The sequence below is a fragment of the Mustela nigripes genome, chromosome 3 (assembly GCF_022355385.1).
Source record: "Mustela nigripes isolate SB6536 chromosome 3, MUSNIG.SB6536, whole genome shotgun sequence".
NCBI lineage: Eukaryota > Metazoa > Chordata > Mammalia > Carnivora > Mustelidae > Mustela > Mustela nigripes.
This window is the reverse complement of record NC_081559.1, coordinates 3,137,638-3,281,816: the sequence shown is the minus strand read 5'-3', so window position 1 is coordinate 3,281,816 and position 144,179 is coordinate 3,137,638. Positions and strand designations below refer to the sequence as shown.

The window sequence follows — 144,179 nt, the reverse complement described above, 5'->3', positions numbered from 1 at the left end:
TGGGTGGTGCAGGCAGTTAAATGTTCGACTCTTGGTTTCTGCTCAGGTCATGATCCCAGGGTTGTGAGATCGAGCCCCACATCGGGCTCAGTGCTCAGCTCCGAGTCTGCCTGAAAGTCTCTCTCCTTGTCCCTCTGGTCCTCCTATGTGTGCTTGGTCTCTCTCTCTCTCTCACTCCCTTTCTCTCTAAAATAAATAAATATATTTTTTTAAAGATGTATGCCTGGAGGGGTGCCTGGGTGGCTCAGTGGGTTAAGCCTCTGCCTTTGGCCCAGGTCATGATCCCAGGGTCCTGGGATCGAGCCCCACATCGGGCTCTCTGCTCAGCAGGAAGTCAGCTTCCTCCTCTCTCTCTGCCTGCCTCTCTGCCTGCTTATGATCTCTGTCTGTCAAATAAATAAATAAAGTCTTAAAAAAAAAGATGTATGCCTGGAAATGACATATATGACTTCTGCTTCCGTATCACTGACTACAGAAAGTCACATAGCCATATCTACCTTTAGGGGAGCAGGGAATTACATTTGTAACGTGTGCATAGAAGATGATAAGATAGTACTTGTCAGTAGCCTTAATGATTACCTCACAATCTCATAAGGGAAATATTTTTATCCTCAATTTTTAAATAAAGAATCCAGGGGCACTGGGAAACTAAGTACTTGCCTACAGCTACATAGCTAAGAAGTGGCAGAGGAAGAGATTCAAACCTACGTTTTGTGTCTCCTGATCATTCCAGCCAGACCCTGAAAACTGAAAATACTCTATCCACAAGGATATGCTATGTGACTATGTGTCTCTCTCCCCACATTCATAGAAGAAAAAAGTGCACATTTCCTTTGGGAACAACTTGGTACTGCCTCCTCAAAAACCAGTTTGGAATGAAAGCATTAAGAATCATAAACTGTTCACACACTCTTTTGACCTGGTAATCCTGGTTCCGGGAACTCATCCTCAGGGAATCATGTCAAAAAGATGAAAAAATTACAGTCCTGGAGAGATCGATTGTGACACTGTTTATAACACAGAGGAACTAGAAAGAGTCTATATTTTCAATAATAGGAATGAGTTAAAGAATTTATTGATTAGACATTCAATACGTTACTATGAAACTATTTCTCATTTGTCATTATGAAGATCATGTTGTGATGTAGAAAAAGCTTTGATATAAAGTCAAGTAAAAAGCAAAATAAGATTGTTTTTACTATGTTGCAACTCTACGACACATTTGCATGGCGAAGACTGCTAACGCATCTTCTCTCCTTTCTTCTCTCGGTAACAGAGCCCCACCTCTAGCTCTAACCTGTCAGGGGGACCCCAGCTGTGGACCTCATTTCCCAGCCACTCTGGAATCCAGATCTTGTCATTTGAGTAGGTTCTTGCCAGTAAAACAGAAGCAAGAGGAGGATATGCAGTTTGCCACGTTTGCCCAGAGATGTACCGAGGTGCATGGTCTCCTCCAGGCCTTCTGTCTTTACTTGTTCAAGTGGGCTCCACACCCAGCATAAAACCCAGTGTGGAGCCCTGCATGGGGCTTGAGTTCCCAACCCTGAGATCAAGAGTCAGACACGGAACCAACCGCCCCAGGCACCCCTCCACGCCTCATCCCTTCCCACTGGAAAGGGAATGGCAACCGCGGAAGTAATTGTCTTGGAGCCAAACATTAAAGCCAAAGACTAATGGAAGTATGAGTTCTTTATTTTTCTCAAACTTCCGTAATATATTTTTTATTTAATAAAGATGAGAAAGCATTTTAGCATAGTCTTAATGCAACTACTCACCAAAATTTCACTTAAATATTGTTTTTCTGAAGGGAAAATAGATCCTCTCATATTTGTGAAAATGTTTGAGGAAAATCTGGGGGGAAAAAACAGAAAATAATAGGAATATGCAGATAAATGACATTTTTGCCCCAATCTGGGCAATTTGCAATTTTAAATAGCCAGAAGTTACTAGGGAGCATGACTTGGAAGGAACGTAGCGGGGCAGGGCGTGCTGCAGTGCGGGGAGTAAGGGTGGCAGGATGTGCACAGGCCTGTGGCAGCAGGAGACCCGCCGGCTGGGGGTGCTGGGGTGGGCCGTCGTCCACACAGTCCACTAGAAGGAAGAAGTGGGATGGAGGGAGGAGAAAGACAAACCACTTATGATTCAGTGTGACCGACACCTAACAGCTTTCTCTTCCTTTTTTTTTTAAGGTTTATTTATTTACTTACTTACTTATTTGAGAGAGAGAGAGAGAGCACGCGAGAACAGGAGGGGCAGAGGGAGAGAAGCTCCAGCAGACCCCATGCTCAGCGTGGAGCCTGACATAGGGCTCAGTCTCATAATCTTGAGAGCATGACCTGAACTGAAATCAAGAGTTATATGCTCAACCAACTGAGCTACCCAGGTGCCCCCTCCTTTCTTATTCTTTTTTTTTTTTTTAAGAGTTTATTTATTTATTTGATAGAGAGAGATCACAAGCAGGCAGAGAGGCAGGCAGAGAGAGAGGAGGAAGCAGGCTCCCCACTGAGCAGAGAGCCCGATGTGGGGCTTGATCTAAGGACCCTCAGATCATGACCTGAGCCAAAGGCAGAGGCTTCTTAATGCTACTATGGAACATAACATTTTTTAGTCCAAGTAAAACTCTACGGTTTCACTCCAGGGACCACCATTTTTAAGTCCCTACAAATGCAAGACCAGGGAATTATTGCATACCTGGAAATTCTTATTAAAAGAATTTAATGGTTGTTAAAGCCATGGATGATTTGGAAGAAAAAGATTTTAATTTAAGTAAAAGATTTATTAATAACTAACATTTTTGAGTACTTACTATATGCCAGACAATAAGTGCATTACATGTATTAACTGATTTAAGCCTCCAAATTTCTGTTAGATAGGTACTAATATTTTTATCTCCACCTTATGGAAAAGAAAACGAAGGCACAGAGCACTTAAGCAATTTTCTCAAGGTTCGACAACTAATAAATGGAAGCCAGGCCGTCTACTTCAGCATCTGTGCTTTTATCCCCAGCTACAGTGTCTTAATCATGAATTATTAAATCCAGAAAAAATAAGTGATCAAGACTTCAAATAATGAATTTGCTAATTGGTCTTCCTTAGTGATTATGTCAGACTTTCTTGCAGTATATATTAAATAACTACTCAAGAGATGGTTTTGTTAGAAATTAATCACATGGCAGTTACTGAAACATGTGAAGGCTGCTGTTTGCCAACCAAATAATCATTCTTCTCTAACTCGTAAAACTCCTGTCTTAAGCTCGACATATTGCCGACCAGCTAGAAGACCACAGTTTGCAACCATGCTCGCAGCTATGCGGCCATGTGACTAAGTTCCTCACAGTGAGACCTAACTGGAAGTAGGATGGTAACTTCTGGGAATTCTTTGTACAAGGAAGAGGGCACACCCTTCTCCTTCTCCATCCTACTTTTTGGGGTGTGGATATACTCATTTGCAATCCCTGAGCTGAGACTCCTGTCTTAACAGTGTAAGGCCAAAAGCTGAAAGCAGCCAGGTCTTTGATGATGATGAAACCAGCATGCTAGCCTTGGGCTAACTTTCTCCAGAGTTCTTACAGGACAGAGTAATGATCTAATTATTGAAACGAATATCTTATGAATAAGTAACTTGAATTAAGTTACTTATAGCTAACTTTAATAATCCAAACTTTTACATAAACCTAATGTTAAGTAATTTCCATCCAGATTTGGGGGGCATCAAAAAATCATTTAAAGACATGCGAATTTAACTACTTCTCTTATAAACTTACTAAGGAAGCGACTAAAAAAGACTAACTAAATGACTGTCCAACCTTGTAATGATTCTTATGGCACCTGTTTAAGGCAGTACTTCCCAACCTTTTCCATGACATGGCACTCAAAGCAAAACCATGCTAATTGTACAGTCCTATATGAAACTGTCAGGCTGCTCTTGGCCAAAATCACTGATGCGGGGACCTACCTACCCCAGGAAATGTGAGGCTCAGTTTCTCAGTTCCTCACCCCTAAGATGTTCACCACAACCCAGCTTTAATGTCTTTCCACAATGCATAGATTGGTTCTGTTTACTCTTAGATAAAATTTGAATCTGGAACCTATATAAAAACTATTAAGGCATGAGAAAAGTCAAGTGGGTAAACTATATATTTCATTTTAGTGTTGAAATAACGGATGGGTCATAAGGTTAGTCAGATTACACAAAGGCATTTCTTTTATCACTTAGGATCTTTAACTTTTTTTTTTTTTTTTTTGTTTTTTTATTTTTTTTTTTTTTTTTTTTTTTTTTTTTTTTTTTTTTTTAAAGAGAGAGAGAACATTTAGGGCCCAAGGAAGTGGAGCAGAGGGAGAGAGAGAATCAACACGGGCTCCCTCTCACGACCCTGAGATCATGACCTGGGCCGCAAATCAAGAGTTAGAGGCTTAACCGACGGAGCCACCCAGGTGCCCCTTCACTTATGATTTTTTAAAAAATGACTTCTTTATGCACATATACACTGGGTATTTCTGTCACACTCAAGGTGTAATAGAAGGGACCTTATGAGTCTAGAAAAGAGAGGGGTTTCAAAGAATGAGCTGAAAACTACTGAAAACTCATGCCCTGGTTTTATCTGTAAGAAGGGGGAAGGAAAGTTTTATTGGTTATTTTCAGTCTACCAGGAGCTTCCAAATGTGTTTTCTCCTGAACCCCTTACCTTTTGTAAGGAAGACATTAAAGATTTTAAAAAATTAGGAACTTAATCAAGCAAGCAGCAGAGCTAAAACTCAAAACTCTTCCTAAGTTCTACATGTCTAGATTCGTTTTTGCAGATTAATTGTTTTTATTTAAAATTGTTCTCCAATGTCACCTCCTCACAAGTCTACAAAATCGAGCAAGGCTTACAGTGAAGACCAAATCCAGTGCTATCCTCCAAAGCAACCCACTTTTGAGCTTTCCCTTTAGCTTTTAAGACGGTTGCCTCCGTATCTCAAAATTAATATGCCTATGTTGTCATTTTTCTTTTAAAATTGTGTCTGTTTTCACCTAAGTCATAAATGCACAGAGTTTCAATAGCTAAATATCTCTTCAAAGTCTAAAGGAAAAAAAGCAGCTATCCCTGTCTAGCCTGCAGATCTGGTTCTATTTCCACTCCCAAAAGCCACCACAGTCAACTCTTTCAGACATTTCGTCCAGTACTTATCTCCACATTTCTGCTGCTATTTCTTGATTTTTCTAAGTTCCTTATATTGTCTATGACTCCCTCCTAGGGAAGATACAGATTTAATCCCTTACACCTTCCTCTAATTCTCCTAATACGGTTATATCACAGCAATGTGGGTGGACCTGGAGAGCTTTGTGCTAAGCAAAGTCAGTCAGAGAAGATGAACACCGTTCGATTGCATTCATGTGCAATTTAAGAAACAAAACAAGGAAAGGGCAAAAAGAGGGAGAGACAAGCCAAGAAACAGGCTCTTAACGATAAGAACACATTGATGGTTCCCAGAGGGGAGGTGGGGGAGGTGGGTGACAAGAGTGATGGGGATTGCCGAGGGGACAGGGATCGTGTGCGGACCTGTGGGTCACTGCACTGAACACTGGAACCAACATAACGCTGTATGTTAACCAGACTGGAATTAAAGTAAAAAAAAAAATGTAGTTGTTAGCTAATTGGATTTAAATTAAAAAAAATTTTTTAAACCCAATTCCCTATTCTGTTCCAGAAATGTAAATCTCTCGATACACTCATATTTATGAAAGTTTCTATAAATTTCTTCATTTTCTTGGCGACATCCTTCCTGCAGCCGTTTGTCTTCTTGCAACAATCTGAACCCGTTGCTCTTCTGGCTCCGAGCGGAGCTATTGCACTCAAAACACCTTCACAGTGACCTCGTGGGTTCTCTTCAGCTCACGGGTGTCGAGTCCCCTATTTCTTGCATCTGATGCCTTTCTCCTTCTTGTTTTTTAGATCGTCCCCCGCAGCAGCTTCCTACGAAAGATACACAAGAGGTAAGTTTCGTGAGTCCGTCTGTATCTGACAATGTGTGTATTCTGCCCTCACACTTGGATAACTTGGCTGGGTATTACATTACAGGTTAAAAACACTTGTTCCTCATAGTTCTTAAGGCGTTGCTCCGCTGCTTTCCCAGTCCAACAATGTGGTCGAGAAGTCTCCTGCATCCTGATTCCTCCTGAACAGTCATTTGTTTTCCTTTTTCTGGAAGCTTTTGAGGTTCTTTCTTTATCCCCAGTGGCTGACACTTCTCAGTAACGTGCCTGTTTTCGTTTGTTGTGCTGCATACTTGTAGGCACTTTCAATTTTGAGACTTATCCTTATAGTTCTGGAAACTTTCTTGAATAAGTTTTTCTCTGCTTCTTCTTTTTCTGGGGCTCCTTCTAGTCAGATATTGTCCCTACTGGTCGGAATCTCTAAACCTCATGTCTTTGCTTTCTCATTGCTCATCTGTTCATGTTTTACTTGTTTTCAACAAATCTCCTGGACTTTATCTTCTGATTCGTCTATGAAATTTTTTGTAATAGTTGAATTTTTAATTTCTAAGAGACCTCTTATGTTGTTTTCCTTGATTGTTCATTTTCATAGCATTCTGTTTTTATGTATAAAATCTCATAATTTTTGAGGTTATAAATTAGTGTATGAATGTTATAAATTAGCACATGAAGATTCTGTTTGCTACTGTTTCCTCTTGCACTCTTCCTGTTTTCACGGCGTCCCCTCTCTTAGGTTAGAGGCTGCCTGACATGTCTGTTTGTCCCTTTACATTTCAGAACAGGCTTCTGAAAGCTGATGAGAGACTCCGTGTGGGCGGATGGGGTTACAGAGTAACGGACTTCACTTTTGGATTGTGGAGAAAACATTTTGTTTCTTTTCTGAGTCAGTTTAGCTTTTCAGAAAACATTCCTCTAATTTCTTGCCAAGGAAAGTGACTTGTAAACATTTTTGACAGTAAGAAGTGATTTTCCATCACATCCCAGTCCACACACGTACATAAACATAAAGATAAAAAAATTCATGGAAAAAAATCTTTCCTTTTTCTACATGTCTTTTCTACCTTGTCTACTGCACTTTCTTTTCTTTAATGTTTGTGACGGACGTTGTGACTGTACCATTCAGATCCCCGCAAAGGACTGGCTGGCCAGCTGCTGGGAGTGGAGCTGAGAGCCAGTCTTCAGGTGTCAGCCCCTCAGGGCGTGCAGAGAGCTGCTTTGCCCAAGGTCATTCTCCTTGGGGTGGCCACATCCAATGTGGGGAGATATAATAATTTGCTAGGGCTGTCATAATAAAGTACCACATCCTGGTGATTTAAACAACAGATATTTATTTCTTCACAGTTCTGGAGGCTAAAAGTCCAAGGTTAAGGGGTCAGCAGATTGTTTTCTCCTGGGGCCTCTCTGCTCACAGGTGTCCACCTTCTCATTTGGTTCTCATATAACCTTTATTCTGCCTACGCTAGGCTTTCTTCCTCTTCTTATAAGAACACTAGTCACATTGGATTAGGAGTTCTCTCTTGAGGGCCTTATTTTAACTTGATCACCCCTTTAAAGACCTTATCTCCAAAAGACCTTATCCTCTAAATGAAGGATGAGGGGGTTGAAAACCTGGCCATCTGGGCCTGACTTGGAACAACTCGGTAGAGCAGTTGTAACTTTAGTACTGCCCATGGGCATGGCTGAAAGCTGAAGAGGTCACTGGGCGTTGAGTCACAGTTCCACTCTTCCCTTTGTCGGATTGTGTTTCCTTCTTCCGATGTTGATTCCAAGGGTATGCCCCGATAAATACTCTGAATCCATAACTCAGTTTTAGAGTCTGTTTCCTGGGGAACTCAACCCATGGCAATGTTGGTCATGATCCATTAAACTGATTTCATAGTCCACTAATCATAACTGATTTCATAACCCACAGTTTGAAAAACACTGGCCTAAGGGCTAGTTGCTTGTTTAACAGTTCTTTGATTGTGTGGCAGGGAGAGGACACAGATAATCCCATCATTCCCAAAGTAGGCTTCTAATTCATTTCACTGTTTAATCTCCATGTTATATCCATGTCGTCTACCAGGCCTGATTTCTCTGATGCCCAGGCCTTTGAACTCCTGAGTGTCTCCAGGAAACAGACCTTCTATCTCCTCCTGAGGGATAGGCTGGGTGTAGCCTTGGGTGCTGATTTTCTGTGACTGAGGGTACAGAGTAGTTGCCTGTTCCTTTTTAAGCTTTTAACTTACCTCCTGCTTTACATGGCACACCTTACTTCCACTTTACCAAATCGGGTGACCCCCAAGGCCTGAGCCTCTTTCTGGTTCTCCAAGGCAAAATACCTTGCTTATCTTCAGTCCGCCTCACTTCGCACGGATTGCAGCTTCATCTCCACCAGGCCAGTTAGCCCTCCACCACCCCTCGTCTATTCCTATCCCCTCTTCTGGCCTCTATGGAGAGGAGACAGATGCCTAGGTTCATTTACCATCTTATCTAGAAGCCAGCGACTAGAAGCTTAGTGGCAGTCGTATCACCGCTGTGGCCGCAGGATGGACAGGGAGGTATTTGTCTCTTGCTTTTTGCCTCTTGCTTGCATCTTTTTATGCAAGGAGCTTTTCCTGTAAGGAGATTTGCTCTATGTGAGGATATAAAGTTAGATCCAATAGAGCTGTAACTTGAAAGTCCTCAAGAGCCGTGAAGAGCTCTGAGATCAAACAGGGTACAAGAGAGCAAGTATGAATACATAAAGAACAGATGCAGTGTTGTGAAAATTTAAGGGAAAGCGTCGTTCTCAAAATAAAGGGTAAATTAGTAGTGTATATAAAGTGGAGTAAAAGTGTCCCTGGGTCTTAGCGATGACAAGAGAAATGGCCAGGGGCAGGAAGCAATTTTCCAGTCACGGACTGAGTGCCCCTGTATGTCAGCTATGGCGCTACACCTCAGAGACAGTAAGGAAAAAGAAATGGTCCTGGCCTTCCTTTAAGGAGTTCCCATCAATTCTAACAGCGAAAAAGCCAAACAAGAAAATGAAGCAAACCCTACCAGCACAAATTCAATCGTGCACTCCTTATTCAAACCTGCTATTACAGTCACTTTTCCTATTAAAGAGAGGATCTATGATATTGCAGAATAAATTCCGTCACATCATGTAGTATATTATCTGAACTCTATAGAAACATGAAAATAGTTGTCATGAATGGAAGAAAATCCAGGATCTTTCTAATTCTTCATACTATAAATACTGAGAAGGTTCGGGAATGACTCTTTAATGCTGGAATTTAAGGCATAGCACATAAGGGTGAGGATGACGGGGAAAGCCTTTCTGGTGGCCTTAAAACACACATAAGTAGGGGCCCCTGGGGGGTTCAGTCGGTTGGGCGTCTGACTCTAGGTTTTGGCTCCAGTCATGATCTCAGGGTCATGAGATCAAACCCTGCAGGGGGCTTTGTGCTGGGCGTGGAGTCTGCTACAAGTTCTCTCTCCCTCCCTCTCTGCCTCTCCTGCTCGTGCTCTCTCTCCTTCCCTCTAAAATATATAAATCGTCAAACACACACACATAAGTAGGAGAGGCTGGCCTTTCTGCCTCCCCAGCACTAGCCCCGCAGAGTGGGGCGTCCTTAGCTGGGTCTTGATGAGTGGGCTGGCCCTTGTTTCCAGTGTTGGCTCTGGAAGAGCTCAGGCATAATTCACAGCCAATTAATCTCGCCAGGTGCCTATCGATTTCAGCTGTAGCTCAGACACTGTCTCTGCAAATAACCATCCCAGGGAGCCATGGTCTCACTGGTACACTCATTCACTTCAAAATGTGAGTAAAACATTTTAATTTGGACAAAAGAGCATCTGTTCCCACTGAAAAATGTTACAACATGCAAAGTGCATGTACGTTTTGGTAGAGTTCTCAAAAATAGAAAATCCAATTATTGTATATGAGGGAATTTTGAAAAATAAGAATAAAAGAATTGTTTTTCAACTACTCTTTTGTGGATAGAGCTTATTAATTAAAAAAAAAAAAAACCACCACACCATAATGGTCATTAGAAGCAGCATTTTTCTTCCCCCCCCCCAGGCCATTACTGTGGTTTGGCCGCTGAGTAGTGGGCGTATGACAATGTCTACCTGGATAAGGAGAGAAAGTGAGGAGGTGGATTTGTGGGAGAACAGAGCAGAGGGTCGGGGCTGGGCCCCGGGTCACTGAGCACTGGTGTGGGAAGAGGCTGGGCCCCTGAGTCGGCCAGGAGGAGGAGGCCGGGTTTGTGTGGGCGATGAGGGGCCACAAGGAGAAAACAACGCCATTTCATGAACGTGGGTGTCTCAGGAAAATACCCACAGGATGGTGAAAAGAGCTTTGGAAAACAATTCGTTAGCAATTCTGATTTTAAAAAAGCAAAGCTTGCTGATAATGCCATCTTACAGGTAGTCCCTTTGAATTTTAAAAATTGTCCTTTTTGAAGAATGTTTCTGTTCCTTTGTAGCTTTCAGGATGATCTCGGACTTGCCTCCGTGAGCAAGAGTCATGGCCATAGCGGAGAGAGGGAGCAGCTGAAGGCTCGGCGCTGGGGTGAGCTCAACTTTTCGTCTCACACCAGGCTGACAATCCTAGGAAGAAAGGGGCACTTTTCTTCCCTTATTTGTTACCCAGAGGCATTTATATTAAGTTTCTTTTAAAACTGTACTTCGGGTTTTTTTCAACGTCTCCACTAAAGTCTGTCACTGAAGCACAAAGTCCCGTGACATCAGGGTAAAGACCATCCCGAGCTCAGGTTCACGAGCCGCCAAGCCTCGTTTCTGCGGGAGCTAAACACAGTCGGGGCGCAGGAGCAGTGGGCCGGGAGCGCGGGAACGTGGGATGAAGCAGTCAATCCATCAGCAAAGGAGATGGGCGGAAAGGGCACCGGCCCCAGCCCTAGCAGCCTCCAGAAGCAAATGCGGAGTGTCTGTGACCCCACAGAGAGGCATGTGGGAGGCAGAGCAGCGAGAGCCCACCCTGGTGCTGCAGTTTCTGCGGGCGTCTGGGAGGAGGGCTGGAGACCCTGCTTGGTTCATGCTCCTTGGTCTGCCAGTGTCAGCTTCCCGCCCGGAAGGAGCCTCATCAGACCAGGGCCAGCTAATGAGTTTACATCCCATTTCCACGGGTCTCTGCCTGTGTTTTCCCTCTGAGCTAATTCAGGCCTGCTGGGTGTGCCTCTGACGGAACTTCCCAAGGAGGAAGGGCTGTTTGGATTTTCTCTTTTCAGTCAACCTAGTGAAGCCCAATTCAAAGATTTCTTGTCTTTCTCATCTGTTTTACTGATGTCCTTTAATTATCCTTAAAAAACTAGCTTTTCATGCAGAAATTTTCTGTGCGTTGAGGACATCCAGTCAAGGGTAAGATGAAACAGTTGAGCAGCAATAACTACACAGTAAAAGAAAAACTAAGATCCTCTTATTTTTTTTAAAAATAAAGTTAGTAGCCTCCAAGACTAGGGGCCACTAAAATAGAAAAAGCTACCTACAAAATAATTAACGAACTGAACTCATTATAAGAACAGCTGTAATGTTATTTGTACCAGTGGTATTTTGACATTTATTTTGTAGAATATTTAAATGCCTATATTTGATTTTTAAGAACTAGAGGCACCTGGGTGGCTCAATCGGTTAAGCATCTGCCTTCAGTCAGGTCATGATCCTGGGGTTCTGGAATTGAGCCCTGCATCAGGCTTTCTGCTCAGCATAGAGCCTGCTTCTCTCCCACTGCCCCCCCCTCCCCCCGGCTCATTCTCTAACTCTTTCTCTCTCTCACTTTCTCTCAAATAAAATCTTTAAAAAAAAAAAAAAGGAAGAAAGAAAGAAACATATTTGGTGCTATGGGCTGAATTTTGTCCTACACCCCCCCCCCCCCGATCCAAATTCATATGTTGAAGTCCAAACCCTTAGTACCTCAAAATGTGACTGTTTTTGGAGATACAACATTTAAAGGGTTAAGTTACAGTGAGGTCTTATGAATGGGCCCTTATTCAATCTTATTAGTCTCCTCAAAACAAGAAATTAGGACCCAGACAGATACAGAAGGAAGACCATGTATAGACACAGAGAGAATTTGGCCATCTAAAAAGTCAAGGAGATTTCTCCAAAGAAGACATCCAAATGACCAACAGAGACATGAAAAAATGCTCCACATCACACGGCATCAGGGAAATACAAATCAAAACCACAATGAGATATCACCTCACACCAGTCAGAATGGCTAACATTAGCAAGTCAGGAAATGGTGGATGTTGGCGAGGATGCGTAGAAAGGGGAACCCTCCTACAGTGTTGGTGGGAATGCGAGCTGGGGCAGCCACTCTGGAAAACAGCATGGAGGTTCCTCAAAAAGTTAAAAATAGAGCTCCCCTACAACCCAGCAATTGCACTACTGGGTATTTACCCTAAAGATACAAACGTAGTGATCCGAAGGGGCACGTGCACCCGAATGTTTATAGCAGCAACGTCCACAATAGCCCAACTATGGGAAGAACCTAGATGTCCATCAACAGATGAATGGATAAAGAAGATGTGGTATGCATATATGTGTACACACACACACACACACACACACACACACACACTGGAATACTACTGTCATCATATATGAAATCTTGCCATTTGCAATGGTGCGGCTGGAACTAGAGGGTATTATGTTAAGCAAAATAAGTCAATTAGAGAAAGACAATTGTTATATGATCTCACTGACATGTGGGATTTAACAAGCAAAACAGAGGATCATAGGGGAAGAGAGGGAAAAAATAAAACAAGATGAAACCAGAAAGGCAGACAAACCTTAAGTGACTCTTAATCATAGAAACAAACTGAGAGTTGCTGGGGGGAGGGAATGGAGAGATGGGGTAACTGGGTGATGGGCATTAGGAGGCAAGTGATGCAATGGGCACTGGGTGTTATATAAGACTGATGAGTCACAGACCTGTGCCTCTGAAACCAGTAAGACATTGTATGTTAATTCATTGAATTTGAATTTTAAAAAAAGAAAAAAATTCAAGGAGAGAGGCCTCAGAAAAACCAACTCTGTTGACCTTTGATCTTGGACTTCTAGCCTCTCGAACTGTGAGAAAATAAATTTCTGTGGTTTAAGCCACCAGATCTATGGCAGCCCTAACAATCTAGTACCTATGGTCTTCATTCTGTGTTAACACATTGCTTTCAAGTGTTTTTTGAGAGAGGACGGTGGTTCAAGGCAGAGATTATGCTCTCTTACTTCTTGAATCGCCTCACACAGGCTACAAGAAAATGAACAATTCTGAGGGGCAGAGAGGACCCAGCCCCCGGGAAAATGGTGGCAGTGGGGTCTGGGTACATCCCCTTCTCTGCCTGCCCAGTCGCAACTTCTAATCCTCCTGGAAAAAGCATTACAATGTTCTTAACGAGTACAGCTCTGTTCCATTTGCAATATTAATGCAAGGTCTAAATTCTCTGGATACCTGTCACATAAATGATTAAGATTTCTAATTTAAAAAAAATACTAATGATATTATAACAAACAAATACAGTATTTCAGTACTTGAGAATCACGTGGAATATGAAAAGTGATATTTAGATCTCTAAGTCTACCCAGAACTTTGTGCCTTGAATTTCTAGTTAACAGGATTAAGTCAGCTTAATGGCTGTGCCTCCTACATATCGTAACAATGAGCCACGTGAATGAACCAAATTCACAATAAATCCACAGCACTACCACACAACAGCCGAATTTAGTATTTTTGTGGTTTGAAATGAAATATAAACTCCTTGCCCAAAGTAGGCTCTCAACAAATACGCATTGAATTAAAAGAGAAAATATCACCTAAAACCACAGTTATCACAAACACATGGCATATTCGTCCCGAAGTTCAAAGATTTAATCCAGATGTCCAACTTGTTTTTAAAAGAAGGTGATCAGTAATGGGGAGCAAATGTCACATATTCTTTAATTTTGAATCATGTATACTGCTAGGGTATAATTCTCAAAAAGAGAAAATGACTAAGACCCAATAGTAAATGAGTAGGTAGAAGCATTTTATTCAACATGTTGAAAATGAGAGGACGGCGAGATGCTCGAAACAGCTCAGTGAGCACTTGAGGGGGAGGTGCATGCAGCAGGTGAGGGACGGAGGGACAGGTGTGATCTGATGGTGGCCACTGGCCCGCAGCCACTGCATTCCTCACCTGCCTCTGATTCTGCTCCCAGAAACTGCTTGACCCCACCTCCAGGCTCCTCCTGCCTCAACTCATTCTGGGCTGAAGAGACCCCCCGCCCCCAGCTCTTGTCTGAGCACTCCCTGGACTCAGCACTTGAGTCACCGACTTCTCCTTTTGCTCTGAACCTTCTTCCCTCAGTCCCGGGTCTGGCCCACACAGCATGCCCCAGAGTGGGTAGCTGCGTTCGTCTGCACCTCAGCCACAGCTGGAGACCTGGCTATGAGGTCACCCCTTCGGGCTCAGTTCCTGCCTCATTGTCACCATCCTCCTTTTCAGTAACTGGTGACGGGTCCCTGGGACCCTGAAGAGACGATTCTGCAACTTGGTTTGTGTTTTCTGGGTGCCGGCTGCCTCCCTGGAGCAGCCAAACCTCCCCTACTCCCAGAGCCTGCATCAGGGATCAGGGTGCCCTTCTCCACCCACTTCCCAGGACCACCTGTCGTTTTCAGGATGCTTCCCTGCTAAGCATTTCTGAATGCTTCCCTAAGCGACTGCCCCATTGTGTTACTATCTCTCGAGGTATAATTCTCATACCTCTCAAAGTCGCCCCATTGTGTTACTATCTCTCGAGGTATAATTCTCATACCTCTCAAGGTGTAGCCCTTCCAATCGCTAAAAGGTATCTTGGACCTTCCTCTGGCATTGTGCACTGCTGGCCACGCCCTCCTTGAAAATTCTCTTCCCCGGCTCAGGTGATCCTCTGCTCTATGTCCACGTCACACTTTCCGTTGCAGGCTCCTCTTTTTCTGCCTTCCATTTGTTTGTTTGTTTGTTCAGAGAGCGAGTAGGAGTGCCTGTGGAAGCAGGGTGGGAGGGGCAGAGGGAGAGGAGAATCCTAAACCGGCTTCACGCCCAGCGCAGAGCCCCACGCAGAGCCCCATGTGGGGCTCGACCTCATGGCCCTGAGATCGTGGGCCTGAGCCAAAATCAACCAACTGAGCCACTCAGGGGCCCTGTTGCCCTTCTTGTAAACGAAGGTGCTCTCTTCAGGCTTCTGGCCTTGGTCCTCTTCTCATCTGACTCTTCCCATGCATCCTGGCAATCCTGCCCCCATTCCCTTGCCTTCAATTCAGACAGACGCCTGTGCTCGAGTTCCAGGTCTCTCCTGCTCACGTCCCCTTTCCGAGCTCCAGCTCTCCTACCCAGCTACACACCCGTCCTGCATTTACTCCAGAATCACTTACAAATGAAATTTATTCTTTTCCTTCCTAAACTTGTATTTTTTTTTCCCTTGTCTCAGGAAGTAGGATGGATATTCAGTCAAACCAGAAACCTTGAGTCACTTTCATGGGCAATTAATAACCAATTTCTGTGGACTCTAGTTCTATCCCCATGGCCACTGCCCTGCTTTGTATCCTGATTATACTGACCTGTTTGCACTTTGATGGTCTTGCTGTCTCCCTTCCTCCATATTGCCACCAAAATATTTTTTTTTTAAATTGCGAGGTGCATTCTATGATAGGTCGTGCAACCGATTTAATGAATTGTTTTACCTATATACCTATATACTTCCCATATATATACATATGTATATGCACCATATATGACACACATATATATACTGTGCATGTGTATCACCATGTAAAATGTATTACTATACATGATAATCCCCAAAATTCAAAGCCATTCCTCTAAAACACAAAATCGACCAGGTCAGTGTCTTTCTTGCTTCACTGCCTTGCTAGTGTATAGAGAATAAAGTTCAAATATTCAGCAAAATCTTAAAATTCCCATGACAGAGTGGCAGCCCACTTCCTCCACTTCCTGTCAAGCTTTCGAATTGGGGAACTTTAGGAATACATGGTTACACGCCAGGAGGGACTAAGAGAACCACTGGAGTAACAGCTTAGGTCCTCCCCTATAGCAATAATGTTACTTGCTAGCTAGTTGTATGGAAAATCCTCTTTTTGTATTCAAACACAAAATGTATTGCCAGTCAAATTCAAAAATTGCATGAATTTTAAGGTGAAATATTAGGAGGTAATGAAAGACTCCCTGAAGGTCTGGAACAGGACTGTCCTGTAAACGTCGGAGAAGCACCGCTGCGAGCACAGTGAATGTTCGGGCACTGGCCTTTCACGTCTCCCGGGAACCGAAGTTACTCCTGGCCAATGACACACAGCTATAGTGATGTCACATGGAGGTCAATGTGCCACAGGTCACACAAAGCACGCTGCTGAAACTGATGTTAGCCAGCGGGAAAAAAAGCAAACCAAAGGGTGTAGAGTCTGAGGTGCAGGTGCCCCTCTGTCACTTACAGGCTCTGAGGCGCTAGGCATGACTCTTAATCAGATTGTGAGAGAGATCCAGCCGCAGCACCTGTCACCCCATGGGTCCTCAAGAAATCTGTGACTGGTATGGGGCACTCGGGTGGCTCAGTTGGTTAAGCATCAGATGCTTGGTTTTGGCTTAGGTCATGATCTCATGGGTCAGAAGATCAAGCCCCGCATCAGTTTCCCCGCTCAGCAAGGAGTCCCTTTAAAGATTCCCTCTCCCTCTGCCCCTCCCCCACTTTCTCTGTCCCTCTAAAAGAAATAAATAAATAAATCTTAAATATGATATATCTATGTCCTTGGCCATATATTCCTGTCACAAGCTACACAGGGATCTCTCCAAAGCTGAGTCCTCGGTGGAGGAGTAAACCTTTTGCATGTAGCTCCTCCCTGCTAAAGTCTGGTCACTCAAGTCCTCTAAGCTCTATTTCTTCTGAAGAGTAGGGCTCATAGTAACAATACCTCTCTAAGGTTATTTTGAGGATAAAATGAGATAATATATGTGAAAACACCTTGTAAACACACCTCCTCTTACACAGCAAGAAGAATTTTACTTCTATTATTTTCAGCTTATAACCTGCTTTGCACCAAAGTTTTCCATTAATACCTGGAACACTTTATATTTTAAACTGGCTTGAGGACACAGAAATTTTCTCTCTTTAATTGTGTTGGAAGTAGACTGAAAAATACATACCTCTAAAGCTCTCAGAGGATTTTGTAACCCTAAGCTTTGCTGAAATTCTAATAAAATTATCACAGCTTGGGAAGTTATTAGCAATTTATCATTTCCAATTCTTAAAATGTAGATTCTACTTAAAGAAGAGAATATTTTAAAACTAGCTGGTGGGTTCTAGGAAGAGGATTACAGCAGCAATGTAATTTTCAATCCAAATCTCAACATCAAAACACATAGAACTACCCAATAAAATAAAAAACCCATGGACAATATCTACACTGACACTAGGTAATGAGGCATCCACAAAGACTTCAAAATGCACATGAGTAAGGACAAACCGACAGCCACAGACCTGGATCATATCAGCATCTGAGCAGGAAAAGCAGAGAGAAGTAGTGAAGCGTAACAGATTTTGACAGACTTGAGAAGGGGAGAAACCCAAAATAGCAACGACTATTTTCCTGGAAAATGTAGGTAGGTTTCGCCCAATTCAGTAGATGGTGAGCGCACCATGTCTGTTAAAAAGGCTGAAGGTGTTTTGTTTTGTTTTTTAAAGATTTTATTTATTTATTTGACAGACAGAGATCACAAGCAGGCAGAGAGGCAGGCAGAGAGAGAAGGAAGCAGGCCCCCTGCTGAGGAGAGAGCCAGATGCGGGACTCGATCCCAGGACCCTGGAAAAAGCCTGAAGGTGTTTAAGCCGTGTCTGTCCTATGAACTCTCTGGAGAACTGACCTGCCACAGCTCCCTTCAAAGGACAGAGTGTCCCACAGAAGAGAAATGTTGAGAGTGCAGTAAAAATTGGGCTGGACAGAGACAACAGAATAAAGATAGAAGGAGACCCAAATAAAAGTGTGTTGGGAGGAGGCAACAGGACCAAGAAATCTCACAAAGCAAGCTGATCCTTCTTAACTACATGAAAATAGCAGAAGAGGGAATTTGTGAAGTTGGAGAAGCTTACTCAAAACCACATCTCCTACTAAAAGTTACAGAAGACAATTTTTACATAAGGTGAGAAACAAAAAAGTATTGAGGCTATATCCTTTGCAAAGTATCTAAGAAAAATAATTAGTAGAATAATATCTATGCCAGAAAGAGATATATAGAACAAATATAAACTGAAACTTTCTATCTCAAGATAAGCCAAAATACATTAAGAAAATGATAAAAGACATGAAATGAAAACATTAATCAAAACTGTTAAAGCTTTGAAAATTTTAAAAACACTGCCACTGAGGTGGCAGAACCCAGGAGATAATCAGAAGTTAAAAAAAAAAAAAAAAAAAAGCCAATTCAAAAGCAACACTAAACCAGAAGGAACACAAAAGAGGTTATGCATTGGGCGCCTGGGTAGCTCAGTTGATGAAGCAGCTGCCTTCAGCTCAGGTCACGATCCCAGAGTCACAGAATCGAGTCCTGAATTGGGCTCCCAGCTCCAGGGGAGTCTGCTTCTCCCTCTGACTTTCTCCCCTCTCACACTTTCTTTCTTTCACTCTCTCTCTCCCTCAAATAAATAAATGAAATCTTGAAAAAAAAAGAGGTTATGTCTTAAAAGAAATAACATATAAAAAGGACAAAATGTTTAAAAAATATGTTAAAAAACATTTTGTCCATGAAGATGGACAAAAAAGATTCAAACACAGGTAACCAGAATCTTTGAAGAAGAGATGCAAAACAAGGGACAAAACAAATAACTGAAGTGAACTTTCCTTAAATAAGAAACAATGTGAAGTTATGTATTAAAAAAGCACACTATGTAGCTGGGAATATTGACCTAGAATAATCAATACCAAGACATATTTTTAGTAAAATGAGTGAACTTTAAAAAAATGAAAATATTTCATGGAGTATTCAGTGAAAGCCACAAAGTAACTTATAGGGTAAAAAACTAGATTATCATCAGGTTTTTTTTTTTTTTGACAGCTATGCTTTATGCAAGAAGGAAATGAAAGAATATATTTAAGAGACACAAGAAATAAAATGTGTGAGCTAAGAATTTTTATATCCTGCAAAACTGACTTTCAACCATAAAAGTCACAGAACAACAGTTAGCAGCATGCAGGATCTGAGAGAATATTGTTTTCATTAGTCCTTCCTGAAGAATCCAGTAGGGGGTGAATTTCAGACAAAATTGTTAAAGGCATATAGTAAAACATAGTTGTCTGAAGAAATAATATTAAAGGAGAGTTAAGGGAAATAAATATGTAAAAACTATATTCTTGCCTAATGTAGAAATAGTACAACAATAAAAAACTGAGCGAGAGTGGAGAGAGCATATAAAAAATATTTTAAATTCTTCTTTGTAATTATATTGTGGTCATAATATGTGTGTTGTTATTCTAAGCCTGACACGTGTACAATGTGGATGAGTAACTATGAGATGTTCTAATTCCATCATCTGCTGTATCCTTGGGAACCAGAAATCTTGTTATGGAGGAAAAGAGATATAGACGTAGTAAAAGCATTAAAAAAAGGCAAACTAAAAAACCCCGTAATTTCTGAATTTTAAGTGAAAATATCAGTATAGTAGGCATATCGATCTGTAAAATTATGTCTGCAGGTGTAATTATCAATAGATAGATGGATTTCCTAGCTTTGCCACTGAAAAGGCCCAGAAACAAGCATCCCCAGAGCAACAGACATGAGCTGGATTGTGATCTTGAAATTTTAGAAGAAATCAGGACTCTTGGAAACATGACTGATTCCATGTCTGGGCCAAGACAAGCACAGGATGAACCTGGACAGCTGATACCAAATATCTAAGAAGTTACCAAAATTAGTATGGTATTCAAAAGGGCTCAGAAGCCAAACTGAAAAGAATCCTATTGGCCAAAGATAGGACAATATGAGCTTCAAAAGAGAAGTAATTGCTATTGGTTGAAAACTTACCAAATATGTTGAAATCATGAGTTTATGATAAGATCTTTTTTAAAAAGAGTGACCTTCAGAGAAGGAAAAAAAAAATATTCTCTTAAAAACTGGTAAATAGAAGGAAAGAACCAAGTACTTTGTCCTACCTTTTCTTTATGAACTGTTTATCACTGAGTAATCAAATAATAGATAAGGACATGTATCTCCTTATAAAAGTATTTCAACCAATAAGTGAAAAAACAATGGAATTTGAATATCCCCATTTTGCAACCTCCCAGGGAGTTAATGGATTCAGACATCAACAGTTAATAATATCACAAAAAGAGAATCAGCAAGACATCATATGCCTCCTTATGAAAGAACACAGCACAACTTATCATCTTGCCCAAAGAGATAAAACCCAAGTTTAGTGACGCTTCTGAATCTAGCTGCGAGTTTTCAGGACACACCCAGGACACAGGAACATGCTGCATGGCTCCATGAGTATGAAAACACCTCCACATGGTGGAAGGATGAGATTTAAAGGATATATTAAAAATATTTAGTGGTCAGAAATACAATGTTTATGGAGTGTGCGTCTGCCATGTAACTGTAAAGAAACACATGGAAATAATTACTATAAAGATTAGGATGATGGGTACTTTGGGGGGAGGTATGTGATTTGAAATTGGTGAAGGACATGGAGGATTTCTGGAATAGCTGGAAAATTCCATTTTTTTAATTTGGGGAGTTGGCTACAAGATAAATAATTAATTAGGGTACACATTCATTTTGTATTGCTTTCTATACTTTGATTTTATAATAGATGTAAGGACTAAAACAACAAAACCTATTTAACATAAAGTATACCTATCACAACAAAGGGAGAATTTCAAAAAGATTCTCTCATGTATCATTCAAGATTGATAAAGTGTTGAAAAGAATAATATTTCTGGTGAATAGGATCTGACAATAAAGAACCAGGTAAATGGGTAGATGGAAAGCAGGAAGAGTAGCCTCTCCATCCCAAACAAATCCAGGAAATATTTCGTGGGTTCAGCTTTAATTATTGCTGAAACAAGTTAAGAGCCTTAAATAGTTAGGTGGATGAGTTTAAGCATTGTTGTTATGCAAGATATCTTTAAGTGAAAAGAAGAAAGAAAAAGGAGTGCCAGCCTATATGAACATGCATTTCCAAGGACACCCTTGCAGCCTGGTTAGGACAGACAAATTCTAACTTGCAGGATGCATGCCTGAAGGAGTCAACGCCCTCCTCCTTTGCTTCTGTTTCCCGCAGAGTCTTACCGGCTCACCCTGCCTGTCCTTCCAAGTGGGGCGAGTGGCCCGGTTAACCCAACCCTCTCACATTAGACCATCCAGTAGAGCCACCACTCAGTCTACTCTGCCTCTCCTTTTCTCCCTTACCGTTTTCTTTTTCTGCCCTTCCAATTACTGTCTCTTTACTTCCTCTGTTACAACCCATACTCCTTTGTCTAATTCTATTCTCTGTCATTATTAGACTAGGAAATACTTGCTAGTTAGGACTTCGGTGCTCTAGAGTGTCAGGTAAGTCTACGAAGCAGGAGCAATGGGAGGACCACTTACTTGACCCAGAAGCGACTCCCATTCCGAGTCAGTGAGTAAGTTTCTAAAACAAAACACATTTATCGAAATTTAGGATTAGGAATAAAACTCGCTTATTAAGTCGGCATAAATTTCAATTGCCATTTTCAGAAGCCTCTGGAGGCTTTGGGGAGCTGTCAGAAGTATCACCGTAATGATTTTTCCCATTTGTGGCTCTTCCAGTCTTTGCCTTCTACATACCCTTCCCACCACGGAGGCTGAAAGTGCCAGATCCTTATGCCACCCCATTCAGCGAGAGCAGGGGCTAGTCACTCCTCCTCCTCCTCCTCCTTCTTTTATTTTAAAGATTTTACTTATTTATTTGAAAGAGAAAGCCCTAGAGAGAGAGAGAAAACAAACACAAGTGGGGGACAGGGAGAGGGAGAAGCAGGCTCCTCGCTGAGCAGGGCGCCCATGTGGCTCTCCTTCCCAGAGCCCTGAGATGGTGACCTGGGCTGAAGGCAGACGCTTAATTGACGGAGCCACCCTGGTACGTTGGACCAGTCACTGATAGGACCAGCAAGAGAGTCTGTTGAGAGGGTAAAGGGGAGGGCTTTGAAGAATGACTTCACTTCCCTATTCGGGAGATGAAAGTAGAGTTAGTACCCCCGCCTTGGGTCACAGTTGCATGAGGACCCAGTGAGGACCCAGTATTGGAGGAAACGGCAGCCCTTTTCGGTTATGAGGAGAAAAGCTTATGGACAAAATCCCACAAGCTAAGACTGGTGAAGTAGAAAGCTGAAAACAGTCTGAGGCCTTGATAGCATGCTTACGCTGCTAAATTAACCTGCCTTGGGACTTACTTCCATATGACATAATAAATATTTTCATTGTTTAAGACACAGATGGAATTTTTGACCCTGTCGGTAAGGACAAGGCCTATAAATCCTGCAAAGAAATACGAAGAAGTGTGGGGGAAAGTTACTGAAATATACTAAATAATATTTTTTTAATCTAGCTTTATAGACTTTGCTTAATGTTAGCAAGATATATGTAATTTTAGGCAGATGGGCTTTGCAGGCAAAATAGGATTAATAACACTAGCAAAAATCAGAAGTATATGACATGAACTATTTCCAGTTTCCATAACCTCCACTGACACATGACTAACCTAGAAATTATGATTGTGTTATAGAAACCATTCAGGACAAATAGACTCTCATGTCAATTTTCTCCATAAGTAAAATATTTTTATTATAAAACATTATAAATTTCTTCCCAACAGTTGCTTACGTTTTCTTTCCACTCCCATGATCAACAACAACATCCTGGAAAAATGAGAGTCAAAAATCTTTATAACAACTCCGTAATACACTTGCATCTAGCCAAAGGTATGTATTCTAGATAGAGAATGCAAAGAGACAGCAATATTGGCAACAGAGATAGGCTAGATCTGATTTGAAGAGGGAGAGAGAGACAGAGACAACATACAAGCAGAAGAACAGAATCTGAAACTTATCATCGCCCAAGTCCCTGCATGCCCTTTAAAAAATACTTGAGTTTTTTCCAAAAACACATGAAAAGAAATAGGTTAAAGAATTTTCCAGGTAGACTGTGACCACCAGGACATTCTGAAATAAGTGCATGATCAAGAACTGAAAGCAAGAAGAGAAAATCCCTGTTTTAACTGAATTGAAGAGCTCCTGAATCGTACACAAATCTTCTTCATTGTCAATACATGATTAATGAAGACAGTAAAGGAACTTAAACTAAAAGGATATCTGCAGTTTTCCACTTTCCATGAAAGAAAAATAGAAATGGAAATATAATTATTTCACTATAATCATTTTAATAGAAGTTACTCCAGCAGGGGTAAAAGACCTAGATTAATTGTAGAGAATGGCTGATTAAAAATACTTCCCAAGGGTGTGTTGGCAGCAAAGAACACTTCGATAGAATTTCTTTAGGAATCAGGTGATGTGGAATGGTAGCATTGGACAGTGTCCAGGTGAAAGAGTTCTCTTCTCTTTGAAAACACAATAACATAATAAGATTTCTCTTCTCTTTGAAAACATAATAACCGGTTCCTTAAATTAACTCTTAGAAGGCTGTAATTCTTCAATCTCCTTTTTTTCAGATTAACCAAATACGTCCATTTTTCCCCTTAGGTACTATTTTCTAGCTATCACCAACTAACCACAAATCACTTTTGAATATTTTTTTCACCACTAAAGCAGTATAGTCAAAACTATTTACCTTAATTACCAATGTAGATTCCCAGGTCATACACTGGACCTACTGAACAGGAATGTCTGGAGGTGGGACTCTAACCCACACCAAAATTTGACAACCACTACCTTAAACAATTCCACATCTTTCTATTTGAATGGAAAGATATGAATTGAATTTAACCAATTATTTTTTACAACGTGCTTAGTTAATTTAGTATAGAGGACATAGTATCTTTCTTATAAATTACATTTATGCTAATCCTTCCTATCATCACTTATACTGAAAAGCTATCTCTCTTTTAGTTTTGACATGAATTATTACTAAAATTGTGGAACTAGTATATGGCAAGTCAATTTCAAAGTATTTCCTAAATGAAACATGCTAAGAAAAACATGATCCAACGAGTCAATTTCTATTTTTACTTTTTTCCTTCATGGAGCGGTCTTGAACAGCCTGCTGTTATTTGTTTGTTTTTTCTCTCTCTCTTTATGTAAAATTCAAAAATGGAAATTTTACAAGACCAGTGCTCTAACCCCTGACCAGTGCTCTAACCCCTGAGCTATAGGGCCAAAAATGGAAATTTTAAAAAAAGAAGACGTTATGACCTATAGCCTCTATAATCTTTATAGCATTGGCAGATATCATTGCAGTAACAGACTAATTCTTTCTTTATGAAAGAACACAAAGTAGTAGACCTTTATTTTATTCTAATTGATTTAATTAAATGTTCTACCTACCTAGAAACCAAGTGAAAGTTCCTAAATAATTTCTGACATGAGCTAAATTTTACATCTGATTCATAATGACTGATTATAACCCTATGACAGTTACAGAAACTTAATTAGTTATGAAGAACAAGAACTCGAGAAATAAAAATGCAGAGGCTGGAAATTGAATTATGATCTTTTTCACACCATGTGGAGATAGTCAAATGGAATTAAAAAACTCAGGTCACTAAAATAATATTAAGGAAGCTCTTTATTAAACTTTTTTTTTTCAAAAAATATATCATATTATTGCAATATAAATCACACAAAATACATAAATATTTTAGCTGTGGTTACAAACTTGCTGAAAAAGCTACTTTCTGTCAAGCATGAAACTTGTAAAACTCAAAGTTTATTTCAAATGATTTTGAATCATTTCGGGTACATATTAAAAAGGTACATTTGGGGCTTTCCCCTGATGAATCAGTCTTCAGAGGGTTTGTCTTAGGAATCTGCATTCACAATGCTAAACATTTACTTATTACCCACACCAATAGCATTCTGGCAAAAGTGCCAACTTCTTCACTCTTTTGGGCATCCAGATCCCCCAAGCCACAGAGCTTCATTCCATCTTAAAGGTGGACATGGGCTGTTTGCCAGAAGTCCACAGCTAAGATCTGTAGCACAACTGGGCAACTGCTTCAAGAGGTAATGAATTTTGTCCTTCTTCAATCACCCATTTTGGTGTAGAAATTTATGGGTTGGTGTTATTATCCAGTGGCAATTATTTTTGCATCCTCTTAGCAAAGTTTGATGGTTTGATGGTGATTCCAACTACAACATTCTCACTTCACTGACCCACTTCCGTTCGGAAGATTCTGCTGGTGCCCTGTTTACATGGGGTTTTGTTTTCGATTGGTTTGGTTTGATTTGATTGAGTACATTTCATCTTCTAGAAGGATGCCAAAAAATGCTGGTGTAATTTAAGAATAATACCTTGCAATAATCACGGTTTGTTAATCCCATCTGCTCGCTGAGAAGGAAGCAATGTTCCATGATGATGTCAAAGAACCTGTGAGTCTGACCACACTTAATTCCTTCTTTCTGTATTTCTCCTTTTCTTTCTCCTTGGTGGGTTTTGTGTGTGTGTGGTGGTGGGGGGGGGGGGTTGGTTCATTTCCGTTATTACTAGAAAGCTTAATTGTGGTGCTTACCTCTAAAGCTCTTTACACAGCTAAAGTCTGACTTTGAAATAAGACTTCACAAAAGATTAAGTGTAGTGTTTTCTAAACTGTGTATGCCTGGGTTATTAATGTATTTTATTTGAGAAAAGTAATTATCAGGCTTAAATTTTGGTGTTGTGTATGTGTAAACCAAATGTTTCACCCAGGATTCCTCAATCCAGGAGAGATCATGATGGAAACACCATTAGTAGCATTAGTAGGTAGCACTAGTAATACCCAGCATTAGTAGGGTAAAAACTAACCTAGCATAATTTACTATATCATAGTTTTTGAGGGTCAGGAAAATAGGAGCAGCTTAATTAGGTGGTTCTGGTTCTAAGGTCTCTCAAGCGCCACAATCAAGGCATGGACCAATACTACAAACATCTCAAAGCTCTGTTGGGGAAGATCTCATTCACATGGGTCTCTCCACAGTGCTGTCTCACAACAAGGTAATTGGCTTCCCTAGTGAGAATGATCCCAGAGAAAGTGAGAGAGAACAGTCAAGATAGAAGCTGCAGTCTTTTTATAACCTAATTTTGGAAATGACATCCCATGGTTTTCATATACTATGCATTAGAAGCAAGTCAGTTTTTCCAGCCCACATTCAAGGAGAGGAGCTTATACAAGGGCATGAATACCAAGAAATAGAGGAAATCATTGGAGGCCATCCTAAAGGCTGCCTACTGCAAATTTCTTTATTACGGGAATTTTTAAGCCTTTAAGATACTACTTGTCATTGTAAATGTCTTTGAGGGATAATACAGTAAGCTGTATTTTCCAAACTATTTGAACTTAGATTCTTTCCATCTGCCCTCTCTGTCAATTTTTTATGGGCTTGGTGTTTTAAGAACTTGCTGTTTAAGATGTCCTCAGACCACTAGTGAGATTGTTAGAAATGCAGAATCTCAGGCCTTACCCTAGACCTACTGAATTACTGGTACTATTACTTATTCTTTTTTTTTAAGATTTTATTTATTTATTTGACAGAGAGAGATAGAAAACAAGTAGGCAGAGAGGCAGGCAGAGAGAGAGAGGGAGAAGCAGGCTCCCTGCTGAGCAGAAAGCCTGATGCGGGGCTCAATTCCAGGCTGAGATCATGACCCAAGCTGAAGGCAGAGGCTTAATCCATTGAACCACCCAGGCACCCAATATTACTTATTCTTGAGCCTACTTCATCTGATATTAATATAGCCACTCAACTTTTTCTTGATTGATTTTTTTTATGACATATCATTTCCCATCCTTTTCTTTTTAACCTATTTAAGTACATCTCTAAATTTACAGTATATTTCTAGTAAATGGCATGTGAATAAACTTTTGCTTATTTATCCAATCTGACAACTTCTACTTTTTAATTAGATGTTGAGCCATTTATATTTAATGTAATTATTTATATGGTTGGATTTAGACCTACCATTTTTAAAGTTGTTTTGTATTTGTCAATTTGTTCCTTATCCCTCCCCCTCCATCCGATATACTTGCCTTCTTTTGGAATATTTTATTGTTCTATTTTATCTCTACTGTTGGCTTATTAATTATACCTCTTTTTAAAAGATTTTAGTGGGTGATCTAGGGTTTACAACATACATCTTTAGTTTATCACAGTTTAATTTCAATGATTACTATATCACTTTAAATATAGTGAAAGAACTTTATGGTAGTATACTTCCATTTCTTCCTCTCATTCCCTGTCATACTGTCATTCATTTTAATTCTACATGTAAGTCCCACAGTGCATTGCAACTATTTTTGCTTTAGACACATCTTTTAAAGTGATTACAATAATAAAAACTTTTATGTTTACTTTCATCATTTCTAAAGCTATTTATTTCTCTATGTAGACCCAAATTTCCATCAGCTATACTACTCTTCCTGCCTGAAGAATGTCTTTTAACTTTTTTATAGTGAAAGTTTAAAAATGAAATTAAAAAAACCTTCATTTGTCTTCAAGATTTTGAAAGATATAACTGGGTATAGAATTCTGGATTGATGGTATTCTTTCTTCTACTTCAAAAATGTCACTTATGTAGTTTTTTTTCTTTTTAAAGATTTTATTTATTTGACAAACAGAGATCACAAGTAGGCAGAGAGAGAGAGAGGAAGCAGGCTCCCTGCTGAGCAGAGCCCTGAGACCATGACCTGAGCAAAAGGCAAAGGCTTTAGCCCACTGAGCCATCCAGGAGCCCACTTATGTAGTTTCTAACAAGATGTCTGCTGTAAGTTTTAGCCCTCTGCAGTGTGTCATTTTTCTCTGGCTGTCTTTAAGATTTTGTCTGTATCTACTATTTTCATTAATTTTGGAAAATTCTCATATTTATATCATAAAGTATTTCCCCTGTCTCATTCTTCCTCTCCCCTCCTTTTGGGATTCCAACCTGTGTTTATTAAACTACTTTATATTATTTCATATACCTTGCATGTTCTTTCTTTTTTAAAAAATTCTTTCCTTCTATTTCAATATGGATAATTTCTATTTATTATATTCAAGTTCACTGTTTTTTTCCCTCAGCTATATCCAGTATTCTGCTAAGGTCACTGAAGTGATTACTCATCTCTAACAATGTGCTTTTTAATTTCTAGCATTTCCATTTCACATTTGTAATAATTTACAAGTCTCTACTGAAATTTTCTATATATTCATGTTTTCTACCTTTTCCACTAGATCCTTTAACATATTAATCACAGCCCAACATATGAGTCATTTTTGAATCTGGTTTTGTTGATTGCTTTAAGCTCTTAAACAATGGATTTTTTTTCTTTTCTGGTTTAGGTATCTTGTAATTTTTTATTGAATAATGGATATCTTTGTAGAAGAACAGTAAAAACTGAAGTAAAAAATATTTATACCAAGAAATGAGTATGCCTCTTCTGTCAGATTAGAAATGTAGGTGATTAAATCAATTTAGTCAGGAAGTGAGCTGAATTTGGGTTCTATTCTTATAATAACAATAAATCTTTTGTTATACCACATGAATTTTAAAAAAAGATTTTATTTATTTGACAGAGAGAGCGAGTGCAAGCACAAGCAGGGAGGAGGGGCAGAGGGAGAGGGAGAAGCAGACTCTTCACTAATCAGGGAGCTGGAGCTCAATGTCAGAACCCTGAGATTGTGACCTGAGCTGATGGCAGATGCTTAGCCAACTGAGTCACCCAGGTGCACTGTACCACAGGATTTTAATTTTTATGCTATTACCTTGTTCTTAGTGTAGAAACTGGGGTGCTGAAGTTTTTCTGAGTGTCCCTTAGCTTTCAGCAGTTCTTGCATGCCTGGGTTCCAGAGAGATCTGTCTCCACTTTCTTCTTCTTCCTTGTAAGGCTGCTTGTTGCTAGTGTTGGTTTGTGGTGGGGCAAGAGGGTACTCCCTTCTGCTGGTCAGCTTTGTTCTTAGGCAAGTCCTATGTACCTGGGCCGTAAAGGTGGGGCATTTTCAGTATTTTTTCCTCCTTTTACCATTGCTGACAAATGCTGTCTTGTTTCTGTGGTATGCCTTCAATGAAAGAGGGTTTCCCAGAAGTTGCCAACCTCTACTCTGTCAGTTCAGTTCAGGCCCCGGAACCCCAGTGCTTCCTGCTGCTCCCCCAGGAGCAGAGTAGAGTTTGCCCTTCTCTCTCTCCACCAGAAGTAAGAGTCTTCGCCACGGCCCCGTGGTTGTAGTGCTTTATGCTCGTTCCCCAATAGCTTAAGGTCTTCATATCAGAGAAAGGTTTGGGGGACCTTACATGTGGTCTCACGACTGTCCCCCAGTGACAGAACTACCACCTTCCAAGATTGTTATCTCTGGAAAAAGATGTATTGCTCTCCTATAGAGAGGAATGTGGTGTTTTGAGTTAGCTTTTTTACAGATACTCACTAAAGACCTGCTACATGAACAGCAATTTTTTAAAAAATTTATTTGACAAAGGGATCACAAGTAGGCAGAGAGAGAGGCAGAGAGAGAGGAGGAAGCAGGCGCCCCGCTGAGCTCCAGGGAGCCCGATGTGGGGCTCGATCCCAGGACCCCGGGACCATGACCCAAGTCCAAGGCAGAGGCCCCAACCCACTGAGCCACCCAGGCGCCCCAGCAATTGAAATATTAACTCATTACACTGCTGCCTGCCCTTTACCAGATACCGCTGCAGGACCGCGTGTTTGTCTTTCACGGAGCTACCTGTTTCTTTTAGCTACTTTCCATCATGCCATCTCAAATGAGGCTAAATCAAAATCAAAGTGGTTAGGGGGAAAAGCTGTGTGCAAGAGGCACGTGCACACCTCACACTTGGGTCAAGAGCTCCGCTGTTTCCCTGGAGACAGTCTTCAGGGCACACAGGTGGAAGTTTAACGGTTTATGTGTAAAACTCATCCCCTTCAAGAATTCCTTACAAAGAGATCTCGGAGCTCCCAAAGCCAACTACGGGCGTCCACATGGTGCAAGGGATTTGAGGACAAATGGTTAAATCTTACGCTGAAGCAGGGAAAGCCCGGTTCGGGAGTCCTGCTTACACCTTTGGGGAAAACGAAGTTATTTTTAGGGGATGATTTCTGTCACCACTGGCTTCTCCAAGGCACCTAAGCAGACCAGAGTTAGGAGAGAGGAGAGGAACTTCTGTTCCAGTCAGTGCTTCGTCTGAGATAGTGAATCACATGAATGGATTTTCGGGGCCTGAGGAAGATCTGTGCTCCAGAAACACGGAAATGCACTATAATCTACTTAAGTCTGCGAATTCTATGCTAATCATCGGCGTTCAGGCCGCTCAGGTATTTTCTCCAGTTTCGCTGCGACGTAACCGGCACAGGACGCTGCGTCGGCGGCAGGGGCGCCGTGTGACTGACACGCGCCGCGGAACGTCACTAAGTCGGGATCCGTCACCTCACGCGGTTCCAGGACGTCCGCGCGACGAGAACGTCGGTGATTTACCCTCGGCAGCTCTCGGGCGAGCGTCACCGTTAGCGACCGTGTCACACCGCGCGTCCCGTCACCGCGGCGTACTTACGACTTTAAATCCGGACTTTCTGACCCGCTCTGCCCGTCCGACCCCCCTTCCTGCGCCCGGACCCCGCGGCAACCGCCCACCGTCTTCCGGATCCTCGCGGGCGGCGGCGGCCTTCGGGGCCGCAGGGCGAGGCACGTCCCAGCCTCTGCCGCGGGGCGCCCCGGCGCTCGGACACGCGTCCTGGGGCAGCGAGCGCGCCTGCTGCTGTCTCACAGCAACGGAAAAGGAAACAGGGAAAATAAACTCTTACTGGTAAAACAAAAAGGGGGTTCCTCCACGGTCTTCCTCTTCACAGAGCGTCACTCAAGTCCGAGAATTCAGCCCTAAAACCCCGCAGCTCACGCACAGGTCGAGGACGTTTGAGGCAGAGCCCACACTCGAGGGGCCCCTCCCCCTCCCCCACGGCCGGCGCCTCGCGCGGAGACTGCCGGGACCGCGGCGCGCCCGACGGCCTCCGGGGCAGCGAGGCCCGGAAGCCCTGAGGCGGGGGCTGGGAGGGGCGGGGGGCGGCTCCGGCCTGCGCCCCACCCCCGGCCGCGGGAGCTTCGCGGGGTCTCGGCCTTTCCCGCGTGCGGGCCCCGCCGCCCCCTCGTCTCTCGGGCCTCGCGCGGTTTCCGCTGCCAACGGCCCAGCCGGCCCGCCGCGGCCCGCGCCGCCGCCCTGGTTCCGGGGCGGGATGCGGCGGCCCCCGGGGCGCTGGTGGCTGCTCCTGTGGCTGCCGCCGCTGTCCGCCCCGCCCGCAGGCGCCGCGCGCGGAGAGGAGGCGGCGGCCGCGCTCTCAGGTAACCGGGCGGGCGGGCGGGCGGGCGGGCGCGGGCTCCCGGCTTCCGGCTCTCGCGCAGCCCGCGCCCCGCAGCTGCTCCGCCCGCGCCCGGCGGCGTCGTGGGGGCGGGAGGCGGGGAGCCGGCGGGCGCTGCCTCGTTCCTCCGGGCTCACCGCGGGGCGCAGCCGGCGCCCGCCCCCTCCCGCCTGCTCGGGCTCCCCGGTGTCTCGGGCGGCATCTGGCCTTTTTAAAACATTTTACAGATTTTATTTACTTCCTGGACAGAGAGACAGACCGAGCTCACAGGCGGGCGGAGCGGCGGGCGGGGCGGGGGCGGGGAGGAGGCGCCCCGCCGAGCGGAGAGCCCGACGCGGGGCTCGATCCCGGGACCCTGAGATCATGGCCTGAGGCCCCCGGGCGCCCCGCACCTGCACGTTCTCCTGGTTTTAGCAGAAGCAAAGCGGCGGAGCTCCGCGTCTCGCCGGGTTCCCCCGTCGACCGAAGTGCGGTGGTTCGTGTGCGGCCCCGCAGCTGCGCGGCCCCGGAGGCTCGCGGAGGAACGTCCGTGCTTCTCCCGGGGCGGCTGCTGCGGACCCGGGCCGAGCGGGCGATGGCTTCGGCTCCGGGGCGAGGCCGCGACTCCTCCGCGGACGGGCCCTGCGGCCTGGAGCGGGACCCGCGGCCGGTCCCGCGTGACCCGATACTGCGTGTCCCGCGGCGTCGCTGCGAGGTCGGCGCGCGGTGGGACGCGGGCACGAGGGACGGGGGCAGCTGGGGCGCCGCCGCGGTCCCTGCGGGGGAGCTCCCGGGATCCCGCGCGGAGGGGCAGCTGCGGCTCACCACGCGCAGAGCCCCTCCCCCACCCCCGCACCACGTCCCGTCAAGGTTTCCTGGCGCTGTTGTCCACCAGCTTCTCATGTCCTCGGCCACCTCTGTTGGCAGGGGCAGCCAAGCCTGGTCTTGCTGCTGGGCAGAGGCCCTGCTCCTGCGAGGTCGCGGTTCTTTGTCTAAGGATGGGGCCGACGGCCGGATTCTGGGGAGCTGCCAGCCGCAGGGACTCGCGCAGTGACTTCCACTTTGGGCGACTGCTCTGCACGGTGGTCATCCAGCACTCCGTGGCTGAGTGCTCACGAGGTGTCTGCAGTGTTGAAAGTGCTCCGAGTGCGTTATCTTGTCCAGTGCGGGTGATGGTCCTCTGAGAGCAAGTACCGTTAGAGACCCGCTTTATGGATGGGGAAAGGCAGGCTCAGTAGTAAGCAGTGTGACCATGACACGGGCGAGCAGATGAATCACAGACGCGCCCGAGACGGAGGGTTTCTGAGCATGGCAGCAGCCAGAAACTTGTAAGGAGGCCCGGATCGACATCCAGAACCTTCACTTCTACACTTTCCTTCCATGCCCCCACCCACTCCTAGAATTACCTTGGTCCGGGCCCATAGTCTTTATGGACCATTGTTTTCTCATCATACGGTAAAGTTCTTCCATTGTGGAATGATTTCCAGCATGTTCTTCACCATTTTATTTCCTTCTGTGAACCCGCTATTTCTCATGTTTGTGTTACAACATTTGGTGTTAACTTCTGTTTTGTTAGCCAGAGAGCTACATAGATGCATGTCAGAACTACTGTTCCACCGAGACATGCAGGAGGTACACTGAGTTGATAAAATTCTAGCGCAGAGCCAAGAAAAATGGCAACGAATGAAGACTTACAGCAGCTTTTGCCATTCCAGATACGCTTTATATGGGACAGGCTGTGGAGCATCCTGGATCCTGTGGTGTGCCAGTGACACCACTTTGGAACCCTTGGACTAGACTATGTCTAAGGAACATTGCTGCTGTAAAAGTGATTTTATGAACTGAGATCAAACAGCTGGGACTTCCTTTCATAATAGGGCCCATTTATAACATGAGAAGCTTGGATCAGATGATACTTTATTGTTGTAAAATTCTCTTGAATGCACACACACACTTCCATAAAATAGAGAACATCCAGCGCCAGGCTAGCTTTCTGTCACCCTATTTGGAGGAAGGTCGGAGGCAAGTGACAGGAGAGGCAGGTAGTTGGCTGGCTGAAAGATTTTACTCATGGTTTGCAGCCCAGGTTGAGGACCCTTGAAACCATGTGCTGTCTTATGATGTAGTTCAGGCCACTGTGTTGAGTTCCCAGGCTTGGGCTATGTAGTGATGGCCCATTTGAAACCACAGCTTTCAAATTCATCTAAGGAGAAGAAAAATCAGTCCTTGAAGTTAAAATCGGCCTGAATGTGCATCAGTATGTGCTAATTCCAGATTCATTTTCTTTTTTTTTTTTTTTAAGATTTTATTTCTTTATTTGACAGAGATCACAAATAGGCAGAGAGGCAGGCAGAGAGAGAGGAGGAAGCAGGCTCCCCGCTGAGCAGAGAGCCCGATGCGGGACTCAATCCCAGGACCCCGAGATCATGACCTGAGCCGAAGGCAGCAGCTTAACCCACTGAGCCACCCAGGCGCCCCTCAGATTTATTTTCTATGCACATTCTTGGAGAAATAAAAATCAAGATTTATAGTCAATTCTGGTTAAACTAGGGTTAATAGAATAGAGAAGTTACCTTCTAATTTTGGTGCTCCATGCTAACTCCTTTGAAAATGTGAATCCACAAATAATACCCAGAAAAATCCTTCCTTTGAGCTTTCAGGAGCTAAGTTTTGTTGGTTTTTGCTTTTTAAAAATTTTTATATTTTTTCCCTCTTCTTGTCCCAAAAGAGAAGCAGTAATAGGCCAAATGGAGAAAAGGGCTCTCTAATTTAATAAGTGATTTTGTTATTCTGTTATAGTTTCATCTGAAGATATTTTCTTCCCATATGAGGGCCATATGAAGGTTAAATTTTTCGAAGGAACATTGCTGGAATATTTTTATGTTGGAAGTTGTTTAAGATCTGCTGAAATTTGAGAAGTGTTTGTGCTTTTTATTTTTAGCATACTCTATAAGTAGGCTTAAGTACTACCTGCCTTTTTCTGAAGTTTTGAATATTTTTACCTTATGTATGACTAAATTCTTTAACTTAAATATGTTCTTTTACATTTAGGAAAACTAATAAATGACAAAAGCTGTACAAAGTAGTAATTTAAAATGTAATTTATTAAAGCAAGTGATAACCCATCTGTCCCTTTTTTATATAAGCTATATAGTCTTAAATTAGATTAATTGAATATTTATAAATTGAGTACTATTTAAAATGAACTAAGGAATCTCACTGGGTAAGGTCACCCTGACTCAAATTCTTTGGTAATGTAAATAATTGTGCTTTGTCTTAGCAGTCTGGGCACAACTGTCCAGAAAATCAGAAGTCCGTTTTATTGCAGAATCGAGAGAACCTTTTGAGGACTGCAGGGAGTTACAGAAGGTGATGATCATGTCATGGCTGAGACGCAGCCTTGCTGGGGGTAGGCGTAGGAAGGATGGCATTCAGGACTGGCCCTGCAGATCTTTCTCTAGATCTGGAATCAGGTTTGAGGCTGTGAATACCAGCGTTATGGGGCACCTTCTAGGGGTAGAAACATACTCAGCCTCAGGTGGAAACAGTAGCTGTCCCTGGGCAGGTATTGTTCTTGAGTCTGATCAAATGAATGGTTATTATTACATTTTTCTGAATCCCTAGAAATTCCTTTTTGTTTTCTGAATTGTATTGTGAGAGGATTTTGTTGGTATCATTGTGATATCTTTGGGTTTGCCTACATCTGCCTCTAGGAAGTTCCATCTTGACAGAATGAACGAGCCAAGACTGAGGCCCCGGAATAAATGATGCCCGCAGACGGCAGGCCACTTCCCAGACTTCAGAGCTCGAGCAGCTGATAGGTTTCAGATAAGCCATCCAGCTGCTACATCTTCTGTTCCCTCCCTCAGGTGGGGATGGAGGAAGTAAAAACTGAATAGTACAATGTCTCTAGAAGAAGCCTAGATAAACAGTGTTGAGGTCACAGTCACTGCTTTATGCTTAGCCCAGCTAGCCCTTGGCTTAAGGTTTACATGAACTGCCATGAAGCTGGATTTGTGGTTTCTTGTAGCTGTTTCTAGTTCCTTAGATGTTTAGGGGCTCTTATGTGAACTGAATGAAGTTCATCTCTGAAGAGAGAGTTAGTAATAATGAGGGTAGCCAGAGGACACCATGAAATGCTAAGACCGTCTGTTGTCTCATGTGTTGTGTAAATTTGACATCAGCTTCACCTCAAAAGTCAGAGGCACTCTGGAGAATTCCAGGGGAGCACCTCACAACATGCCTTTAGTAGTGTTTCTGTGGGTATCCCTGCCAGAGCAACCTACCTCCGTCTGTACTTTGCTTAATCCTGTAGAGGACCGAGGAGAAATTCGGAGCAAGTTACTTTGGTCTAACTGAGAGGCCCCTTGTGCAGGATACACTGATGTACCATATACGAGTAAAACAAAACCAAGCTTCTTGTTTCTTGCTTCTCTCTGTTCTTCTCTGTCCGGGAAGGATAAAGAAGGTCCCTAGCCCAAGGGATGGTAAGGATTACAGCTCTCAACCCTGTAGTTAAGGTATATTGATGATGAGGTGGGGTGAGGGGGAGCTGTAGCCTGTGGGTTCCGTAGGTGGGATGTGACCCAGGCTGGATGGGGTGTCTGATTACATCAGGTTGCTTCAAGGGGAAGGCCAGAGTGCACCTCCTTTTATGGTGCTGACTGGTACTGGGCAGCCTTTTACAAAGATTGGCCAGGCTTTCATTGTCTCTGCTATGCATGCCCAAATGACCCACCAACACTCTCAAATTATAACCTACATACAAAAGGCAGATATTTAAAGGCTGGGGATCCGGTAATGAACATGCTGTCCCTAACTTTATGGAGAGACAGAGTATAAACTAATAATAGTATGAGGAAAAAATAAAGCAGAGTGAGAAGAAAGTGGGTGAAAGGGGTTGGAGTGTGCCATTTTAGACAGTGGGGTCTGAGAAGGCCTTCCCGAGAAGGTGACGTTCGGGCAAACCTCTGATCAGGAGAAGCAAGCTCTGCCAAAAGCTGGGGAGAGCGGATTGCAGGTCAAGGACTCAGCACGTAGGAAAACTCGAGGCAGGAGTGTCTCAGCATCTTGAGGGCGGGAGGGCTGGTGTGGCCTGAGCAGTGAGAGAAGAGAGCAGAGGAGAGAATGTCAGAGGTCCTAGGTCCTTGGACGGGAGGCTGCAGCCTGAAGTCCTCGGTTTTCAGCAGGTAAATGATGTGCTCTGATTGATGTTGTTAAATGATCTATATGCCGATTGGAGAATGGGCTGCAGGGGAGCATCATAGGGGTGATGCTGGAAGCAGGGAAACCAGGCTTTTACAGTAATCCAAGTGCAAGGAGACTGGCCTGGATGACAGAGAAGCATTTACTTCTATATTCAAATTATCGCACTGTATTACACCGTCTTGCTCTTAAGTTACAGATGTCACATGATCTAGGAGATGGTCTTAGGACCAAGTAGAAAAAAACTCAATGGAGGGCAGTGTTTGTTTGCCAAGTTCAGGTCCCAGAAAGAGGCTATTCCCTCAAACAGCTAACAAGAGGAGTAGTTCCCTGTTCTTACAGGGCTGGTTCCTTGAAGCAGTAGGGCCTACCGGGAGAGGCAATGCGGGCAGCAGCCCTGGAGTCACCCTTAAGAAAAGTGCCTAACAGGGGCTCCTGGGTGGCTCAGTGGGTTAAAGCCTCTGCCTTCGGCTCCGGTCATGGTCTCAGGGTCCTGGGATCGAGCCCCGCATCGGGCTCTCTACTGGGCAGGGAGCCTGCTTCCCCTCCACCTCTCTGTCTACTTGTAATCTCTCTGTCAAATCTCTCTCTGCCTCTGACATGGTCTTTTCTACAGCTGGCTGCGGCCCTTGGATGGCCAGGAGTGCCCTCTCCCCTGTGTAGGCCGTGGCCAGGAGTCCCTTGCATCTCAGATATACCCGAGAATTCGCCTCAGCATGGGGTGCTCTGTGTTGGTCGCACTGGTTCTGCATTCTCTTTTTGGTCTTGTTTATAAACAGGCCATGCTGGGGATGCGTTTCTAATTGTTCGTATCCTCTATGCCGAGGGCCTCTGGACCTTCCTTCACGTGCCTCTTTGAGACCTGTCTCTCAGACTCTTGTGTTTGCATCTCAGACTCTCAAACTCAGCAAATTTGTTCGTATATTTAAAAACATATGCATTTCCTCACCATGTTAAGAGTAAAGATTAAGTGACTTGACAGTGTCCCAGTGGAAAATACTGGATTCTGTTGTGACTTTCGTGTGGTCACATGGGTGGGCACGCTGCGTCTTCTCCCCGGGTCTGTCTGCACTTTCTCCAGCAGAATGCTTAGGACGCTTCTAGCAGGACATGGACCTGTGTGGGCTCATTCAGTATTATTCCTGAAGTGGACGAAATTGTGACTAGTTACTAGTTACTCTGTCCTTGCTCATCTTCGCTGTAGCAGGTTGCGCTGGCACTTCCCTTGAAGGAGATGGGGGTTGGGCATAAGGTCCCTCTCTCTGTGTGCCCACAGCGTTCGTTCTCTGTTTCCTGTTGACAGAGCCAGTGGTGACACCTTATCCTGGATCCAGAAGAATTTAGGATTTTCATCTCAGTTACTTTATTTGTTTTCCCCGCAGAAAGTGGTTTATTGCTTTTAGAACAAAATATGATGCTTTCAGAACTTTTGTTCTGAAGAAAAACAGAACTTGAAAACTTCTCTAAAACATGATTTTGTCAGCTGATGGAAGTAGGCTCTTCAGCATAGAACATTTCCCACTTGCAACTGTGTGAGGCCAGAGCTGTCAGACTGGAGAAGGCGAACCCTTAGAACTGGGGCTTTTTGGAGTGCCTGGGTGGCTCAGTGGGTTAAAGTCTCTGCCTTCGGCTCAGGTCATGATCTCAGTGTCCTGGGACCGAGCCCCACATCAGGTTCTCTGCTCAGCGAGGAGCCTGCTTCCTCCTCTCTCTCTGCCTGCCTCTCTGCCTACTTGTGATCTCTGTCTGTCAAATAAATAAATAAAATCTTAAAAAAAAAAATAAAAGAACTGGGGCTTTTGTGCTTGTGGCTGCTGTACTGAGTGTCAGGTCTGACCTCCTTGCCCAGACGCCTGCAGAGCTCCTCCTCCAGCACCCACTCACACCCTGCTCCTCACTTCCTGTAGGGGATCACATATGGGAGACGCGACTCGGAGTGGATGGATGGAAAGGCCTGGCTGGTACCAACTAATCCAGGCAGGGAAGAATGAGCTAGGTGGCTTCAGATGCCCCTTCAACAACCGAATCCCCCACTTTTGGACACCCTGTCCTCCCCAGTGTTATGTCCTGGGGCCAAAGCCGTTGTTTGTAAGAGAGCAGGAGGTGAGCGCCCCACTCCCTCACAGGCATCTCTGTGGTAGGTGACTACCTGTTTAGGTGTGTTTGTTAGGTGTTGCCTGTGGGGCAGGCCGGGCACCAAGCTACTTTGGGGGCAACACAGGCCAGGATCGGCTTGTGAGAACCTGGCACTATCCAAGGAGAGCTCCAGGGCCTATGGCCCGGTGCTGCCACTTCAGACCCTAGTCTGGCTGGGGGGGTCAGCACGCCTGGTGTAGACCAAGTGGGGGCTCCCAGTAAGCACAGATGTCTGAGGCAGGAAAACAAGCCTGCCAGCTTGTGGCAGCCCTGACCATGATCCCCAAGGGCAGATCATAGCCTCCAACCCTGACTGAGGAATAAAAGGCATCTCACCTCATTTTAAATTCTGATACAGAGGCAGCCACAGAATAAAATGAACCCCATTACTTAATAATTTCCTTAATGCTAGTTACTCTCTCTAATAAAGCACCTGTCTCTCCTCTGTATATTATGGTATATGGTGTTGTATTGTACATTATTTAATGTTACATATAGCACACAAATGCACGTATGTTTATGTTTATGCACACAGACACACATCCGTATCTACTTCTGTCTCCAGATTTCTCCTGTGCTGCAGCCCCGTCCATCTTCACATAGTCCCACAACCGGAACTTAGTTCTGCCCCAGACTGAACTCCTCCCCCTTTCCCTGCCCGAGCTTGCATCCTCTCTGCTGTTCCGTATTGGCGTGAAGGGCCTTGCCATCTCTCCACTTAACAGAACTTCCCTTTCTTGTGCTCCCTTATCTAATGACTCTCCAGAGCCTGTTGGTCCCGGTCATAAGGGATCGCTAATCTGTTCGTCTCCCTCCTGCCCAGCTCGGTCCCTGCTTAGGCTGCTGCAGGAACCTCCTTGGTTCTTCTGCTTTCCGTCTTCACCTCTAAACTTGCACGTTGCTTAGAGAATGCTTCTTCTGAAACACAGCTGGGTGCCTGTTGTTTCCCTGGTCCAACTGCTGATGCTCTGTTTGTCCTTCCCTCCCCTGCTCAGTGTCTGGAAGCTGATGTCTCTGGGCTGCATCAAAGGGCCTTTGGTTCCCATAGTGTTTGGCCAGTGAGAGGCCCTGCGAGGAAGGCAGGAGACAGAGGCTGACGTGGTGCCCCCTTGTCCCACCATCCCACATTCTGGCAGGGATCACATCCCATTAGACTGTCCTCCTGGCTTGAGAAGCTGCAGTAACATCCAGCCCTACCTTTGCCATTTCAGGCCTAGGGATGTTACAGGCTTCCTGCTGTTGTTGATGTGAAGCTCCCAGTGCCTTAGCTCACGGTGTTAATGTCTTAACTCTGCCCCAGTCTCCCGAACTCTTCGGTAAAACCCTGGGGAGTGTCAGCAGTTTCCTGCTGAGACTTTGATGCTTACCTAGAAGGCTTCGGTGCTCTGCATTCAGCGCGCTGTCTGTACTCCGCGAAGTGGTGGCCATTGCTTGCGTCTCCCTGCAGATGTCGGAAGGCCCCCGTGTAGTCCCCATACGCCGTCCTCAGTGAATGACTAAACTGCTTCCGTGATTTCCCTCATCTCTTGCCGCCCTCTGAACTATCTTCTCTGTCTCGCTGCCTCCGGCTCCCCCTTCAGTGCTCTCTCTCATTTCCCCCTTTCTAGGAAGCTGCCCCCAATTCTTGCCCTCTGCTCCAAGACTGAAGTTCTTGGAGTTCTCTGTGTTCCTACAGTACCTCCCATATATCGTAAGAGAATTGACACTGGACTGTAATTTTTTTGTCTGTCTCCTGTGGGCTGGAAAGACTGAGGGACTGTAACTACCATGTAGAAAAGTTCATTGGTTAGAGACATTATTCTTATGAAGAGAAAGAAATAAAAGAAAAGATTCTTGGAAATAAAATATTTTAGGAAGTATTTCTCTTTTCCATCTCTCAGTTCTAAGGTGTAAAACTCTGAAGGAAATGGATTTTATTAAAACATCTGACTCGGACTGTTACTGCTACAATCGAAATTCCCAAATGGAGTGGAAATATATGTGGTCGACTATGCAGGTAAGAGCCTACATTTAAATCATGTTTTAGGAACTGAGAATTAAAATGTTCTAGTTCAAGAATAAAAAAAAAAAGCTTTTGTATGGCATAGAGCAGCGTATCAGTATGAAAGCTGACTGGGGAACCACATAGAGTGACCCAAGGGAAAGGGGCATGTGGAAGGGAACATTAACTCTTCATGCTTTTTATCAGCCCTTCTCCAAACCATTCCAAAGAAATATGGTATCCAAGTGAGCACAGTGTGGTCACCGTTCAGACACAACTCAAGACAACACCCTCTCTCCTAGTTTCCAAAATAATTTCTATCCCAAGCCCTTCTCTGATCCCAGGGATGGCCAAGATAATAGTTAATCTCAATAGCCTAGTACTTCCCATCATTCAGCACTTAACATATTTATTAAGCACTCACCTAGGGGCTAGGAACTATTACTGGCTCTTAGGATACATTAGTATCGTAGGATCCTAAAACAGATCCCTGTTCCTATGATTTTTAGGCTCCTAGGGGTAGGAGGTAGAGAAGAAAATTGTAAAATGAGTAAGTGCCATGAAAACAGAAAATGTAAAGTAAGGGAGGTGGAATGAGGGAGGTGGGGAGTAAGTTACAGTATAAAAAGTGGGGTCAGGGTAGTTCTTGGTGAGAAGGGGATACTTGAGAAAGATGTTAATGAAGTTCGTGAGTTACCAAGGTACTATACAAAGAGAGTATATTCTAGGCTGAGGGAAAAGATAGGACAGCGTATCAGAAGGCACATGATGTTGGTTTGTGCCATTACTGATGATACACACCACTTGGATCACCTGGGTAAGGTGGTCTCTGGAAATTTACAGTTTTACCACTATAAAGTGACCATTTTGCCCTTTTAATAAATGAGTATTTTGAGGAGGTAATTTGAAACTATGTAGATGTCCTTTTCCTCCCTCATCAGGTTTTCCCTTCCTAGTTTTATCATTCATTGATGATCCTTGCATGAATCAGTTATCAGGATGTTTATCAAATGGTCCTTTTCTAATTCCACGATTCTTTCCACATCCATCAGCGCTCTTCAGTCAGGAAGAGGTTTTCCTCCTCCAGTCTGTTTGTATCCACACAGTGTCACGATTGTGGATTGTCTGTTACCTCATTATTCGCTCTGACGTTCACATCGTCCTAGATTTGGCCAGTAAGAGCACCTTTAAGGTAGCTCATGTGTCCTTTTATTTTGTACCTATCATTTGGGCATCTTCTGGTAAGCAAGATGTTCCAGGCTTATCTTACAATTTCTTCAGCCCAACTCTGGAGTCATACATTTTTTTCAAGGAGCATTCAGCGTTATTTATTTATTTATTAGTGCTGGGATACCATTGTCATATGTGTACAGACAGAAACTTACACACCCATACACCTGTGGACGTTCTATTTCTGTCTCTCCATTTGTTGAAAAACACGAGTTCTGGTATTTTCCATACTACTGGGTTCGTTCTCATCTCCTTGCCGTATTTGTAACTTTTTCTCTGATGGGGAGAAACTAGTTTTCATTATTCTCAATATATTTATTTATTTGTCTAATGATAGAATAGTAATTTATTTGTCAGTATTTGTTTAGAGTGTGTTTTACCTCTAGTGTGAGAGTGTATAGTTTAAATACTGTGCTCCAGAATCACTTAGGTTAACCCATTCTCACACACCTCCTTTAATATGATTATATTATTCATTTGAGATATATTTTGTTTTATTTGTTGCCATTTCCATTTGAATATTTGTTTTTATTGTTTTCAGGTTTTTTCCCTATCTTAGTTGATCTTATTAACATGTATTAGTAGGGATGGAATTAATATGGTTTTAAATTGCAACTCTAGGGACCCCTGAGTGGCTCAGTTGGTTAAGCAGCTGCCTTTGGCTCAGGTCATGATCCCAGCGTCCTGGGATCGAGTCCCACATCGGGCTCCTTGCTCAGCAGGGAGCCTGCTTCTCCCTCTGCCTCTGCCTGCCATTCTGTCTGCCTGTGCTCGCTCTCTCCCCATCTCTCTCTCTGATAAATAAATAAAATCTTTAAAAAAAAAATAAATAAATTGCAACTCTATGCAGAAGTATTCTCAGAGAAGTGTCAGTCCCCCTCATTCCTCTACCTATTCCTATCTAGCCCTTGTGGGTAGCAGTCTTACTAGCTTCTGTATGTTTTCTGTGTTACTTTCTGAAAAAGTCAGCAGCAGTGCGTGTTTGTAGACAGTGCTAAGGAGTGAGTTTAGCTGGAGGACCAATAGCTGAGCCTGGTCAGTCTTACACATAGGGAGGAGGAAGGAGCCAGCAGAGGAGAGAGAGAAGGAGCACTGCACGGAGAAGGTGTTACAAGGAGAAGAGAGTGGTCAGCAGTGCTCAGTGCTGTTCGTGGATCAAATGTGGTGACTGAGAATGAATTGGCCCTAACAACGTGAAGGCTGCTGGTGACCTTGTCAGGGACGGCCTTTAGGGCATGAAACACTCCATGACTGAAAAGGGTTAAAGAGAGAATGGGAGGAAAAGAACTGAAGACTGCAGGTATGGGTAACCTTGTAAGAGAATTTGATTGCACTGGGGAAAGTGGAGTCCATAGAAGGCTCCCCCCCCCCCCATGGGAAAAGTATCAACATGTTTGTATGCTAATAGTGATGTAGGGAAGCTGTTAAGGTTTGAAGCCAATAGCCAAGAAAGAATTCTTGAGACCTCTTTGGTGCAAAAGGTGATTTCATTAAAGCTGGGGACGGGACCCTTGGGCAGAAAGAGCTACCCTGGGGTCACGAGGAGTGGCCCATTATATACTCTTAAGTTGGGAGGGAATTAGGGACAGCGTAAGTCTCTAAGGAATTTTGGAAGCAAGGTTTCCAGAACCTTGAGGGGGCTAGCTGTTGTTGGGAAGAAGTCATTTATTACTGCCTAATGAAACCTTAGTCATCAGACCCTTCAGTTGTCTATTGGTGGGTCATATGCTTGGGGGATGATTGCCGACATGTATTTTGGAGAGATAGAGATAAAGGAAGTTTCCAAAGGAATTTTTGTGTGTAAAGTAGACTTACAGGATCCTGGGTGTTGGGCTAAGATTGCCTTTTGCCCTTAGCAAAGTATTAACATCCAGGCAGCTGAGTTTCTAGAGGAATGTCATTCTGCCTGTTTTAAGGACTTAACCAGTGGGGTATAGATAGTAAGGAAATTTAATTTTTCTTTTGTCTTTGTTTCCCACATCAGTAGGGTGGTCCAGTAGAAAGGGCAGGACTGTTGGTAGGATGTCCTTGAGTAGACAAAGGATAGTCTAAAGGATACCTTTGAATCTCCTTTAAATCTCCTCTGTGGCAGAAAGTTCCTCCCCACAGGCAGGAAGCAGAGCACGCCCCTGCAGGTACTCACCGCTGGTTGGGTAATGGGATGGGAGCCTATGGACTTCGTCTTCTTCCATTTTCAGCCAAGAGTGAGGGTGAGGAGGAGGTGTTGGTGTTGAGAAGGGAAAAGCTGTGACATCTTTGTTGAAGAGAGTAGGGAATGTGTGGTATGATCACCTGTAGCTTTACGTCCCACTTCAGGTTCACCCTCGGGCTTGAAGTCAGACTGCTGTGTGGTTTATCTGGTGCCATTTGGTGGTCCGAATCCAAGCGTGAAACGGGTGGAGGGTTGGAGTTTGCAGGTAGGGCTGACAAAGCAAGAGCGCCACAAAGGAGGTGGGTACATGCAAGGGAATGATTTATAATGATTGACCTTGGAATTTAGCTGGAAAGGAAGGGGTGAGGAGCAGGGGGAAAATGCTTGATGTGTGGTGAGGTCAAAGGCTTCCTGGGTTCAAGGTCCTATAAGGGGCTTACTGGAAAGGTAGGAGTTGGTGGTCAGCCAGTGGAATGCATAAAACAACCTATAGAGGGCCTGTAGTTTGGTAATGACAGGGTCCAGGGTGTGGCCCTGGGAGTGATGAGCTGAGGCCCGGCAGAGGGCAAGAGTACAAGAGGGGAGGAGTTCAAGATGCAGAGAGTCAGAGCATAGGAAGGAGTTTGGTGTGTGTATTATGCGTATTGAATCCCCGAGAAGTATGACAGGAAATAGAGCAGTGAGCCAGGAGCTGAAATCCAAGAGAAAGGAGGGTAGGTAGTGGGTTATATCACCTAACGCCGGAGACGGAGAGCTGGTGATCTCCCTCTTTGCCGGCTCACCTTACTCTTGGACAAAGAAGAGTATGAATAGAGAGGGACAGACAGAGGCAGCGGCACAGTTGTCATTTAATGATCACTGGCTAGATTGTCAGTGTCTGCTTGGTACTGTAGCAGGTGCTTTGTTGTGAGACTTGACTAGGACCCGTGGTTGGATTCTTCAGGAGGCACGGGGAGAGAAGCCTGAATTACACATGCGCAGCTGATCCAGAAGAAGTGCTTTTCCTCAAACACAGTACACAATGGTAGAGCTAGAAACCCCTTTATAGACCAAGTAGTTTGCCACCTGCTGCTTTCTCCTGTCCTTTTTCACATGTCCCTTGGCCACAACAACTTGCTAGAGGAGGGAGTTAAATCACCTACAACCCAGGGGAAGAAACATCCACCTCGCAAAGTCTCTGTGCTCCAGTATGTTCGAACTAAACATGGATCTGTAGGTGCATTGCTGGGATCCCCGGAACTGTGTGCATCTGACTGTGTTCTTCCTCCGTTATCGCGGGCTCTCTTCATTCCTCTGCTCATGATTTGAAGGAGCTTACGTGTTTATGGATTTGTTTGTTCTTATTTTATAGGTAAAAATTACCAGTTCAGGCCTGTTCAGTATTGTATATATCACAGAAAGACATAATTGTCAATATCCAGAAACCATTCTGTCTTATATCAAGTGTATGACTCATAATTTTTGGACACCAAAGGAGTCTAATGAAATAACCATAATCATCAGTCCATATGGAGAGACCATGTGCTTCTCTGTGAAACCTGTCAAGAAGATATTTGTCTATACAATTAGTGTGACTCGAAACAGTAAGTCTCTTTTTTGATTTTCTGGATTTTGTTTTTCTGGAGTGACATTCCAATAAATTGAGTTTTCTCTTCTTTCACTAACTACATTGACGTAAAACCTTTGTCGTGTGTGTCTGTCTTTTTTACTCCAGTTGTAGATTTCAAACTCTTCCTTGTGTTTGTGGCAGGCGTTTTCCTCTTCTTTTATGCAAAGACGTTGAGTCAGTAAGTATCCATTTTACTTTGTTAATTTTGTCAATTATCCTTTATCCTTTTAAAAAGAGGATAGCACAATTTTGACCCCATGCTAAATATTTCCACACTAGCTTTTAGTTCCTGCTGTGGTTTTACAAACAATAGATAGTGCTTGAAAGGCCTTTAAAAACTGAGTAACAGCACACGATATGTATATTTCAGAGTGCTTTTACTTGTATTACTTTGTATTATGTATTAATATACATTTGAAAATCTGATCCTCTTAAGGATTGCGTCAGCGCTGTATTGGTCTCATTTCATAGATGAGAAGGCCAGCATTCATCATCACATGACTGCTCTTGCTAGGGCTGAGATTTCTACTCGGGTTTCTGATGCCAGATGCCTTGCTCTCTCTGTTAGAGTCGAGCTGCCTCCAAGATTTGTCGCTCTGATACAGAAGTTGAATTTAACAAGTGTCTGACTCTTGGAGAAACATAACCTGATATTTTGCGTATTACCACTTCTCTCATGAAAAAGGAGTCTTTTTCTAGTGATATTTTACTTCTTAGCCTGCTCTTCTCCATAGTGTTCATCTTTCTCGTAGTATAATTAAGTGCGTTTCATGTAATCTGTGGCCTTTAGAACCCAATGTCAGTCAGTTAACTCAGAGAGGCCGGGCTGCAAGCCTGAGTCCCAGCTGGCAGATGCTCACTTGGGGAAGGTCTTTAATATGTTGGTGCCTTTGTTTCGTCCCCTGTGAAGTTCAGACCCGGCTAGCCACCTCACGGGGCTGTTGTGAGTGCGTGCAAAGCTCACAGGCCAGCGTCTGCTACATAGGAGGTGCTCAGTAATTCTTACATCAGATTCTAAACAGAGAAGGTAACTCAGACATTTTGTTTTGAGTTAGTGCCAAGCTATTTACCATAAATTTCAAGTACAGACTTCATTTTTTAAGAGTATAGGATATAATTAAAGGTACCATCTGAATTTTTCTTCTTAGTATTCTTAGTATCAGGTTAAACATGGTTTTAATACTGAAAGTCCTGCTTAACATTTAAATGGCTTTTATCTGCTTGTTTTGACAGAAGTCCTATTTTCTTTTACTCTTCTGGGACCGTGCTAGGTGTTCTGATGACATTAGTCTTTGTCCTGCTGCTGGTGAAAAGGTTTATTCCTAAGGTGGGCATACTGTGTATAAATGAATAGAAGAGGGAAACCATGATCTCATAGACATGAAAAATTGATCAAAGTTAATTCACATTGACTGTGACAGTTCCTAATTAAAACTGTGTTTCTACATTGTATAAACTGACTTGAAAAGGTATCTTTCTCTAGAGTTTCCATTTGTATTTGTTACTATATATACTGTAAAGTAAGTATTAAGTTTTGGTGATAATTTTTTTTGAGACCTTTTTACTTTTAGGTAATAAATTTTTCCCATGAGTGGCAGGGGTTGACCTGTGCTGAGTAGAAACCTGTCTTGTCTTAGCAGAGCTGAAGAAGGCCGTGATGCTGAACGATCAAGGCCTTGAATAGCTGCATGGCTCTATCTGGGGATTTTCTTCATTATTATTAGTTCCCAGAACACCTTTCATGAAAGAATGCTTTGTACTTAGTTGAGGATAAATAGTACTTCATGATGATAGAGTTGCAGAGATTCTCTTTAAAGCTTGTAACACCAGCATCATTTTGAGATAACTTTCTTCTTTAAAATAGTGCTTTTACAGTATCCTGAGGATGCTGTTGAAATGCAGACTCTGACTCATAATCTGCCACGGGGCCTGAGAGTCTGCGTTCCAGCAGGCTCCTGGGTGGTGCTGATGCTGCTGGTTCATGGACCATAACTTCAACAAGACTTTAGAGAGTATCTCGAATTGACATCGGTGCAATTTGATGTAGACGTTTCTAATAGAAAGGGTTTATTTGTTTACTCCTATTTTTGTGAGAGTGAACCAAAAACTGTCATTTATTTTCTTCTGCACACAGTACAGCACCTTCTGGGCTCTAATGGTCAGTTGTTGGTTTGCTTCAGTTTATGCTGTGTGCGGATGGATGGAGGACCTCAAGTGGCTGTGGCATGAAAACAGAGTATATGTATTAGGTAGGTAATTTTTTAAAAGTATGTTCTGTTGTTACTAAAGCTGAAAAGTACAACTGGAGTCCTTCTTTGGAAATACATTTCTTTCCAGAGTCTAAATTTTCCTTTTGAACTAAGGAGAAGTGCTGTTAAAAGTCTTTTTAAATTTTATTCCCACAGTTGATGATTTCAGTTCAATAGATCTCATTTTAGACTGTTTTTTTTTTCCCCTATGACATCTTAGTTTTCTGTACTAATGATCAAAAGAGCAAAAAAAAAAAAAGTTTGTCTCTTTTGACTGCTTGTATGCCATTGAATTGTGGTTAAGCTCTAGCCGGATCTAACTTGTAATGAAAAAATTTCTCTGAAATGTGGCTCTTTCCTTTTCTTCATGTATTCAGCATGAAAGGTGAGAAATTCTAAATATAAATGACTAATGAAAACTTGAATTTTCAGAAACAGAGAGGCTATTAGGAAGCCACTTGTTTTTATTTCATGTAACCAAAACCAAACAGCTTTTTAAAATTATTTATTTGTTCTATTTGGGAAATCATGGAGAATGGGAGGATCAGTTTTCTCCTAACCCCTTAGCACCAAATTTTTCACCTAAGTCCACCCACCCAAAACAAAAGCAATCAATTTAAGATTTATTTATTCATTTATTTGAGAGAGAAAGAGTATGTGCATGGGTGCAGGGGGTTGGGCAGAGGCAGGAGAAAAATCCTTAAGTAGACTCTGAGCATGTAGCTGGCCAGGGGACTCAGCTGTGGGGTTCCATCTCGACCCCGAGATCACGTCCTGAGCCAAAATCAAGAGTCACCCGCTTAAACAACTGAGCCACCCAGGAGTTACTATGATAAAGTATGGCAAACTTTATCATTACATCATTATCATTATATATCATTATATTATATATATATATATATATATATATATATATATATATATATATCATCTGTATTCTTTTTTTTTTTTAAGATTTTATTTATTTATTTGACAGACAGAGATCACAAGTAGGCAGAGGCAGGCAGAGAGAGAGGGGGAAGCAGGCTCCCCGCTGAGCAGAGAGCTCGACATGGGTTTGATTCCAGAACACTGGGAACATGAACTAAGCCGAAGGCAGAGGCCTAACCCACTGAGCCACCCAGGCGCCCCGCCCCCATGATAAAGTATTTTTAAAGTAAATTATAGATATCATGGTATGTCCCCCTGACTAGTTCAGTAAGCATCTTTAAAAAACAAGAACATTTTCTCTGTAGTTAAATAACAATTAAATTTAAAAAATAATAATTACATAAATTACTCAGGTCATGTTTAGATTTCCTAAGTGCGCTTGATGGTTGGTTGTATAAGGGGAGATATAGTCCAGAACCGTATTTTGCATCTGCGATGTCTCGTAAGTCTTTTTAAATCCATAACAATTCCTTTTCTCCTCATAGTGATACCCAGTCTCCTTGCCTTACCGAGCGTCCCACTTTCTGGGTTTCTCTCATGGCTCCTTTGTGGTGTAATTTAACTTGCTCTTCTCTCCCCTTTCTGAACTGGAAAGTCGATCTTGAGGCTTCCTTAGGTATGAGTGAAACACACAGTGGGATATACGAGAAATGCATGTTTCATGTTGGATCCCAGGAGGAGATGCGAACTGTCTCATCGTCCCACCATTGTTAGTGCAGAAACTGAGCACTGCACGGGGGGCGGGGGGTGCAGCAGGGTCCATCTGTTATAAAATTGTACCTTCCTTTTTTAACTAGAAAGTAAAAATAAAAAATAAAGTTTGTAGCCAGCTGTGACCTATGCTGAGGCTTAAATCCTAACCAGAGCAACCATGAGAACATTGGTCCATCGAGGACTCTGGACTAAAAAACAGATACATATCGTAATAATTTATTATTGCATATCCTTAATCATTACAAAAGGCAGTGTCACATGGAAGGAGTAACCATCCCTCTATGTGTTTTTCAGTCTTACTTCTTTGGAAAAAGAAATCATAAATATGAAGTCTTTCTGATATGTTCTTAGCTTAAGTCAAGGCTCTGCCAGGATTTTTCATACAGCTTTTCAAGTTCAGATTTTCAAGTTCTTCTGCTTTTTTACAGGCTATGTCCTAATGGTGGGATTTGTCAGCTTTGCTGTTTGTTACAAACACGGGCCCCTTGTCGATGAAAGGAGCGTAAATCTCCTGGCGTGGACACTGCGGCTCCTCGCCCTGGTCTTGATCTACTGCGGGGTCACCGTGCCCCAGTGCTCTTATGCAGTCATGGTCCTCATCCTGTCCTTCAGGAGTCTGCGCTACCCCCTGAAAGCCTTCAGTTACGTGAGGTGGTGCGTATCTTTTTTGCCTTGTAAATTGGACATTTTGAGCTCTAGTTTTATTTATTGTTGTGGTAAGTTTCTTGCTCGTGTCGTATTTCGTCTCATGATTAACTGTATTTGATCTGGGGGTTTGAGAGCGGAGGAGGCTAGAGAACGTAGTGTCGAATTCCATCTCATCTCTCGTCTTCATTCGTCTTTCAGGGAAGTGCCCCCAGTTACTAGGTAATTACAGCTCACCCAGAATTCACTAAAACCAGTGGCAAAATTACTTGCACTCTGGGTTGCCTAAAATTTGTACTTTCATTCTACATTTCCTTTCATTAGGGCCCAAGTTTGCTTTAAAGGTATTTGTTGTGCTTATGAAATAGAGCTAGAAAAATGATTGAAAAGTACTATTTATGCTTAGGATTTTTTTTTTCTTTAGGTTTGAAGCTAAGGATTAAGCCTTTTAAAAATACAGAAAGAGCGATGAGGGAACTTCACTGCCACAGCTGTATTATGTCTGTCCTTAGTCATCGAGTCCAACCACCTTTTTTTGAGTCAGGTGCACAGACAGAGGGACAGTTTCTCTCCCTGAGGTGTGTTCGTTGAGACAGCAGCTTACAGTTCTGTATCTTTGAAGTGTTAAGATATACCTGATCAGGGACTGCGGCACATAGAGAGGGTTCCAGGGAGTGTCTGAAGAAGAAATTACTAGGCTGAATCTTCATGAATTAAAACAGCGAGGTGAGTAGATGTGGAAAGGACTTTCCTGACAGGGAGATGGCCCGGTCCGGTAGCACCATGAGGCTGGTGAGCGCGGGGGGCATCGGCAACACTATGGAGGCATCACAGGCCGTGCTAAGGAATCTCGTCTGGGTCTGAGGTAGTGGAGGCCGGAAGCCATCACGCATTTCAGTCAAGCTCTCTGCCTGCCGCTTGGACCAGATTCATGAATCCAGTGGCTTTGGGCTGGAACCGAGGGGGCGATGCTGAGCAGGGGTCAGGCGCTGGGGCACTCCCAAGGACTGTGGGAAATTCTGCGGTGCAGCATCCTCAGAAAGGGGGCAGTCACTACTCAGCTTGAGCTGACTGTTGCCATGGAGGAGTACGGGCCCTGCCTTGCCAGATCTTCTGTTTTTTGTTTTTTAGAAAAGCTGGGAATATGGATTTGAATATGAATTCTTATGTTTAAATGCTGGCAACTAATCGGGAAATAAAAATACATTCAGCAGTCAGGATCAAAGCGGAGACCGTGAACCTCCCAGGGTGGTGGGATGTGGCCCAGCTGCCTTCTGGCTCAGGGGCCGTGTATAACCGGGAGGCCCCGAGGCGGTGACAGCACAGCCAAGCACGCAAGAGGTGATGAGGGCCTAGACTCAGGTAGTGAGGGAGTTAATAAATATTTATGAGGCAAACCTAGCCGAGAGGAAGGAGACTCTGGTAAGTGGTAGTTTACGGATCTGGGACTGCATATGTAGCCGTGTCACCGTGTTAAGCACATACCAGTGACAGGACAGGGCTCTTGAGTAGAGAATGTTGGCAAGGCTGAAAGGCAGCAGGGCCTGGTTGGAGGGGCTGCTGCTGGCTGCTGCTCCTGGGCCTGCCGCAGAGGCTGACAGTGACTGGGATTACCAGAGGTCCCTCTGCTAGGAGGAGGCTGGCCAATCCCCACTTCCCCAGCCTCCAGCCCTTTGCCAGGCTTTTGGCTTGAGGAACCCAAGACAGAATTTGGGCCTCTTTCCCCTCAAACATCCGGTTGCCACGCCAAGTGTGAAGTGTGTTCTGTCATCTGCGTGATGGTCCTGCGCACTTGCACACTCTGTTAACGTGACCTAAAACGATGTTCTGTAATTTCCTTAGCTTCTCATTTTGCCAGTGAATAATTATGTGAGGAACAACAGGATAAAACAGGAACATACGGGTTAACTAACAAACCAGAGGAATAATACCTTGATTTGTACAGTAGTTTAGTTGTACGAAGAGCTGTGTGACTGTGCCCTAGTGTAGGGTTGCTACTCTCTCAGTCAGCCTTGTCGACCTCCCTGGAGGCCACTCACTGTGCTAAGCCCTTTTACACAGAGGACTTGCTTTCATCCCCACAGTGACCTGTCAGGTAGACGTTACTGCTTTCACTTTGTTCTTACGTGCAAAGCGAGGCTCAGAGTGGCTAAGGAATTGCTTCTGTTGACTCCGTGATAAACCTCAAAGCCAGAGTCATGCCTTAGTCTTCTGCTCAGAGGCCAGAGGTTTTCCTCGAGGGAGACCGGACTGGTATTCAGAAAAAGAGAAGGAAATAATGTCAGCCGCATTGACTCTTCACTGCCACACAGTCTTCAAAAGTTTAAAGGTCCCAACCCTTAAGAGAATATATGTTTAAACCACCTCCTGATAATTCTTATACTCATCCAGATTTGGGACTCTCTGGTTAAATTAAATTTTAAAGCACCCAAGAATATTTTTATTTGTTCATTTTTTTGAATTATTAAGCCACCCAAGAATATTAAAAAAAAAAAACTCATTGTTAAATGTAACATATGTGCTAAACATATGTGTTATCATCTTGCCATTTTTATGAGATTCTTTCCTTTAGGACTTTCCTGATTGGAAAAAAAAAAAAATTCCAGTCATGATCCCCTCCGCATATGGCAAGGGAGGACTTATTATAAATTATTGTACATAAATGATCCTCGTACAGTATTTATTCCTCTCTAGGATTAGTCAGGATCTCCACCACTAGGTGGAGGCGATATCCCGCAGATCCTTCTCTTTTTGGGCCTGTGCACTAAGTGGTCATTGATTCTACCAGGTCTCCTTAAAAGGGCATCTCAGACAATTGCTTCCATTAGTGCCTGAGAGTGTGAGCGAACCAAGCATAAAAGAGCCAGACTTTTCATGGTCTGCTTGTGCAGTTAAAGGTCACTGAGATGAAAAATACAATTAATATGTCTGTCAGAAATTGAGCCTCAAATTCCTAGAAACGTAATTCAGGACAGTCCAGGAGGAGAGGAAATGTCCAGCGAGGCCCAGCTGTGCATGTTCTGTGTGCCGCGGTCACGGTAAGAACCCAGAGCTCCAGTGTCCTATCAAGGAAGTCAGGTGTCACTGCTCCTTTCTAAGAAACGTGTTTTTATAAGTCTTAAGGATTGAGCTGAGCAGTCAGCTATGACCAGGACTCCAGCAACCAAATGCCGCGTGTTTCAGGAAGACGAAGCGGTGGCGGGCCGCGGTCAAGCCGGCGGGCAGGTTCCTCACCGAGGACGAGTACCGCGAGCAGGCGGACACGGAGACCAGCGGCGCCCTGGAGGAGCTGCGGCGCGCCTGTCGCAGGCCAGACTTCCCGGCCTGGGTGGTCGTCTCCAGACTCCGGGCCCCCAACAAGTAAGCCCTGCCCCGTGCTCCAGCCCACCGTGGGGTAGAAGGTGTGTGCGGGCGCCGCGGTGGGTCCCTAGGTGCGCTTCAGACCAGGAGCAGACCTGCCGGTAGCAGGTGCCGGTAGCAGGTCGCGTCCCACTGCCAATGTCAGGACAGACACTTACTGGACGTTCCGAGAGGGAAGGGCAGAAAGATCTCGTCCATGTGGGGGGTCCCCGGTATGGAAGATCATTTTCAAAGTTGAACAAGAGAGACATCTTTGCCCCAACATCTTTTTCCTTACTGCTTCCCCTTCTTCATAGCCTTATCCAAATAACAGTGCCCTCAGACTGAACGTTGAAAGGGGAAAGTATTGATGTGCTAAAATAACCGTGAATAAGGAACCTAGTAAGAAAGAGGCAAGGAATGAGCAAATGGGAGTGGGTATGTTCGGCAGCAGTCAGTGCTCGTAAGTGTGCCTGCTTCTTGTTCTTTCCCTGAATTTCTCTAGAAGCCGCTGCCATTTTTGCATCCAGCGTATAACTGCTGTTCTCTATTGACATAAAGTCCAATTTAATTAAGGAGGATAAATAGTAAGAGAACATGTTATCTTCCAAATAAACCTTTCTGTGATGACATTGACCTTATTTAAAACAAATAAATACTTATCAGATTTGCAGACTTTGTTCTTGGAGGAAGCCACTTGTCACCTGAAGAAATGAGTCTGCATGAAGAGCAGTACGGGCTCGGGGGCGCCTTCTTGGAGGAGCAGCTGTTTAACCTGAGGACGGCCTGATGGCCGCCTGTGCGTTCACTCCGTTCTGGACAAGGAAATGGGTTAAGGGCTAGGATCCTATTAACGTTGGCCAGAGCTGTTCTAGGGAACAGTGGCAAAAGCATTTACTACAGGAAGGAGTCCTACTGGAAAAGAAGACTGAACTATATTGAAGATGACTTTTCATTCCTGGTGAGTTCTGATACTTACTGTGCTATAGGTGGCCATCAAGATTCTGGGACAGTCGTTACCACTTTCCCTGAGTGAAGACTGTCATCAGGAACAGGGACTCATGTTGATCTTCAAGGAGCCATTGAACACGAACATCTGCCCCATCAATACCAGGACGTTATATCTTAACCCTCTTAACCTTCAGAACCCGTGACAGAAGACTGGCTTGCTCTTCCTACGTGCTCTTTGTAAAAGTGCTGCCAGAGACCTGCGGCCGCTGGACCAGTGTTCTCCAGAGAATGATCCGTAGGATGCTAGTAAATGCTAGTCAGTGAAGGGAATCTGAGGTCATCTAAGATTGATACAAAGTTGAACAAACATGCTGCAGGATTTCTCAGAGCCTTTAATGCTGCTGATGCACATCGTGAATCTCCTCAAGAGAAGTTGTGTGCAGCAGTTTCTGACTGCACAGATCCCTTTTTGACCACAGATCCCTTTTTCATGAGGTTAATATTCCTATGAACAGTTTGGAAAATGCTAATGATAGCAAGATTGAGGTTTGAGGAGGTTAAATAACTTGTCCAAAACCATTTAGAGGCAGCACTGGGACTAGAACTGCAGCCCTAGTGTTTCCTGCAATTCTCAGGGTTAAGAGACTTTAAGAGGTGGGCCTAGGGGCCATCTCCCTAGAGCCTTGGGTCTTACCATATTGGTGACTTTTAAAAAAAATTTTAAATAATGGACAGTTAGCTGTTTGGTAACTGTGATAGAGAAACATTTCTTAAGATTATATTTTAAAGCTTGATAATATTTTTACGGACATGTAAAAATCAGAAATGAGAATTATTTTCTGTAATATTTTGTATGTTGAAATTGAAGACATTTAACTTCCTGTGACATTTTGAGCTGACTGGTCCATTTTTAAAAATTTAGTTATATATATTTGTAAGAGTTTCCTACAAAACAGATTTGTGATCTTTCTTCACAGAACACATCTTTTTTTTCTTGATTCTCCAGAGTGAAATGAGGGACTGTGAACTTGAACCCTGGGGTGAGAAGGCCAACACTTAAGAGCCGAGAAATGCTGTGAGCAGGGCAAAACAATGCAAGGGTTAGGATGGGCTAAACTGGTTAACTTTAAGAACAAACATGGGCTTTTTTTGCTGTGACAGGTTCATGAAGAATGAGGACTCCCCTTTTACTGAAAGAAGCATTTTCGGAGGAGGGTGTACAGGGAATTTGAAGCGGCTGTCCTGAGGCACGGTCAGCAGAGTGTTTCTAAATTGTTGAATGAGGGCAAGGCTCCCATTTGGAACTTCTAGGTTGATTTTCAGTGATATTTCCTCTTTGAAACAGTGTGTCAGTGTTTTAACAAGTTTCTCTTTGGCCAGGTATTTTTAATATTGGAGCTTGGCAATTTTTTGTGAAATGCACTAAATTCAACCTGTGCTTCCAGAGACTGATTTCAAATACCAAAGAATCTTCCATTCAAATTTATGATGATTGTGATGATGATGTTTTATAACTATAAATGGTTCTCAGGTCATTTTTGTTATAGTTTAATTTGATTTTTTTACAATTAAATTTATTCCTGATATAAATGTATCAGATGTATCCGTGCTTGTGCTCACCACATTCACCTCGGGGGCAGTTTGTGACCGAATGCGTGTGCTGTGCGAGGAACACATGAGCCGTCAGCTGGGGTTCCCAGGGGCTGTCCGTGCAGAGCCCCTGGGGCTTACCTATGCAGGGTGGAAGAGGTGCTGACCACAGAAGGAAGCAGCTCTCCATGGGTCAGGCTGGGTGTCACCCTCACAACGAAAGGAAAAGAACAAGTCTTCCAGGATACTGTTTTCCATGTTTAATTTTAGAGGAAATCAGGAATCTGTCAGTTTGTTATGTGAGCACTGTGAGAAGCTAAACCATTACAAGGGTTGCTTGTGATACATGTGGTGTTATGTTGTGTTCATTTGATTTGGGGTTTATTACAGCGCCGATTACTGTTCCTATCCCCAGGAGGCAATATACCGATGACTCCCATAGGAGACCTGCCTTCTCTTCTTCCTCCCTTCCTTCCTCTCTTTTTCTCTCTTCCCTACCTCCTTCCCCATCTGTTATTTATTTAAAGGCCTTTAAACTGTGTAAATGATCAGTCAGTAAAATGGCTCTGCCCTTCACAGGTGGTTGAAAGTTGGCCTCGTGCTTCCTATCGCTATAGGTGTGCAATTAGGGACCATAACTGGACCTTTGTATTACTGCTTATGCGAGGTACCTCATAAAAGCTTACTGTTGTTGGCAAGTTGGGACTATTTGACACCAAAATGTGTGGGTGAGATTTAGCTTAGGTGGCAATGATGAAACAATTGTATCATTCAAATGTTATTTTTAAAGGTTTTAAAACACATTTTACATTTCACAAAAAAATGGTTTGTGAATTGCATGTACAATTTGCCAATAATAGTAAGGGCTGAATTAGAGGGGAGTGTCCATCTGATGTTTAGGATAATACTTGAATTTATTACCCTTTTTATTAAATCTAGAAATTTAAGAAATTTCAGACTTTAAGAGGCCTGGAATAGGTGATGGATGATTCGTGTATCTAAACATGGGAAAGAATTAAGACTGCTGCAGTTGTGTCAAGAAAAGAAAAAAGATTATTCTGTATGTGATTATTTCCCAGTTAGAGAAGTAGAATTTTTTTTTAAATCAGCTTTTTTGTGCAGCTGTTATGCAGAGATAACATAATGGATGAAGAATTTTAAGAAGCCTGCCATAAGCCAGAGGTGTTTGTAGGTGGCCCCTGGAGTAAGCTGCCTCCTGAAAGACCCCGTGGTTGGTGATATAACTAACATTGGAGACATAAGCACGTGGGTGTGAGTCTTGACCTTGTTGATTTAGAACCTGATTTTTGTCATTGTACCATAGGAAGACCTGTCTCATACTAGCCAATTCATATTGTCTATTTAGTGATTCACAGCCACAAACAAAACGACATAAGGATTAAAAACACTTGAATTGATGAAACCAGCAGATTCTCTCCCAGAAGACCCCTATGAAGGTCAAATGGTGGTAAGAAGGTTGCTTGAGCAGAAAGAACAAAGGGAGTTCGGTACATAATTCACATATTTAATGTCACCAGAACAAGTCCAGTGCAACCCCCTCAGTGGGGCTACCGTTGCTAATGTGACACGAGATACTCTCTCTTGGCAGAGACCACCCTTCCTTTATGCAGGCCCTACCAGCTTTTCCTTCTGCGATTGTTGTTTTTGTATTCTTTGGGTCATTGACCAGCATCTCCACCCCCTTCTACTGGGCATGGTCTTTGTTCAGATATGTTGTTGAAGTCTGCAGGAGGCTAGTTACCTATTTCAGGAAACTATGTCTCTTTGGCAATGACCCCTGAGTGTGTATCCTAATAGGTCACGGAGATGTGGGTTGAGTGTTGAGTGTATATTTACTAGGATAAATGGGAGATATATTCAGTTGGGTAGCTGCTCTTTGTTTCTTACTTAAATTGTTTGGGGGAATCTGTTTAACACTTTTTAGATTTCGTCCATTTTCCAACAAGGCAGCAATCAAAAGGAGAAAGGGGAGGAGGACCAGCATTTGGTAGCGATGTATCATGTGCTGCACTAGGCCCTTCCTATGCCTCTTCAGTTAGAGTTCTGATCACTCTGTAATATGCTGTAGCGTCATTTACATTTTTCAGCTGAGGGGAGACTCAGAGAAGGTCGCCAAAGACATAGTAGCTAAAGTGATAGAATCAAAGCATGAGCCTCAGTGTGTTGGGCCCATGCCTTTGTGTTGCCTTTACTGCCATTTTTCAAAAATAGAGTTAGTCAAGTTGGTGGCCACATGGCTAATCAGCTGAAGACATGACGACATCTGATGGCAGATGCAGGCCAGCTCTGGCAGAGTGAACCCATTCCCCTGCCTTCCATCAAGCCCCCCCCACAAAGAATTAAATTGAGTAGAACTGGTCTATGTGTTATTTTTCCAGACCCCCATTGATCTTTCCAGGGAACAGAAGGTTCCTGACCTTTTCAAAATGCAAGTTTACAGTAATATCCTCAGCTCTCTGGCAAAGAGAAAGGTATGTAGCTTGTTAAATGCTTATAAAATTCTTGCTTACATTTTTTGACAGCCTTAGAAGAGAAAGAAAGAAACTGGGCAATAAATGTCTTAAAACCTTTCCTGTCTGTGGCTCTTGCACACCGTAGAATTGCCTTAGTTACTTGTCATTTTCCAGCTCTTCAATTTATATTTTGCTTAATTTTGTCTCTTAACTCAGATCCGCAGGCGGCTGACTGGTTGCACCGCACATAGGAACGGAGTGCTTGCTGGGTGCGGGCGAACGTCTGAACGCGGCCCTGAAGTCTGGGAGGTCACGGGCGCAGGTGTCCGTGTGAACACGCTCCCGGAGCACCAGGCCCCAGGTGGGGAAACGAGCCGCACCTTCTTGCCCGGGGCTGCGGCGCTCGTGGTACCGGGTGTGACCAGCACCTCATTTCTCCCAGCCGCCTGGCAGGTGGGTGCGGCGATCGCTGGCGGCGGGCGGAGGAGGGCCCCGGGGCGCCGCGTCCGTGGGTTCGCAACGGCGAAGCGGAGACCCGGGGCCAGACTTGGTCTCTGGACCCCGCGCTCCACCCCCGGCCCGCACCGCTCCGGCTGCCCCGCACATCTGCCCAGAGCCGCGGGGGCGGTGGGAGCCGCGTGGGAACCGGGCCGGACGCCTCGCCTCTCCCCGTCGAGACGCCCGTCGGCTTCCAGCTGCTCCCGCGGCCGCCGCGCGTCCTGGCGCACGGCCCGCGCCCTCGGGCCCGAGACCCCGCGCCCCGGGCCGTCCTTCCGTCCCATGTCCCCGCGCGTCCAGCCGGCGCGGGGTGCCCGAGCCCGGCGCTCCCGGAGTCGGCCGAGGCGGCGCGGGCGGGTTCCGGGGCTCGCGACGTGGCGGCACTGTGTCCGCAGGCGGCGGCGGCCCGACGGCCTCCTTGAAGGGGACTCGCTTGGCTCCGCCGCAGCCCGCTCGGCGCGGCTTCCGTCGTGCGCGGCGTCGGAGAATCGCAGGCTCCGGTCGCTCACGCCGAGGCCCGGGATCTTCCTCCGCCCGCGCCGTCCGCTGTGGCCGCTCCCACGGGACGGCGAGAAACGCGGTTCCCGCACGCACCGGCCGCGTCTCCCCGCGCCCGACGGGGCCCCCGGACGCCGAGCGGCGGGTCTGCTGGTCCTTCCCGACTCCTGCGACGCGGCCCCGCCGGCCGCCCGCGCTGACCCGGCCGCTCTCCCCGCACGCGGTCCCCGGAGTGCGTCGGGCCGGACGCTCCCGCTAACCGCGCGCTGGGGTCGGCGCTGCCGGATTTCTGGGATCTGCGGAGACGGAGGAATCCGGATGAAGCGCGGCCGCACGCGCAGGGCGGCCCCCACGTGGGGGCAGGAGCGGCCGCGCTGGGTCCCGGCCGTCGGGCAGGTTCGCGTCTGAGTCCCTCGGGTCCGGCTTAGCGACGTCGGTCCGCGAGGCGAGCTCCGTCCGCTGCGGCTCCGCCGGCCCCGGGGTCCCCGTGAGACACGGGACGGGCCGCGCCGGCCCCACTGGGCCCTCGGAAGGACGGAGGGACGGGAGGTCGGAGGTCGGGAGGTCGGGGGACCTGAGGTCGGAGGTCGGGAGGTCGGTCTCGGCACCCCCCGCGCCCGGCACTGTGCCCGCGGCCCTCCTCGTCCAGGACTCCCGGCTCCACGCGACTGGCTCAGTGGACCGCGGCCGACGTGTCGCTCCCCGCGGCCCCAGCGGCCCCGCCCCGGCACCGGACCAGGGCGACTCGGGCGGCGCCAGCCGGTCACTCCTGCGGCCGCGGCACGATGGGCGCGGGACGGAGCGCGCTCTTCTCCGGAACTGAGGGTTCCCGCGAGCCCCCGGCCAGCGCGGCGGCTCGTCCATGGTTCTCCTGCGGGTTCTGAGGGACCGTTGAGCAGCAGTGAACCTCTCTGGATCCGTGCGGACTCGGCACGCGGGTCGCTCACGCTCTCTGCGGGCCGAGAGTGCATGCAGGACGACAGTAAGACGGCGATGACATCAGCCCGGGCTTGTGACAGCTCTGGGGATTTCCAGGGAGTCTCAAGGGAGGTTATGAAATTCTCAAATTTTAATTTGAATCCATTTTAATATTTTTTAAAGGGTGCCTGACCGGCTCAGTCAGTAGAGCATCTAACTCCTGATCTCAGGCTCCTGAGTTCAAGCCCTACACTGTGCGTGGGCCCACTTAAAAAGTAAATAAATAAATGGCATATTAAAAAATTAATAAAATGCAAATGGTGCTTTGGCAACAGTAAGAACAAGTCAGGAAGTCCACAAACCCATGAAGGCGTCTGCCCTAAAAGGCTAGAAATCACCAAATCAGCCCGCACAGTAAATGTTCCATAACAAAGGCCTGTTGGACTTGGTCTCTGTCATTGCAGAGTAAAGGGCTTTTATTTGGTCACATCTTTATCATTTAAGAAAATTTTAAAAATGATATTTTTATTTCAACATGTCAACTGTGCATTTCCAAAACAGCAGGCTTTTCAAATGAATAAATCAGAACTGTAAACACAAGACACAGTATAAGTTTTTGACTTCCTAAAGTCAGTTTCACAAATCCACATACTGTACATTCATAGGTGAGGTTCAGCCCGTCATCCATTTCTTTATTTCTATAATTACATAAGCATAATAAATACATCTGATTTTAAAGGTCACTTAAAATGAGTCATGGTAATTTACAGTACAGTACGTTTCAGTTCAAGTGCAAAAATAACTATTTGCTTAATTCTATTTCTTTCCGTTATTTTATTTCTAAGCTGTGTTTTGTGGCAAAGCTAGACATCCAAGTATAGAATTTCTTCTCCCAGTTGCAGTATTGGGCAGAAGTATGGTGTCACGGAGAAGCCTTCAGTTCACAACTCACCCTGTCTAACCAGGGTCAAGAGGTGAGGTGAGTTGCTCATCTTTAACTCTGCTCACTCAGTTATCACACATACCAGTACTGCCCTTCATTCGGCTAAAGCAGCAGCCCTCCCCCGAGGCTTCCTCCCGTCCTCAGCTTTTCCCGCGAGCCACCCACCCCCTGTTCTGACGTGGCTGTGATGTTCACAGGCGCACACCTCTCCCTGATCTGTCCAGGGTCTGACAGAGTCTTCGTGGAAAAGAACGCACAGAGATCTGTTCTGTCAGCCATCGGACAGTACAGTTACCGATTCTCATCCTTCCCGTTCCGGCTTCCTGTGCACCACCTTTTCCCCTCACCAAAAACAAAACAAAAACTTACCCATTGTGTAATTTTTAAAAATTGTATCCCTCTCCCAGGCACTTAAATCTTATACTGTTATTTGTAAATAGTACTGTTTAATTAAAGAAACCCTTAGGAATTCAGTGATTTTTTTTTTTTTAAATTCCCTCAGCTACTCAGAGCCCAAATCACTATAAAATTATTGAATAGTGATAGAGGCTATTTACAGTATCGATAATATTTAGTAAACCCTTGTCTGTCAAGCCACAGGATACTGAATTGGTTGGTTGATTTGAAATATTCCCTCCTCTGGTCTTAAAGCCCATTTAAAACAAAAGGCATGTTAAAGCTCAGCTTAGTTTGCAGTAGTCAATGCGGCTTTTGCAAAGAATTGACTGTTTTCATTATATACCATATACATATAAAAATATATTTGCTAGAGATATGCCAAGTTTCTAATGAAACTTTTTCTTTTTTTTTTTTTTTTAAACAAAAGCATATAAGCTAGTAACTTTTAACTGGCTACTTTTTTAAATATGTCATGTCATTTTTGAAACAGTTCTCTTTAAGAGATTCAAAATTATATTTTATTTCTTCCCAGTTTGCATTAAGAACCAAATAATTAGAATAAATAATCAGAAGAGGGAAACTGTATCAGCATTCACCGTGAAACACTTCCTTTCCCTCCACTTAAGTGTAACTGCTGCTTTCAACCCTTACTGCACTGGCAAAGAAGTCCTAGAGTCCTGAACCTGACCAGCCGGGGAGCTGGACGTCTTCACTGAACTCCCATTCCCCTTCTGCGAGTTCCACAGGATTATGGGAGTTTACCTGTTCCTGCCAGTATGTACTGTAGCGCCTGTGTGTGTGTGTGTGTTTCCATGTTGATGAGTTTAGGTGTTTAGAAGCGTATACAGTGCTATGCTTCTCACGGTGAGGCATGTCTTAGGTTCGGGGAGCCTCTCCCTCTGTCCTGGCAGAGGAGCCCGGTTCCATGCAGGGTGTGAGATGAGTGGCGCCCTCAGTGTCCCCCAGCGGCAGGCTGAGCCTGCTGGTCCTCCCTCTCCTCCACACGCTGGGCCACGCTGGGGTGAGTGGGGCTGCTCCGCGTCTGAGATGCTGCTGCTTGAGGAGATGGCTGGTTTCTAGATGGGTCAGAGTGAGTCTCACGTGGGACAGGCCGGACTCCACCAGCTAGAGAATTTTCCCGATTCTCACTGGTCCCCTGGAAGGAAAAAAAGAGAAGATGTTCTGTAGTCAGGGCTGCTTGCAAGTAAATCCAACATTTTTTATATGCCTTCAAGTCAGATATGAGAAACATGGGGAGATCATCCCGAAGTAACTTCAGGGAACAAATAAGAGAGGAATAAAGACAGAACGTCTTACCTTTCATCTCCTTTCCTATGTGCAACTGCCAAAGCCGCATGAAAAACACAAACACTTTAAGCAGACGTATCTTGTGCATGAAGGAACATCACTACCAAAATGCCTAGTATCATGAGGAAGACAATTTACATCAGCAAATATCTACTGAGCCTCCACCATGGTGACAAGTCACTGAGCAAGCAGCATGGAATTGAAACTCGGGCCGTTTGCTGAGACCACAGAACTCAAGAGCTGGGACCACCTGCCAGATGCAAGTGAGGCATCCTCCGCCTCAGAGACAAAGCCAGCAGAAGGTGTCCCGAAATTCAGAATCCTGATGAAATATTTGGGATTTAAAGTGTACACTACAAGTTACACAAGATGGAAATCTGTGCAAGGAAGGGTATCAGGAGCAGCCCTCGGGTCAGCAGCCGTAAGGGATGTGAGTCGGCACGTGCTCCAGCACATGTCCCCCAGCACATCTGTAAGATGCCCCCTCGCCACAGTCCAGGAACATGTGTTCTTAAAAACACATTTTCCTCTGAGTCATTATACATCACTTCAAATAGCTGACTGGCAAAGAAAATGTTTTATTTCTGTGATTTAGTCTGTGATGGATTCTACAAGGTAAAGAAATCTTAATACGCCTTCTTACTTGTAAGAAAAACTAAACCATCCCAGCCAGTTTCTCGTAATCCTAACGTAACAGAACCAAATGTGATGATGATACGGAGGCCCGCCAGGCTTCCGTGAAAAGGAGGACGCGTGCCCGAGTGAAGAAGACTCCACCCTTCGCGCAGCAGATCTTGTCCTTTCTTCTGCTTGGCGTCCCCTAGACGCTCCTCCCGCCCCCAAGACTCTCCTCTCTGACTGAGCAGCATGTTCATGTGAGTTTATAATCTTGACAATGAGCAAGATCGTGCGTGGACCAGGGTGCGTTACGACATGGGTGAGCAATCAGATCTGGTTTACGTTATGGAAATACTACATGTTAGGTTTACAAAGTCATGATAAATTTAATTAAGGTAGTTCAAATTTTCTAAAAGGGAAATTATCCAATTACTCTTTATTTTTGTCTTTCCTCTGTGTCCTCGGAAGCTGCTCTAGATATAGAGCTGACATGACTCATCAAGTCAAAGGATGTGATTAATGTAAACAGGGAAGGAGACTCATTACTTCAGCCGAACTATTCATAGAATTCACACTTGATCGTTTCCAAAGGCAGAATATAGATTCAGTTAACAGTCACCCACACCATTTGAGCAACATGATCTGACTTTTCTCAGGAGGGACCACATCTCTAGGGATGAGGGAAAAAAAATTTTTTTCACGTGAGGCCACCAGCCAAACAACACTTCCCCAAGCTGAGGATTCCTCAGCCTCCTACGGTGGCTCAGGGTACGAATTCATCAGATAGTTACTGAAGTCCTAGCATATATAATGTCCTCACTATAATTTCAGAATTAAAGAGAGTCACAAGTAATGGTATCCCATGGCAAGAACCATATATCGTCACTGGAACTGTCAACACTGAAATTTTAAAGAAATGTACAATTTCTTATATTTATTTTCTTTCTTTTAAGAAATATCTTCTCTGGGAAGCCTTCCTGAGCTCCATAAGGCAGAATTTTCCCTCTGCAAACCGTGCGTCCACATCTGTAACGCCCTGGTCACAGACTACCACAACCACTTGTCTGCCTGCCTGTGTCGCCCCCCAGGCTCCGTAAACCTTGCTGCGGGAGCACCACAGCTGAGTCCCCCTTGGGGGAGCACCTTTACCTGCAGAGGCTGTATCTCGGGGGCGCGGCTGTCTCTCATCAGCTGCACCATCTCTTTAATTTGGTAGAGCGCGTAGACGAAGGTCACCCAGGGAGAGGAGCTGACCCCCCAGGCCGGCTTGTTCACGTCCTCCTGTTCTTCCTGGTGTTTGGTCTTCTTGGGCGGAAGTCTGGACTCCACGCGTGGCAGGACGTCCTCTGCCTGCTGCTGTACCAAGTCGATGGTTGCTATGGGAACCGGACTAGAGGGGACGGGAATCCTTTCCGCCAGCATTGTCTTGTCTGGAGAGAAAATCATGTTTAAATCATTTTTCAGAGTTTTCTACATATTTAAACAAACATAAAAATAAATAAGCAGACAATCCCAGAAGCCCATTCTAGAGTACTTGGCGACATTAGTAACTAAATTGCTGTGTATCAAGGGCCTCTTGGTGCAAGTACTGAACAACAGATGTGATGTTTATCTTCCAGATCTCTTTACAGGTGTTGATAGATACACTATTTGTTTATGGAATTAGTGCTCATTACTCTTAGATATAATTTAATCTGTGGGCATGGGTTATCGTGAATGTGGTCTTAAGCCACTTTTAAGACTGAGTTTTTAAAGATAAGCATCTAAACAGTAATAGCTATTTCTATTGGCCTTTTACTAAAGGTCTGGACTAACACTGTATAATCCCTTTTTTTTTTTTTTAAAGTAAGAAAAATCAGCATTGGTCTTTCCGTATAACCTGTTAGCATTAAAATCTGCCTCTGGGGTTTTGTGTAACAAGCTAGTTTTTCCCTAAGCAGAAGCACTTGAGGTGCCTGAGGCAAATTCCTCTTAAACAATAGGACTCCAGGGGCACTGGGGTGTCTCAGTCGGCTAAGTGTCTGCTTTTGATTCAGGTCACGATCCCAAGGTTCTGGCATCAGTCTCCCTCTTCAGCAGGGCGTCTGCTTCTTCCTCTTCTCCTACCTCTTCCCCCTGCTCATGCGCATGCTCTCTCTCTCTCTCAAATAAATAAATAAGATCTTTAAAAAGGAAAGAAGAAGAATAGGACACCAAAGATGAGCCTTGATCTGGGATCCAAGATCTAAGCAAGAGTATTTCCATCACTGGTTGGTTTTCTTCATTTAAAAAAAAAAAAAAAAGATTCAACTTGTACATTATATTTGATATAACCTCCTTCGTATGAGACAATTTTAATGAGGGTCATGCCTGGGCAAGGGAAAACTTCAAATTTAACTTTTAAGATACTGTTTTTCAAATGAATGTAAAAGTTTAGCAATTAATACCACTCCCATCCCTAGGAGTAAAATTACTGTATTGGTCGAATGTATGTGATTTAAAGTTGATATTCCTTTAGAATGCCAAAGGAATTTAAAACCAGTTCTTCCCACACTACCTTGTACTACAAAACAAAACAAAAACAAGAAAATCCCAAGCTACTTAAAATGACCAGCATCCGTTTCAACATGGGAGATAGCTTCTCCCTCACAGTGGTACACATAAATTCACTGATGCACACCCCTGAGAAAATCTAGCCAGGCGGGTCTGTTAGCACCTCTGGGTTTCTGAGGGCTACATAGAGAATTCTCCAGGGCTTCAGCCTTAGGACCCAGTAAGAGAGAATGGACAGGTTTACCTTCTTCCTCATCCGGCACTGCCAGCCACTGGATCAGGGCAAAAAGCAGGAGGATCACCAGGCAGGCCATGCCGATTCCTCGAAAGGTTGCGGCAGCCCCTGTGGAAACAGGCAGTGCACTCTCATATAATTCCAGGAACTGCCCTCATCCCAAACTGTCCAGATGCCAAAGCCCAGGCCAGAGGCAGCAGCGCTTGGGACGAACCAGAGAAGATGACTAACCGTTGCCCTCATACAGTGGAACAACAGGTCTGGTAGGTGCCAGGAGCCCCAGATGCTGCTACTGGATTGGTCATTCATCAGATTTTAAAACTACACTTATAAAGGATTGTCTCTGAGTGCCTGTTACCATAAAACTCCGCAGTGCTCTCTTCATAAAGACCATTCACCTGCTAAGCAGCCCTATTAATCAGCGGCGGGAACAGCAACGCTCTAATACTGCTAGAAATTCCAGCACCCTGGGCCGCTTTCCCTGGTGGCTGAGCAGTGCAGATGCTTCGCACAGGGTCCTCTCTTCTCCAACCCACTGCGGGGTGTCCGACAGGGAGATCGGACAGGACAGACTATGTTGTCAAGAGAGGCAGTGACCTACCAAAGGCAGCAAGTAGCTAGTTTTTTCTGCAATAACGATGAATTTTCTTTCCTCCAGCATCATGATCAGCAGGTTTAGGGTACTTTGCTCCAACCCCAAAGCACAGGCGCTTCCTCATCGTTTGGCTCCTTTGAGGTATCCGTGTAGCGCCCCATTAGTCTGTCATCGAAGTGGGCACGGGTACGGGCTGGCGCTGCCCATCTTAAGGACTTGAGCACCTGGTTTCACGGTGACGACTACCGTGAAAGTGAGTAAGATTGTACAAATCTGGGAGTTTGGCCTCTGGCAATCTTAGTAATAATCTGAGTGTTTGCTGAGGTGCTGCTGAAGAATCGTAAGTTTTCAAAAAGAAAGAGAAAAGGGGAAAAGCCATTCTTACCAAAGTAATTGACTAAGACGCCTCCGATCATGGCACCACAGCCTCTGCCCAAGCCCAGGTGAAGGCCCTGTAGGATGCCCTGAGCAGAAGTCCTCAGCTCGGGGGGGACGGCAGCGCTGAGGTAAGAGATGCAGGCTGCCCAGATGGCCGCGTGCGTCACCCCTGCAGAGGGACAGGAGAGGGGGGGTCTGATGAGCACTCTGTAGGCCACTCTTTCCTGGAGTGCGGAATACTTCATTACACACACACACACTTATTAAAGATGAAGACTTGATTGCTAGTGTAAAATATGCATAACGTAAAATTTACCAGTTTAACCGTTTTTTTTTTCAGCTTAACCATTTTTAAGTGCATAGTTCAGTAGCATTAGGTGCATTCAAAGTCGTATGCAACCATCCATCTCCATAATTTTTTTTTTTTTTAATCATCCCAAACTGAAACTCTGTACCCATTAAACAATAGCTCCATGTCAGCCCTGGAAGCCACCATCGCACTTTCCTTTTCTGAGTCTGACTACTCTGGGCACCTCCCATGAGTGCCTCCTTTCCCAGTGGAATTGGTACCTGTCCTCTGTGTCTGGCTGATTCACTTAGCAGAGTTTATCCAAGTTGTAACATGTTTCAGTGTTCCCCTCCTTTTTATATTCTCTTGCACGGAGATACACATTTTATCCATTCATCTGTTGCTGGACTTTTTAGCTGTTCCCTCCTTTTGGCTCTCGTGAATGCTGCCGCTGTGAATGTGGGGGCTCGAACCTGCTCTAGCCCGCGCGGTCAGTGGTTCGGGGCGTACTCCCGGCAGTGGAATTGCCAGGTCACAGGGTCATGCTGTGCTCAACACTTTGAGGAGCCGCCTGCTGTCCACAAGCCCTGCACTGTTTTACGTTCCCTGAGGAACAGGAATTAGTTCCAGTTTCTCCACTCCCCGCACTTGTCATTTTTCATGTTCTTTTTTGTGACAGCATTCCTAACGGGCATGAAGTGGTCATCTCACTGTGGTTTAGATTTCCATTCCCTAATGGCTAGTGATGCTGAAAATCTTTTTATATGTTTACTGGCAATTTGTGTATCTAATTGGGAGAAATATCTGTTTGAGTCCTTTGCCCATTTTTTTTTTCGATTTTTAACTTATTTTATTTTATTTTTTTTTTAATTTTTTATTTTTGATAAACATATATTTTTATCCCCAGGGGTACAGGTCTGTTGCCCATTTTTGAACTGGGTTGTTTGGGGATTTTACTGTTGAGTTCTAGTTCTTTATATATTTTGGGTTTTAACCTCTCGCTGGACACCTATTATGACTTAAGATTATTTCCAATTTTTTCCACTATAATTAGTACCATGATTAACATTTCTAGAGATACAGCTTATTATATGTGTGAGATTTGGCTATAATTCTACAAATAAAGTTACTGATTCAAAGCATATAGTGATTTTTATGCCTTTAATATATAGTTCCAATTTGTTTTCCAAAAGAGCGTAGAGACCATTTACAGTGCCTCAATACCCGTTTCCTTATATTGTCACCATTTGTTGGGAGGGAGGGAAGGATAAAGATAAGAGATGAAAGATAATTTTGGTATAATAAATGCACATTGTCTGAACTTGAATCTTTATTACAGCACGGCTTTAAATGTAATGAAAAGATACTGCCACAGTAGGTTTTAGAGCTAGAAGGGTTTAAAAAATCATCTGGTTCTGCCTAGATTAAATCATGAGCTTGATCCCTGAAAAATAATCTCATTTGGAGATAATAGCATCTTATTACACCTCTGTTTTGAAAAACTAAACTGAAAGACTAATATTCATTTAAGATTTAATATGACATTAGTTTGCTTCTGACTGAACTGAAACAATGGACTGGATTTGCCCTCCTTCTGAAACAGTCAAAAATTGGACACAAGAGTTCCCGAGACCCTGGGAACTGGGTGTCAAAACAATGATCTCTGACTGATGGGAAACAAATGAGCAACCCTAGCTTATTGCCTGGTTAGAGTTTAAAAGCTGTAAGGTGCAGAGTGGGAGCAACTGGGTTGAGGAGAGATAGCCCACAGTCTGGAGAGACCAGGACAGCAAGAGTCCCAGAGATGGCAGATGCCAGAGAGGGAGCTCTACAGAGGGAGATCACAGCTATCTGCATGTGCTCTCCCTCGAGCACTCAGCACAGTGCTGCGTGATTTTTGCTGCTGCAAAAGCAAGGGTACAGACTGTCCACAGCCAGGGAAAGAACCACCCAGAAGCATCACAGAGAACAGCACTCCAAACCCATACAGGGCCGGGAAGAGTACGTGTTTCCACCCTAACTGGAAAAACTCAGGATTCCTGGGATTGGGAGAGTACTCAAAAAGTCCTTGTGTTAGTATTATGAAGGAATGGGAATTATCTGAACACTGCTCTGGTCCCACTTAAGTCATCTTCACAAGCAAAACCCAAAGGATCATACTATTTCCAAGTAATTTATCTGTATCCCAGTACAAATCTCAAGTATATTTATAGAAATACAAATATATCCAGCAAAGTAAAATTCACAATGTCTAGCATACAGTTAAATGACTAGAGATGATCTTAAGTGGATCCAATAATGGAATAAACACTTTTTACTGGATACCTAGGTTATATGCCCTATAGTTAAATCATAAAAATAATTTTTATGAGGTTTATATGTTTCAATAATCATTTCAACTAGGTTATTTTTTAACTAGAAAGATGGACTAGATGGTTACAGATAGTATGTGTATTTAATTTCCACAGAAGTCAAATAAAGTATTTGCTTTATCTGACTGTTTAAATAACCAAAGTACCTTAGGTACTGCCAGTTTTCTCAGAACTGAATGATTCCTAGGTAGGTTGTTTTTAAGACATTTATTTATTTTAGAGAGAGTGAGTGAGCAGGGAGAAAAGGAGAGGGAGAGAGAGAATCCCAAGCAGACTCCCCCTTGAGCATGGAGCCTGATGTGTGGTATGATTCCAGGACCCTGAGATCATGACCTGAGTGGAAATCCAGAGTTGGAAGCTCAGCAAACTGAGCCACCCAGGCACCTCTAGAGTTTTAATTATAAATACTGACAAAGTAGTAACAATGGAAATATTTTTAAATATTTCCCTTTATATTAAAGATGCTGCTGATAATTTCACTTCTTTTCAGATACACATATTTCTCCATTAACAACACTAAGGAAAAAACTCAAATATTCTAAGAAATAAGATGAATGTATTCCAAATTGGATTTATGGGTAAAGTCCAACATGGATGTGGAAATCATTTCTTAAAGATGAATCATCAAATACCTGAAACCACATTAGATGATTATAAATTAACTTGAATAGTGAAGCCAAATCTATTGTTACATCTGTGTGTGACCGCTCCATTGCTGGATTTACAAGTAGACAAAGATGGCCCTACTTATCTATGTAACCAAAACAAGGACAAATACATTTTTGTTATAATTCCAGGTCAAATGCAATTCTAGCAGTAAATAGGGTTTCTTTCTTTCTTTTTCTTCAAAATTCTAAGGGTTTTCTAAAACATTGAGTCTTCTAAGATTAAGAAGGATCCATCTTCCAGAAGGATGACTTAAGTCAAGATTCTTTTTAAAGATTCTAAACTGTTCTTAGAATTTTGGGGCTAGTATTATGTGGCAGTTGTAGAAGATTCTCTGTAGTCAGATTTCTAAAGTTTCCTTACTGCTTTCTGGGACTAATTAGATAACTGGGAACTACATTCCTTAAAGCAACTCCGAGCATTAGCTGAAGGAAAATGCAGTAAAGCATACAGTAAAAAATTTTCTTTGGTACCAAGAGCAAAAGAATGAAAGTCTCTGTATGCTCCAATATTTTCCAGGGCACATGTAGAATTAAAAACCGGTTTCTCTGAGATACCTTATTTCAAAATATATAAATAAAAAATCCATACCATTTCCTAGAGAAGAAACTAACAAAACTGAAAAGTCTACAAGATGGGATTGGCTTGATAATACCACATTTATATATAAAACAATTGTGCAGGGCGCCTGGGTGGCTCAGTGGGTTGGGCCGCTGCCTTCGGCTCAGGTCGTGATCTCAGGGTCCTGGGATCGAGTCCTGCATCGGGCTCTCTGCTCAGCAGGGAGCCTGCTTCCTCCTCTCTCTCTCTCTCTCTGCCTGCCTCTCTGCCTACTTGTGATCTCTCTCTCTGTCAAATAAATAAATAAATAATCTTTAGGAAAATAAAATAAAATAAAACAATTGTGCAGTTGTGGTTCTTATTCTTAAATATTTAAACTTCTAATAATCATATTAGTTACCTGAAAATATTGCCAATGTTTTTACTACAGTTCTGGTTTTCTAATTTTAAAATAATAAAAAAGCAATCTAGAAACTAAAAACTCTCCATCATTTTTCATATTTGTAAGGCAAGAAAGAAAGTCTTAATAATTTTGCTGCCCCAAACAACTTTCCTGTAAGATTTAAGACAGCAAAAGATAAAAGCTGAGAAGAGAAAATGCTTCTTTCCACTTTATTTTTTATTAAGGAATGTGAAAAAGTAGTAGATGATTACTCTCTATCTGATGAAATAAACAGACTTATTCAGTGGCATAGGGAAAAGTGTCTTCACACTAGAGCTACACCTTTTTAAACCTTTTAGTATGAAGTAAGTAGGTTCGTGGCTCACACAGCCTAAGAAAAACAGAAGTTAGCCTCGACTGATAACAGTAACAAAGGTACATGAACAGACTCTCCTTGAAATATGTGTTAACCCCTCGTCGGCTCCTTGTCAGGAAACTATTAATATTTGTGAATGGCAATTCAAACACCAACTCACATTAATAGGTGCTTACTGTGTATGTTTGAGTGCAATTCAACCTCATATGTTACCTGACAACTGACTCTCAAAGACCAAACACATTAGTCACAAAAACAGCCTCTCAGTCTTTCCTTACCGTTACTGGGGTCCCTCAGGATCGCCTACAAGGCCCAAGAGAAACACAGAGATAGCTTCACAGCACCTACAACCAAGACCTGAGCTGCCTGGGAATATACTACATATGAAGAACCAAGAACCAGGAGAAATGACGAATATTAAATTTTTTCATTAATGATATTATAGGAGTTTGCTGGGAATTGGGCTGTTTTATATGCATTATCTCATTTATTCCTCCCAGTAATAAGTATTATTTTTTTTCTAATTTTTCCAAAAAAGGAAAGAGAGATTCAAGGCCTTGTCCAAAGTCACACAGACAACAGGGTAGGAGAACAGGATTTGAACCGTATTCAAAGTTATTATAACGTAACTATAGGAATCAACTTTACGAGGTTTTTTGATAATATCAAGCATGTCCAATAATCTGTCAATTTAAAAAAATGTATATTCAGGGCACATGGGTGGCTCAGTCAGTTAAGCCTCCAATTCTTGATTTCGGCTCAGGTCACAAGCTCAGGGTCATGAGATCAGGCCGCACACTGGGTTCTGCAATGAGTGTGTAGCCTGCTTGGGATTCCTTCTCTCCTCCCTCTGCCTCTCCCATTCCTGCTTTCTCTACAAAAAAAGAAGGAAAAAAAAGTGTATTCTTACTACCTACTTCTCCTCTAAAAAGAGCTCAGATCATACGTTTTTTATATGCCCCAAACAACTCTTCACCTTATAATCTTCAACACTGGTGTCTTCCTATAACACAAATTTCAAGACTGTTCAGTCTGGGCCCAAAAGAATGTTCTGTTGCAATAAATGTATGCAGGAATGGGCAAGAGAAAAATCCTTTCTTCCCAATTAGGCAACTGCTCTTTTTTTTTTTTTTTTTTAATTTCTTTTCAGCGTAACAGTATTCATTGTTTTTGTACCACACCCAGTGCTCCATGCAATACGTGACCTCCCTAATACCCACAACCTGGTTCCCCCAACCTCCCACCCCCACCCCTTCAAAACCCTCAGGTTATTTTTCAGCATCCATAGCCTCTCATGGTTCACCTCCCCTTCCAATTTCCCTCAACTCCGTTCTCCTCTCCATCTCCCTTTGTCCTCCATGTTATTTGTTATGCTTCACAAATAAGTGAAACCATATGATAATTGACTCTCTCTGCTTGACTTATTTCACTCAGCATAATCTCTTCCAGTCCCGTCCATTTGCTACAAAAGTTGGTTATTCATCCTTTCTGATGGAGGCATAATACTTCATAGTGTATACGGACCACATCTTCCTTATCCATTCGTCTGTTGAAGGGCATCTTGGTTCTTTCCAGTTTGGCGACCGTGGCCATTACTGCTATAAACATTGGGGGACAGATGGCCCTTCTTTTAACTACATCTGTATCTTTGGGGTAAATACCCAGGAGTATTTTTAATTTCTTGAGGAATCTCCACACTGTTCCCCAAAGTTGCTGCACCAACTTGCATTCCCACCAACAGTGTAAGAGGGTTCCCCTTTCTCCACATCCCCTCCAACACATGTTGTTTCTTGTCTTGCTAATTTTGGCCATTCCAGCTGGTGTAAGGTGATATCTCAATGTGGTTTTAATTTGAATCTCCCTGATGGCTAGTGATGATGAACATTTTTTCATATGTCTGATAGCCATTTGTATGTCTTCACTGGAGAAGTGTCTGTTCATATCTTCTGATGGGCAGCTGCTCTTTGTAATGTAAAATGCTGCTTGGCTTGAGGAAATCACATCAGAACGGCTGGGAGGGGTAAGAACTGACAAGGTACTGGAGAACTAGGATGTTCTGTTTTGTTTTTCTTGCTCTGCCCCTGACTTATGCTCATGAAACAAAACATCAGTATCCCCACAGTGCCCGAACACTGAATCTGTTGTGACAAACCTTACACACTGGCGGACCGAAGCATACATTTCAGTTACTTCAGGGTGCCTCTCGAATGCTAGGATTTAAAAAAGCTCTGAAAATCAACCTAGTGAAAAGAGACTGTTCTTTCTAAAAAAAAAAAAAAAAGCTCCATTGGGCTCACAATAAGAGAGTCTATACTGATTAGGGTAATGACAGCTGTTGTAACAGACAAACCTTGGAATCTTAGTGGTTTCATACATTCGATATTGTTTGTTTTCTGTTTTTCTGCTCAAATGAAGTTCAATGGGTAGGGGTCAAGAGCAGTAGTGGCTGTGCTCCATAGGGTCACTCGGGGACCAGGCTGCAGAGACACCATGCCCTTCAACATCCGGTCACCCTGGGTACCCATATGCAGCTGGCAGAGTGGGGAGGAGAGGACGGCACAGGGAAGATTTTACGGTCTGGGGTTAGGAGTGACACCCATCGTTTCTGCTCACCTCCCGCTAAGAAGAATTAGCCAAATGGTGATACATAACTGCAAGGGAGGCTGGGAAGCAGAGTCTGTGTGTCTGTGAAGAACAAGAAACATCAGGTAATCAGCAAGTGTTTCTGCCAAAGTCTGGGCCACCAACAGCAACGGACCTTCCGCAAACAGTGGAGAATATGCCACAGAACTGTGGACCCCACAGCCACTGGCATGGAGCACCTGCGGGAACGCAACTTTATGGGGCGTGCGACAATCAGTGAGAAAATCCGAAGCTCCCTTATTCCCCCAATGAAGAGCCCCTCAAGAATCAACCTCGTTGAGTTCACTCAGCAGGACTCACTGCACAGCCAGACCATGTGCCAGACCCCTGCTCTGCTTTGAGGACGAGGAAATGCACATCTTCTTAAACCACCTCAGAGTTTATGGTCTGGTGTGTGAAAAGGGCTGGGATTTCTCTGAGAGAGAGACTGTGCTCCTTGAGAACAAACATTCGCAGGGCCTTGACACACACGGGCAGCCGAGCAAAACAATGTTGAAAGTAAGCAGGCAGTGGTCTGCGGTGTGAGGAAGAGAGCATTTGGAGAGAAAAGGTGCCCTGGAAAAGGCTGGAGAAGAGTTCCACATCCCATGTATGAGGGAAAATGAACAGACGAAACGAAGCTTCTGTAAATTCCTTTCACTTTACAATTTAATAAAGTGAATTGCTTTTTTTTTTTAGGTGTGTAAGTGATACAATGTTTTACAGGCCCTTGTGATTTTTACATGCTGGCACCATACCCTCAGCATGCCTTAGAAGTAGTTTTAAGAGACTGCTGCCCAAAGTTTGTTTAGTATCAAGACTGGCCAACATGTATGCTCCAGGCTCAATATCTCCCTGTATCAAGCCTCATGCAAGAACTGCTGTCATATCAAAGACAGTAAAACTTTCACTTCCCAAAGATAACTCTGAGAACAGTGTGCATGACTAGTCATTTACGGCCAGGTTTTAATGCATAACTGCAATTTAATCTCGTAGAGTAGAATCTTAATTTTAAATTTTAAATTTAAAATCTTAAAATCTTTAAATTTTAAATCTTAATTTTAATTTATATTATATTATATTGCCCTTGGTCCTGATTTTGATTTATAATTTTTATTTTACTTTCATTGTTATAATATCTGACATTTACTGAAGGCTAACTATGTGCCAGCTAATATGCTGAGCACTTTGCATGGATTAGGCTATTTAATACTGTTATCAGCCTGTTCTATAGTGTAACAATCTGAGGTTTAGAGAGGCTAAGTATCTTGCCCCCAAACACTTAGATTATTGATAAGGGAGCTGGAATGCAAGACAGTCTAATTCAGGCCTAAGAACTTAATAGTTTGTAGATTAGTGCATATTTTGGTAAGTTATTATGTAATTTATAGAATGAGGTGGGAACATAAATGATTAAAAACACACGTTTTCTAAATGGGCAGTGTTTTAAAAACTAATGTGCAGTAGAGAAAGGATGATATCCTAGAGAAAAAGTTTATTATATTGAAGGTTTAGCTTTTAAATCTAGTTTTCAAATTTTCCTCACATATTTATAAATTTTTGAGATAGAACTTTCTGTATTACTCGAGAGCTCTAAAAATTAGAAAACACAATTACAGGGCATTTTGCAGGAGACTATGAAATCAGGTAGCAGGTCTTCCTCTGTGCGTGTTTCTTTGGCGATTTCAAACAACATAAGCATGTTCGTGTTTGTTGCATTTAAGAGTTAAAACTGAGGAAGTAAAACGAGTGTTCGTAAGATAACCGGGTAGCCGTTAAGTGCTGCAGCCCCTGAATCACGGCAGCTGAGGAAAGGACAGCGACGTGCGGCGTGCGATCCCAGAACAGGGCTCTTGAGGCAGACATCTAAAGCGGATTTTAAAGGAACAAACTAATGCCAGTTGCGAAGAAACGGTTCTGCGGGAGGTTATGTAACTGCAAACCAGCCAAGGCCGAGCGAAGAGTAAGGCCGCCCTATGGTCACTCATGACTGGTCTGAGGAGGGCGGGACTCGGACGGCACCAGGGACTTCCACACGGCGGAAATGCGGACGGAGGGCGCCGTCCCCCCGCAGGCAGCTTGTGTTTCAAGGGTTAAGCCCGACGGAAACTCCCCGCTCCGGTGTTCACAGACCCACTCAGCCTGGGACGCCACTGCCAGGTGAGCGCCGCACAGTGACCCTCCCGTGCTGTCTCTACGGCCTTCCAGAACCCCCGGGAAGGAAAACACGGTCCTCACTTGCTGAAGAGGATAAATAAAAAGGGAATTTTCGTAAATACCCGCTCAAGCTCTCCTACGGGTGACACTAAAAAACCATCTTCCGCGAGAATCTTCCCGCGGCTCCGTCCGCTGGAGCGTCCTGCAGGGACGGACCGACACAGACTCCTTCACCGTCCCGGGCTCGGACGAGCCAGTCAGGCACCTGGAAACGGTCTCCGTCGTCACAGCCGCCCGGCCGGGCCCGCGTTTCCTACACGCATTTTAGCAGCAAGATCGGTTTTGACCACGTTCCTCTCCAGGTCCGCAAGGACTCACAGCCGCGACCGGCACGGGAAGGGACCCGGGTCCGACGTGTCGTCCACACAGTGAGGCGGACACGCTCCACCGCAGCCGCGTGCGCGGAAGCGCTGCTCGCACGACGGCAACAGAGAAGCCGCCTGCGGGTCCTCGCGAGCGAGCTCGGCAGACACGGCGCAGGCGCAGCCCCTCCCCGCCACTGGCCGCGCTTCCGGACCGAGACTCACTGCGGCTTTTCCAACAAACTGCGTGAGGCGGGTCTTCGGCGTCGCTCTCCGCGCTGCCCGCGGCCTGCAGAGCCGCTCGTTCGCCGCAGGCGCCGGCCGGGCCGCGCGAAGGATGAGCTCCGGCGACGCCGGCCGCGACGGGTGACAGAGACCCCATGTGGGAAGGAAGCTTCCTCGGGATTCCCAGGAGCTTCCGGTAGCCTCACCTCGACCCGCATGGGTGCCTGCAGAGCCTCCTTACTAGTGCCTAGAGGGGAGCACGTTGACTTCATCCCCACCTCATTTGCTCATTATTAGCAACGTGACCCAAGGAGACAGATGCGGAGACGACGCTCAGGCGCTCCAAGGAAGGAGGGAGAACACGGAGTCCTTCCTCCCAGAAGAGTAAGAGATGGGCAGGGCAGCGGGGGGTAAAGTGCATCCTTGTCTCCTCCCCTTCAGGAGCCCACTAGGTGACACTAGTTCTCCTGGTGTTTGGGGGAAGAGGGGGTGACAGGATGAAGAGACAGACCTCACCTCGCCTCTATTTTTTTAAGAAGACCGTCTGCTGCGGCACTGGTTGGGAATCGAAGAGTGGAAGTGCTGACTGTTCCGAGTCAAGATCGTCAATGAAAAGAGCCAAAGTCCCCTTCCCAGCCACCGCCCCACGGAGACTCAGCTAATAATTCCAGTCCAGGAATTAAGGAGCAGCTGTATCATGACAATGGGACTGTCCTATAATTAACCCAGTGTTCTGTCATCATGGTCCCTTGCCTTTACCCCATCCTAAGTAGAACTGCCTCAAACACAAAGACTTTAAAGTCATGTGGGCAGTATCTGTAAAGGTAGAAGAATCTAGATTGGCAAAACAACCCTATTCAGTCATAGGTGTATCTCTGGAATGAGGATTTATTCCACTATTTTCGGGGGAGGGGGTGGGTATGGGTCTAACAAAGGTAAAGGGTTTTGTTTTCGTTGTATAGCCCAAACATACGAAGCGCTCACTTCTGCCAGGGAATGAGACGGTCTCCTCCAGTCTCAGACGCAAAGAGCTCTCAGAAGTGGCCACAGAGCCCTTTGGGAGACAAGGAGACTCTATGTATTTCCAGATACTCCTTTTTACTTGCTTCAGATCAGTAACTAGATCTCTGCTGGCACAGGGGAAATAAAACGAAGCAGAGAGGTACAAATCACAGCCTGCCACAGGAGGCAGGATGCCCGTCTGTATTTCAAACCTGGCGAGCTCCCCAAAGCCAGGCTAACGCCCCTGAGGCACCCAGAAATACTGAAGTGGATGCCATGACATATACTTTGTCTCCCCAAAGTGGCCACTCTGCTTTCCGCTTCTTAGCTCTGGCGCATGGCTCTGTGGCTGTCTCTCGACGCCACAGTGGATTCCTATGCTGCCTTCAAAATCCAGCTCATGTGACTTCCCAGGGGGAATCTTTCAATAATACCTTCATCATTCCATGCCCTCTCGTCCCAAAGAGCGTCTTCTCTGGGAGCAGGCACATTTCTCTGGCTCCTTCTAACACACTGCTCTAATTCTGTGTTCACACATCCAGCTTCCACACAGATGGTGGGGCCTTGGGGCCCAAGTTAATATATTATTCCTTATTATATTTTATTACATTTATGACATTCCCAGCATGCTACCTGATTCTTATAGCTATTTAATTGATCTTTGATAAACTAACAGGGAAAAAGTGTTTTTATTCGTAATAGCAACTTTTTCTCTTATAAAATTCCTTTGTTGTTCCTTTAAGCATTTCATTTAAAAAGCTTCTCTTTTGCTCTCTTTTCTTGAGTCATTTATGTCCTTTTCCACCTAACTTATATTAAATTAAAAGGAGAAAAAAACATATATGCACATACTATCACCATATCTTTTCTGTGGGCACCAGTTAGTGAGTTTGTTTTTTAATCTAGAATCTGCACATTGTGGGACACCAAAAAGTAAAGCGGTTAAGTAAGGGGGGGTCCTGCCTTGTAAAACCAGAGCTGCGAAATCCTGAGAACTGCGTTGCATTGACCTTGTTGCTGCACAATTCTTTCCTACGGTCCACAGTTAGTGCTTTTTTCTTCTTAAGCGACACAGTGCTGAGACGTGCTCTACCTCAAGACTCTTCCAGAGTTCTAATCATTATAAACAATAATTTATTATAAGACAAATTTCCATTTTCTGTTTTAAACAAAATCTCCTTTCACCAATTATACCATTGGATCAGGCCTGAGAATAGCATCTTTAGAATATGCATATATTTTAATTTTATAATTATCATGTGAATAAAAATTATACCTCCTTTCAATAAGGATAATTATTTTTAATTGCCACAATGGGATTTGATGAATGCGCTTGCATTTTGTACCTTTTGTTCAGATGTACAATAATGAGTCCTCTTAGAGATCATGATGAGAAATTATGTAGATTGTGCTATATTTGTTTCCTCAGGTTTAGGGGAGAGTGAGAATGGCAACCTATAAAGCTAATGAAACTGTATATAATCAGAGACTACTCAGGAGAATTAATGATTTGGAGCCTAGGCTGTCCCAGAAGGCCTCAACTCGGATAATCTTGGCCTAAACTTTCATTGTAATCATCACACCAACCAAATGCTTCAGCCAAGCTTTTAACAAGGGTCTTCAGTATAAAGATTAGTATAAAGATTATAGGAGCTAATATGGCAATGAGCTTTGGATAGAAATCCCAGTTTTTACTGCTCCTAAGCCCATGGTAAGAGCCTCCGAGAAAATTTTTTTTTCACTGTTATCTGTTGAAGGGAATCAGTCCAGTGAAGCAAAGAGAACCCTGGTCAGGGCATTTGAGCAAAGATTTAAAAGGTTCATGGGAAAATAACAGCTTGAATATAAACCTTTAGTTGTAAATCACTAGATGTGATAAAAGAAGCTGAAGAATCAAAATAATTATGACAACCTGTTTTCAGCATGTACAGTTAACCTACAAACACCAAAACACCAAAGTCTTTAAAAGATCAGTCTTTTATACTTTAAACCACCTTTGGAAGTATAGGCTTAATTGTACCTAGAGTTCATTTGAGTTCCTCCTTCTTTGTTTAATCACAAGGGCGTAGACAACCCAGCTTTGTTTGGCTGCACAAACAGCCACTCAGAGTCACTGAAGAACCAGCCCCCTGATGTCACCTCTTCCTGAACCTTTTGGAACCATACAGAACAGCAGGTCTGCCCTTCCTTTCAGAGTCAGATGCTCATGGTCACTGAAGGTTTACATAGTCCTAGCTCAGTCAGGGAGAAAAATAATTCTAATTCCAGTTGTTAGCTTACCTTGAAGAACTTCCATGGGGAGAACAGTCCAGGCATTCTCCAGGTAGGAAATGTAAATATAGCGCGCCGTGTTGCAGGCCAGGCCAATGTAAAGAACCCTTGAACACAAACAAGCAAAGGGAAGTAAGTTGAGACCCCGTATGAGACATAAAACACACCAACATTACATACATTTCCCACCCGCATCCTCCGTCAGCCAGCAGTGCTCGGACCTGGGAGCCGGGAAGCTAAAGGACAACTAAATTTAACCATGGCCTCCAAGGAGAAGAAAACTACTCCCAACATATCTGCCCTCAGTCTTTTCAAAACACTCGTTAATATAAAAGCGAACATCACCCTTCCTGAAACTGAATTAGCAGCACAGTCGATGCTTTTTTAAGATAGTCTGGGCACACAGCCATCTGTAATGACTTTACTGGCTTCCTTCCAGACGGCCGTGGGGGAAACATGCCAGGGGCTTTAGCTACTTCATGATGATAGGGGAAGGGCAGGACAGAAACGAGAACATGAACATGAACATGAACATGGTCCCACATGCAATACCCAAGACACCAAGGAGTTTTATAAGGAGACTCTCAAGGTCATCAAAAACTATCATCCAATGATGAATAATAAACGATCTGGAAATCAAATACTTTCTTCCTATTAGTTCAACGGATGCATCTTCATTATTTAAAAATAAATCCATGATACCATATGCTGACTGAACCGATGAATATATGTCAACATTGCTTCCTCCCTCACAAACACTACCACCAAAATTATGAGAGAAAAAAAAGGCCTTAAGTGATGCCTCTAAGCACAGGCTTACGGTCTCTCCCATTCTGAGCTGAGTGAGATGGCTTGGAAGCAAATGGTGGCTGTGTCTTTGCACAAAACGCAACCTGATGGTGGGGATTTCTGTTTCAGGTTTGTTTTCCATTTTCTGTTACTCTTCCTAAGCGTTAAGGTTAGGTTAAGGTTTTTCTAAGTTCAAGTGGGTGAAAACTCGAAGATAAAAGAAATAAGCCAATAGGATAGTCAGTGGTATTTTCCTCATCTTGCTCAACTATATTTTTGTATTAAAATTATTCCAGCAAACATGGTTCTCTTTGCCCAACTTTGAAAGCTTCAAGGCATCCAGCTGGTATCACCTGCAAATACGGAACAGAAGGATGGGAGAAAGAGAAAAAAGGGTTGAGGGGCAGAGATGGGGGAGGAAATGGGTATTTAAAGGATTTAGGGGAACTTCAGTATTGAAAAGTTCTGGGTTGTCATATTCTGTGGACACTATGTTTTTTTTACTGGTATGTTTTAAGGAAAAAAGTATATATTTCAAAGTGCTCAACATCACTTGGCATCAGGGAAATACAAGTCAAAACCACAATGAGATACCACCTCACACCAGTCAGAATGGCTAAAATTAACCAATCAGGAAATGACAGATGCTGGCAAGGATGCAGAGAAAGGGTTCCTATACTGCTGGTGGGAATGCAAGCTGGTGCAGCCACTTGGGAAAACAGCATGGAGGTTCCTCAAAAAGTTGAAAATAGAGCTACCCTACAACCCAGCAATTGTGCTACTGGGTATTTACTCCAAAGACGCAAATGTAGTGGTCCAAAGGAGCACGTGAACCCGAATGTTTATAGCAGCTATGGAAAGAACCTAGATGTCCATCAACAGATAAATGGATAAATAAGATGTGGTATATATATATATACACACACACAAGGGAATACTATGCAGCCATCAAAAGAAATGAAATCTTGCCATTTGCGACGACGTGGATGGAACTAGAGGATATTATGCTTAGTGAAATAAGTCAATCGGAGAAAGACAATTATCATATGATCTCCCAGATATGAGGAAGTGGAGCTGCAATGTGGGGGGCTTGGGGGGTAGGAAAGCATAAATGAAACAAGATGGGATCAGGAGGGAAACAAACCATAAGAGCCTCTTCATCTCACAAAACAGAGGGTTGCTGGGGGAAGGGGGGTAGGGAGAGGGTGGTAGGGTTATGGACATTGGGAAGGGTATGTGCTATGGTGAGTGCTGTGAAGTGTGTAAACCTGGCAATTCACAGACCTGAACCCCTAGGGCTAATAATACATTATATGTTTATGAAAATTTTTTAAAAATTATTTTTTTTTAAAAAGTGTATATTTCAACCCTGTTTGGCAAAAGACTTTCTGAACAAACCAGCTTGGATCCATCAACAAGGGTCCTGCTGCTAGAAAACAGAAGCAACACAACAAGCCCACAGGACGTTAAAGTGCAAAACACACACAAAAACATACAAGTCACCCAAACCGATGTCTTCTTTTTCAGTTCTAATCTAGCTCTGTTGATGATCTTGACATAGCCTAACTCAGGGGTCAATAAACATTTCCTATGAATGGCCAGATCATGCCATAAGCAGTTGAGGCTTTGTATGTCTCTCGCAACTACTCAGCCTTCCACTGTAGCGTGAAAGCAGCCACAGACACTGTATACATGAAGGAACACGCATGGCTGTATTCCAATAAAATCTGAATTATGAACATTGAAATTTTTTAATCTCATAGTTGACCTCTGAACAAGGCAGGGGTCAGGGACGCAGTCACCCTGCACAGTAGAAAATCCGCATCTCTCTTTTGACAACCCCCAGAATTTAACTACAAGTAGTTACTATTGACTGGAACCCAGCCGATAACATAAAGTCAATTAACACAGATTTTATATGTTGTATATATTATATACTACATTATTAAAATAAGATAGAGAAAAATGTTAAGAAAAACACAAGGAAAATATATTTGCAGTACTGTACTATAGTTGAAAAAGATTCTGTGTATTAGTGGATCTGCACAGTTCAAACCCATGTTGTTCGCTGGACAACTGTAATTTCTATGCATCACAAAATATTATTTTTCTTTGATTTTTTTTCAACCACTTAAAATTATAGAAACCATTCTTTTTTTAAAAAAAATTCTGGGCCATAGAAAAACAGGTAGCAGGTCAGATTTGGCCCTTGCTAACCCCTGATCTAGCTCATTAGTTCTTGTTAACTTTGGCTTATGTCAGATTTACTCAGGTAACTATTAAAAATAACAGATGTCCAGGCCCATGCTAGTCTCAATAAAAATCTCTGTGCTTGGAACCCAGGCACTGTCCTTTAGAAAGCCTCCCAGGTTTTCTGATACTAAGCCAGGATGAAGAACCACGGGTCTAGCTCATTCCAAGCAGCTCCCACTAATACTTTCCCATAATCCCATTATTTTAAAAATGTGATAATACATCTTCCTTGTGATAATATATCCTTCCTTCATACTGAATATCCTGAACCTTTCTCTTGAGACCACCTCTGAATCAGTAATCCTGATAACTGCAGGCCATAATCCACAAGTCCTAGCCTAAAAGTAATCTGAAGTCGATCAACCCCGTTCTAGAGGTCAGTGGTGCTGTGCCTTCGAACTGCTACCATGTGGAATTCAGTCACTGGAGTCTGTAACACTTGGGACCCTTGGGTCTCAGATTGCAACCAAGAAGCCAGGTGACTATCAGCTTGATATCTTTCACTTCTGTACCGCATTTCTAATCTCAGAACTGATAGTCCTTCAGGACCAAACAGATGCCTTACAGGAGACAAGGGAACCGAAGCTTCCAGGACAAGTTACTTCCTCTCCCTGAGCCTCAGTTTCTTCCTGTTTCAAGCAGAGATCATCACTTCTAGTTGCAGGCTGGCTGTGATGATTCCCATACAGTGACTCACTCAAAACAGGTGCTCAGTAAATCGCAGTGGCGGCGGCATCACCACCATCACCACCATCATCATCACCATCATCATCACCATCACCATCATCATTTTAAAGAACAGGATTCGAGCACAAGATTTTATATGTTGTACATATTATATACTACATTATTAAAATAAAATAGTTTTCTAAAATAAGATTGTTTTCTGACAAGAGTGAGAGGAGCACTAGCATTTCGTCCTCACCAACCACTCCGGGGCAGCCAGTGGCATCAAGAAAGGGCAAAATTGTGAGCAGGAAGGAAAGCAACATTTTGATCTATGGAAAGGGAAGAGGTAGGTGTGTATTTATTAAATAGTCACCTAGAAGTATTTAAGCAACCTAAGAATCTCTTTTAATACCTGAATACGATATTTAAACTGCCACATTATTCACTGTTATGGGCTAAATTTTGTCCCTATGAAATTTCTATGTTGAAGTCCCAAGTCTGAAACCCCAGTACCCTGGAGTGACTGTGAAAGAGATGAGGCCTATAATGGGGTAATTAAGGTAAAATGATGTCGTACGTGTGGGTCCTAATCCAATATGACTGGTGTCCTGGTCAGAGGAGAGGAAATAGGTCAGAGACAGGCACAGAGAGAGGACCAGGTGCAGATGGGGAAGAAGGCAAGCCAGGAGGAAAGTCCCTCAGAGGGAATACAACCTGCTGACCTCTCGATCCTGGACTGTGGCTTCCAGAATGTACGTAAGGAAATAAATTTCTGGTTTTTAGGCCATCCAGTTGGTGCTTTGTTACTGCAGCCCTAGAAAATGAATTCATGCACACTTATGAAGTTAAGGACTTTCAAATAAAAAGAAATCTAAAATGTTTTACTAATCATTTTCTGGACAATCAAAGTGTTTACACTGAATATAGAGCACTTGTTGAAAGTCCTAGAATATTCCTAAGCACTGAGAGGTCTGGAAATATCAAGAATAGGCTGAAAAACACTTCTCAGTGAGATACAGATACTTACTGAACCCCTAAAATAAAGAAGTCCAAAGACGACATCATTGCTTTCCTATATCACAACAGGAATTCCTTAAGTATAAAATTAAGCAAGAAATAAAGGCAATTTTAGGACAGGTTTTTGGTGTAAGTGAACTTACTATAAAAAGGGGGAACACAATTGTAAGAAGCACAAAACAACTACACCATGGAAAATGCAAATCACTTGTCAAATACTCTTCAAATACCTTGATTCTGTATTTGAGCAAAAATACAAAAGGAGATTCTGATTTCTTACATAACTACAATTCATGGTATTGGCAGATATCATTGCGAGCCACTCTGCAATGCCCTACAAAGTGTAGATTCGTTATGAGGCCACTTGTCTAGTTTTAGCCCTTGTATAATATGCCTGAATACCCTCCCCCCAAAAGTCTCTCTAAGCCACAACGAATGTGATTTCTGCTCAGTAAACATTATCGAGACACCATTATGTATCATACATGATGCTGTACTCAAGGGGAATAAGAAATGAAGAGAATTCGTCCTTGACTTCAAGGAACTTACAGTACAGCAGAGAGAAATGTAAGCAGATAATTTAGTACTAAAAGGTATTCACAAAACACTAGGGAACACAAAGGAGAGACTCTTAGCTATCCCTGGGGGTGCCCGGACACCGAGCTGGAACTAGCTAGACAGAGGTAACTGGGAAGGACATCACAGGCAGAGAAACAACGAGAAAAACTGACAGAGGGTGCCTGAAAGATACAAGGAGAATCAGAGTCCAGGATTTATGAAGAGATGAGTGACCTTCTGCAGTTCAGATCCAATCGGGAAACTACTCTTTCTTCCAGGGACAGCACAGGCTAAGAGCCTCAAAGAAAGATCCAAGCAGGATTACCAGACAATGCTCAGCTCTGGGAGACAAAAGAGCCATACGACATAAAGGGATCCCATTCTCAGCTAAATGACTTGGCAGCAAGCCTTTGCAAAGCCTCTCCTGGAAAAACGTAAAACCTCCCCAAAAAGGAAAGGCCCGTAAATAAGACAAAATTCTCTGGATGAAGACTGTCTTCAGCAAAATCAGAAGGCGGGTATTTGCAGACAGCCTGGCGGTTCCACGCCGCCGTGTTCAAGGCCCGAGGGGATGCACACACTCCAGGGCAGAGGAAGTGTAGCCTATGGGCCCAGTGGGCAACAAAGATACATGAGCAACAAATTAAGATTCAGAGAACATTCCGAACAGGTTACAAAGCACTTGGACAAGCACTGGCTGGAGTTTTGCAGTTCCTAAAGAGACAAAATTGGTCATTTACATCAGACACTCGGAGCAGAGTCTACAGTCTGCCTCGCGTATGAATCGACTTCAGTTTTCTGTGTGGTAAACAGTGTATGGTCTCACCCTGATATGGGTTCCATTATTGCAAGATCATCCTTTCACAGTCTATAGAAACTTGTCAGTAAAAAAAAGACTCCTTCAGATACTGTTACTGATGTCTTTCTAGACCAGGCAGACGTCAGCTGCTAATTACAGTCAAGATTTTGGAGCTTCATGGAAGCATTATCTTCCTCCCCAAGAATGAAACTCATTTCAAGCATGACCACCAACTGATACTGATGACCTTAAGATGATGAGGTTTCCCACAGTCATTAATTTTAAAAAGGTAGGAAAAAATATATCCAAACTCTCTAGAAAATAATTAGAAGATAAGTTTTAGGCCTTCAAAGAGTTAAATGTCAGTCTAGAAAACTCATGTGTTTTCAAATCCATCTCCCTCTTCCCAACCAATCTCCATCAGTATTACTGTGGACATCCTGCCAGGATTTCTCTGCCCTGTCTAGCAGAATAGGTTTTTACCATCACTATCTGGACTCTCCTCTCCTTCCTCCCTCTTCTTGTTCTCTCCATGTCCTTTCCTGCTGTCCTGTGTTCCATTCCCATGGCTCACTGCTTTGAAAGGATCCTATCTGAGGGTTTTGAAGGGGTCGGGGTGGGAGGTTGGGGGAATCAGGTGGGGTATTAGAAAGGGCATGGATTGCATGGAGCACTGGGTGCGGTGCAAAAACAATGAATACTGTTACGCTGAAAAGAAATAAAATTAAAAAAAAAAAGTAAAAAAAAAAAAGGATCATAGTTGGCATTCTTTGGAATTCTGACTCTAAGAAGGTGACCCAAGCCACCATCAGGGTACACTCTTCTCATGCCCCAACCGTAGCAAAAGCAACCAGATAAAGGGAAGAAGACATGGCCACAGTCGGGGACCTGAACAACATATGGCAGGAGCTCCCACCCCCCATGCTCAGACCAAGTGCTTACCTAGAAGTGCCAGAGCAACAACACACCTGTCCTCAACACAACTTTGGGCACTGGTATCTGTGATTCTAAGAGTCCATTCTTGAAAGAGATCATCCCCTCTGAGAAATGTCTCCAAATGTCTCTAGGAGCAACTGATCCTTTCTCCTTCTGTGCTTCCGTTAATACTATTAAACTATTTGTTTCCATTAGACTATCTGACACAGTCTACACCTTGTGCGCAGAAGTTTGTGAGTTCTTGGAAGACTAGGAAGATGTCTTTATCTCTGTCCTCAAAAGGAACCTGCCTTGCTCAAGAGCTCAGTGAACCTACGGTAACACGATGTAATCTTAAGTAAATTAATGACATGGGGGGGGGGGGCAAAAAGAAGTGCTGTTCCTCTTGCTGGATTATAGGGCACTTCTGCTTTTCACTTTTTGAGGAAACTCCATACTATTTTCCAGAGTGGCTGCACCAGTTTGCATTCCTGCCAACAGTATGCGAGGGTTCTGTTTTCTCCACTTCCTTACCAACATTTGTTGTTTCTTGAGTTTTCAATTTTAGCCATCATGACAAGTGTGAGGCGACTACACTGTGGTTGTGATCTGCATGTTCCTAATGATGAGTGGTGTTGAGCATCTTTTCATGTGTTGGTTGGCCATCAGTATGCCTTCCTTGGACAAATGTCTGATCATGACTTCTGCCTATTTCTTGGTTAGATTATGTGATTTTTTTTTTTGGTATTTTGTATAAGTTCTTTATATATTTTGGATACTAACCCTTTATTGGATATGTCATTTATAAATATCTTCTCCCGTTCAGTATGTTGCCCTTGAGTTTTGTTGATTGCTTCCTTTGCTGGGCAGTTATGTATTTTTGATAATTATATAATAATCAAGATTTAAAAGGTAAAACTGTCAAATTAGACATAGGAAAGATCATAAAAAATCTGGGTTAAAATAATAAAAAACTAAAAGAATTCAGCTCTCAGGTTGTTTTGAAAGTACCTTTAACTTCATTTTCCACATTAAAGATACCAAAACTGGGGTGTCTGGGTGGGCACAGTGAGTTAAGCCTCTGCTTTCAGCTCAGGTCATGATCCCAGGGTCCTGGGCTCGAGCCCCGCATCAGGCTTTCTGCTCAGTGAGGAGCCTGCTTCCTCCCCCCACCCACCTGCCTCTCTGCCTACTTGTGATCTTTGTCTGTCAAATAAATAAATTAAAATCTTTTAAATAAAAAAGATACCAACACTAACAGAAATCATAGATTATACATTTGGTTTAACCCCAACCAGCAACATTGTTTTCAAAGAAAAAATCTGACCCTGTATCAAAAACTAGCAAATTCTTTTGTATTTTTGTTTTATAATATTTAAATTTTGAATACGTTACATTTTATTATCAATCTGCCAACTCTAACTCCTTGACACTGCCATCTAAAGCAAGCTAAAAACCACTACAGAATATTAAGTATGGCATTCTAATATTTATGTCAGAGAAGGAGCATTTCACATTCATGTATGCACCTACATGTGAACAGAATATCTCTGGAAAGATAACACTAAAACCTCGTAACAATGATTGTCTCCAGGAAGGAGGACTGGAAAACTGTCCCATGGGTGGGAGAGAGACTTTACTGGGTATCTTTTAATACTTCCTGAATTTTTTCCCATGCGCTATCTACTTTCTCAAAGAATGAACAGAGATCAGTCACTATGTTTCATGTAGTTATAAATAACCACGCTAAACGATGTATGGAGTTTGACCCATAGTCCTCCAACCTGAAGGGATATTATCTGAGTCTCTATTTTGGCTTAAAAACAATATGACATCCTAGCTAGTATTCAGTATTATTTTTATCTTTTGAACTTATTGTGAGATGGGGTGTGAGTAAACCACATAAACATATAGTTAAGAAAAGCACATGAAATAATCAGCATCGCCATTATTGTATTCTTTCTAGACAAAGGAAGTGGCATTCTGTAGAGAGAGTCTTAAGAAAAGTGCCTATTTGCTTCAAGGGCCACTTGGTTCATCAGAAAGTATAATATATAACACAATGGGAACCTCTGAATCAAAGCTTCTAGTAGAAACAAGATTCCATTAGGAAACATCTTTCTTTGTAGCCTATTTGGCACAGTGCTCTGCTCAGCTCTCTGTCCTCCAGCCATGTATGCTCCGTGCAGGGTAAAGTCAATTCCATTTAATGTTGGCTGAATTTGATCCCCAGAGCTTGGCATACAGGAAGCACTCAATAAATATTCCTCAACTAGAGTGAAAATATGAATACTTTAAATAGAACACCACTCAACAAATATTTGAATACACTGTGCTAAGTGCCAGGGATATGTGGTGAATGAGACATGCTCCGTGCATGTATTATGTCTATAATTTTATGTGTGTGTGTGTATGTATATAAGAGATGGGCATGTGAAAGGATGAATTGACCTACAAAAAAGACCTAGAACTAGGATTTTAAAAAAAGGACGCCCATACTTGGCACCATTTGTGATTAATGTTAGGCTATAGTTGAAGATACATATTAAGTCATTTGTAGGAACAAGTAGTAGTTCAATGACTAGTTCTCTGTGGTTTGGTTATGTGGGGCCTCCTGAAGCATCACACAATGGATCTTCAACACATGCGCACAAGGAGGTGTTCTTGGGTACCCACCGGCCTACCTCACTAGAAGACTAAGAGTGAGCGTCCATGCCGCAAAGCTCAAAGAGCCAACAGTACTCCCATACCAACCACAGCACCGCCAAGGGGATCACCAATAGACACCAAGCTCCTCAGCTTCCATCATTAAGTGTGTATAGTGGGCTTATGCTCATCCTTGTACAACAGAGTGTTAAGAACCACATAGTGTGTCCAAAGAGTGAATGGAGGAAAAGCCTATTTATTTACCTATGTTTTGTGCAGCTACCAATGCTTCCATTTTTTCTGTTAGGAAAAAAAAAGTGAAAGTGAAGTCTGAGCCTCTGTTGGTCTTAAGTTATTCTTTATTTTGTTGCCTTCAGAAATTTCCTTTCCTAGTGCCTGATAAGCTAAGAGCCTAACTATGGTAGCCATCAGTCTGGTCACTGCGCGGGTCCTGGCCCTCTTTACATCTCTCTGCTGTTCCTCTAGTTTCTCTACTTTTTCTTGGGTTGTGTGTATCTCTAGGTAGAAAAATAAGGATGTTCAAAACAAAACAGAACCTTAACTAATGGAACCCAACTCCTCGGAAAGCACAATATGCTGCTTCATTACAGTTTCCGCTTGAGTAACAGTCAGTGATCAAACACACACAGGCGCACGTGTTGTATAAATTTTTGTTGAAACATTTCCAGTAGGATGACCTGACATACGTGTCAAACACAAACCCTGTCATTCCCAGACGAGAGTCACCGACATTCGGTACAACTGTTCCTTTGAAAAAGGCCTCAAGAGTTTTCGTGGGCCCCAAGCTCAATTTGAGAGAATTAAACGTGTTCATCAAGATCCAGGATGAGGGAGAGTCACGACCCAACCACCCAACCGGGAGGCGTTACTGTTCCTGTAACAGCGACGGTCGCGCCCGGCTTCCGCCCGAGTGCAGCAGGAGGCGGCGCCCAGGAAGAGAATCGCTGAGGAGATGAGGAGGAGCAGAACCACGAGGGGAAAGAACCGTCAGGCGTACGACGCTCTGCGGGACACCCGGGAGCGAACCGGGGTGGCAAGGCCGAACGAGGGGACATTCGGCTGAGCCAAGGCTGTCGCGGCTGAGGAGGGACTGGCCGCGTCACCCCCGCGAGCTGTCGCCACAGCAGGAGCGCTCCCGGCCGCGAAGCCGGCGCTGAGGGAGCTGCGGGGACCCGCTCGGCCGCCCCTGATGCCGGACCCGTCAGGGAAGCCCGCGGAGAAGCAACCGGGCTCTGAGCGCACCCGAGACCCCGGTGAGACTCGGCCGTGGCCGCTCGCGGGCTTCTCAGGGAGACGGCGTGGCCCCGGCGCCGCTTGAGCTGCTCAAGCGGGTTTTCTGTCGCGTCCACGGGAGAGCCCGCGCTGACGCCCCGCGAGGAGCAGCTTCCGACGACAGAAGCGGCCGCATGAAGGCTCAACAACCGCCTGCCGTGACGGGGCGGCGCCGTACGGGGTCGGAGCGAGGCCTGTGCGACGGGCCCGTCCGCGGGTCCCACCGCGACCGGCACCGCAGCCGGGACCGGCGCAGCAGAACTGACTTCTCGCGGCGCCGGGGGCCGCGGCCTGCGGTCACCGCATAGGCTGGACCGTCGCTCCCGCGGCCGCTCGCGGCTCCTCATCCCGAGCCCTGCGATGTCCCCACTCTGTGACCGCGGCCCAGGCTCCCCCCCCCCCAGGGGACACCTGTCCGCTCCCTGGGGTCCCCCCACCCACCCACGGCTTCGGCGTCACTCCGCCTTTCACGTCACAACGTCATCTCGCACGTCACTCCGCCGCCCTGACAGACGCGGCCTCCGAATGCGGCCACCGTCCGAGGTCCCGGGGCTCGGGTCTTCCACCTGTGCATTTTGGGGGGACACAGCTCAGGCCACACAATGACGTCCAGCTCCGAGGTTACCAAAAACTCCAGCACAATTCGGTAAAGAGGCCAACGTCGTGCTCGAGAGCGCTGGGCTCCGTACGTCAGAGCGGAACTGAGGGCGGGGCGGCTGCCCTGGGCCTCCAGAGCCAGAGCCAGGCCGCGCCCTCAGAAAGAGTCAGTCCGTCTGTCTGTCCGCGCTCGCTGGAGTCCTCTGGGCGCGGTTTACTCCTCCCGGGCTCGGCGGCACCGCTCACGGGCGGGCGCCTCGGCTCGGCGGCTGCATGGCGGCGGGGCCTGACGGCGCTGAGGCGCGGGAGTCGCAGCGCAGACCCCCGGAGACAGACTCCCGTCAGGAACCGGCAGGACCGCCGCGCTTACACTCTGCGGCTCGGAAAAGGCCAGATAAACGTGTAAAGAGAAACCGGGTAACACGGTGCAGACGTGGCAACTACCACTGACTAAATGCAAATATGTCAGTAAGGGCATCCGAGTCCCAGACACCCTCTTTCAGAGCCAGACCGTAAAAATGTCCCGGGTTGAGGATTCTAACCTCTATTCAAGTCAACTGGCTTTCCAGAAAGAAAACCCTCTGTCCAGTTCCCAGTGACTCTCCTCATAACCCACGTCGCTCATCTCTGACAAAGTCTGTGGTCAGGCCGTGGCCGGGATGAGTGTGCACGAGTGGCTTGGTGCACATTTGTGACCTATCAGCAAAGGCCATTCCAATAGGGAGTCTGAGTCCTCCCGGGGGTGGGGGTGGGGAGGGAGAAGTGAGGTCCACTGCGTGGTTTTCTACATACTAACACCAACCGCAGCAGAAAGAAGACCCATCAAGTCAGATCTCAAAGAAGCCAAGGCATCAAGTCCAATCCTTTCACAGACAGAAGGACACAGAGATTCGGAGAGGCAGAATAGGGCCACATCCATGGACCAGTGTAAGGCCAAGGTCCCCGCCCCTTGCTTGATGGCTCTTTTGGTCGATAATAACAAGGGGCTGTGTTCGTGCATGAAGTCAGACCTAGACAAGGGCCCAAGAAGCACCTCTGCATTGGACGGACAGCGACAGGGCCTGGCAGTGTCAGCGTGGTTGTGTCTGGTGACAGCTGTACACTTGGATCAAGGAAGTTGGTTGTATGTTTGAGTTGGCTTTGGAAGACGGTTAACATTTTAAACTTTGATGAGTCATGAGGACAAAAGGCATAAGACAAAAGCAGTAAAGTAAATGCCAGTCAACAGCTGTCCCATATCCTGGATCACAAAAGAAAAGTTCACTGAGAAGCAGAATTTTGTTATGCGATAAAATGGGACAAAAGCCCATTTCTACTGTGGTAGCCTGAGAGAGCTCAGGTGTCTTGCTGAGGTAGGACACAAGGTGAGCCAGGATTTCTGCCCCCAAGCAAGTTGACTTTGAAGTCAAATTCTCAGAAATTGACTCTCTGGCTTGGGCTGGGCAAGGAACAGGAACTAGGGAGCAGCACCCCCCACACACCCCTAACAGGACTATGAGGGGAGGGCAGACAGGGGCTAAGAGTCTCCACCTTGGGTCAGTCTGACCACTGTGGGTCTCTAGACGAGCCTGGGAAATCTCTGAGATGGGCTTAGCCCACCGACGGGTTGAAAGGATCCCTGATCTGTTCCACTCCTAGATCCCTGAAGTACCTCTCCGGAAGCCGCTATGAGGAGACAACTACTCTAGGAATACTGGTTTTGACTGTGTCTTGCCATGGCTGAGAGAAAGAGCCAGTGCAAGCTTGCTGGTGTCTCTTTTCATAAGGGCACTAACCCCATCATGAAGGCCCCACCCTCATGATTTCACATAACCTCAGTCACCACCTGATGGCTCCATCTCCACATGCCATCACGCTCCAACACATGGATTTCAGGGGGACACAATCCAGTCCACAGCAACAGGCTTCCCTGTTCTTAATGCCCACGCTCTGTGACACAATTAGGAACCCACCCTGGGGCTCCATGAAGCCTGGCTGCAGGTTCTCAGGTGCTCCGCCCCAGAGCCCCAGGGAGCCAACATGGTCTTTCTACCAATGGAGGACACCCAGCTCTATCCAGCCACTGTAATATGAGAAAAGCAAAACTTCACTGTTTTGTGGTTGTACTAATAAAAATAGTTATGAAAACTATAAGTTAAAAAGCCTACAATAATATAGTTTCCCTTTATTTTTATTGGTGATCTAGAAATTAGAAATGGAAAAAGTGATTTTCTGATTTAGCCTAATTAGGAAAGAAGAAAATGGTTCCCTCTAAAAGATAGAAGAATCTTCTCTGCTGCATAATGTATATTCCAGCTATAAGCATTCCTGAGAGAAGGCAATGAAAAAATAATGCTATGCTCGGTCATGTGTATTGAAAAATAATAACTGATTTGTTTGCTTATCTTGGTGTGCTGTCTTAGTTTACATCGCACTTATCAAATAAGCCCTAGGCACAGAAAAATCACACCTAAGCCAAGAGGCTATTTTGGACATCACCATCCCTCCAGCAGTGTGTTTTTCCAGTCACACAGAAATGGAGGGTCCACTAGCACTCAGGGTTGCTAGCCAATATTTCCCTTCCCACCCACCCCCCCTGGGATTCTGTGATTCAGAAAATGATGTAAAATGGGCCGCTTCTAATGGACACTCACTCTAGGATGAAAGTCTTGAGTTCTGAGTGAGTAACCTCAACAGAATATTATGGATATATTTATCAAGACTACTGATCTGACTTCAGGATATAATTTTCATCCCCATCCTAGAAGCACTGAACTTGTCTCTTTTCAACAGTCCTGCTCTGTGACATCGCTTCCAGAGGTAACACTGATAGTAACAGTTTCCTTGTTTGGGGTAGATGATTTCCCGAAATGGACTGACTAGCTGAAGGGAAGGGAAGGAAGTAGAGGCGGAAGATGGTTGCAGAAAACTTCAAATCATGGGATGGCGTTTGCTGTCCTATGTGCACGTCAATGTTTCCCAAAAGACATCTCCAGCCTTGTCCCCTCTTCCAAGATCTGGATTTACAAATGCAACTTCCCAATGGCATCTCCACCGCTCTTAAGATTTCTGTAAGTTCCATACTTCAGAATCCTCTTCCCCTGCCCTGGGGTCCCTCCCTTGGGGAGTGGCACCACCACTGATCTGGCATCTGTTTCATAAAATAACTTCTCCCTTGCTCCATCTATACTGACACCTGCCCCAAAGAACTTTCACATTCATTTGCTTTACTCTTTTCCCATTCCCCACATCTTAAGTGTCTAAGTTGACATTTCTGTAGCAATCAACATTTTCATTCATTTGTTTCGTGGTCTTCCATGCCATGTGATCCTCATGAGAGAGTTGCCTTGGGTATCTTGTTCAACACTATATCCTAGAAGAGAACCTGATCTTTATTAAAGACTTCCTTCAAGAAAACACTGTGCAAACATAATATTTAATCGTGAATTAACTCTATGTGATACAGTCTTCTTTAGAAACGTTCGTTTTTGCCACTTGCATTCAGTGTGTGTTCTGCATTACTCTCATCCTCACACTACTGGAAGATGAGAATGAGATGAGAGATGAGATCTGGAGAGATGAGAATTTTATTGGGGGAGTGAAAGGAATAATTGGAGAGAATGGGGCATTTTAGAGGAATGGAGATCTTACGAGCAAGACACGGGAAAGTGCTTGAGACAGGTGAAAAAGCTGTACTGGACACAGGTGTCTCAGAATAGAAAAAGGCTAGAATAAGAGGTGAGATTGGGTTGCATCAAGGGACAAAATACTTGCTGTCCCGCCCTGTGCCCATGAATCTACAAAGTAGCTGAGATCAAAACTAGTTAAATAAATAAAGTGGCTGAGATCACAGGCTCTGGAGTCTGAGGGGCTTGGGTTCAAGTCTTACCTCCGCTATTTACTAGCAGTGTCACAGTCCGCAACTTAAGGAACCACTAGGAATCCCTCTTCCCTGTCACAGACACACCAGTGCCTGCCCCAGAAGGTGATCAAAAGGGTTAAAGGAGGGCTCAGAGGTAAAGCAATCAGTATGCGCCTTTCTAACCACTTTTCTGGACTAAGCCCTCAGATGACAGCATACCAGCTGGAATTGTATTTCTTGTTAAGGTTGGAGATTTTTTAATTTTTAATTTTCTTTTTTTGTTTATCCTCTAGATTGTCTGGCTTTTCTGAAATTGTGAAGTTGCTTAAAAGACAAAAACCTAAAAACCCTGAGCTCTTCATCTGGATGGTTGGAAAGCATAAGTCAACAGAGGTGGTGTGTCATCACCAGCTCTGGGCTTGGGAAGAAAATGACTCGATTTCTCTGTAATTCAGAGAATGACGTAAAATGGGTCCATTCTAAACTAGAGCAAAGTAAATAGTGATGATAGATTCACTACCCATTTGGCATTTGGGGAAAAAAGAAAAAAAAATAAACACCAAAAAGCCAAAATCTGTTCCTGTCACCCGCCGCTCAGGCTCACCAATGGCTCGCACTTCCCTTGGACACATAGCCATGCCAGCTCTTACCATGGCCTCAGGTACTGCAGGAGCCCTGGCCACCTTGCTGACCTCCCGTGAGGCCTCACCCTGCCTCATACCATTCAGACTTGTGGTGTCCCCTGTACCCCACGTCTTTACTGCTGGCTTCCAGTCAGGACCCTGCTCAAATGTCACTTCCTCAGAGAAAGCCTCCCAGCCCACCCAGGCTAAAGCAGTCGTGTCTCCTCGGTCACTCCGTGAGGCCCCCTCCTGCATCATTTCTGCCTGACGCCACTCATCAGCACTGGGAATAAAATAACCTGTTCACTGCTTATTGTCTTCCCCAACAGCCTGTTAGTCCGAGGAGAGCCTCTGTCTTAGTACACACTTGCTGTCTGCCCAGGGTCTAGAAGAAGTGCCTGTCACCGAGTGTGTGCTTCATAAATGTCGCTGGAGGAGTCAGCTAATGGTTGAGCACTCAGGGTCGCCAGCCATTATTTCATTTAATCTATTGCTGTGAAGCTTGGTGCAATTATTAACCCCATTTTATTTTTTTTTAAAGATTTTATTTATTTATTTGACAGACAGAGATCACAAGTAGGCAGAGAGGCAGGCAGAGAGAGAGGAGGAAGCAGGCTCCCTGCCGAGCAGAGAGCCCAATGCAGGGCTTGATCCCAGGATCCTGGGATCATGACCCGAGCCGAGGGCAGAGGCTTTAACCCACTGAGCCACCCAGGCGCCCCCAACCCCATTTTATAAACGAAGAACCTAAAAGACTTATCCAAGGTCAGATGCATGCTAAGTGTGGGATTCGAACCTAGATCAAATGTGCACGTGTTCACGCACGCACGCCCCTTCAAGGCGGACTGGCACAGGAGTAAAAGGACATGGGACAGCAAGCGGACCACCAAGCCGTCCCACCAGGCCTTGAGAAGGTGGCTGAAGCTGAGGCTGAACCAACGTGCTCCCATCTCTTTTTCATTCTAAGTGGAATGAGAAGTCTGGCCAAGATGCCACGGATCCAGCAAGGCCCATGGCCAGCTGCCATGAGTCCACGGGACCCCTCGCCACACTCAACCCGCAGCAGCCCCCCATGGCGCGGTGCAGGGGGACACAGTGCCCAGACGCATGGGACATCACTCTTCTTCATCACGCCTGAGAGTCGGTCTACGGGTTATCTTTTCCAGGGAACGTTAACAAGCTACTGTTTGCTTACAGATTACTGTGCAGAGATGCTGTTTTCCGCAGAGAAAAGGTGAGGAAAAGATGCTTAATGCATCAGAAACAAGAACCTAGTGGGGTTCCGCCTTCCAGCTGGGAAGGCTGTGGACAGGTGTGCTATGAGGCAAACTTCCAAGGGAATCTCCATTCTCATCCACTCTTCAGAGTACCCCATACAATCATATAACTGCAGTCCACCAAATGCTTCCGTGGATAAGTAGAAACATAATTAGCAAGATTACTTTGATTTTTGACTTGTCCACACAAAAAAGGCGGTAAGTGGACACTGAATGACTCCAGACACTGAAACAACCAGAGCGAACACCGTACTTGGACTCGCCGCCTGCAGTGAAGGACGGTCTTTGGGAGCTCATGCGGCTTTCTGGTACCCTAATTTCTTTCTATATATAAAGAAATATAATTACTGCCCAAATCAGGGATGTTGGGCACTTTGATATTAATTCCCAATAAGATACTATAAATTCGCACCCTATCTCATTTTAAAGAAACACAAGGCCACGATACTTAAGTAAAGTAGATTTTTAGTCATTTATATTTATGCTTAGGGGGAAACACATGGGCCATACACACACACACACACACACACACACACACACACACACACGTGTATATATGGAGAATTTGTACCATATTGGTATGGTACGATATGGTACAAATTCTCCATGTCTGATGTATTTGGATATATGTCTCTATAGTTTACACACACACACACAATTCTTCTATCTGAGGATAATTATATTAGATTCACTATAAGTAGACAAGCTTTCAGTTATTTTCCAATAAGAAATCCAAAAGAAAACTTCTGCAATACATATGTCCAGTGCCAAGAATGGAAAATTATGAGAACTTTTCCATATTTCCTTAAAAAAATGAAATATTGCAGCTTAAGTGGAGGTTTTCTTTATCCTCTTCATCCCCAATCCCAGTCCCCTCTTTCCTGCAGCCTGTCCAGAAAACAAGAGCTAGTATGAATTTGAAATGAAGTTTTTCCTCTCCAAATGTGAATGTCTTTCCATGCACATAGGTGTACCCACCTAAATATGACTTTTAATATGCATTGTTAAAATGTGCATAAATGTACCAAGCTATGTCTCATTCTGAAACTTGCTTTTTTGTCTATTCAACATATTTTTAAGAACTTTTCATATTGACATATTGATCTAGTCCCTTCCTTTTAAACTCTGGATTACACTGTAGCAAACACACTCTTTCTCCAACTGATGGGCATTTAGACTCTCTCTTTTCCACTTAGGAAGCTGGACAAGCAAGTAAACATCCACGAACATGTCTTTCTGCATGTGTGTGTTTTTCCAGATAGGTGTATACTTTATAATGCAATCTTCAGGCCATAGAGAATGTCTAACTTGAGCGCGCCCCAGACGGCAGCCTCGTCTCCACTGTGCTGGCTCGGTAATGAACTTGCGGGTGCTGTCTCTGCCGTCGCCGGTGCACACCCTAATGAACAACCCGCAGCCTGTGAGCTGGGGACGGCGGCTGTGTGCGACCCCAGGGTGCAGCTTATACGGAGTGAGAGCTGCTCTCTTCCACTCAGTGCCTCCGTCAACCAAAGGGAAAAGAGAAACCAGATTCGACACCAATATCCAGAAGCCCTGCACTCACTCGCACTGCCCCACAGTGCTGGCCTTTTGTTCTGAACTGTGAGTTGCCGATTAACGTAACGCGGTTACCAGCAAGTCAGCCTGACAGATGTCATGTGCTGACATCTCCCTTTATGAAGTTGCTCTTTTCAAGGGACTGTAAGAACCAAATCACTGCCTTTCAACTCTTGACCATAAATTCCTCTACTTCTGGGATTCTATGGCTTATACGTTGTTAATAGTGAGAATCTGTATTTGTTTGAAACAGTTCCCCTAAAGGCTTTTCTTATAAAAATGGGTATCACTTTCTTTGAAGGGAAAGCAATAGAAAAAACAGAAATCACATATAACGACAGCAACAGTTGTAACCACCCTGTATGCCGGCCGTTCACAACTCTAAAAAATGGCACAAAGGAGTCTATAATAATCCACAGTCACATAACATGGGGAGAAAAACTCAATTTGACCAGGTCGTCTTTGACAAAGAATGTTAGTTCTGAAAATCACATTTTCACTTTGCAACCTTAATGGTCTGTACACTTATGATATTGTATTAAGTCCCTGTGTTTTTCTCATATTTAGTGGCCCTTACTGCAACATAATATATCTGAAGATTAACAAAGTAGTAATAATTTTAAAAAATCCACTGAACTCCTAATATATGCCATTCACTGTACTAAGTTGTTGCCATGTTTTATCTCATTCATCTTCATTAAAAAAAAAAAACAACACCCAAAACTAAGAGGTAGGTACTAACAGTTTCCGTATTTGCAGGTGACAAAAACAGAGATGCAAAAACTTCTATAACTTGCCCAAGGCCCCGCAGTTCCAAAAGGCAAAGCCAGGCTCTGAGCCAGGCGATGTGCCTGCAGCCTGCACTCGGAGCCGCTGTGCGGCACAGCCTTTCAGCAGGGAGGGCAAGAAGAAAGCTTCCCCTTGAGGAAGCAGCACCTTCTTTCTTTTTCTTTCCCTTTCTGCTCTTTACATTCCTTCTCCCTCTATTTTCCTCTCTTGCTGTTGAAGTCTCGGGTTGGCTTCATCAGCACTCACAGAGGGCACCGGCCCAGCTGATGGCACGCAGGGGAGCTCAGGAGGCCAGTTCCTCCTGAAGCAAGATGCGCAGAAGGTGACAGTAAAGACCGTACCACACCCTTCCCCCAACACAAAACATGCTGAAGCATGAGAATACCTACTTCAAGCAATAAAGCACAGACCAACACATCAGCAAGATCAGATATTTGGAATACAATCTGGAGACAGCCATAACTGATTTTCCTCGGCCCATTTCTCTTCTTTGACCACAAAATTTCCTGGTTGATCTTACCCATGTTCACAGTCTGAACTGCCGCAAATCACTATCCCGTGGGCATAGGGTTTAAGCTTCGAGCCTGTGGTAGTCAGCTAATATGGCACGGAACCAAGGTAAGAGCATGGAGAGGCGAATCAGCAAAACATAAGTAAATGAACAAGATCTTTCCAGATCCCTTGTGGCAGGCTCAAACTCCCCCTCTCTGTGAAGCCGTCCCTGAACGTGCCAACAGCAAAATTTCTTCCTCCTTATAATGCCGATTGCTGTTCCTCCAGTGACAAAATGTCACGTCCCACTTCCCTGTGACCTCAGCGGGTAGTCCAGTATCTTGTTCTCTGTTCTCAGTCTTCCCACACTAGGAAAACTTGTTTTCCTCCTTTTGATATTTGCGTCATATATTTCCTTCTTTCCCAAGCTGACCGGCTAGCTCATTGGGATACTTAGCTACTATTAAGAAGTAATTAATGGCTAAAAGTGGTTAATCTATTACCCCATCAGTAAATATCTTCATGGCAAAACTGACCTTGAGTATAAGAATCTTAGGGCAAAGTCAAGTTGACTGAATAGATTTTTGTGTCCTTTAAAATATAAATAAATTTCAATCAAATAATAGATGATGGTGCAACATTCGATAGTAATGATTTACAAATTTACACATGACTAACTGTAATGCATTTTGACCACAACCCTACTCATGACTGTTAAAACATTCAGCAGCATAAATATACCCTTAAGATACACTTACATTTCTAGTTAAATAAGTCTAATTATCATCTCTACATAAATTAGCCTACAAATATACTTGCTATAAATTTCAAAGTCTCGTGATTTCACATCAAAAGAAATTTACCTTTTGCGTGGAAATACTGAGCATTATCCTACTTGCCTGAGAAAGCCACTTTCCAGAGAAGGACAAAATCAAAGATCAAAAACAGAAATCATTTACTCTGTGCGTGTATGTGTCTCTGCATGTGTGTGTGTATAGTTTATTCCCTGAAAAACTGGGCCCCAACTGTGTAACTATTAAAATACTAAGTACTTCAAAATTGGACATGCTATTTTAAAAAACTATTTTCTGGTATAATTTTTTCTTATGAATCCATATTTAAAAAGTTGTGGCAAATCTACTTCTGACCACATGAGGCTATTTCTAATTTTTATGGTAGCACTGACTCCTGAAAACAAGCTCCTAATAAAACAGTCACAGAATACTGAAAAACCATCCATGCATACATAAAAGCCACAGACAGATCCCTCCTTATGAGTCTATAAGGGAAACATAAAAGACTATCAATCATGGAAAGATAATTTCCCTTTGTCAACTCTTTAATGTCTGATTGTGCTCCAGTGAGAAGTTCAGATGGTCATCATCACACCTTCAAAGCCTCAAATCTCAACCGCCACCACCTGACTGGGCTCCCCAAATTCTTACCAAAAGAAACCTACCTGTTCTGCTTGAATAGTGGGCATAATCACAGGCCAGCTAAGAGAATCTTTTTTTTTTTTTTTTTTAAAGATTTTATTTATCAGAGAGAGAGAAGGGGAGAGAGCGAGCACAGGCAGACAGAATGGCAGGCAGAGGCAGAGGGAGAAGCAGGCTCCCTGCCGGGCAAGGAGCCGATGCGGGACTCGATCCCAGGACGCTGGGATCATGACCTGAGCCGAAGGCAGCTGCTTAACCAACTGAGCCACCCAGGCGTCCCACTAAGAGAATCTTTTAAAAGTAGTTCAGATAATATGTTCAATGGACAGAATTAAAATCCAAAAGAGATAAATGACCACAACTTGACGGAATCCCAGCAGACCCTTGGGACAACAATGTGACCACAGAGCCTTTTTCTTCCATCACATCATTAAGTAACAAAATGAAGATGTTTTCTGTATATAAAACCAGAAAATTAAAGTAGAATGAGCTGTAGGGTTTTTTTCTTTGTTTGTTTTTTACGATTTTATTTATTTGAGAGAGAGAACACGAGCAAGGGGAAGGGGCACAGGAAGAGGAAGACACAGAATCCCCCGCTGAGCAGGGAGTCCAGTGATGGCCCTTGATCCCAGGACTCTCAGATCATGACCTGAGCCGAAGGCAGACGCCTAACCAACTGAACAATCCAGATGCCCCTGAGCTGTAGGTTTTTAAACAATGAGTAATTAACAATGCTCAGGAGAAAAAGGAAAAAAAAATATAAGTTTCACGTACTTACCAAAATTACTAGTAAAACTGCTAGGATTTTATCATGAAAATATACACCTCAGACAAAAGGCAAAGACAAAAAGTAGACTTCCTTTTCTCAGCGCACAAGAAGAGCCTAACTATTTCTTTGAAAATAGAATGTATATTCATATTCTGTACACAGTCAGTACTCAATTAATGCTAGTGACTGATTAAACCATGATATCTAGGAACTCTGCTCACTTATGAGACCTGAGTCCCTTTCTGGGAACAAATGACTGATTTTAAAGGTGCTTATTTGAGGAACATCTGGGTAGCTCAGTTGATCAAGCATCTGCCTTCAGCTCGGGTCACGATCAGAGCATCCTAGGATGGAGTCCCATTCTCCCTCTGCTTCCTGCTCCCCCTGCTTGCTTTCTCTCTCTCTCTATCTGACAAATCAATAAATAAAATATTTATTTTAAAAAACCTGCTTCATTGAGGAGAGGAGCCCCTCATATACTTGAACTGAAGAGAAATGTCTACATGCATCATGGTCAATCCACAAAGCTCAGAGAATGTAAACATGACCTGGACAAAGTTGAAGGACATTCCAAGCCCCTGATATTACAAGACTCTTTTTTCACATTGGTTCCACTGACTGTGCCTTGGGGACCCTGTGGGTCTGGGAACCATCCACACAATGCTTGACTTTGTTTAGTGACAACAAAGGGGTCAAAGACTTGAGAAACAAAAGCAGGAGGACACAGCTTCCCGAAGCAAAACCAACCAGACAAGAAAACAATATTCACAATTGTTTAGGAAAAAGAGTGATTGTAGGCTGAAGCTTTAAATTAAATCAAATGATGTAAGTTATTAATTAATTAAAATCTTCAGTCAACAGGAAAGGGGGAAAATCACTGTTTCTTAAATCTTGTCCGTATCTATTCCTTCAATTTTCCAGAGACCGACTTGATCATCACCACACACAGATACACATGGTTGCTTTCTTTCAGTTACAGCGATTTCAAATTTAGGGAGAGACCTGCCGTGCTGTTCTCTGAGATAAGAGCACTCAACGGTAGCTGGGTCTAAGCCTTCCAGCCGACCGCAAAGCAGGAGGACTGACAGGAAGCAAGGTACTGTATGGTCAACTTCAGACAAACGTTAAGTGAGCAACATCACAGAAGAAACACTGGGCACTGGTAGATGCCAGGGGAAACTGAGGTGAGAGGAAGATTTTTACATGTCCCATGTGCTCATGGCAGACAAAAATGCGGAGATGGATGTAACAGTCGGAAAAAAACAAAGAATCTCCTCGGGTAGCATCATGGCTGAGCGATTATGGCGGCTCCGGCCTCCTTAGACACGACTGACATCCTTATCAACCACGGATCCAAGCCCGATCTGCGTCGGCGGGAGGCGGACGAGAACTGAAGCTGGAAGAACCGAATCTGCTCTACCCACTTAAGACCTGCTTCACTGGGGTGCCTGGGTGGCTCAGTGGGATAAGCCTCTGCCTTCGGCTCAGGTCATGATCTCAGGGTCCTGGGATCAAGCCCCGCATTGGGCTCTCTGCTCAGCGGGGAGCCTGCTTCCTCCTCTCTCTCTCTGCCTCTCTGCCTGCTTGTGATCTCTGTCTGTCAAATAAATAAAATCTTTAAAACAAACAAACAAAAACTTCTTCACAGATGCCCGGGACCAGGGGCCCTTCCAGGCTGGAGGCCGGTCCAGCTCCCTGAATTAGGGCTCCTGCACCAAAGCCAGTGACCCGAGCCTCCTGTGCGCAGCCAGAGGCAGCATCTTGTGTCGGGTTCACGTCACCCAAGTAGGTTCGTTACTTCCTTCCTTTAGTTTCCGTTTGAAGGAGGAAGAGCTACACCAAGCCAGGTTCCCACTCCAGCCCTGGCCCCAAACAAACCGATTTTCCTAGATGCGCTCCCGGGAGCGGTCATTGCAGAAGGCCGGGGGCAGCCGCAGGGGCGCGGGGCGGGGCGGGGGGGGGGGTGTCAGCGAGAGAAGCGCGCTCCTACCTGATGTGCCCGATGAGCTCGATGAGCTTGTGACTGAAGAAATAGGCCGTCAGCTCAGACACGTGGCTCAGGACGGAGCAGACCCCGAAGAGGGTGGTGGTCCCGTTCAGGTCCTCCAGGTGCCAGTAGAGGAAGGTGAACACGAAGCCGTAGCCGAAGCCCATGAACCAGGCAACAAAGAGCACCGAGCCGTAGCGCACGCCGCACAGCAGCCGCACCAAGGCCCAGAAGCTGAAGGCCGGCGAGCGGCCCGGGCCGGCGGGTGTCCCCTCGGAGGACTCGGTGGAGCTGCTCCTGTCCGCCGCAGGGATCTCCTCTTTCCCTTGGCTCTCGTCGGGCTTGAAGTGGTTGTAGCGGAACCGGAACTGCGTGGCGACGACCAAAGCCACGGTCATGAGAACCCCGAAGACGATGAAGACGACCTGGTAGTTCCGGGACTCGGGGGGTCTACACCCCTTCCCGTCGATGAGCACCTCAGTGTGCGTGTAGTCGATCCCGATGCCCACAGACAGCATGGCCAGCCCCCAGCCCAGCGAGCCCCACATTCGCTGCAGCCCGTAGCGGTCTCTGTGCTTGCCCAGGTACTGGAGCGTTACCGTGTCCACGATGGTGACCGAAGAGGCGCTGAAAAATTCTCCGATTATGACGACGACCAGGATCACCAGGAATATAGCCTCCACTTCCTGCTGATCGTAAACAAGAGTGACTTGACTGGACGGTAAAGATTTGGTGGTGGTGACAACAGTGGTGGTTGTCTCTCTGGTTGTGTTTCCCAGGAAGGCAGGCATTGTTGTGCTTGGACTCAAGGTCAAGTCCGTAATATGATCCGTAATTTCATCTGTCTGAGGTTGCAGAGTGGGCCCACTGGTCTTGTTCGGAGCTGTCGAAAAGATGACCGTTTCTGTGACATTGGGCTCCGTTTCCGCTCTCACTGGCCAGGTGGAAGGGAGCAGGGCCCTCTTCTCCCGCATCCGTGGGGACGTGGCAAGGGAAGAGTTGGTTGGCGGGATGGTCAGCAGGTGACTGGAGTTAGTGGGATGAGATGTTGGGGGGATCTTTGGTACACACCTCAAGGTGGCAGGCTTGACAAATCCAATGCCCAGGTTGAATAACACCCAACACAAAAGAGAAAAGAGGAGGACGATTTTGCCTTTTTTAAAGCGATCTGCAACTACACCCCAAAAGGGGGCACTGCAGAACTCAATGAAGTACCGGATGCCCACCAGCAGTCCGCTCTGGCTGGGTGACATCCCCAGCTGCTTGTAGTACACCGGCAGGAGTGGATAAAGAGAGCCGTATGCAGAGTAGAAGAAAAAATAGAAGACCTTGGATATAAGGAGATCATTGTTTATTTTGACACAATGTTTCTCTATCCAGTCTATCTCCTCCTCAGGAAGAGCGTTGGTTTCTGTGGAGGTGGGCGTTTCATTGGAAGGTGGTTCTGGTTCCCTGGAAATACCATTAAAGGGGTCAGCGAGCACGTACTTTCTCTTCTGTTCCTCTTCATCATCGGTTAAGATGGCGACTTTATCATCTGACGCCATGGCTTACCACCACCATCAGAAACTTTATGACCTTCAGAATCTCGACTGCTGATCTGCAGAGTAAAATTTTAAAGATGGCTTAGTATGAAAATAACATTTAAACCCAGAATTTCATCTTGCAAGAAGCTGAGGAGTTTCAAACTACAGCTAAAAATAATAATGGTGAGAGAAAATTCTCTTATTTATCACTTACAGCCACACAATACTAAAAAAGAGAAACAGTTTTCAAAGAATCAAATACTTTTTGTGGCCACTGACTGACTAATAACATGTTCTAATGGCAGGTTTATAGCTCAGGTTCATTCTCAAATCTTTTCATTGATTCCTGGTGAAAGTGTACAAATGATAGGGATTATGTCTAAACCAAATATAGAAAATTGAAAATAAATAGTATTTACAGTTTCTTGGTTTTACTTTTCAAACAAATCCACTGCACATTTGAAGCGTGGAGCTTCTAGAAAATAAAGGTAGCTAAAACCGTTCAGCTTCTGTAGAGGGTAGAAATAAGTTTTCAACTACAACCACAAATATGATGAGAAAGAGGGAGTCAGCTGCACGTTTGTACCTGGAGGTGCTCACCACAGCCATGACAAAGGTATCCTGGTAAGGAAACAGTCTTTATGTTGTATATATTCCATACATTTCTCTATGTTGTATATATTCCATACGTTTCTCTAGGTGTGCTTTTATGGATTGAAATTTAAGACAACATCAGAAAACAACAGCAGATACCATTCACTAAGTGCTTACTCTGTGCAGGGCAACACTTAATCTTTAAATGTGTTAATTCATATTTATCTCAATATCCCTATTATTTTCTTTGTGTTACAGAAGAGAAAAATGAGGCATGGTGAGCTTCAATAACTCAGAAGTAGCAAAGTGAAGGTCCAAACCCTAATATCATGGCTTTAAGCTGCACACGCTAATGCACCACCATCAATGGCCAAATGCTACATTCTGGATAATGAAATGCTATTAAACCTTCTTATAAAACTGGGTGTTTCATATGAAAGATAAACAATATATCAATGGCATAAATTTATAGGAACTGTGCCACATTCCATCAGAATTTCCCTTTCTTCCACTATATAGATAATTAAAGAGTCCAAAGGTCTTGCTGGCATCCAGATTTTCCAGCTGCACTCAGCAAATTCTGAGGTGGGAGGTATATACATTAAATACATAGAAATTCCCTTCACCTTCTATACCAGAGAGGAATAACTTCACTTGTTACCCCCTTGGAGCAGATCTTGTTCTCCCTTTTTCCCAAAACAAAGACTAACCTGCTGAAAATCTTCCAGAACCAGGCCTGCAAACATTTAAAAAAACTGCCGCTAGGGAGGCACTGAAACACAACGTAGTTGTTTTACAAGCGTCAATGTAGCTTTAAGTTTTTAAAATGTTCATGTGTTTCTTATTTTTAGGTTTAACCAGTTGTTTTATTTGAAGTACAATTCACACAACATAAAATTAACCATTTTAAGTAGACAATTCAGTGGAAGTTAGTGTATTCCGAAAGTTGTGCCACCCCCAACTCCATCTCGTTCCCAAGTCATGTTTTCTTTAGTGTAAAGGAAAATCTGTTTTCCCCCACAAAACTTCAAAGAAAAGCAAAATCCTGTCTTTTGCTATCCAGCTGATTTTTTTTCAATGTTCTAGACTTACATTTCTTCCAGCATTCATGCCCTCCCTATCCACATCAGCAGTTCCAATCCCATCTCATCATCTGAAAAGAACAATAACTCTCCTTTGGACTTATTTTCTAAATTAATTTCATTTCTGAGCTCAAACTTAAAAGAAATATTTGTTTTTACAGTGTATAAAAGTTGTATGACACGTCTGAATGAAGACGAAAGATGGAGCACATCTGACTTTCTTCCCTAAACTCCACTAAAATAAACACACACACACACACACACACACACACACACACACACACACATTTTTAAAGTCATAATCCAAGCTAGGAGAATTAAAGAGTTCATAAATGGAGCAATAAGATTCTGGAAGCCAGAATATAATTAGACCGTTGGTAAATAACTTAGTAGATCTTAGAAAACTGAAACCTTGGTTGACAGTGGGGAAAGCCAGTAACAGAATTTATTACTCTGAATCCTTCAAAGTCTCATGGGTTGGTCACATTAGGTTGAAGTATGTGTGTGTGTGTGTGTGTGTGTGTGTGTGTGTGTAGAGGCAAGAAGGGGAGGCTGCTGCTAATGGAGCTGACTGAAAGCCTGAACTCCAGCTAAGATCATTCAGTGCCCTTCTCTACTCCACATGTCAAACCAGACAACTAGAGTGTTTTTCCCTCTGGAGAGAATAAAACAGGTTCTGCTGTCGTACAGAAACAGCTGGAGTTGAGAGCAGGGGTACCGTACTGCAAACAGGGCATTAAGTGAACACATACATACTGATTCCAAATCTTAGCCCTGCCCCGAACCCCCATCCCACTTCCCTCACAAGGTTTCCAGAGGCTGGCAAGGCTATCATCCTCCAGGCAGGAAACTGTAAGGTTCTCTGAGGATCTCGACACCAAAGCCTCCCCCACTAAACCACCCACCCAATCACTTTATGTGGAAGTTCAGAGTCATGGAGTTTTGCCACTAAATATGGGCAGCCATCCAGAACCGTAAGATGTCTGAAGAGAGTACCTTCCATGAAAGTCAGAAACAAAACAAAAACAAAAAATCAACCTGGAGAAAATAGGAGCTGTGTGAGGAGGAAAATATTTCCTAAATATATTATTTTCAGAAATAGGAAAAGAAATGCAACTATGAAACAAAAATAAGATAATACTTATTTTTCAAGAAAAAGAGGATGAAGGGGAAGAAAAGGAATGCTTGAAAGAAAAATTTTTGTGGGAAAAAAGCATAAATGATAAAGTAAGGGATGATGTAAAAGAAGAATTTAAGGTGACTACTTACAACAACAACAATAAACAGATCCTCTACTTCACATCATACACAAAAATCAACTCCTGATAGACTGTAAACAGAAAAATATCTTGAAGATCTTAGCATAGAAGAAGACTTACTAAATAGGATGTAAGACTGCTCCGTTTTAAGGAAGAAAAAGTAAATTGGACTACATTAAAATTAAAAACTTCTTTTCATCAAAAGGCAATATTAGAGATGGAAAAGTCACACCAAAGAGTAAAATAAGGTATTCTGGTGAGGATGAATATTATATATATCTGACAAAAGAATGTCTCCAGATATATAGAGAATTCTTAAAAATCTATAGAAAAATGTCAGGTAGTCTAATAGGAAAATGAGTAAGAGACTTAAACAGTCACTTCACAAAAGAGCTTATGCAAATGGAAAATAAATATGTAAAAACATGCTCAGCTTGAGTCAAACAAGCAGTAAAAACAAATTAAAACAGAATGCAATAATACAACATATTCCCAGAATGGCTAAAATAATAGGACAGATAATACCAAGTGTTGGTGAGGATGTAGAGCAACTGGAACTCTCATAGGTTGCTGTTAGGAATGTAAATTGATACACTACTTTGATAACTGGAAATAGCTACCAAACCTGAAGGTTTACCTGATGACAACTCCTCGATGTTTATTTAATAGTAATATATTCAACAAACGACATCTAAAAAAATGTTCACAGCAGAACAATTTTAATAGCTCAAAACTGGGAATAACCTATCTATAGCAGAATACATAAAATATGCTATATTCATGTAATGAAATACTGTACAGCAGTAAAAGAAGAACAATTACAGTTTCACACAATGATAGAGATAAATCTTGCAAACATAATATGGACTGAGAAAAGCAAAAAGCAGAAGAACATATACCATATGATTGCATTTATATAGAGTTACAAAAGCAAGCAAAACTAATTTGTGGTATTAAAAGTCAGGGTTGATTTTTGCTTCCAAAGAGATTAAGTACTACTATTTCTACTGCTCCTGCTAAGTACAACTAAAAATCTTGGACATTATATAGAAAACAAATACAGAAGACTTTGAGAGATAGACAGAAAAGGCTGGGAAAAATCAGCTGGAAAACAGACTGGAAAAAAAAATTAACAGAACTCAAGGACCTATGGAACTATAACAAGTTAGGGACCTTTCTACCCAAAGAACAACATGGGGATGAATGGGGCTAAAGGACTTGGAAATTCCAATGAGTGCAAACCAAAAAACAAAACAATATAAAGCCCCCAACCAAACAAAACAACAACAAATAAACAAACAAAAACCCCACGAAGTCCTCTCTGGCTAAAGGATGAGGAAAACTGCAGCCTAGAAAAACAGAAAACTTTAGATAATACCAGCTCTACTCCAGCCAAATAGCACAGGGTGGGATTTGGGATTGGGGGATAATGTGTCTTAACTCCCGCCCCCACCAGCAAAGGCTACAGGGGGAGCCTAGATTTCCACCAAGCTATCACAGGGCACCCCAACCCCTAAACTGAGGTGATATCAGAGACCACCAAGTAGGGAGCTGGGGCTTTCATCATTGCTAGGTGGTAATGAGGTCATGTCCCCAAGACATCATTAGTGGGGAACACTGGGGGATCCTGGACTTACATCCCCACCTACTAGTAACAAGATATCCCTACTTTTCTACCCGGGGTGGTATCAGAAGAGGCCTAGTAGAGACTCATAACTTTTCCCACCACCCAGCAATAACAAGATTCCTCTCCCCACCCCCACTGTGGTATCAGTGGAAACCACATAGGAAGCAGTAATGAGGCACTCCTATTTCTCCCAGCCAGGGAAGTGTCAGTGGATACCTAATGGTGAGCCAGAACACCCATCTCTACTTCACAGTAATAAGGAGCTCCTTCACCCAAAAGATGGTGAGTGGGGAACCTGGATTTCAACATCCACCGAGCTGTAATGAGGCAATATCTCCAAATCACCTGCTAGAGCATGTCAGAAAAATCTAGCTAAAATAGAAGGCTTAAATATGATCCTGAGTTTCATAACATAATACCCCAAATTCCAAGTTTTAACAAAAATAATGCATACCAAGAACCAGTTAGACTTCAAACAATGCTTCAAAAAGCAATTAAAAACATGCTTTAAAAAATGAAAAGAAAGAAAGGAGAAAATTGAAGCATAGAAATAGAAAGTCTCAGAAAGAGATATAATATGTAAAGAGAAACAAGATGGAAATTTTAGAACTTGAAAAGACAATAGCCAAAATATAAAATAAATTCAATGGATGGATTCTACAGCAGAATGGAGGAGAGAGGGAAAAATGAGCCAAATGAAAGACAGAATGTAGAAATTACACAATCTGATAACAGAAAGAAAACAGACTGGAAAAAAAAAATTAACAGAGCCTTAAGGACCTATGCGACTATAACAAAAGATTGAACAGTCATGTCATTAGAGTCCTGAAAGGAGAAGGAAAGGGCAGGGCTGAATTACTCAAAGAAATAAAAGCTGAAAACTTCTCAAATTGGCAAAAGACCTACGGATTCAAGAAGCTGAATGCACTCCAAATAAGAGAAACCCACACCAAGACACATCATAGTCAAACTTGGAAACCAAAGACAAAGAAAAAAAATCTTGAAAGCAGTGAGACAAGACTCACAATTTCCCAATATAGGAAAAACAATTAAAATGATAGCAAATTTCTCATCAGAACCGTGTGCATCAGAAGAAAGTGGCATAATACAATTGTCAACCCAAAATCTTATATCCATAAGAAAAACAGCCCAAACACCAGAGAGCTACAGAACAATATTCCTTATAAATATAGACACAAAAATCCTTACTAAAATATTAGAAAAGAAAATTTAGCAATATATAAAAAGAATGGTACACTTTGACCAACTGAGATCTATTCCAAGGATACAAAGCTGGTTACAGTATTTGAAAACCAATCAATGTAAATCCACCATATTAACTAACAAAAAAAAGTATCATGATCCTATTAATTAGTACAGAAAAAGTTTTTGACAAAATTAAACATTCATTCATGAAAAGTCTCAGAAAAATAGGAATAGAGAGAAACTTCCTCAGTTAGATAAAGATCATCTACAAAAATCTATAGGTAACATTACACTTAATGCTTTCTCTCTAAGATAGGAGACAAGCAAGACCATCTGGTCTTACGAGTCTTATGCAATGTAGTGTTGGAAGCTCTAGCCATTTCAGTAAGGAAAAAAAAGAAAACAAAAGGTATACAAATCAAAAAGAAAGAAATGGTATCTATTTGCAGCAGACATGGTCTGCATAGGAAGTCCCAGGAAATCTACAAAATCTACTAGAAAGAAGAAATATTTAAATATAAGTTAATGCAAAGGACTACATGCCGAAAGCTACTACACATGCTGATGAAAGAAATAAAAATCTAAATAAATGGACAGGGCGTGTGGTTGGCTCAGTTGGTTAAGAATCTGACTCTTCATCTCAGATGAGGTCTTGATCTCAGGGTCATGAGTTCAAACCCTGCATTTGGCCCAGCATGGAGCCCACTTAAAAGAAAAAAAAGGAGAGACAAATGATGTTCATGAATCAGAACATTCAACATAGCAAAGATTTCAATTCTCCTTAAATTTATGCACAGGTTTAACACAATCCCTACCCAAATCTGAACAAGATTTTTTTGTAGCTACAGAGAAGATTCCCTATGAATAATCTATAGAAAAAAAGGGAACAGGAACAGCTAAAGCAACTTTGAAAAAAAAGATTTATTTCAGCTACAGAATAATCACAACTATGTGGCACTGGCAGAAGAACAGACGCACTGATTAATGGAACAGAAGAACACAGAGCCCAGGAATAAATCTATATAAATATGTCAAGATGATATTTCACAAAGATGCAAAAACAACTTAATTTTTTAAAAGATTTTATTTATTTATTTGAGAGAGAGAGAGAGAATGAGAGAGAACATGAGTGGAGAAAGGTCAGTGGGAGAAGTAGACTCCCTTCCAAGCAGGGAGCTGGATGTGGGACTCATCCCGGGACTCCAGGATAATGACTTGAGTTGAAGGCAGTCGCTTAACCAACTGAGCCACCAAGGCACCCACAATAACAATTTAATGAGGGAAGATAACCTTTTCAACAAATGGTACCAGAGCAATTAGATATCAACAAGCAAAATATGAACATCAATCTAAGTCTCACACCTTATATGAATATTATATGAACATAACTCAAAATGGGCATAGATTTAAATGTAAAATGTAGAAACACATAACTTTAAGAAAAAAAAAACTAGGAGAAAAATCTTTAGGCTCTAGTGCTAGACAAAGAGTTCTTAGACTTAACACCAAATGCATGATTCATAAAAGGAAAAATTGTTAAATCAGACTTCATCAAAATTAAAAATCTTGTTCTATAAAAGTCTCTACTAAGAGAATGAAAAGACAAATTATAATAGGAGAAAATGTTTGGAAGACACATTCAACAAAGGACTAGTATCTAGAACATGTAAAGAATTCTCAAAACTCAACAGTTAAAAAAAAAATCCAAACAATCCAATTAGAAAATGGACACAAGACCTTTCACCAAAGAGGAGATACAGGATACACAGATGCAAATAAACATAGGAAAAGATGTCCCTTGTCATTAACCATTAGGGAAATGTAAATTTAATTAAAAACATACCACTACACATGTGTAACAAAGGCTAAAGTAAAAATAGTGGCAAGACCAAATTCTGAAAAGGAGAGGAAGAAACCAGCTCACTCATGCATTGCTGGTGGGGACACAAAATGGTAGAGCCACTCTGGAAAGCAGTTTGGCAGTTTCTTGACAATCGAAACCATGACGACCATATGACTGAGCAATCGCACTTCTGGGCATTTATACCTGAGAAATGAAAACAGTTCACACAAAACACAAGACACAAATACTGTTAACAGCTTTATTTGTGATACCCCAAACTGGAAATAACCAGATGTCCTTTAGCAGAGAGACAGTTCTACAAGTCGTGGCACATCCAGGCCATGGACTACAACACAGCAATAAAAGGGAACAGACTACTGGTACATACAGTCACCTGAACAGATCTCCAGAGGGCTGTGAAGAATGAAAAAAGGCCCATCTTGAAAGATTACACACTATGATTCCATTCACATATCAATCTTGGAACGACAAATTACTGAAATGGAGAGCGCGTAAAGGATGGGGGGGCGGTGGTCCGTAGAGAGCAGAGGCAGGAGGAAAGCGGTGGCAGCCGCAAGAGGGAGACATGAGACACTCAGGAGGTGATACATCATCCTATATCTTGACCATATTCGTGTCAGTACCCTGGTTGTGGTGTTGTACTACAAGATGTGTGCAAGATGTTACCCCTGGGAAAAGTGAGCACAGGATACATAGGCCGCCAGTATTATTTCTTACAACTGTATGTGAATCCACAGTTATCACAAAACAAAAAGCTTAATTTTTAAAATAGTAGCTCTCCTTGGGGAAAGTAGTGACTACATGGTATTCTAGGGTACTAAGAATTTTTATGATTTTTTGATCTGGGTCTTTAACATATGGACGTATTCAATGGGTATATCATTTTTTTCTTTTCTTTTTTTGGAAAGAAAGAAAAGTTTAATGAAATTAAGAATGAAACTTAAGAAGTTTCTTAAAATAAGACGAAAGAAAAGAAAAGAGATGAAAGTAGGAGAAAAAGGACAAGGCGAATATAGGGTCATCCGGAAGGCCAACTATCTAAAAAATTGGAACTCCAAGAAGAGGAAATAGAGAAAAGGAAGAAAAGGAAATTTTTTTAATCCAAAAGAAATTTCTCAGAACTGAGAGCTATAAATTATCTGACTGAAAGGACGCACTGAGGGCCCAGCACAGAGAATAAAACAGACCCAGGGCGAAGCACAGGGTGGAGATTTCAGAGCCCTGGGACACAGACATGACCCCACAAAGCCTCAGAGAATCGGGAACCTCAGAGGATCGGGAACCAGAGATGACTTCAGATTTCTCAACAACAACGGTGGGAGCTATGGGCAGCCAAATCGTATTCAGGTTCGTAGGTGAAGTGAAGACATTAACCTATGTGATTTCTCAAGGAACATACCACTTCTTTGTCCTTTCTCAGGTTGCCACCAAGCAAGGGATGAAATCAAGAGAAAGACGGGGATACAGGACACAAAAGACCTGACATGGGAGAGAGGCAAAGGGACACAGGCACGCTGGTGACTGCAGGTCCCGCGTGACAGCCGCGCGCCAGAGCCCCAGGGCCACAGGTGGAGCGGGAGGCGCGTGGGAGGCTCGCAGATGGCCTCGGACAGCGAGATGACGCCGACAGGAACAGTACATCGGAATGTCCCAGGAGGAAACACAGATGATGGAGGAGTTTAGGGGTGAATTAGTGTAAGTACAGGGAAAGCGAAGTAAGCACAACATCACAGGAAAACAAAAGGTTGCACAGGAAAAGAAAATAATCCGAGTTTGCTCCAAGTCTCAGCTGTGACTACAGTCATACACTAATGCAAACAGTCCGAACTCACAGAACTGCCGAAACTGCCACATCAGCACACTGGGAAGATGCGGAAGGAGGCGGCTGAGCAGGTACCCAGAGTTGGGGCAGCAGAGAAGAGTTAACTCCGTAGCTTCCACGGTGAGAAGACAGCAGCTAATGCTTTTACTCAAAAATGAAGATTTCAAGAATACAAGCGTTCTATTTCAAAATACACAGGTGAGTACCACAACAGCAGCCCCAAATGCAGAGGAAGCAGTTGCCTCTGACAGGGGACATGAGCGATAAGGTAGAATCTGGTTGTTGTTTTACTTTTAAACAAGCTTTTTAAGCTTGTTCTTCTTTTTTAAAAAATGGTGCATGCCTCTCTGCTTTAAAAAATAAAACTCAAGACTAAAAAGGAAATGTGCTGTCTTCCAAGCTTTATCTCTACAGAAGACAATAGTTAAAAGCAGCTACCATGCCCTTGTACCCCAGACAAAAAACAGTTTTCAGAATTGTACACAATGAATTCCGACCTGAACTCCAATCAGGTGGGCTTTAATTAATTATCCTCCATAGATCAGCTGCTGAGTCTTTAACGAGTAGGTCACAGAAGGACACCAAGTCCTTTTAAAAGGGCGTTAAGTCTCTGGTTTGTCCAAGCGATGCTGAGAACCCATGCCCAAATGCTAACTCAAAGTTGCAAAATACCTTCCATTCGACCGTCGATTACAATCTTGATGAACGACTTTCTCCCAAACCACTCTTTCCTCACCATCTTAGTCAAGATTTTTTTATTATCATAAGACCATGAAAAATTTCTTACTCCATGAGTGCAGATGTTAAGTAGTTCTCTAAGTACCAACAAATGCAAAGTTACTGGAATGTCTTCTATAACGGGCAGTACCTTTGTATGAATGTCACATCCAGTAACTCTTATAAGAATTTTAATTCTTATAAGAGTTACTGGATGTAATCTGAGGGGTTTGAAGTGGCGGGGGGGGGGTGGGGGGTCGGGGTACCAGGTGGTGGGTATTATAGAGGGCACGGATTGCATGGAGCACTGGGTGTGGTGAAAAAATAATGAATACTGTTATGCTGAAAATAAATAAATAAATTTTTTTTAAAAAGGAATTTTAATTCTAAAAATACAAACAAAAACTTTTAGTTTCAGTTCAGGACACTAATGTTTAGTCTCAATATTTTTCAGGTTATATTTTGATTTTGAGGAAAAGGAACCGAAACAATCACATTTAAACACAGTTATTAGGAGCCCCTGGGTGGCTCAGTGGATTAAGCCTCTGCCTTCGGCTCAGATCATGATCTCATGGTCCTGGGATCGAGCCCTGCATCAGGCTCTCTGCTCAGTGGGGAGCCTGCTTTCTCCCTCTCTCTCTGCCTGCCTCTCTGCCTACTAGTGATCTCTGTCTGTCAGATAAATAAATAAATTTTTTTTAAATTAATTAATTAATTAATTAAAAAACACAGTAACACAATACAGTTCACATGCAGTCATCTGTACAATCATGGGATCGGGGACAAAAAGAAGCAAATGAACCAAAACAAACTCTGTATTTTAATAAAATTAAAATATGCCCTAAAGTAGGGCATGCTTTGGCTGACTTGGATTACATTTCATTCGCCATAAGGATTGATAGAGCAAGTATAAAGAGTAGTAAAAATATTTATATGCTGGATGAAGTACTTTATCTGTTTGCCCCAAGGGGAGGTACTGTTTATTAAGTAGTCTAACAATATGAACTCATTGAGCTAACACTTTTGTTTAAACTTCTGAGCATTTTTTTTTTTAGATTTTTTTAAAAAGCAACTTCTAAAAAGGAGAGAAGACATTTCAATTCAGACACAGAATTAAATTTATGAACTTCTCTGGGAAATCTGTACTGTAGACTTACAGTTAATACTACTTGGATAAGAAGGGCTTTTATTTATTAGAAAAGCCAAAAATTTTTATCACCGAGCACTCTCTAATGATAGTAACCAACACCGTCACTGGGAAAATAGAACACAGCCTTCTAAACGTGGAAACACGTTCCACTGGTAATTACACTGAGTCATTCAATCAGCAGGTATTTCTGAATTACTGATGACAGTGATGAAATAATTCTTGCTAAAATTGATAGCTACCACCATTTTGCGTTTAACTGGATACCACTCAAGCCTATACCGAGTATCCACAAATACATGAGTATGGAACTGGACTCAGCTTTTCAGGGGGAAAAACACCTTAAACCTGAATATTTCACTTGGAGTAGCAATTGTCAAAGGCCAGATTTACAAACACTATAACAGAGCAGCAACATGACTCTCGGTGACAGAGAGGAAGCAGTGACCGGCTAACACAGAAAGGCCAGTCCCCTCTCGGCACCACTTCTGTCACAGCTCGATGTTGCTCAGAGACCAGTAGAGAGGCTGCAAAATGGGAAAATCCACACTTGGAACCCTGAGACCCGGCTCTACATTGTCAACTGTCACCGACCATTCTCTAGGCCTTTACACGATGTGATCAGCAGGGCAGGTCTCTAACTACTGCCGCACTGTATTAGTGATACAGACGCAGAGAAACCACCCAAACGAGACCGACAGTCCTGGTTTTCAGCCACTGCATCTTGAACATTGAGTTCACCCCCCAGATTTTCCAGAAAGAGCTTCCCTCAGAGGCTTATTTAGCATTCAATGTCAATTCCAACAGATCTTTTTCCCATAATGATTGCTTGAGCATCTGCTAGACCTTTAGCCGATGTTATGAAAAAGAAACACAAGTTTGGTTTTGTAATAGTCACCCAAGCCACAAGGGCATTAAGGTCCACAGAGGTGAACGACTATTTTGGATTCCTTCTTCCTTTTGCAGCACTTTGACATGGCTCTTCTACGGCTAAACCAAGTTGTAAAAGAGCCAAACTGGTTCTAGTCCTGTCAGCCCAGCCAGATCCCCCAAGGTCCCGCTTGAGCCCTCCAGTCACTCACTGCTCCACACAGCTGCTGCCAGCATGGTTCCCCTTGGAAGGAAACTCCTCCCAGAAAGTGCCTCCCAGTTATTCTTGGTGGACCTTTCCCAGGCTCATAGCAAAACCTGTCTGCTGGGTGACAAACAACCTGACTCATACAGTGGCGAATATATACCTCCTGGCTGGCCATCTTGATGACATATTTGTATTTTAATAAGGGCTCAGTGGGCTATGTTAGCATCACAGTTACTACTAACTACAACACAACAAGGCTTAAGGAATAGCTGCTATAGGTTTAAAATGTATTAACTCATGTCATCATCTCAACAGTTCTCTGGGGTCAGATTATTTTCCCAACTTCACAATGAGGCCAGCGAGCCCCAGAGAAGGAAAATGAGGAGCCCAGCGCGAGCAGGGAGCCGGGAGCCGAGCGAGCAGGGAGCAGGAAGCCGAGCTCACGCTCACACCAGACAGCTTGTGCGGGGCTGTGTCTTAAGGTACCGTGTGGCTACTGGACAGGGACGTCCAAAACATGGTCTTGGGCCTCAAAGGCTTGCTTTACAGTTGACAAGATGACCCCAAAACACGAGGATTTAAATGGCAAGTGACAAGAATAACGGAAGCTACAGAGCACAGAGTAATTAACGGGAAAAGTCACAAACAATGCGGTGCTTCTGGAGCTTCGAGCAGAGCAGAGAGCCCGAACTTCACACAGATGTTGTCAAGAGAATGAAGAACTTAACTTGAACCCCAAAAGATGTGTAGGGTTTGCCTTGGGCAATGATGAATGGGAAAACTATTCCACGATAGAGGAAAAGAAGAGACCACAGGAGAGCCTGAAAATGCTGATGCTGGGGCCGAGGGGCACCTGAGGGTAGCACTCAGGAACAGATCACAGAGGCCCTAGAAATCAACCAAGAGGTGACAGGAGGAAACACAGACTACCACGTTAGAGACTTCTACTGAAAATTAAAGAGGCTCTTTAACCCAACAAATATAAACTTAGCACCAACCACTGGATGGGATGCGTGTTTGGTGATCAGTAATTCCAAAGGTGAAGACCAAGTCCTTGCTGTCCAGTCCAGTGGTAAGAGAGGGCGACCACAGCCACAGGGCGCCATGCTGTCTGTTAAAGCAGGAGCAAGCACAGCTAACACAGGCATCTCTCAAGGGGCCATGAGGAGGTCTCCAAGGATGAGAGAGTGGCCCACAGGAGGAGGCGCAGGGGAGGGCCTGATCCGGAAGGGCCTTTTACACGCCCCGAAGGGGTGGCTGAGTAGGGGATGAGAGACTGGCAGCGACTGGGATCCTGGTTCTGTCACTGACTAGTTGTGGCCTTGAGGAAGCTACTTCTCTTAGTCTCCTCATCTACAAAATGAGGAATTTAATAATACTTCTCCATTTGGGTGGGGGGGGGGGATGAAAAGCGTAACGCGGAACTCTTACGGCACCTGATCTATGGGGGGAACTTCTTGGTGTTATTCATTCTGGGCGCGACAGAGAGCCACCGGAGAGTTAGAATACAATGGCCATGTTTGTATTTTATGAAGATCATTATAGCTTTAGAGTAGGAAACAGAACGGCAGTATTTTACTACAGAAACCCCTAAGGATTTCCTAACATTTGATCTTTTATATTAGTGTACTGGTCTTTTTTTTTATTATTTGACACAGAGAGAGAGAGAGAGAGAGAGAGATCACAAGTAGGCAGAGAGGCAGAGAGAGAGGGTGAAGCAGGCTCCCCGCTGAGCAGAGAGCCCAATGCGGGACTCGATCCCAGGACCCTGAGATCATGACCTGAGCCGAAGGCAGAGGCTTAACCCCCTGAGCCACCCAGGCGCCCTGATCAAATTACTTTTTTAAAAAACATTTGACTATTTATTTGAGAGAAGGAGAGTGAGAGCTCCAGTGGGGACGGTGAGGGCCGGAGGAGGAGAGACGGGTCAGGACCTGAGATCATGACCTGAGCCAAAGGCAGATACTTAACCGACTAAGCCCGGGACCCGAGTGACCCTAGAATTGCTTTAGATGGTCTCTATGAATTGCACTTAACACAATCTTTTATTAACATCTGGAAATAAAAGAAACTCCTTTGATGACTCTCACACCTGAGCTGTGGCAGACTTGTGGATGATTTGATTGTTTTTATAGGTATTTCCTGTCTTCCCGACTAGATTATAAACTACTTGAATGAGGGATCTGGTACTAAGCATATTCCCTTTACTCCTCTAAGCTCACAATAAAGATTATTTTTGACAAGCACCTGATGGCATATACTGGAGCCTGATGGATGTTTTACTGAAGTTTAATGTGACAGAGATTAAACTTAGGAAGTGCAGAGAGAAGTTCCGGGTGCTCTCCTGGCCTCGACGGATCTGTGCTTCTCTGAGCCTCACTTTACTCACTGTAACATGGGGATCAAAACACAAACCCAAGAGGGTTTCCAAGGCTTAAATGAAATAATGTGTGAAAAAGCATTTTTCGTTTTTTCTTAAAGATTTATTAATTTATTTTAGAGAAAGCAAGAATGAATTCACGTTCCTGTTGATTTCTGCATCGTCAGCCTAGTTTCTTCCGGGGGTGGGGGTGTGGAGGTGAGGAGCAGCACACCGGCTCCCAAGAGGACACAGTGTTCTTTAGGGACTGTAATGGTAATCAGGTATCTCCCAGCCAGAAATACCTATTCATTTAGAATAGAGCCACCTGTAGGAACATTTCAGTTATATAACCATGAGGGACAGGAGCTGAAATCCAGTGCATTCCCCTCCACAGCTGAGAGAGAGGAAAGAACCAGTTACTCTCATCTCTCGAGGGTGTGGTTGTGGGGGAGGAAACAGTCTTTAATCCTAAATGTGGCTCAGCAGTAAGCCGGGTGGATTTTCACTTTCACTTTGTGGAAGTCACACAAAATATGATTCAAAAATTGGTGGCCTTAGACCTTGGCGAGCATCATGGAGGCAAATTCCTATTTGTCTGCTTTGGGTTCCTGGTGAAGGCCTGGGCCGGGAGCTTGCAGGGCCAATGTGAAACGGGCCCAGAACCCGGCTTCCTTCCACGCCTTTATTCATAAGCCCAGTGTGAGGAGTCAGTGAGCAGCTCAAATCACACCAGGAACAGAATTTCGTTTTAAGCTACTTCGATCCCGTGAGCTTCTCCAGCAGGAGCAGAAAGCAGTGGGTGTTTGAGCCGGGCGGGAGCCAGTGGACGTGCAGGAGCTCGTGCTGCTTTACCCGTGGGGACAGGCCCCGGGAGCTCTGTGCACGAGGACCCCGCACAGCCCCTCCCTGAGCCACCGGCACCAGCCAGAAAGCAAAGGCAGTGGAGGAAGCTGAGCACAAGTACAGGAGGAAGAGGGTCCCCGCGTTCACCGGCCAGCAGCCGCTGGAGCCTGGCAAGGGCTCCCTTTGAGCCACTCCGTGAGCAGGGCTGGAGCCCCGGGGGTGTCACAGAGTACCTACCTTTTATTTATTTATTTTTTTTTTTTAGGTTTTATTTCAAGTAATCTCTACGCCCAACATAAGACTCAAACTTACAATCCCGAGATCGGCCGGGCCAGCAGGTGCCCAGCCCCCGAGTGCATCACTTCTAAACCAGAGGGAATCCTGTGTTGCAGTCTGGCACACCGACTACGGTCTCCCCAGACAGGCCCATCCAGAGTGCTCCTGTCACTCCCCTCCAGCCGCAGCGGCCCGCGTGCCGTCCCAGCCCCTCAGGTCCTCCGGGCCACGGGTTCCCACCTGGGGGGCCGTGCAGTCTTTCCCAGAAGTCTCTGAAAGCTAAACACATATTCACCCAGAAGCCGCCTGCTCAGTTTCAAATGTCAATATAATTCTTCTTCGCTTTTCTCCGACAGGGAACCCTACAAGCACTGTTATTCCCATGTGAGAGCCTGGAGAATCGACTGACACCGAACGGAGTCTTCACACAGCTTCCAGGCACCAGAAGAGGCACAGGGTGAGAGAGAGAGAGAGGCGCGCAGGGGGCAGGTGGAACCCGGCCAGCCCCAGCCCAGACCACGGGGAACCTGGCCACCTCAGCAAGTCAACACTTACCTCCCTATTATCAATCTCTATTATGAAATGATTTACTGTTTCAATGAATATAAATGCAACCTTTGTTTCTTTGCCAAGAAGCCAACATGGAAAATCTCAGACATATTTTCAAAGCATGAAACAAAAGGTTTTTAAAAGGTTGATACTGAAAGAAGTGATCTGCTTACAGTTTTAGCGAAAGATTTTTCTCAATAAATCTTTGCTTGCTACACTTGAGGAGCAATTTATAGAGAAGATGCATTAGTTTAAAAAAAGACAAATTATAACTCTATTAAAATGCTTTTTGGTTTATTTTTAAACCTTGTTAAGTGAATCTGTTTTATACATACAGACTTTTCTTTTTCCAAATCTTTTCAGAAAAAAGCTGGCTCTAAATATATTAACATAGGAGTATGGGTTCAAGATCTAAAAATACTAGGAACACAGGAAAAGAGATTGTGGAAAAATAAGAATTATAAGGAAAAATAAAAACACAACTCCAGGTACTAGTAATAAAACATTACATTAGAGCTCTTATGTGCATGTGGGCATACAGATGAAAAATGATGTTATATTCATAAGGGGTATTTGATGCAAGCTTGTTCAGTAAATGACTGCTGTTCTTACCTGGCTGTTCCAACACTGTTAAGACACTGAGGAGGTTAAGAAGGCTAAGGAAAGTATAAGCCACCCCTAAGGTAAGTTTTTTGTTTTTGTTTTATTTAAGATTCTACTTATTTACTTGACAGAGAGAGAAAGAGATCACAAGTATGCAGAGAGGCAGGCGGGGGCGGGGGCTAAGCAGGCTCCCTGCTGAGCAGAGAACCCCCCCCAACTCGGGGCTCGATCCCAGGACCCTGAGATCATGACCCGAGCCGAAAGCAGAGGCCTAACCCACTGAGCCACCCAGGCGCCCCAAGACAAGGTATTTTAAACAGAAATTTAGAAGTACTCAGGCACATATTTTATGAATTTATAATTTAGATCAAAATATAGATCTCAAGATTTAAAGTACATTTAAGCACATGGGCTCCCGTCTCTGATTTTTATTTACATCCCCTACATGCTAGCATCTAAAACAATACTTTATATCCTACGCACATTCCAGTATATGTAACCTAACTTGTTTCTGGTGCTGTTAGAACTCCGATAGACAGCTAACATAAGCTATCAGTTTCTCTCAGAAAAAGACTGATCGCCGAGCCCATTAAAGTACAAATACACACACGCTACACCAATGCTTTTGAAAATGAAAATATTCAGTGCTGACTTCGTTAACTGAGAAGAGCAAAACCTTTCTAGAATGCAACAATTTAAGTATAAGGATGTTTATTTCAGCACTTTTCATAATAACCAAACTGAAGTACAGGAGGCAGTCCGGGACAGGAGCAGTTAAATAAAGTTAAATGAAGTGTGGTACATCCAACGAGAGCAGAAAAGAACTCAATAGACTGACGTTAATAGAATACGGAGAAATGCTCACTATCTACTCTGCATCGCACTAAGTGAAAAGGGGCAGGACACAAACCCCCGTGTACTGCAAGAGTTCTACCTGCAAGTTTGTGTACTTCATATGAAGTATGTTTGGCAAAAAACCTGAGGATAATAATAACAACATGCCAGTAGGTCTATCTCTGAGAAGTCAGGCGTTACTTCAGTTTTTTCTTTTACTTTGCTGGATTTTCCTTCAATGAGCATTAATCACTTTTAAAATACAGAAGAGGGGGCACCTGGGTGGCTCAGTGGGTTAAGCCACTGCCTTCGGCTCAGGTCATGATCTCAGTGTCCTGGGATCGAGCCCCACATCGAGCTCTCTGCTCAGCAGGGAGCCCGCTTCCTCCTCTCTCTCTGCCTGCCTCTCTGCCTACTTGTGATCTCTGTCTGTCAAATAAATAAATAAAATCTTTAAGAAAAAAATAAAATAAAATACAGAAGAGGCATTATTTTAAAACCGAGGAATTTGATGGGGCGCCTGGGTGGCTCAGTCCATTAATGGTAAGACTCTGCCTTCAGCTCAGGTCATTATTCCAGTGTCCTGAGATCCAGCCTGGGGCTGAGCCTCCTGCTCAGCGGGGAGCCTGCTCCTCTCTCACTCTGCTCCTGCCCCTGCTCATGTTCTCTCTCTCAAATAAATAAATAAAATCTTTTAAAAAAATTTAAAAAGGGGGCGCCTGGGTGGCTCAGTGGGTTAAGCCGCTGCCTTCGGCTCAGGTCATGATCTCAGAGTCCTGGGATCGAGTCCCGCATCGGGCTCTCTGCTCGGCAGAGAGCCTGCTTCCCTCTCTCTCTCTGCCTGCCTCTCCATCTACTTGTGATTTCTCTCTGTCAAATAAATTAATAAAAATCTTTAAAAAAAAAATTTTAAAAAGAGGGCATTTGAGTTACAATCAGGACACCCTTGATCCTGGAGCTCTTGAAAAGTCACGGGGAGTTGCTAAATTGAAGTCTGCTTTATCTTGGGCTGATCCCACTTACTTGGAGAGACAAAGGAAAGGCCCGTTACAAGGGCTTTGAGATACCCTTAAAGTGCTGTGTATCTTCATAATAGCGAGAGAGCCCCTGTGCACTGCTGATGAGCTATAAATTGGTGCAGACACTATGAAAAACACTACGGAGATTCCTCAAAAAATTTAAAATGGAATTACCACAGGATCCAGTAATTCCATTGTTGGGTGTTTACCCAAAGAAAATGAAACCAGATTCGAAAAGATAAACGCATCTGTTTACTGCAGCATTACCTACAATAGCCAAATTGCAGAAGCAACCGCGTGTCCACCACCTGATGAGCAGATGAGGAAGAGGTGGTGTCCATACACACAACGGACCATTACTCAGCCACAAGAAAAGAATGAAATCTTGCCATTTGCGACAACATGAATGGACCCAGAGGGTATTATGCTAAGTGCAGTAAGCCCGACAAGAAGACACATACCATATGATTTCACTTACATGTGGTATCTAAAACACAAAAGGAAGGAATAAACAAAAAAATAGAATCAGACTTATATGCACGGAGAACTGGTGGTTGCCACAGGGGAGGCATGTTGAAGGGCTAGGGATTGGGAGGTATAAATTCCTGTGAAACTAGGGGATGAAAAGTACAGCATGGGGAGTACAGTCAGTAATATTGCAACAACTTTGTGGGGTGACACATGGTAACTAGTACTTATTGTAGTAACCACTGTGTAACTATAGACGTGTTAAATCACTATGTTATGCACCTGAAACTAATGTAACATTGTATGTTAACTATACCTCAATAAAAAATAATTTTTAAAAGATGTCATGCCTTCAAAACATAAGGAACCTGATTATACAGTAAGTTAAAACGTGTGTCATTTTTACCCCCTGAAAGCATAACAATAAAATATTTTATTCAAACTCCCTCATAAAGGTGAATCTGAGTTTCACTGGTTCTTTAAACCCAGCTCCACAGAACTTATTCTGAAACAGAATCAAGAAGGTTCTCCCTGTTAGCTCCGTCAGCCACACACAGAAGCTTGACTGTGCTGGACCAGAGAACAGTACATCCTGTTAAATCGTGGACGGTGTGCGTGTCCCTTTATATGGTTCTGCTTAATGCTTAGGGTAAGGGCTCCAGACTTCGCTCTGTTAAGAGACACCTTGTTTACCTTGGGCCCAAGCGTGTTCTCTCAATCTGGTCCCTAAAAGCATTTAATGCAGTTATGAGACAAGAATTTGCCACACGGCTCCCAGGGACCCGCTCCTCCACTGTTCTGGATTCCAGACGTCCTCTACAGCTTAGCACCCCACGGGCGGCAGGGCCCACTCTGAGGCGCCGTGAGGAGGGCAGAGGGCCCCTGTTTGGGCAGCAGAGGTCTCTCTACATAGCCACACAGGCAGCTCACCACCACCCCAGGCTCCTTACTCACTTTCCCTTGGCACGATTAACCTATAAATCAGGCTTGTTGAGACAACACCAGTTCCCCTTTCTAGTTCTCCTTTTATCCTCCACAAAGCCACAGCGCAGCTCCTCTGGCCACTGCTGACTCATGAGGGCCAGACTCCCACTCTCCCCCAGTCCCACTCTTAGTCTCAGATCAAAAGATTTCCCCTGAATTTTATTAAAAGTTGGACTTTCCTGTTTCCTATTTGTGACATGTTCCCTGGATTTGTCTTCCCTTCCCAAACACACGAGAACAAATGTCAAAAAAGGTGTCTCAGCGCTCCTTTACCCAATCCCTTTTCTTCCCTCGGGGATATGGGGTTCGCTCTGAGCCTACGTTTCATTCCATCTGTCCCACCCTCCCCCCAGCCTCAAATGCAGCAGGACCGCCAGGTCCTAGGGCAATGCAGGTTCTCATTCACATTTCCAAGCCTCAGACACCCCTCTGCACTTCCTCGACTCAGCCGCATTTACATTACCTTGGACCAAGGCAGATGGAGGCTACTTTTAATACAACACTCTGCGTGGTTTTTGTCGGTGCTGAGGTAGGGTTGTGGGTCTGCTTGGGACCTACTTAGGCCCAGAAACTAGCAAGACGAGTTGCAGCATCTATAGCAAATACATATGATATACAGGCTCGAGGTATAGGTGTTTCACATTTAGGTTATTTTGTTTGGGTTTGGTTTTCTCCTTGGGGCTCTATACCAGGAAATCACTGCTTTAACAAAGGACTCTGAGAGTTTCCTAAAGCTCCCCGGTCATCTAAATTAAGACAGTGCAATTTTACAAAATAGTAAATAACCGTCTTCTAAATATAGAGAGGGACAAGCAGCTAGGAAAGAAATGTTACTGAAATCAACAACAAGGCTAATGACTACATAAATGTGTCATTTGGGATTTAGGGCAACAAATCAGGCTAAGGCAGACCCTTAAAAAACAGTCCAAACATAACTTCATGAGGAAAAAAGTAAAAGCATTCTCCTTCCACCGCAGCCCACCTGCTCCCTTCACGCCGTCGATGTCAACGGTTTCGGGACAACGAGCTGTACAAGGGCCTGCGTGCATGTTTAAGTACATGCATCTAAGTATCTTTTTCTGTTTCCTCTTTTCACTTACTGTGTCTTGACTTTTCCCAAGACAATGCGTCAAGGTGGCTAACAGACATATTTACATTTATTGCATATCTCCCTTTCACCGACAACTTGCTAAATCAAGATTTCCTGGATATCAAAAAAAGAAAGCCAAAAAAACCTGTTGGCCTAGTACTAAACATATCTTTGGCTATTTTCATTTTTCTCACACTTGCCTTCAACCTAAAAATGGTGAGAACAAAGAGGTATATATGCATGAAAATGCGTGCAATGCACATTACAGATCATCTGACATGGATATGAACATATGGAGTATATGGACCCTGAAAGGTGGTTAACTATCAAAGTCAAAAAGTGAAGGAGGGAATCTGCCTGGGTAGTGAGGCCCAATGGGTCCTGAAGAAGGAGGAACACCGTGTGGAAATTTCCTAGGCTTTGGAGCCAGAGACATGGGGTCCCATCTAACTCTCACTGATGATGTGGTCTGTGTAAATTCTTTAACTCTTCTCTGCTTCCTTTTCATCATTTTCAGTGCTGGGGAAAAGACTTCTCTCACAGAGACTGAGAAATTAAGTGTGTAAGATGGTGTTTTGGACATAGTAAGTGCTCAGAAAGTGCCTTCTTACTGTCAGCAATCCAGGCAGACTAGGGGGTCCCAGGCCTCCTTCCACCGAACGTGCAAACCTTGCTGCTGTTCTACTTTACGGTTTAGTTGGCCTCATCCATACAGAAACACAAAGGGCCTTAGAAATAAATTACTGGAACATGCTTAGTAGCTTTAATGCATTATGGAAACGTGATCCTCTCTCCTACTCACTGTGTGTCTTGCTCTGGGCTCAACAGCAACGTCCCAGCCTGCTTTTAAGCAGTCCTAAATTCTACTTCCAACCTGTGATAAACACAGGCCATCTGGCTACCGAAATAACTGAGAATGTCTTGACGTCTGCTAATGGCCGGCTGCTCAAAGTGTCAAAAGCCAGTCTTAACAATGACTAGGGTTCCTGTCCTTTCCCTTTACTCAGCGAGGCCATCAATGATGCACCCGCCTTCAGCAGGCCAGCTCTCCGTGTCCCTGGGGAAGGGATGCTCTGCCGACCCCAGAAGTCTACTAAATACAGCTCTGTCGGCCCACTGTCTGTCCCCCCATCCCTTGTAGTCCTCTATATTGAAGAGGTTAGATTTCCACAAAATCCTTAACTTCTAGAACAGCGAAGGGGAAACCCGGCCACCATACTATCCAACCATCTCCTTTTACATGCGAGGAAACTGAGGCCGGGGCAGATGTGACATACCCAAGGACGCACGCATCTAGACAGCAATTGTTACCAGAACCTCAACACTTTAAGGTTCTTTCCTACAACTATCAGGCGAGGTTTTATCTGTTCCAGGAGCTCTGTAAGGTGTTTATTAAATATTTTTGGTCGAAAAGGAAATGCCTGTGGTCCTGAATGTGTGTGGGAGAAGCAAAATGCACCGTGTTCCTGCTGTAAGCAGAATTAATCCGTCTGTCTGTCTCCGAGGAAGAGAAATGAGGCGTAAGTTGCGTTTCCAATTTTTCACCTTCCCACTTAAAATTACAGGGGGGTGGGGAATAACTAGGACCCCAAAAGGCCGGTAGCCCCCATTAGTATCCGCAAAGGGCTCTGGGGACATGTCAGAGCACAGCAGGATTCGGTTAAGCGCGGAGGCCCGGGCGGCCCGGGGCTGAGGGTGGAGGCCGTTTTCCTGTTTATTCACCTGCGGGATCCGGCGCCCTCAGTCCTCCCGGCGCACAGGCGGTCCCGGGCCTGTCACTGGGTCTGTCCCGAGACTCTCGCTCCCCCTTCCCTGAGGGTGTTGCCCGCGAGGGCGCCAGGCGAGCGCGGAGGAGAAGGGCCTGCACGGGGGGCCCGGCCCTGTCCCCGCACCCGCGCCCGCACCCCCGCAGCTGCCGGCGCCGGGCGGGGCCCCTCCGCCAGCGCCTTTGTTTTCCTGCCGCAGTTACGTTTGCGGAAGTGCCGCCCGCGCCGGGGCCCGGGGTGCCCGCCGCAGCCCCCCCAGCGCCCCATGGGGATGACAAGCGACCCAGAAGCCAGGGGGTGGAGAGGGAGGGGGAGGGCGGGCGAGCCGGGAGCAGAGCCGCCCACGCCCGCCCGCCCGCCCGGAGCCGCGCCTCCGAGACCCCCCGCAGGAGGTGCGCGCGCGGCAGGGGAGCCCCCGCCCTCCGAGCCGGCCGCCCCCGCGGGGGAAGCTCCCGCGGGGCTGCGCGTCCCCCTCCCCGGCCCAGCGCCCCCTCCCCGCGCGGCGCCCGGACTCACCTGCTGCGGGCGGCGCCGGCGCTCAGAGGCGCGGGACGCTGGGGGCCTTCTCCCCCCGGCGCGGGGCGGCGGCTCGGGGCGCCGGGGCGGCGGCTGTCGGGGCGGCGCGCGCCATCGCGGGCGGGCGGGGGTTGCTCGGGGGCTGCGGCGGGCGGGGCGCGGCCGAGGGGCGCGTGCGGAGGGGCGACCCGCAGCGGCCAGCAGGGCGCAGCGCCGGCGCGGACTCCGGCTTCCTTCCCCGCGGCCCGGGGCGCGCAGCTCGCGGCCGGCCGGACCCGCGTCAGGCCCGAGAACCCGCCGCCAGGTGCAGCGCTCCGCCTCCTGCGGCGCCGGCGGATGCGTCGGGGCCGCTCCTCCCGGCCTCCCGCCCGCCCCGCGCCCCGGGGGACCCCCGGCCCCGGCCTGCGGGCGCAGCGCGCGGCGGAGGGGAGGGCGCGGGCGGCTCCGTCCCCGCACCCGGCTCCCGAGCACCCGGCTCCCGCGCGGACCGGCGGGCGGAGATGGTCGCCGACCGGGAAGCAGCATCGCCGCCGCTCGCCGGGCGCTCGTGAGGCGCAAACACGCGCTGACGCACGCCCGAGCCCTCGGCGCCGCGCGCCCGACCTTGGCCCCGGCCGACCCCGGAGAGGGAAGGGGCCGGCGCGCCGGGCGCACAGCGGGTTCCGGGACTCACCGGGCAGGGACGCAGCGGGGCTACATCAGCCTCTCCAGGTGGGAAGGGGCCACTGAGTGTCCGGCGCGTCGCCGAGGAGGTAACCGTGTGTGTCGCACCGAGAACGTAACCAAAGTTGCATTTCTGGTTAGACGCGGTGAGAAGGTGGGGACGCGGGCGCCGGCGCTGGAAGCCCGCATCCCTCGGCCACCAGCCTGTGATGGGCTCCAGGGTGCCGCACCCTGCTCTCGGGGAGCTTACGGTCCTGTTCAGGCGACAACAACAACAATGATGACAGCCAACATTTCGGAACGTTTCTTATGCATGAGAAACTGCTTCCGGGCATCTAACGTTACCGTAATCCTAAAGATACAGATCATATTCCCAATTCCCATTCCGCAACTCTAAAACCGAGGCTGAAGCTTAAAGTGACCTACCCCAAATTACTAAATAATAAAAGGAAGGGAAGTCTTTTATTTCTAGGATTTAAGGCTCTTAGCCATGAAATCATATTGATGAGAATTCCACAGGCCCCGAAGCCTTAGAATTTGAGGTCCCTCTTGAGGAAAAATTAACCAAATTACAAATGCAAAGTCCTGGAGGCCAGGAAGGGTCCCAGAAGCTTGGATTACATTAGCTTCAGGCCAAATCCAGTTGCAATATTTCTGCGGAAAAGCAGAAACGATTGAAGGCAGTAAATGCTGCAATTTCAAATGCAGGAGACGAAGGTGGGTTGTTGGAGAAGGAGACATTTTGGCCTAGTGTGACCTCCTACTGCCTCATTGGAACGGACAGCTCCCAAGGTACCCAACTGGTAGCGATGATAACAGAATATCATTCTTTTCTGTCCGGCTCTTAAAGAAGGAATCTTAAAACAAAAAACAAAACAAAACAAAACAAAACAAAACACATGGTCTGCCATGGCTCCGATTCTCTCCTGCGTGTACTAGGAGGGATGGAGACCAGCGAGAAACTGGAGGAAGAAAGGGCAGCTCTTAGACCGCAGGGGCTCGGGGGTGGCCTCATGGGGACAGTGAAGCCGACTCACCCAGAGATTTGCGCCGGTGTTTCTGCTGCGGAAAGGACAGGGTGGCCGCAGGGGTCAGCACAGCAGAGCATGTTGTTTTCATTGGCCGCGTTAGGGCGGGAACTCTTCCTGGCCGCGCCTCGCCTTTTACGAGGGAGAAGAGGCGCACGTGCACCCACGAGCACTGGTCGGCCGCTCCCTGCCGCCCTGAGGTGGGTGTGCTGTGCGCTTCCCACGGCCCGGCCCGGCAGGCTGTCCCAGAGGTCGCCGCAGAGAGGCGGGGCACGGAGGCTGAGTCACGTGCGGCGCAATGAGCGCGCGGTACGCGGCGGGCGGCGGGCGGCGGGCGGGAAGAGCGCGCAGACGGACGCACGTGGGCCGGGCGCGCGCGGCCGTCGCTGCTCAGACCCGAGTCCAGCCCGGGCCTCGCCCTCGGCCCCTCTCCGTGACTCCGCCTTCCGCGTGGTGTTGGTGTGGGGACAAGGGCCAGAACCGAGGCGGAACCAGGGGGCTCGGCCGGCAGGCGCCGCGGGTACCGGAGCCCACGCAGGCACCGTCTGCCGGGACGCGGGCACGAGCACCCCCGGCTCCTCGTCCGGCTCAGCGGTCAGGCCGCGCGGCAGCCGCGCGTTTCCTCCGCGTTTCTCCGGCGAAGAACAATGGGGGCTGCGCGGGGTCACCGGCGAGTAGCCAGGGGAACCCTTCAGCCGTTTTACGATCCTACCGCGCAGTGCCTCGTGCGCTCCCTGAGTGCCGGCGCCCCGAGCGCGGCCGCTGCACGCCCGGCCCGCCGGCCCGTCCTCCGCGCCCGGCCCGCGCCGCCCTCCCACTGCCCGCTCCCCCGCGGGTCTGTGTTTCCTCCGTAGAGCGCTTGTGGCCCTCGTGGCCTTTGCAGACTTTATTGTTCTAAAACACCGAGACCGACCGGCACGTGTAATGGCAACGCTCGTAGGACTCCCCGGCCGGGCCTTCGGGCGCTCGCGCGTTCGCTCCGTTCTCCCCGCGGGCAGCCGCCAGGAGCTGCGGCTCCGCTCCCGGGTCACGGCCAGGAACCCGGCGCGCAGCAAGGTTAAGTGACCTGGCGGACATCGCACGGCTCAGGGGAAGCGTCCGCGCTCGAGCCAGCGTCGTCTAGCGTCAGGGCTCTGGCTCGGGGCCGGCCCTTCCTCCTGGGTCGGACCTTCCTCCTGGGTCGGAGACACTGGGAAACATCTCTGCTCCCATGCGGAGGGCCGAGGAGTTCCCTTCTATGCACACGGTGTCATGTGCGTTTCTCCGTCCACCCGCTAGCGACGCTGGGCACAACAGTCCCCCTTAGCGGCGGCAGCGTTGCTCCCCCGAGTGTCTGCTGCGGAGGCCACCCGAGGTCTGGAAGCCGAGGCTTCTCCTTCCTGGGAGCCTGAGCTACGACCCGGGCCGGGCTGTCCCCTCGCCGCATCTCGACCCGAGACGTTTCCTCGTCTCCCGTCATCACAAGAAGAAGGGCCAGTACCACGCAGTGGGGTATTTTGGAGGAGAAACCACGCTCCCGTGACCTTCGTACGGTGCTGTCGTCGCGATCACTCTGCGTTAGTGCTGGTCAGTGTGGGCGAGCTCTCAGCCCGGCCTAGTTCACGAATTAAACTTCATCCTAAATGTGTGTTGTCGTGTTGTAGGGTTTGGTGCTGTCCGCAGTTTCAGGCGCGCGCTCGGGCTCGGGTGTCCCCCGGTGGGTGGGGCTGCTGGGCTGACGCTCGCGTCCTCCTCTGCGCCTTTCTGTGCTCCACTTGCCTCTTGTTCTAGGCCCTTCTCTTCTCACGTGTTGTTTCTGTGCCTGCTCACCTCGTCCCTTCGCTCAGTCACAGAATGCTGAGGATTCCTCCAAATCCCTGTCTCGGGGCCATGTCCCCCTCGAGTGCCGCCTGCATAAGAGCCGTCATCCAGTCGGTCATCTCAAGCCCTGAGGCTTGCACCGGCCCTTCCTCGCCTTCCGCATCTCCGCCACTGGGCCTTCCTTCTGGGTTCCCAGGGGGTCGTGCACCGAGTTGATGCCCCTCCCTGTGCCCCCATCAGCTTCTCTTGGCCGTTACACCAAGTTGCTATACACTTAGCAGATCAAAACAACACAAACTTACTACCCAGAAGTCTGAAGTCCACAATGGGCATCGTTAGACTAAAATCCGGGCATCTGCAGCTATCTTGCATCTGCCGTTGAGGAGAGAAGCCCCTCATCTCTCCCCCTTCTGGGGGCCGCTCCGGCGTCCCTGGCTCACAGCCCCTACCCGCAGCTTCGGAGGGCACCAATCTCCCTGCCACTTCGGTTTGCTTCTTGCCTTCCTAGCTCAGCACTCCTGTGCCTCCCCTTGTAAGGACCCTGGTGGTGACCCTGGTGGTGATCCTGGGCTCATCCTGATCATCTGGGATGATCTTCTCCTCTGGAGAGCCTTAACCTAACCACATTTGCAGAGTCCTTTTGGCCACGTAAAGCCACATGTGGCTCGTCTGTTATTGGGTCCCACCAGCCGTACAATACATGGATTCCAGTTCTGGTCCCAGATGAACACTTCAGACCCCACCAGTCCCAGTATATGGGATGGGGACGTACATGCCCAGTTACCTAAAGGGAAGTCCTAGTTCGTATGCAGCACGTCCACTCACATCCCCTTGGCTAAAACGGTCCCATGTCTACGTCTGGATGCAACGGAGGAAGACAGTTCCACTGAGCAGCTGTACGCCCAGCCCAGTTCAGTTACAGCGGGAGAACCGGGTGAGTGGGTTTGGGGAACGAACAGCAGTCTTCAGGGGGGAACCAAAGAGCTCTAGAGAGACGGAGGGGCCTAAGTTAGATTGGAGGGTGCAGAGGGCCTTGGAGGCAGTAGTGAGAGGTAAGTGGGCGATGGCCCGGGAAAGCTTGGGCCACCCCATTCCCCCCAGCGGTGGCAGCTGTGAGGCCAAAAGGAGCTGAGCTATGGGGAGCGAAGGGTGACTGTCGAGAGATGAGATTGGGTAAGTCGGCCGGAGGCTCATGTTAGGCATTTGGGATTCCATGACACTGGGTATGGTCCCCAGAAGGACGCTGAAGCGGTATAACTGGTGCCTTTAGAGGACGGCCGTGGCCGCTGCGTGGAGACTGGCGCAGAGGGAGAAGGAAGGGGGTGAGGCTCCCTTGGAAAGCCCCGTCCAGGAGCAGAGACGTTCACAGGGGCGCGGAGCCGTGGCAGCAGTGGGGCCGGAGAGAAGCGGGGGGAGCTGAGGGTTTGGAGACACCCGCTCGCTCCGGGATCTGTTGGGTATGGGCGGCCGCGGGAAGGAGGCAGTGAGCTGAGGAGGCACGAGCCGGCTGGATGCAGGTCACCATCACTGAAGGGGAGAAGCCTGTGGGAGGGGCAGGCTGGAGTGAGAAAGAAGAGCTCACGTTTGGGCATCATCCGCCTGAGAGGACTGTGAGACGCGCAGGTGGCCCCGGGAGGCCGGCGGGCAGAGGGGAACGAAGGGGACCACCGGGGGAGAGAAGATACCAGAGTCCCGGGGAAGGCCAACCGTCACCAGCTGGTATGGGAGGTAGGATGAAGAAGGGTTCGCCATGGAAGGAGGAATGTCGGGAAGGTGTTATCACTGACGCCTAGAGAAGAATGGGGTTTTTTAAAGATTTTATTTATTTGAGAGAGAGAGAGAGAGAAAGAGAAAGATCATGAATGGGGGAAGGATGGAAGGCGAAGCCGACTCCCCAGTGAGCAGGAGCCTCAGGCGGGACTTGATCCCAGGACCCTGGGCAGACGCTTACCCACTGAGCCCCGCAGGCGCCTGAGAAGAGCTTTTCCAAAGCACGATTGAGCAGACAGCACATCACCCGGCTTCCTTCCCATGCCACATAAAACAGGATGTCCCTATAGACCAGGCTGTCCCTCAAGGGCGACACGCCCGGGGGGCCAGCTCTCCCCTGGCGCCCATCAGACGACAGTTTCACGCTGGGCCGCGAGCTCCCTACAGACAGGGACAGCTTGTCGTGTTCGAGATTCATATCACTTGCACTCGTGCGCACGTAACCGCTCACAGGCGGTGCTTGAAGCAAGATAAACCTGTTTCTCCCCCACATGCAGGGTTCTGCCCTGGGAGGCTCAGGGGTGCCGGGCACCAGATTTATGCTCCTCTGACCTCACTGTTCTGTCACTTTCAATAAAATTTCTGTCTCAAAACCCAACCTGGCTTTGGCACCATCACCTGTCACATTCACATCCCAGTCACTGGGAAAGAGAAGAAGAGGAAGGCATGTTCCTTCTCTCAGGGACACGACCAGAAGTTGCTCGTTCCTCACGCCTGGATTCCGGGGGCAGAGCACCGCCTCCGGCCGCACCCAGCGGCGGCCGCGGTCCCAAGTGGCCCGTGCGCAGGCACAGGTCACCGCGGGAGGTAGACAGGACAGACGCAGCCAGCAGCCCCTCCCCCCCCCCCCCCCGTGCCATTCACTGTCACTTGCCGCTGAGCCTGACCTTGACCTGGCTTGTGTGCCCCGCCGGAAAGGTGGGGGAGATTGACCCCGCGCCCTTGAGGCTGATTGCCTCGGCCTGGAGGACATGGAAGGACGCGGAGAGAGACCTGATGAGTATTTGTTGAATAAATGGCTAAATGCCAGGTGACAAGTGTCGCCAGCTCGTGCCTTCTCGCTCCCGCCACCATCCGGCCTTCTTTCCTGGCGTCGGCTTCGTGGAGAAAGTGCGACTTACACTGGACTCAAAAGCAGGCGTGAAATGTAACTCGGAAGGAAGGAGGCTCCGAGACATCCTCCACGCTGGGGTCTTTGCGCTCGCACCTCTGAAGCTGGCCGGCCGGGTGAGCTGCTCAATCTGTAGATAATAATCCTGCTGTCTCCGTTCAGTCTTTCTACAGGCATATCTGAAAATAGGATTACGTTGACAAAACAATTATAAATATTCATGATGGCCAAGAGTTAGTTGTTCCCTTGTGTCATTACTTTTTCTTTTTTTTTTTTTACTCTGAGTGTCCCTCGTGCTTCACCACAGACAATAAGACGAGCTAGCACTGCGCAGTGGATAGTTCTTCACTAGGTCACTGACATATCGCTGCGTGGGGTCCTGCCTGGCTCAGCCACTAAGCAGCTGCCTTGGGCTCAACTCATGATCCCTGGCATCTGGGGATTGACCCCTCATGGGCTCCTTGCTCACGGGGAGCCTGCTTCTCCCTCTGCCTCTGCCCGCTGCTCCCCCTGCTTGTGCTCACTCTCTCTGTGTCAAATAAATAAAATCCTTAAAAAAAATAAATATCTCTTTATATATTTCTTGTAAATAAGAGTTTTTAATGTAATAAGAGTTTTAAAAATTAATAGTAAGTTTTGTTTCTTTTTAAAGACTTTGTGATTTATTTGACAGAGAAAGACACAGTGAGAGAGGGAACACAAGCAGGGGGAGTAGGAGGGAGAAGCAGAAGCAGAAGCTCCCCGCTGAGCAGGGAGCCCGATGTGGGCTCGATCCCAGGAGCCTGGGATCATGGCCTGAGCCCAAGACAGATGCTTAACAACTGAGCCACCCAGTTGCCCCCAAGAGTAAGAGTTTTAACATAATTTTCTTCACATACTTTCTAAAATGTTTTCTTGTCTAGTACCATCTCATCATCGTACTGTTTCTCAGATGACAATAAGTCAACGGAAGTGTGGCGTGGAGTTACGCCCCAGATATATAAGGAAGTATGGAATCAGGTCCTTCCCATCAGAAGGCCTGTGGTTTACTTACTGGCTGAGGCATGGTTATAAATAGGTTGGTTATAACAGAAGGTAGCATATGCTGCGAGTGGCACACAGACTCTTTTCAGAAATATCACTTCCACCATGTTCTTCCCCTATTTAGAATAATTCAGGGGCACCTGGGTGGCTTGGTCAGTTAGGCGTCTGTCTTGGGCTCAGGTCCTGATCCTGGCGTCCCAGGATCAAGCCCCACAGTGTGCTCCCTGCTAAGTGAGGAGTCTGCTTCTTCCTCTGACACTCCCTCCTCTCGTGCTCTCTCTCTCTCATAAATAATTAAAATCTTTAAAAAAAAAAAAACAAAAACAAAAAATTCACTAGCTTTTTATGGCTTGGTGCCCAAATTTCCAAATTCTTTTTTTTTTAAATATTTTATTTATTTATTTGACAGACAGAGATCACAAGTAGGCAGAGAGGCAGGCAGAGAAAGAGGAGGAAGCAGGCTCCCCACTGAGCAGAGAACCCGACGTGGGGCTGGATCCCAGGACCCTGAGATCATGACCTGAGCCGAAGGCAGAGGCTTTAACCCACTGAGCCACCCAGGCGACCCCAAATTTCCAGATTCTTAGCCACCTTCAAACACTAAATCTTGGCAATTTTATCTCCGTGGCATTTCCGAAGCTATTTCATCTTACCCGTCCCTACACTGCATGAAAAGGTGTCCAGATTGGTTTCCCTGTCTCCAGTCTTGCAAATCTCTTCAGTACAAATGAAGGCACTCAATATGCATCATAGTTGTTTAATTTTTAACAATATACTTGCTTCTTCATCTTTAAAACTTTTTCTGAAAGTATGATATGTAGGACAGTATACAAATCAAAGGGTAAAATTCAAAGTCATAATAAATTTAATAACAACACTGTGTCATCATCACAATACCAAGAAACTGAATATGAGCAGCCCCCCGAAAGATTCCCTTGTGACCCTTACAAGTTACTACTCCTCCCTTCTCCCCAAAGGTAACCATCATTCCGGTTTGTAAACTCTTTGGTTTCAGACTTAGTATATATTAGTTTTGCCTGTTTTTAAGCTTTATGTAAAAGGAATTAAAAGTATATAGCCTTTTATACTTGATTTCTTTTGCTCAAGATTACATTGTGTGTCTACTTATTTCACTTCCGACATATGAGGACACGTTGTTTTGTTTTCTTCTGCTGATGGGCATTTGGATTATTTATATTCTTGGCAATTACAATAATGCTGCTGTGACCATTCCTGTCTTTTGGTGCACAGATGGATGAATTTCTATCCTACATACCTAGGAGTATAACTGCTAAACCGTAGGCTGTGCAGGATTTCACCTTCATTAGCACCAAACAAGTTCCCAAGGGGGCTGTATTTATATTCCTTCCTTGCTCCACATCCTTGCCCTGACTTGGTATTTTCAGTCTTCTTTTTTTTTTTTATCTTTTATTTTGAGATAAGTTATTACTTACAGAGAAGTTGTGAAGATAGAGCAGAGAGGTCCGTCACCCAGCTTCCCGCGTGTCAGTCACATCCTGCAGAGTCACAGTAAACGATCGAACCGCAGACGCTGGCCTTGCTAAACCCGGATACAGCTCCCAGTGGCGTCTCACCAGTCTCTCCGCCAGCATCCTTTTTCCGTTTCAGGATCTGATCCAGGATTTCACCCAACACTTGTGTCTCTCTAGTTTCTCCTTCGATCTGTGACTGCTCCTTAGTCTTCCCTGTCCCTTTCTTTAACCTCGCTACGCGTCCTCAGATACTAGTCGGTGGTTAATAGAATGGCTCCATGTCGTTTTACTGATACTTTCGCGTGGCTAGAGTGAGGCTGAATCTTTGTGGGAAGAATGTCCTTGAGGTGCGCGCCCTTCCCTCAGCACACAGGCGCACACACGTCCCATGTCCCACTGCTTGTAGTGTTAGTTTTGATCCCTTGAGAAAGGTCATGTCTACTAGATTTCTCCACTGTCAAGTCCCGCTCGTTCCCTTTCTGATTAACAGCGTCTGGAAGGACACACTGATACTTTGTATATATATGCCGTTTCCCTCGAACCTTTATCCACTAATTTAACATTCGTCGGTGGTTCTCGCTGGAAGCTATTATTACTGTGATGCGCTAATGGACATTTTACAGTGTCCTTATTACTTATACATTTATTAACCGGAATTCTTTTGTAGAGAAAAATCTTCCCTTCTTCTCCCCTTAATTACTTATTTAATCAATTATTTATATCAGTATTGCCTCATGGATGTTTACTCTATTCTTTGCATTTATTTATTTGAGAGAGAGCAAGAGAGAGAACAAGCAGGGGAAGGGCAGAGAGAGAAGGAGAAGCAGCCCCCCACTGAGCAGAGAGCCCGATGCAGGCCTCGGTCCCAGGGCCTGAGATCATCACCTGAGCTGAAGGCAGACACTTAACTGACTGAGCCACCAGGCACCCTCTTTGCCACTTATTTACTATTTAATCAATTTTTTATATCAGTATTGATTCATGGATATTTATTCTATTCTGTGACTTAAAATTCAGTCTCTTTCTCTCAAATACATCTTTTTAAAAAACGGGCTGCCTGGGTGCCTCAGTCGGTAAAGTGTCTGACTTTTGATTTCAGCTCAGATCATCTCGGGGTGCTGAGATCAAACCCCGACTTGGTCTCCACACTGGGCATGCAGCCCCCTTGGGAGTTCCTCTCTGCCTCTCTGTCTCTCAATTAAATAAATAAATCCTTTAAGAAAATAAAATAAAATGCAGTCTTTTCATTACTTATCTCCTTTCTCAAATTGCTCCATATTTAGCCATTGGGTATTCTTTTCAGATTGACTTCTGTATCTTTTCTTTTTTCAGGCTGGAATTTGAGTATTATTTATTATTTTTAGTAGAATTTTAAATATATAATCAGTACAATTTTGCCATAAGCTTTGGCAAAATGTTTTCTAAAGTCACTCCTCACGTTAGTTGCTTCATAAACTCATTTTTAAAAATTGTAATACCTAACATAAAATTTACTATTGTAACCATTTTTAACTGTCTAGTTCAGTAGCATGAAGTATGTTGTGCAGCTGTCATCTTCGTCCATCTTTGTAACGATTTCATCTTCCCAAACGGAAACTACATGCACATTAAACAGTAAGACCCACCTTCCCTAGATTTCTCCACTGGCAAGCGCTGGGACCACCATTCTGGTTTCTCTCTGAAACTGACTCCTCTAGGTACGCCATATAAGTGAAATCACTCAGTTTGTCCTTTTGTGCCTGGCTTGGTTCAATCGGCGTGATGTTCTCAGGGTTCTTCCACGTTGCAGTGTGCATCAGAGTTTCTTTCCTCTGTACGGTTGAGTAATATTCCAGTATAGGGATATACCACATTGTGTTTATTCTGGGCCTTTTTACTTATGTATTTTTAGGAGCTTTGGCATTATAAGATGCTCTAGGCTTGTCTTAAATATCCTGACACTAGGATCAACTCCTTCTGCAAAGAGCTGTGGTTCTTTTCATGCAAGGATGGTATTTAGAAACCAAGTGATTGTGCTCATTGATACTGGGATGTCACTGCTTCTAGGTCCTATCAGCGGACAGAGTAGGAAATGTATGTATGTTTATTAACCCATTTATCCACATGGATCTATGTTTATTTCCACCCCTACCTAACTGTGTGTAAAATGAAAAACAAAACAAACACAAGTTCATATTGATATGCTCCACTCCAAGCCAGCATTATGGGTTTCCTTCTAGCATTACCCTTTGCTTATTTATAACTTTTCTGGACCAGTGAGAAGCCCGGCTGGCTTTATCTACAAGGTACTCACTTGTTCAAAACCAGGATGGCTGTCCAGTAGTCTAAGTCATTTCAGTAATACCGCACAGCAACTAGAGTATAGTGTTTGGGAAATTTTTTTGTTTAGCCTTACAATATCCAGTCAAAACACTGTTTTTCAGACAATTATCCTATGAGCTCACTAATATGTCGAGTTTAAGAACAAAACAGAGGATCATAGGGGAAAAGAGGAAAAAATAAAACAAAATGAAACCAGAGAGGGAGGCAAATCATAAGAGACTCTTAATCATAGGAAACAAATTGAGGGTTGCTGGAGTGGTAGGGGTGGGGGATGGGGTAACTGGGTGATGGACATGAAGGACAGTGTATGTAATGAGCTCTGGGTATTACATGACTGATGGATCACTGGCCTCTACCTCAGAAACCAATAATACAGTATATATTAATTAATTGAATTTAAATTAAAAATAGATAAATTAAGTTCCCCCAAATAAAGACTAATGAATTGAAAATATAATTAAAAAAAAAAAAACAAAAAAAAACATTTTAAACACTGTTTTCCAAAGCTGCTTTGGTCAGCTCCTTTCTCACCCGACCCTTCAATGTGGTCACTCATGTGTAATGAATTAGATTAATTTGTGCTGCAATTCAAATCACTTGCCAACATTTTGCATTTTATCTTGAGTTGTCTTCCCACATACAACAGGATTCTCTGATTGGGGTGTATTGTTCTGTGGGTTTCTAGAAGCTGCATAAAGTCGTGTACCTGTCAGTTCAGCAACATAAGAACAGTTCCCTCCCCTGAAGAATTCCCTTGTGCTGTGTCCCTTATCATTGACTTCCAGTTCCTGCCAACCCCTCATCACATCAGGGCCTAGAGTCTGCCTTCCCAGAACGTCACAGAAAGGGAGTCCTGGAAAATGTAGCCTATTAGGTCTGACGGTTTTCACTTGGCGGCATCTGCTTAAGATCCTCGGGTCCCGCACGAGTCAGTGGTTTCCTCCTCCTACTGCTGAGCGGTGGCCGGTCCCAGACGCACAGCACGGTTTTTCGCCCACGCACTGATCGAAGGCTGTCTGGGCTGTTTCCAGTTATTGGCTATTATTAGTAAGACTTCTGTCAGTGTTTGTATACAAATCTTGTGTAAAAAAAAGTTTTCGGTTCCCTTGAGTAAAGACGTTGACTGTGGGATTGCTGGGGCAGGAGGTGTCCCTGTATGTTTAACCTTGTAAGAAAGGGCCAAGCTCCTCAGTGTGGCTGCAAGGCTGCCTTCTCCCCGCCAGAGAGGGTCCCCCTCCCCCGCCCTTGTTACTGTGGCTGTTTTCATTCGAACCCTCTCTTTGGTGGGCTGTGGCTTATCATTGTGGTTTTCATTTGCCTTTCCTTAAGACTAAAAATATTGAGCATCTTTACATATGCTTATATATCTCTTCTTTGGTAAAGTGTCTGTCAGATCATTTGCAGGTTTTTTTTTTTAATTGAGTAAGTTTAGGCAACTTTTATTGAAATGAAAAAAGAAATGAGTATTTTATTGAATTGAAAATTTTATTGAATTTTATTGAAAATTTTATTGAAATGAGAAAAGAAATGAAAAAAGAAAAAATGATTTCATTATTGAAATGACAAGAAAAAAGCATAGTACAAGGTAAACTTGGAGTGGGGATAAGGACACAGAAATTAATTTAAAGGCATGGGGTCTACCTCTAAGGAAGAGGAGCCAGTTGTCTCATGAGGGAGGCGTATGCAGATAAAGGAATCACAGTGATGAGGAGCATAGGAAGCTCCTGATGGCTCCCACCGATTGAATACTTACTATGAACCTGGACCTATGCCAGACAGGTGACATATACCAGTGCTGATTAATATGCACAAACTCTAAGTTTTACAGCATTCCAAGGTAGTATTAGTATTCCTATTTTGCAGAGGAAAAACATGAGGTCACACATCTTCATCTCACTAAGGTCACGTAGCTAGATTGACGAGACTATATTATCCATTAGGCCTTGTTAGATTTCTTTCAAGGCTTAGAAACATTTCTGTTAGAAAGTTTATTTAGAAGGAATAAGTATTTCTTTTTATAATTGAAGTACAATTGGCATACAATATCCTACTAGTTTTAGGTGTATATCCTACTGATTCTATGTTTTTATACATTCTAAAATGATCCCTGGGATAAGTTTAGTGAACATCTGCTACCATACAAAGTTACTACAATATTATAACTATATTCTCTATGCTGTGACTTACATCTCATGATAATTTATTTTGTAACTAGAAGTTTCTACTTCTTAATCCCTTTTACTATCTCATTCCTTTCCCCTCTGGTAACCAACAGTAGCTGTGCTTCTGTATCTATGAGTCTGTTTCCGTTTTGTTTTGTTCCTTTCTTTTTTAGATTCTACATATAAGTGAAGTCACACAGTATTTGTCTTTCTCTGTCTCACTTAATTCATAACATAGTATCCTCTAGGTCCATCCATGTTATCATAAATGGTAAGATTTCATTTTTATTTATTTATTTTTTATTTTTTTGGAGCCCAGAGCATGGCTTGAACTTATAACTCTGAGATCAAAACCTGAACTGCGATCAAGAGTCAGATATCTAAACAGCTGAGCCACCCAGGAGCGCCAAGATTT

The 144,179-nt window shown here is 44.7% G+C and overlaps 2 protein-coding genes and 1 non-coding gene across 7 annotated transcripts; 1 reads left to right on the top strand and 2 right to left on the bottom strand.

Annotated features, from left to right (window-relative positions):
- The first annotated feature begins 30,919 nt into the window (after window positions 1-30,919).
- Window positions 30,920-56,176, top strand: NEMP2 (nuclear envelope integral membrane protein 2). Of its 3 annotated transcripts, XM_059393069.1 has the most exons (10): window positions 31,383-31,445; window positions 35,155-35,310; window positions 40,663-40,778; window positions 45,497-45,728; window positions 45,860-45,932; window positions 46,988-47,081; window positions 47,889-48,003; window positions 50,076-50,301; window positions 53,476-53,652; window positions 54,298-56,176. In XM_059393069.1, the coding sequence occupies exons 3-10, from the start codon at window positions 40,689-40,691 to the stop codon at window positions 54,419-54,421; spliced, it is 1,131 nt and encodes a 376-aa protein (XP_059249052.1). In that variant the 5' UTR covers window positions 31,383-31,445; window positions 35,155-35,310; window positions 40,663-40,688; the 3' UTR covers window positions 54,422-56,176. The 3 variants fall into 3 exon arrangements, with proteins under 3 accessions (XP_059249053.1, XP_059249052.1, XP_059249051.1); XM_059393070.1 differs by lacking the exon at window positions 35,155-35,310 and having other exon boundaries at window positions 30,920-31,445; XM_059393068.1 differs by lacking the exons at window positions 31,383-31,445; window positions 35,155-35,310 and adding an exon at window positions 38,554-38,749.
- Window positions 39,009-39,112, bottom strand: LOC132014807 (small Cajal body-specific RNA 20). The gene has a single exon (XR_009403444.1). It is a non-coding gene; the product is annotated as a small Cajal body-specific RNA 20 (non-coding RNA).
- A 4,823-nt stretch (window positions 56,177-60,999) lies between the features above and the next one.
- Window positions 61,000-131,394, bottom strand: MFSD6 (major facilitator superfamily domain containing 6). 3 transcript variants are annotated; one of them, XM_059393067.1, is made up of 8 exons: window positions 130,393-130,485; window positions 105,164-106,760; window positions 80,863-80,960; window positions 67,576-67,737; window positions 66,605-66,703; window positions 64,978-65,258; window positions 63,220-63,244; window positions 62,965-63,058 (listed from the first exon to the last, which is right to left on the bottom strand). In XM_059393067.1, the coding sequence occupies exons 2-8, from the start codon at window positions 106,705-106,707 to the stop codon at window positions 63,048-63,050; spliced, it is 2,220 nt and encodes a 739-aa protein (XP_059249050.1). In that variant the 5' UTR covers window positions 106,708-106,760; window positions 130,393-130,485; the 3' UTR covers window positions 62,965-63,047. The 3 variants fall into 3 exon arrangements, with proteins under 3 accessions (XP_059249049.1, XP_059249048.1, XP_059249050.1); XM_059393066.1 differs by lacking the exons at window positions 63,220-63,244; window positions 130,393-130,485 and adding an exon at window positions 131,066-131,394 and having other exon boundaries at window positions 61,000-63,058; XM_059393065.1 differs by lacking the exon at window positions 63,220-63,244 and having other exon boundaries at window positions 61,000-63,058.
- Between the last annotated feature and the right edge of the window lie 12,785 nt (window positions 131,395-144,179).

What these genes read in the sequence shown, in the direction of transcription:
- NEMP2 (XM_059393070.1), top strand. Translation starts at nt 31,340, where the DNA reads ATGCGGCGGCCCCCGGGGCGCTGGTGGCTGCTCCTGTGGCTGCCGCCG. An exon ending in ATATGTGGTCGACTATGCAG is followed by an intron (nt 40,779 to 45,496) that starts GTAAGAGCCTAC and finishes CTTATTTTATAG; the next exon opens with GTAAAAATTACCAGTTCAGG. An exon ending in AATTAGTGTGACTCGAAACA is followed by an intron (nt 45,729 to 45,859) that starts GTAAGTCTCTTT and finishes TTTTTACTCCAG; the next exon opens with TTGTAGATTTCAAACTCTTC.
- MFSD6 (XM_059393066.1), bottom strand. Translation starts at nt 106,707, where the DNA reads ATGGCGTCAGATGATAAAGTCGCCATCTTAACCGATGATGAAGAGGAA. An exon ending in AGTGCCGGATGAGGAAGAAG is followed by an intron (nt 65,259 to 66,604) that starts GTAAACCTGTCC and finishes TTTTCTCTCCAG; the next exon opens with ACAAGACAATGCTGGCGGAA. An exon ending in CCGAGATACAGCCTCTGCAG is followed by an intron (nt 63,059 to 64,977) that starts GTAAAGGTGCTC and finishes TTTTCCTTCCAG; the next exon opens with GGGACCAGTGAGAATCGGGA.